The 144179-nt window shown below is 39.3% G+C and overlaps 6 protein-coding genes across 10 annotated transcripts; 4 read left to right on the forward strand and 2 right to left on the reverse strand.

Moving 5' to 3' along the window:
* The first annotated feature begins 6657 nt into the window (after positions 1–6657).
* Positions 6658–14354, forward strand: pop4 (POP4 homolog, ribonuclease P/MRP subunit). Its single transcript, XM_061068109.1, has 7 exons — positions 6658–6753; positions 10739–10794; positions 11077–11306; positions 11451–11528; positions 11618–11679; positions 12195–12296; positions 13051–14354. Exons 1-7 carry the CDS (start codon positions 6747–6749, stop codon positions 13185–13187), a joined length of 672 nt encoding a protein of 223 aa, XP_060924092.1. The 5' UTR covers positions 6658–6746; the 3' UTR covers positions 13188–14354.
* A 1062-nt stretch (positions 14355–15416) lies between these two features.
* plekhf1 (pleckstrin homology domain containing, family F (with FYVE domain) member 1) lies at positions 15417–16739 on the forward strand. The gene is made up of 2 exons (XM_061067678.1): positions 15417–15663; positions 16159–16739. Exons 1-2 carry the CDS (start codon positions 15417–15419, stop codon positions 16737–16739), a joined length of 828 nt encoding a protein of 275 aa, XP_060923661.1.
* A 7581-nt stretch (positions 16740–24320) lies between these two features.
* LOC132998400 (proprotein convertase subtilisin/kexin type 6-like) lies at positions 24321–49611 on the forward strand. 5 transcript variants are annotated; one of them, XM_061068019.1, is made up of 22 exons: positions 24327–24811; positions 25966–26070; positions 27999–28109; positions 28228–28371; positions 28526–28602; positions 30297–30385; positions 30959–31131; positions 31219–31431; positions 34654–34754; positions 37973–38076; positions 38466–38583; positions 39458–39643; positions 41664–41800; positions 42470–42625; positions 43696–43798; positions 44153–44349; positions 45564–45651; positions 45738–45841; positions 46343–46472; positions 46754–46866; positions 48387–48450; positions 49330–49399. In XM_061068019.1, exons 1-21 carry the CDS (start codon positions 24647–24649, stop codon positions 48440–48442), a joined length of 2670 nt encoding a protein of 889 aa, XP_060924002.1. In that variant the 5' UTR covers positions 24327–24646; the 3' UTR covers positions 48443–48450; positions 49330–49399. The 5 variants fall into 5 exon arrangements, with proteins under 5 accessions (XP_060924004.1, XP_060924002.1, XP_060924001.1 ...); XM_061068018.1 differs by having other exon boundaries at positions 48387–49399; XM_061068017.1 differs by lacking the exon at positions 48387–48450 and having other exon boundaries at positions 24329–24811; positions 49330–49611.
* On the reverse strand, positions 46707–57028 carry rwdd3 (RWD domain containing 3). The gene is made up of 5 exons (XM_061068022.1): positions 56885–57028; positions 55123–55352; positions 53419–53628; positions 51974–52092; positions 46707–51843 (listed from the first exon to the last, which is right to left on the reverse strand). Exons 1-5 carry the CDS (start codon positions 56967–56969, stop codon positions 51609–51611), a joined length of 879 nt encoding a protein of 292 aa, XP_060924005.1. The 5' UTR covers positions 56970–57028; the 3' UTR covers positions 46707–51608.
* A 1742-nt stretch (positions 57029–58770) lies between these two features.
* zgc:153993 (uncharacterized protein LOC767645 homolog) lies at positions 58771–67240 on the reverse strand. The gene is made up of 6 exons (XM_061067917.1): positions 67041–67240; positions 66313–66361; positions 63341–63502; positions 62734–62866; positions 61685–61789; positions 58771–61555 (listed from the first exon to the last, which is right to left on the reverse strand). The coding sequence occupies exons 1-6, from the start codon at positions 67108–67110 to the stop codon at positions 61457–61459; spliced, it is 618 nt and encodes a 205-aa protein (XP_060923900.1). The 5' UTR covers positions 67111–67240; the 3' UTR covers positions 58771–61456.
* Positions 67241–85266: 18026 nt separating this feature from the next.
* Positions 85267–143503, forward strand: ano1a (anoctamin 1, calcium activated chloride channel a). Its single transcript, XM_061068158.1, has 25 exons — positions 85267–85336; positions 89658–89815; positions 95565–95912; positions 99142–99240; positions 99914–100065; positions 104947–105001; positions 105900–105951; positions 106537–106592; positions 107128–107169; positions 112595–112659; positions 113169–113303; positions 114844–115004; positions 115838–115923; positions 118949–119020; positions 120799–120873; positions 121704–121905; positions 123983–124094; positions 124276–124333; positions 125195–125295; positions 126167–126303; positions 133263–133415; positions 134401–134453; positions 135785–135969; positions 136266–136371; positions 140021–143503. The coding sequence occupies exons 1-25, from the start codon at positions 85267–85269 to the stop codon at positions 140261–140263; spliced, it is 2976 nt and encodes a 991-aa protein (XP_060924141.1). The 3' UTR covers positions 140264–143503.
* Positions 143504–144179: the final 676 nt, after the last annotated feature.

A 144179-nucleotide genomic window follows, 5' to 3' on the forward strand; every position in this document is an offset into this window, starting at 1 on the left:
GGCTCCGTGGACAGAGAAGCCAGCATCTAAAACATCCTCCTGGATGGGCTCCCTGTGTGAACAGACACGCTGCGGTGCATCAGGTGCACAATTCAGAAAGCACCGCAAAGTAGTGGAGGAGAAGAAAGAACAATATAGAGGTAAGAATCACCCCGATTTTGGACATCATTAATGTTTATTTTTGTCGACATGACATGATATGCTATCAGTACAGCTGATTTCAATCAATCAATCAATCAATCAAGTTTTATTTGTATAGCCCACATTCACAAATAACAATTCGTCTCATGGGGCTTTAACATTGTGTGACATCCTCTGTCCTTAACCCTCAACAAGAGTAAGGAAAAACTACTAAAAACCCTTTTCACAGGTAAAAATATGTAGAAACCTCAGAGAGAGCCACATGTGAGGGATCCCTCTCTCAGGACGGACAGAAGTGCAATAGATGTCAGGTGTAAGAAAACATCATCAGGATTTTTAGCAGCATCCATTAGGCTAAACATTTTTCAATACTATGTGTCAGGCAGTCCCGCTGCAATCACAGTCTCTGGCCAGCAGCAAGACCACGATCCAGCATCAGGATGGGATCCACTATAATCCACAGTCATTGTCCACCGCCGCCAGTTAGAATCCATTATCAGCTGCCGCCTCGGTCGTGGTCCCTCATCATCCGATGCCAACGCGACAAAGGATCCTCCATTACAACGACGATCAGCTGGCACGATACAGAATCCACCGAACTGGATCCACCATTGCGACCTCCGACACGCGATCCACAATCATAATCCATGGTGCGGCCACAGCTGTGGCCCTGCATCCGCGGGCGCTAAGGCACAGAAACTCCGGGAAAAGGGGTCAAGTTAGTAACATGTACTGATCAGATAAGAATTATCTTGATGTGATAAATATGGAGAAAAGGAAGGAGAAGCAGGAAAGAGAAGCTCCGTGTGTCTTGTGTCATAAATTCCCTGTGCGTCTTAGCATCATCAGGGGTTTTTGCCATTTAATCAAATTTGGAACATCGCACAAATTAGCTCTAACTATAAGCTTTATAAAAAAGGAAGGTTTTGAGTCTACTTTTAAACGAACAGAGCGTGTCTGCCTCCCTAACTGAAAGTGAGAGATTATTCCACAGCAGTGGGGCTTGATGGCTAAAAGCTCTGGCTCCTACTCTACTTTTAGAGACTTTAGGGACAACAAGTAAACCTGAGTTCTGGGATCGGAGTGCTCTAGTAGGTTGATATGGAACTAACATCTCTTTAAGGTAAAGAGGTGCCATATCATTAAGGGCCTTGAAGGTGAGGAGGAGAATTTTAAATTCTATTCTAGATTTAACAGGAAGCCAGTGTAGCGATGCTAATACTGGAGAAATGTGCTCTCTTTTCTTAGTTCTCGTCAGGACACGTGCTGCGGCATTTTGGACCAGCTGCAGAGTCTTTAACGACTTGCTGCTGGAGCCTGATAATAATGAATTACAATAGTCCAGTCTCGATGTAACAAAGGCGTGGACTAGTTTTTCTGCATCTTTTTGCGAAAGGACATGTCTGATTTTTGAGATATTACGCAAGTGGAAAAACGCGGTCCTAGAAATTACTTTTAAGTGACTATTAAAGGACAAATCAGGATCGAAGATCACTTCCAAGTTCCTGACTGTGTCATTGGAAGCAAGGGCAATGTCATCTAGCGCAGCTATATCATTAGATAATGTATCTCTAAGGTGTTTAGGGCCGAGTATTATAACCTCTGTTTTATCTGAGTTTAATAAGAGAAAATTGCGGGTCATCCAGGTTTTTATGTCCTTGAGACATGCTCGAAGTTTAGTTAATTGATTACTTTGATCAGGTTTTATTGACAAATATAACTGGGTGTCATCCGCATAACAGTGAAAATTTACCGAGTGTGTCCTGATAATGTTTCCTAGTGGAAGCATATATAATGAGAATAAAATTGGGCCGAGCACAGACCCCTGTGGGACACCATGGTTAACTTTGGTGCGCACCGATGACTCATCATTGATTTGAACGAATTGGGAGCGATCAGCAAAATAAGATTTAAACCAGTTTAAGGCCGTTCCTTTAATGTTAATTAACTGTTTTAGTCTCTCTAATAAAATTTGATGGTCAATTGTGTCGAATGCTGCACTGAGATCTAACAGAACGAGGACAGACACAAGTCCCTGATCTGAAGCTATTAGAAGGTCATTAGTGACTTTTGCCAGGGCTGTCTCTGTGCTATGATTGGTTCTAAACCCAGACTGAAAGTCTTCATATATATTATTTTCCTGGAGAAACTCACACAGCTGATTGGCTACAACTTTTTCTAAGATTTTAGATAGGAAGGGGAGATTAGATATTGGCCTGTAATTTGCTAAAACCTCTGGGTCTAGGGTGGGTTTTTTGAGTAGGGGTTTGATTACAGCTATTTTAAAAGACTGTGGTACATAACCTGATGATAATGACAGATTGATTGTGTTAAGTAACGAATTATCTATTAGGGGCAGAATTTCTTTAAGTAATTTAGTTGGAATCGGATCTAAAATACAGGTTGTTGGTTTAGAACCTGAGACTATTTTGGTAAACTGATCACGGGTGATCAGAGAGAAGCTGTCTAAATAATGGGAAGGATTCTCAGCCGTTTCTGAGATCTCTATTGTTGGGAGGGTATTAGTGCCAATTGAGGGCAGGAGATGATTGATTTTATTTCTAATAGTTAGAATTTTATCATTAAAAAAGGTCATAAAGATATTGCAATTTAGGGATCGAGGAATACTGGGTTCGGTGGAGGTGTGACTCTCTGTCAGCCTGGCTACAGTGCTGAAGAGAAACCTGGGGTTGTTTTTATTCTCTTCTATTAGTTTTGAGTAATAGGCAGCTCTTGCTTTGTGGAGAGCCTTTTTATATTCTGTAACACTACTCTTCCAGTCTAGGAGATTTTCAACACTGTTGCTGGAGCGCCACTTCCTTTCTAATTTTCTTGATATTTGTTTCAACTCATGTGTCTTGGAATTATACCACGGAGCTAATTTACTATGTTTTACACATTTCTTTTTTAGAGGCGCTATTGAGTCTAATGTTAATCGTAATGAGTCTGCAGAGCTTTCTACGAGGTGGTCAATCTCAATAGAGCTCGGGTTTTTAAAGAATTTGTTGTTTATGTCGACGGATAATACGGGTTTAAATGTAATCGGAATTATTTCCTTAAATTTAGCTACAGCACTATCAGGTAGACATCTAGAAAATGAGTTTTTTATTAGTGGCATATATTCAGATAGTGAAAAATCGAAGGTTATTAAATTATGGTCTGATAGTACTGGATTGCGCGGAAGTACTGTTAAATGTTCAATTTTGACACCGTATGATAACACAAGGTCAAGTGTGTGGTTACAACAATGAGTAGGTTGATGCACACACTGACTAAAACCAATTGAGTCTAGTATTGAAATAAATGCTACGCTCAGGCTATCTTTATTATTGTCAACATGAATATTAAAGTCACCAACAATAATAATTTTATCTGTCTTTAGGACTAGGTTTGATAAAAACTCAGGGAATTCTGTTAGAAATTCAGTATAAGCCCCAGGAGCACGATAAACTACAGCAAATATGATTGGCTGTTGGTGTTTCCTGGATTGACGTGGAAGATTAAGAACAAGACATTCAAATGAGTTGTAGCTAAGTTTAGGTTTAGGATTAATTGATAGACTGGAGTTAAAAATAGCAGCAACTCCACCTCCTCGCCCGAGTTCCCTGGGAACGTGTGAATTTATATGACTGGGGGGAGTAGATTCATTCAAACTGACATATTCATCAGGATGCAGCCACGTCTCAGTAAGGGACATTACATCTATATTGTAGTCTGAGACTAGTTCATTAACTAAAATAGCCTTTGAGGACAGTGATCTAATGTTTAAAAGACCACATTTGAAAGTCTTAGTTTCCTGTGTTGTTCCAGAGGTTGTGTTAATTTGTATAAGATTATTGTGAGTTCTCGCTCTGTTATTGTTTAATTTAAATAATTGAATCGGACGGTAGACAGAGACAGTCTCTATGCGGTTGGGTGACTGATCCAGAGGGAGCGCAGAGAAGTGATTAGCACTGCAGCTCTGCTTCCTGGTCCCAACTCTGGGTTGTCATGTGATAGACTTAGTAATATTCTTAGATAAGAGAGCTGCTCCATCCCAAGTGGGATGAACGCCGTCTCTCCTAACAAGACCAGGTTTCCTCCAAAAAGTTTGCCAATTATCTATAAAGCCCACACCGTTTACAGGACACCACCTCGACAGCCAGCGGTTAAAAGAAAACATGCGACTAAACATGTCATCACCTGTAGTGTTAGGGAGAGGGCCAGAGAAAATTTCAGACTCTTCATATTTTTTGTTATATAGTTTTATTGTTTTTTATAGCTTACAATTTTGTCTGCCTGTGTGTGCATCTGTATACAGTCCAAAAATTATTGTGGATGCATAACAGTTTGAGTGTGTATGTTGGGGGGCGCCAATTTGAAATCTCGCCTAGGGGGCCAACATTGCCAGGGCCGGCCCTGGAGTGATGTCATAATCAAGCCTGTCTGAGACAATGTCGTCTTTTTCGGAAGTCATACTCCTGAATTAACTTGGGTGACTGGCTATTTTGCCTCAGTAGGAACTATAGTGAGTTCAGGATCGTTTGCAGATTCCCTCAAAGCCAGCTCTCTCTTCCCCCTGTTCACATGCAGATTTTCTCCGCTCCTGTTCAAACCTGTTTGTCTGCTAAACTGTTGCCGCTCCAGTTTGACTCTTCCACATGCTGAGGCTGCTCATGTCTGTGTGCTCACCAAACTTCTGTTCTCGCTTATTATGAAGTGACTCATCATTCTCCAACCAATAGAAATCTAGGCATTACATCCTCCACTGAAATCATCTCTGCCTCACTGCAGATGGGATCACTTCTTACAGTGTCTTTATCTTTTACCAGGTTCAGTTCATCTCTCAGCAGCATGCATCAATCAAGTCAAGGACCTAATAAGTACTATACTTCACTTTTTCAAATGGAAAAGGTAGCTTTGTCAAGTGGCCCAGACCACGGCTGGATGGAAACAATTGTTAGAAGTGAAAGTGAGACATGGATCATATTGCAGACTGTAGAGAAAAAGACTAAAGCCACAGCACATATTAAAAGAGCTACTCAAAGGTATCTGAAACTAAAAGTTTATTCCAAGGGTTTAGCTGTAAAAATAGCATTCTTGTTGTTTTTTACATAGAGATCAATAGAAATAATAATAAGAAGAAGAAGAAGAAGAAGAAGAAGAAGAAGAAGAAGAAGAAGAAGAAGAAGAAGAAGAAGAAGAAGAAGAAGAAGAAGAAGAAGAAGAAGAAGAAAAATAATAATTGACATTGACAAACCATTCCATTATATTAAAAATAGTTTTTTCTTATCAATGCAAATATAGTTATTTTACAGATGTTCTCAGCTACACGTGGCTTCTTGCAGTTCTGTCCATCCTGGCAAAGGGATCTCTCACATGTGGTTTCTATGGGCCTCCTCCCGTTAATTTTCCTGGTGGTTGCCGGGGGTTGAGGACCTTGTTAAGCCCTGTGGGACTAATTGTGATTTGTGAATATGGCCTATACAAACAATATTTGATTGAATTTGTTAAACTGTAGCCTACTTCATTCATTGAAGTGGGAGAATACACATTACTCAATAACCATGTTCATCAATGTTAGCTGTGGAATTAACACTGAGACTCCAACAGTTACCTGTATCTATTGTTCCTTATGGTTAATGAATAGAAACTTGCTGGAGAGGTTTCATATACATTCTAAGGTTATGGCTATTTAATGTCAATCAGCCATATATAGTCACCTCTGGTTCTGAAAAATGCAAATTTGGTTTGTAGTCCTTTTTTTTCTGGAAGTTTCTCTTAATGACTGAAATGGCCCTGATGTGTCAGCCATGATATGAGCTGGTCTGATGATAATTCTTTTGAAAAAGGAAAGTGCATGTTGTCCCACAATTTCTGTCCAAAAATACTGCAAAATGAAAGAAGTTATCCAGAGTGACAGTGGACATGTTAAAGTGACTAAGCAAGGCTCCTCTCCTGTGGAACTAGCTCACCTTATAGCTTATAGTTAGGTCTGGATTAGGTGAGTCCAGAACCAGCCCTTAGTTATGCTGCTATAGGTCTAGACTGCTGGGGAAACTCCCATCATGCACTGAGCACTTCTCCCCTTCTCTCTCACACTTTGTGTTTTTTTCCTCCCATAGTTTCTTATTAATTAATTATTATATGAATAGGTTGTTAACATCTTTACACACTTATTGTTGTCATTATAACAGTCAGAGCTGAAACCTGATGGTGCATTAGTGTTCCTGCCACAGTTAATGAAGGAGTTTTTTTCTCTCCACACTCGCCCAGGTGCTGCTCATTGTGAGAACTGTTGGGATTCTCTATACATGTTCAAGGTCCTTGACCTTCTATGTAAAGTGCCTTGTGATAAATGTATATTATGATTTGGTGCTATACAAATCAAATTGAATTGAATTGAATTGCATTGAATTGAATTGAATTGAATTGAATTGAATTGAATTGAAGTGCGTGGTGTCGACTGCAGGGGGCAACATCATCACATCACAACGGGCAGTACTATGCCTGAACACTAGCAGAAGAAGAGAAGGAAGCGGAAGTGAGGACGTGCACGCGGAGCTTGACAGTTATTTACCTACATTTGTCTTAACTTTCTGTGGGAAATCGACATATACGTGCAAATGGATGGTAAGTTTAAAGGCGAAGTGAAGTTAATATTTAAAGGACAACCTGAAAAGGAGATGCTTCGGTGCAGTGACGTTCAATGAGGTGAAATGTAAACTACGTACACTACTAACGTTCGAACGAGACGTTTAAGAAACACTAGAAATGAATGAACTCAAATGGAGATGAAAGTACTAAGAGGACGATATACACGGGATGTCCAAATGTTTTTACCCTAACCCCGGTTTGTCCATTTTCTCTGTGTAGGGGTGGGGTGTGTGTGTGTGTGTATAATATATCCATATATTGTGGCCACATACAAATCATCTATTTAGTGTGATATATATTTAAGTAGCCTAGCAGTTGTATCAGAAATTGCATGTACTCAATACCTGACTGTCAAATCAAATGAATTCAGTACGATTCAAAAGCGTTTTGACAATATTTATTGTCGTGTAACATAGAACTGAACATATATGTATGATTGCAGACATGCAATAACTAAATAAAAGTAGGCCTGCATTTCAAAATAAGACAAAGTAATATATAAAATGCGTTCTTTGACAACCCCTCCATCAGTAAATGGCTTTTTGTGTCGACCCAAAATCCAAGCAACTCTGAGGGACCACTCATGAGCACGTTGTTGGGCAGTGAATGAGTGGCTCAGGATCCTGGTGGACTGGTCATATTGGGCTCTGAGACCACTTATTTTCTGTGATCTCACTTCAGATTTAACTGGGTATGTTTGTTCAAAACCTTTATGTTTTGTCTCATAATGGCGTTTCACATTACTGAACATAAGAGACACACAGGTTCAGTGCTCCCAGTGGGAAGTATGAACTTTTCTCCTTTTCTCCGTCTCACTCCTCCGTTTCTCTCCTTTTCTCTGGCTCACTCCTCTGTTTCTCTCCCTTTCTCCGTCTCACTCCTCCGTTTCTCTCCTTTTCTCTGGCTCACTCCTCTGTTTCTCTCCCTTTCTCCGTCTCACTCCTCCGTTTCTCTCCCTTTCTCCGTCTCACTCCTCCGTTTCTCTCCCTTTCTCCGTCTCACTCCTTTGTTTCTCTCCCTTTCTCCGTCTCACTCCTCTGTTTCTCTCCCTTTCACCGTCTCACTCCTCAGTTTTTCTCCTTTTCTCCATCTCACTCCTGTTTCTCTCGCTTTCTCCATCTCACTCCTCTGTTTCTCTCCCTTTCACCGTCTCACTCCTCAGTTTTTCTCCTTTTCTCCATCTCACTCCTGTTTCTCTCGCTTTCTCCGTCTCACTCCTCTGTTTCTCTCCCTTTCACCGTCTCACTCCTCAGTTTTTCTCCTTTTCTCCATCTCACTCCTGTTTCTCTCGCTTTCTCCATCTCACTCCTGTTTCTCTCGCTTTCTCCATCTCACTCCTCTGTTTCTCTCCCTTTCTCCGTCTCACTCCTCCGTTTCTCTCCCTTTCTCCGTCTCACTCCTTTGTTTCTCTCCCTTTCTCCGTCTCACTCCTCTGTTTCTCTCCCTTTCTCCGTCTCACTCCTCCGTTTCTCTCCCTTTCTCCGTCTCACTCCTTTGTTTCTCTCCCTTTCTCCGTCTCACTCCTCCGTTTCTCTCCCTTTCTCCATCTCACTCCTGTTTCTCTCGCTTTCTCCATCTCACTCCTCTGTTTCTCTCCCTTTCTCCATCTCACTCCTCTGTTTCTCTCCCTTTCTCCGTCTCACTCCTCCGTTTCTCTCCCTTTCTCCGTCTCACTCCTCCGTTTCTCTCCCTTTCACCGTCTCACTCCTCAGTTTTTCTCCTTTTCTCCATCTCACTCCTGTTTCTCTAGCTTTCTCCATCTCACTCCTCTGTTTCTCTCCCTTTCTCCATCTCACTCCTCTGTTTCTCTCCCTTTCTCCGTCTCACTCCTCTGTTTCTCTCCCTTTCTCCGTCTCACTCCTCTGTTTCTCTCCCTTTCTCTGTCTCACTCCTCCGTTTCTCTCCCTTTCTCCGTCTCACTCCTCCGTCTCACTCCCTTTCTCCGTCTCACTCCTTTGTTTCTCTCCCTTTCTCCGTCTCACTCCTCCGTTTCTCTCCCTTTCACCGTCTCACTCCTCAGTTTTTCTCCTTTTCTCCATCTCACTCCTGTATCTCTCGCTTTCTCCATCTCACTCCTCTGTTTCTCTCCCTTTCTCCGTCTCACTCCTCCGTTTCTCTCCCTTTCTCCGTCTCACTCCTTTGTTTCTCTCCCTTTCTCCGTCTCACTCCTCCGTTTCTCTCCCTTTCACCGTCTCACTCCTCAGTTTTTCTCCTTTTCTCCATCTCACTCCTGTTTCTCTCGCTTTCTCCATCTCACTCCTCTGTTTCTCTCCCTTTCTTTGGCTCACTCCTCCGTTTCTCTCTCTTTCACCATCTCACTCCTGTTTCTCTCCCTTTCTGCGGCTCACTCCTCCGTTTCTCTCCCTTTCACCATCTCGCTCCTGTTTCTCTCCCTTTCTGCGGCTCACTCCTCCGTTTCTCTCCCTTTCTCCATCTCACTCCTCCGTTTCTCTCCCTTTCACCGTCTCACTCCTCAGTTTTTCTCCTTTTCGCCATCTCACTCCTGTTTCTCTCGCTTTCTCCATCTCACTCCTCTGTTTCTCTCCCTTTCTGCGGCTCACTCCTCCGTTTCTCTCCCTTTCTCCGTCTCACTCCTGTTTCTCTACCTGTATCGCTATCTTTCTTTTTTTATCTACTGTCTTTTAACTTGCCTCTTAAGGCCGGCGCATGCTTCTGCGTTTTCAGGGGCCCGGAAGCGCAAGAGCCCTTCCGGGCGTTCTTACGTACGTCACCCAATTTTTCTAACTAGACGGCAAAGCTCTGCAAGCCTCACGAAGCCCGCAAGGCTGTGATTGGTCTGCTAACTACATCCTTTCAGGAATCGCGTTGAATTGCTTTGCATCAAGCGCAACCGTTGGGGAACCATAAATTAAAACGAGTCCCACGACACAGCTGTGTGAAAAGTTCACTCGTGATTGGATCACTCAGGACAGATATACTAGGTGTGAATGGCGTCAGGGTGTGTAGATACTATTTCTTTCAGACACAGAATATTAATTTATCGTAGTCAAACACACTGGAACAGTTTCCATTTTCAACCTTGCATGTTGATCTCATACTTTCTCCTTCCTTTCGGACACTTTCTGCTGTCTCTGAGGAGGTCAACCTGAAACCCGTCTACTGGTCACTAAACTTTTAAAAGGGTTAACTCTTCTGTTCCTGTCTCGATCCAGTGATCTGATTGCTCATTAGGCAGGCTGTAATCAGATTATGATCTGATCCTCTGAAGTTAATCAGAGAGGTATATGCATAATGTTCAACAGAAATCACAAAACTTTTCGTCAATGTTTGGAAAAGGAAGTATTTGGATTTCATATATCAGTTATCTGTGGGTGTTGTTTGTCAACTTAATACTGCTCCCTAATTATTTTAGGAATTTTTGAACATTTGCACATTCATGAAAAGTAGGATAACTGATATGGATATTGGTTATGGGATTAGAAAAATCGTACATTCCATCCAAATGAAACTTCACAAGACTTTCAATTTCGAATGAGCCAGTAGAGATGCTTCGAGCATCTGATAACTGGTCTGCTGGGAAAATATTGCAACAATTATCCCAGCAAGGAACCAGAAAATGTTGCTGCAGTTAGACACATCTGGAATACTTTGACTGATGATCAGTTGACTGTATGGCTCTGACTTTGGGCTGTTGGGTGAATACAATAAGAGGTATAAAGATATTATTTTAGATTTGACAGTTTAATGGCATTTTATAGACTCCTCAGTTCATTGGAAAAAAAGCTGATACACTAATAGTTAATGGAAACAATTGTTGCAACCAAATGTACTTTCTGCTTGAAGGAGCCCAATAGTTAGTTACAATAACATACAAGTCGAGAAGCTACAGCTGAAGTACTTTTTAAATAAAAAAAGTCCTTGTGGCCAGCTGCCGCTTTCTGTTCTAGTGTCAGTGAGTTGATCCGGTTTTGTGTTTTTCTCATTTTATTTGTCTCAACAGAAGCACTTGTTCGAACCAGGATTCCTCAAGACTTGGTGAAGCTACTTGGTGTTGAGGTGCGCAGATTCATCTCATTTGACTCGTGTGACATCCTGTGGAATCCAGACTTCTTGTGCAGATGAACCTAGGACAGAAGAGTGACAGCAGATTAACAGCAAGAAATTTAGATAATTGCCAATTATGATAATTGATCTATCAAGCAGGATATACTGACTGAATTTTCTATCAAAGTTTAAAACAAACTGTGCAGCCTGGACATTGTTCTGAGTGTTTTCCAGAAAAAATGTCAGTTTATGTAAGCTCTGTAAATTTACTTGGTGTCGTTGTCTCATTTCCAGTCTCAGACCAGCTCTAAAGCGGAAGCCTTCACCCAATCGTTCCTAAAACACAGCATTCAGCATCAAGAAAGACATGATTTGAAGAACATACTGAGCCACAAAGCTGTGGTCCTGGGCTACTCAAGGCCCAAGAAAGACCAGTCAAAGAGGAGTAGTAAAAAAGCCAAAGGATTGAATGCGCGTCAGAAGAGGGCGATGAAGATCTTCCAGATCAAGCCTCAGAACCAGAGGTTGGTGAAGTAGCTGAAGCATGTGACACCTGTTGTCTCTCATGTGGAAAAGTGTTAGATGATGTCCACTGTGCTCTGCTCATCTACCCAGTTCTCTCCTTCCTCCTCTCCCCCCAACTTTACCATTTATATCACCATCATCAGATACGAGCTCTTCCTTCCCCTGCATGAGCTCTGGAGACAGTACATAATTGACCTGTGCAGTGGATTGAAACCAACAAGGTAAATCAGTTATGCACACTAACATTACTTTGTAACATCTCATCTGAAGCTGTTTTTCTTGAGTCTCTGAAACTTCTGTAATTTTACAGCAGTCCTCAGTTGGTGCAGCAGAAGCTTCTGAAGGCTGACTTCCATGGGGCCATCATCACAGGTGGAGTTTTTCTTTTCTCTAAAGTTCACATCAAAGTGAATTAGATTCAATCACTTTTTTTTGTATAGTACCAAATCACAGGAACTCATGATGTCAAATGGTGGAGTAAGTATACTGTACTTGTAAAAACATCTTGCTAGAAATGGCTCAGGTCTAAATTAACGATCAATATTCAACCAATTTATCCAGGGAGTTTAGTTCTGTACCATAGTGTACAGCTGTTATACCTGCAGCAGCAGTTGTCAGATAGACAGTCAAACTTTTCAAGAACAACCAATCAAACACATTTTTGACCAATCACGTGTAGAGAGGTTTGTTGATGTCTGTGAAGAAGAAAACAGCCAGTTTCTAAAGTGACCCACTGACACGTTTCAGCTGAAAGCCAATGACGAGATGTTGTTGGTGAGCACGTTCACTGTATGATCACTGCACTGTAACATCTGTTACATCTGTTATGTTATAGACCCTGATCTGGATGCACCATATAACCGTGTCTTTTCTTTTCAATTTCACAGTGGTCCGGTCTAAATGTCCATCATATGTGGGGACAACAGGGATTTTAGTCCAAGAATTCAAACATGTCTTCAAAATGATCACTAAGGAGAACAGACTGAAAGGTTTGACAGCTCTGTCTCACTCACTGCCCCCCCCCCCTCTTTAGCTGACTTCCAACAAGTGGTTGTTTTTTTTTACATTTCACATCCCGCTGTTCATTTGAATGATTCTGACCATGTTGTTCCATGTTGTTATTTTTGTTGATGTAACTTTTAGTTTTGCATTTGTCAGGAGATTGTTGGGGAAAAGTCCCATTTATATCTGTTTTCCATTTATTAAAAAGCAGTTCCTGGGGTCATGGTTTATAGACTGAACTTGGCAGAGCTGGGTCATCATTAAGATAATCTAAATGTTTGTTGTGACAAAGATCTTTTGAAGAGATTTATCATTTTATATTATTTTAAATTCCCTCACCTTGCCTTCTATTATACAAAGTGCAACATTATACAATACTGCACAAAACGGCAGTATTTAATCATGAAAGAAAAATCTGTTAAATAGATTAGATTTCCACACACAGAAACTAGCCTTTCAGTTCTGTGGGTAGAAAATACTTATAATGGTCTACAGGTTAGAAGTGGGCTATCTGGATTCCTTTAAACAAATCTTCCACTTCCTGTTAGACTGCACATCATGGTAAAAAGGGAAACCAGTTTGGTCCAATTCAGCTCATTCATTTCGACATGTGTGTGAACCACCATGTAACTCTTCTCATAACACAATATGATGATCAAATCTGTCTGTGATGGCACATGTATCTCAGTAGGGTAACACATGTGTTCCTTTGTTTCTCTCTCTCCACCTGTCATGTGCCAGTGATCCCTAAGAGGAACAGTGTTTTTGCTGTGGAGATCAACGGCTTCATCTCTCACATCTATGGAAGTAGGTTTGAGCAGCGAGCCAGCGAGCGCTCTGCCAAGAAGTTTAAAGTGAGAGGAACTCTTGACTTGTGATGGCACTGAGAGCCAAACGTGCTGTGCTGCAGAGACGACTCTCACTTAGACTGCACTCTATTGGCCATCAAAAGACACTGCAGCAACAATAACTATCCCCTTGTTTAAAGAGGAATTCTGAAAATGGTGCACTCTCAAGATCATGTTAGAAAAGGACATTGCAAACTGGATGTATTGAGTTAAAGTACATGGGATTAACTTGCCAGGTAGTTTGCTCCAAAAAAATGTCATTATGCATTATGAAAAAAGTGGGATACATTTTTTTTTGAAGATGTCAGGATAGCTCTGCCTCTACTGCTTTGATCGTTATTGTTTGAAAAGTAGTGTTTTTTGCAAGCCTTTATATCAGACAACAGGAAGTTATGTAGGTAATGGAAAAACACAGAGAGGTTTGTGCTGCCGGTTTGTTGTTTGTCAGGTTCTTATTTAAAAGCAAGGGACTTGTCTGACGGCTGATTTTTTTTAAATGAAACCTGATCTAGTTCTATAGCTTCTGTAAGAATGCATTTCTGCTGTTTTCCATTCAGTCTCTTACAAGCGCATAACACCAGAGTGTGATAAAGCGACACACTGACTAGGTTCCTGTGCCTATTTTCAGTTGCTGGCCAAATGTTTGATCAAATGTTTCTCGACTTAAATCACTTTTTAAAACTGGTCAGGCCAACTCCAACAGAGGTGTGGAGGAGTCTGACATATTTTGTTCAATTAGAAATACCATGTTTGTACAAAACACGGAAAGGAAAATATACAAAATATAATTTGATATCAGTACTGAAACATTACTGTTACAGATTTTACATCTCTCATTCTACACACCCCTTCAATTCAGTAATTGGTATGGATTTTTGTGTCCTGATAAAACTGTTACTTCAATACAAAATACCAGTGAACCAGTTGTAGTCATAGGGGCTCAATGGTATTTTTTCAAAGGTTGCTCGCAGACATTACAATTTTGGTGTTTATAATAATGTTTTTGTTTTACAATGTTAATTGTGCAGCAGAAGACAAGGCAGAACTTTCTGTAACCTGACAGCCTGACTGCACCCTGTCCTCTTCTCTGTCGAAAACATGCACAACTTCCTTCTTCCCTTTTTAAGAGAAAATTCAAAAACTATGATTCTTACCCACTGAAAACTGACTGTAAATAAACAACTCTTTAGCTGACAATGTGTCTCCTGCTGTCTGGTGTGCCTCACATAATTCATTTGTTGAGAGAAGTCGTCCGACCACTTATTGCCACCATTGATCGGGAGCCGTCTCTGGTTTGACTATACACAATTATAGTTGTTTCTCCAACAAATCCCGGAACTTGGTTTCATAATCAGTCCTTTCATTCAAGAGTGGTGCACCCAGAGATTTTAGTCAGATCAGATCACTGATCGAGATAATGACTGCGGAATCTGAACTGTCAGGTTTTTTTCTGCTGCCTCACCCTGTATCACCCTATATAGTACTAATTATAGGTGTTGTACCCGTACTGTACAGTCCTTCAGTAAACAAGCACACATGGTTGATTAAAGAGGAAATCTCAAAGATTTTAATTTAAATATGTCAAAGTCACTATGGCGACTGAGCAGTTTAAGCTTGGTTTATGAATTATAAGCTCATTCACATTTAGATGTGTTGCATGCCAAGCTCTGTAGCTTTAAATTGAACCACGTACGAGGGAACTGGCACTCCATTGAAAAATGTGCTGTTGAGTAATGGGAGTAAGAGTGTAGATGTGCAGGGGAATATTTGATGCTATTTCATTTGAACAACACAGAAGAAACAACATTCAAATTCAATGATGGCTGAATTATTTTTAGCTGCTTCTGTTTCAGGGTCTGCAACACCCTAACCCTAACCCCTTGTGTATTAACAAACAAATGAAAACATAAAGTTTGATAAATACTAAATTACGAGATAAAATAATTTCTTGCATCCAGGAAGCAAGAAAGGAATTTAAATTCCCAAAAGATTGTTATTCTGTTAGAACTGTCATTTCCTTATACTGATTCGCTTGCATCACTTCTCTTATTTAAATGTAGCTTCCGCCCCCTCAATGTTTTTGTTGATGCTTAACTTAATTTGGAAAGCCCGTTTGCGTCATCAAGAACATTTAAGGCTTGTGCCAGGCTTCTTGTTTCATTAGAGGGACAAGACGAGCACATGACAGCATCTCACACCCACAGAGGCGGGGAGCTAGAAAGATTCAGTACTGCACTTAAGACAAGACGCAAGGACAACATGATGTACCAGCTAACATTTGATCAGGAAAACCAGAAGCGGATCCATGCTGTTGAGATTTCATTTGGGCCATCAGGGAAGCCCCTCTCCCAGCCGGGTCGGGTTCTGATTGGACAGGGCCAGTTGATGAAGCAGAGCCGTCGGGGGCCCCAGCCTAAAGCCTTCTTCCTCTTCAATGATGTGCTTGTGTATGGCAGCATCATCCTGAAGGGACGCTGGCACAAAAACCAGCAGATCATCCGTCTAGGTGAGCACCTCATCCTCATCTGCTCATCACAACTCTTAATTCAACAAGACAAAAACTATCAGAGTAAGATTATTTCATGATGGTGTTAGGGCTTGAAATGCCTACAAAGTTAAAAGTGAACCTCAATGCAGTAGAAAAAGGCAAAACATATATATCAAACAAGGACAAAGCTGTCTGACAAAACTCACATGCAGTTTACGCTTGTTTTGTTTTGTTAGTGTGGAAATACAGGCAGTGACAGTTACATTGTTTAGATGACTTGACAAAGTCTTCTTGCACAACTCTAAACCTAGGAGAAGAAAATATGCTTAGAAGAACAAACTGTCACCTTCAGTGGTGGATGCATGTGCTTCTAATCAGACATGCTGAAATAAAAGATGTCGTCTTTACGTAACTTTAGCTGTTTTTAAGAAGTCACGCCTGTGTGCTTGTTGACGCCATAATATGGTCCACACCTTTGGTACCTTATATTAACATTTGTTTTCATAATTTCAGAGGACATTCAGCTGGAAGACTTGGAAGATGGTGTGAAAATGAAGAACCAATGGTTGATCCGTACACCATGCAAGTCATTCTTCGTGGCAGCTGCCTCATATGAGGAGAAGCAAACCTGGATAGAGCACATGGAGGACTGTCGGTTCAGACTGCTGCAGAGTGGGAACCGCAGACCTGGTTCTACTTTCGCTGTCACCTGGATCCCCGACCAAGCTGCTACCATCTGCATGCGCTGTTACAACAAGTTCACTGTGACCCAACGTAGACACCACTGCAGAAAATGTGGCTTTGTGGTCTGCAGCTCATGCTCCAAGAAACGAGCAGTAGTTAGACATATTCACACAACTAAGCGGTTAAGGGTCTGCTGCATGTGTCACTTGAGTCTTCTGAGCATTGGGGAGACAGGCTTGGATGAAGATGGGGTAGAAGGGTCCAGTGAAGAAGAGGAGGCAGAGGAGCAAGAAGAAGACCATGAAACAAGCGAGGGGATGGACTCCCAGATGGACTCCTGGTCAATCTATATCTACCTCAAACCAGAGCATGTGAGACCCTCAAGGATACAGCACTTAGACTTGGGCTAATAATGGACAGTTTTAATTTTTTTATTATTAGTAGTAGTATTGCTTTTGTTCATATACTGCATTTATTGATGTAAAAAGTTTGTAACTACTGCTGTTTTCACATTTTGCTTTGAGTGGAACCATGTCTGTTAATATTTTCTCTGATTATGCTTCCTGTTCCCTGTCAGAGGCAGGCCTCAGTCTGCCTTGCTGTTTATTTATGCTTGCTTTTAGTTAAATGTATATGTTTCATTGTTTATATGAGCAATAAAGCATTTACAAACCTGATAAAATATTTGTCTCTGATAAGTTGTGTGCTACTAATTCAGCTATATGGTTATGTTAGAGATGAAGCTGCTGTCAGGAAGTTTTAAGAACGACAAACTTCTAAGTATAGCATAGTTATACAGCACGAGTTGTGTGACGTTGATAGCTGAATGGGGGGGGGGGGGTACATGTCAGAGTGCCCCCTTCTGGGTGTGGCTCTCAATTAACCTGTTTCCGACCCCCTCACCTGTACACCACCATTCAGGTATCAACTCTCGTTCTGTATACCTGGCTCACTCAACCATATCAATCATTCAGTCACCTTGAGTGTTCACTGTCTGTCTACTTGAGTTTGAATGTTTGCTGCATCAGACCACTATTGCTTCAGACCACTGGTGTCTCAGACTTCATCAGACAGAACTGACAAAAGTGACAGTTTCATGGGTTCTTTCAGTTTTTCAGTGCTCACCAACTAAAAGAGAGATTTTTACAGTTATACCAAAGACCCAATTATTTTAAGTGCACTGTGTGTTAAGCTTAGGGCAGTTCAGTACAATGCAGCTTGATATTCTATGTGAAAAACAAAAGATATTGATATTGAATACCCAAACCTATGTCAACTGACAGAATTCTTAGTTTGGTTGCGCCTTAATTATTTCCTCTGTCCTGACATAAAAAGCCCACCAATATTAGGAAATTATCTTTGTCTGCAAAGTTTTCAAAGCACATTTGTGTTTGTTGGAGTGTGGAAGGCAGAGCTTGCAGTGGTTAGTGATCACTGTGTACCTGCACTAACAAGAACAACAGGTGGTTTGGTATATAGAACAGAGATGTGAAGTTTACATTAGAATAATTGTAAAATTAATCCAAACAGACTGGGGTTTTCCATGAGTGTTGTTACAACTGAAAAGACTTTAATCCAAAAACTCCCCTGTCTTTATTTAAACAGATATACCTTTCAGCCTACCTTTAGACTTTGCTCATGCCTCCCTACACTCCACATACAGCATTTTCTTTTCACATGGTTGAATGGGGTTTTACCACAGACGCTAAAAGCAGTATCAATGAGCCAAGGCTTTGACAGTGGTGTCAAACTTGTTTGGATTACCTGCTTCCAGGAAGGTGGCTACATGGACTGAGGAATGTAGCCACCTACCTGCTTCCAGGAAGGTAGCTACATGGACTGAGGAATGTTGAAATTTCTTGCAAGACAACATCTACAAGTAGATGTAGTACAGAGTGATCTCAGAAGAGAGTAACAAACAGACAATGATCACAGGCAGCCTGGTTTATATAATGCTGCAGGTCAGGTGCTGTGATCCGGCTTAAACTTCCCCCTTAAGAACAAAACTACAAACACTATATTATACATATAATATATAATAGTATCTGCTGGTTAAAACTTTCCAAACTGTACTATGAGTGAAATATTCAAACCCATGCACCCATGTTTATGTACCACTTACCCATCACATGGGAATATTCACACATGTTCTGACTTTCTCAAATATTCAGCGTAGCACATTAATGGTTAGATGCTTTCTAAAGGAGCAGGGACATGGACAGTGGAAAAGTGCACTTCTGTTCTACAGCTGTGGATACTGACAGTACAAATTTATACGGTTCTCATAGGAAGACTTTTATATTTGGGCTGCACAGAGACTGATCTGACATGGACATATGACTTTGCAGATCTTTGCATAACCTATTAACCAAGTATAACTTGGCCTTCGGCAGAGGCCTCAAGCAAAACTTTGCCTCTGACACCCCGGTGCTGTCATTTCAGTCCTCTTAGAGGTGGGTGATTTCTTATTTCATGAATGATCCTGATTTGTCAAGACTGGAGTCGTAGTCCGTTCACAGGGAGAGAGACCTGCATGCAGGCAGCCAAACCCAGACCTGGCTTTCAAATGTTCATACATGAAGTCAACAAAAAGTGTGACTGGTTGTGAACTTGTAAAACAGTTTGTACATAGAAGAAGACAGCATTTTGGAGGAAAAATACTGGCGAGTGGACAATCATGTCAAAGTGGTTGAAAGAATCATAACTTCCGTTCAGGACTTTCATAATAAAATCAGTGTGAAAGGACAGATTTGTGAGTTGGGCTATGGTTATGGTTTTACATGTGGGCTAACATGTGTGCTCTATGACTCCCCATAGGGGAAATTCTTGGTTTACAACAGGTCAATTACAGTACAAATACAAGTAAAAAAAAAAGAAAAGAAAATATAACATTTAATATATGTGTGTACAAAATTGAAATCAATCCAATGCAGAAAAAAGTGAGAGCAATGACACCTAGTGGAAGGCAGAGTGTTTAAAGGTTCAGTCAATAAGATTTAGGTGAAAGGGATCTAATGGCACAAATTGAATATAAAATGATCTTAGTGATGTGGAGGTAGCTGGGAGAGCACCTTCACCTGGACCAGAGGATCCGTCAGCGCAGGCAAGACCTGTTATCTGATTGATCCTCAGATACAAAAGGCAGCAGCAGAGCTGTCTCAAGAAGACACTCAAGAGACACGCACAGAGGACAGACACTGATCATAGAGACGGAGCTAAAAAGCTCTCAGCTGGCATATTTTGAGTTAGAGTTTATAAATTCATAATTGCACCTGGATTCTAAATAAGGTGCTGAAACCAGAATGGCATGCTACAGTGATGTTTTCACCAGTGTGTTTCATCTCAATTTTACGAATTGTAGTTTTCTTCATCCTAAAATGGGCCCTTTTCTATTTAAATGCTTTATATTTACATCAGGAGCGGGTCCTCTCTTCGGACTGCCGCCATGTTTTTTAAAGTAGCCCAAACTGGACAAACTAAACACCTTTTTTTAGTTTTTAGGAGAACTGAAGGCTACCACAGCTTGTCTTTCATGTTTGGAAAGGGAGGGTGAGGTGAGGAGCATTCAGCTGCAACATGCAACTTTACAACTAGATTTCACTAAATTCTGAACACTGACCCTTTAAGTGTTAATTCTGAAGTGAGCACCTGAACCTCTCTGTTTTGCACCTAGGTGGGATGAGCCATCGACTGAATGAGCTGCCCATTTTCCATAATTTTCCATGGAGAGGACGAGTGGGGTTATCCGGCTCTGATCTTGTTCTTTATCATCCTCTCTGCCACTGACTCAAAACTGTTCAGTTTCAGCCCAACCTTAGTTTGCTCTGTCGGTGAAAAGTACAAGAGTGAAGTTGACCAGCTGGCCATGTGGTGAAAGGATAACAATCCCTGCGTGAAGGTAGGAAAAACAAAAAAATTGCTATATAGACTAGAGGAACGCATGTAGTCTGCTATGTATGTAGATGATGTAGATGCTGCTAATCATACAGCTGCTGCTCTCTTAACTGATATTTACTACATCCTGTGGACGAACATTACATTACTTTTGAGAGCTCAGAACTTAGCGTCAATACATCCTGTTTGTTTATTTTTCATTTAAATTTGTTTTTGTAATTTCCTGTGAATATGTAATGATGAAATGGTCCCTTTGTTTGAAATGAAAACATCTTTTGTCAGGATGTGTCATTTTTTGTATCAAACAGGAGACTTTATTTAGGAAACTTAACAAATAAAAAAATTACAACAACATACTGAAGGAGTCAATATATTCTATATATATATATATATATATACAATATAAGAGCTTAACAACATATGCCCAAGAGGCCGCATAGGCCAAAGGATTCAAAAATCAAACCAGGTGAGCAATAACCAAGCCATATTAACAGACAATTGGAGAAATGCAATGAATTAACAAAAACATGCACTTCATTGTACAGAGCTGTACCAACACAACTTTACTGGTCATTATCCTCAATATTTAAGATTAAACTGATTTGAGTGACAGGCAGAATCAAATGTATCTCCACCAACAAAGTGCATTGCATGGAACTGAATAGAATTGCAACAACTTAAAAGTGCATGGTAGTCTATCAAGGAAATGTGTTTCAAATTTCATCACTCAGTTCAGGTGAACTGTATCAGTTGTTTAGAATTTCATTCATTTAACTGGCAAACAACTTCCAAGTGCACCAACAAATACAAAACAAAACTGCATAGTAGGCCTCCCTGCCCGCCATCGAGGGTGCACCATCAGTCACCAACATGTTGTCGCGCGCCAAATCCAAGTTGTTCACTTCAAAGAATGAAACGATTTTGGTGAAAAGAAACTCACCGGTAGTATGTCCCTCCATGGGAATTAGTCCATGCAGATCCTCATGAAAACATCAAAAAATCCCACATCGAGGCACAGCTGTGCAACATCACTGTTATCGGTGGACTCATCCACGGCCAGAGACATCACTTCGGCCTTCCTCAGATTGTCCAAAAGCGGCTAGAAACGTCCGATGCAAGGGACTCCACTCTCCTCCTATTTGACGTGTCAGATATTGTGTTTTCTCATCTGCTACCACCTCCTCAATGAATGCTAGCATACACTTCTTGTTAACGGCTTTTTCTTTTTAGCCAATATCCATGCCACTCGTAATGATGCCACCGTTGCTCTCTCTTAATCCGTAGAGGCCCCGAAATAAAGTTTGAAATCTTCGCTCATAACAAGGTTTGAGGCTCGATATCTTTTGCTTCCGAGCAGCAGAGCCCAGTGAGAAAGTGAGATCAAAGTTAGAATGCGCCGTCTTCAAATGCCTCCTCAAATTGTACTCTTTACAAACGGCGAGGCACTCATTGCAGATTAAACATACTATCCACATTAATAAATAATGTATTTCTCTGTCCATTCATTTTTTAACTGCCTATTTTCTGAGTCAACTTTTTTTGTCTCGTTAGCGCAGCTTGAAAGGTACAAGTCAGAACGGTCACAGTGATGCACTCTAGAGCGCGAAGGGGCAAATACCGCCACCTACTGCACGTGAGAGTGTACAATTAGCCATAGTTTGCAACCAGTTACTTTTGCATGTGGCGTCAGCTGCGTCTTGGGTATGTGCAGTTACTGTGAGTTACTGACCATGATACTGTGACAAGACAAGATACTGACCACATCTATTTGCAATAGAGAGACTGTGCACTGGTGATTGAAAGTTATAAAGGCTATTTAGCTGTGTGTCTTCTGTAACAGAAGGTTATATTAAATAAAGTTTAGTTAAACTAAAGATTGTTTCATAAATCTGATTGAATTTGTGCTCATTAAAGGATAAGAGTGATAAAGGGCTGAAATAATATAAAATTGTGTTTTTTAAATAATTATTTAATTATTTTCCTGGCAAAAAAGGGTGAATGAATAACAACAAAAACAAAATAAACAAATATCGGTATCGGCTTTTCAACCCAGAGGGTACAGACCCAGATCAACAAGATTCAAGAAAGTAAAATTTCTTCAAAATAAAGCAAAACTAAAAAGTGCTATAAGTAAGTGCCATTTAAGTGCTACTAAATTGTTAGTTTCAAAAATTAATAAAATATATATATATATATATTTTTTTTTAATTATTATTCAAGCACTTTTCGAGCACACTCCGGGGGCCAGTCCAAAACAGCTCGAGGGCTGGATTCGGCTACCGTTCAAAAGTTTAGGGTTACTTAGAAATTTCATATTTTTCAAAAAAAACAGTGCTTTTCTTTGATAAATAAGGAAAGGTGAGATGAGGGGAGATTAAATTTAGATGATAGGTCCCCGAAGGACATGAACGTACCATTGTCGTAGAGGTAACTGATAGATGTTACACCTTTCTCCGACCACAACTGAAATGCAGAGTCCATAATGGATGGTTTAAAACTGTGATTATGGGATATTGAATAGAGGGACCTTGCAAGCCAAAATGTTTCCTGAATTGTAACCATATCTGAAATGACTGCTTAACTACTGGATTATCGCTGGCTTCAGTGGCTGACACAGGAAGTGGGGAGCACAGCCATGACCGCAGTGAGACCTGGGATGATAACATTTCAATGTGGACCCAGGCAGGCTGGTCGGTGGTAGGTTTGTCAGTCCAGTACAAGAGCTTGTGAATATTAGCTGCCCAATAGTAATATAAAAAATTGGGAAGAGCAAGGCCCCCTGTGCTCTAAGGAAGCTGCAATAACCTTTTCTGTATACGCACAGGTTTATCTGCCCAACAAAATGTTGATATTGCCTTATCCAGTTTTTTTGAGGTAAGAACAGGAATATGCTGGAAAAGGTTAAGGAATTTTGGCAGAACTGTCATTTTGATGAGGTTCACCCTACCGGCCAATGATAGAGGCAAGGTGGACCATCTTTGAAAGTCGATAACATTAAATTAATCAGAAATACACTCTATACATTGTTACGTCTGGTTTTGAATGAAATATCTGCGTACATAGGTGTATGGAGGCCCATTACAGCAACTACCACTCCACTGGTCTAATGGTACATTGTGTTTGCTAATTGCCTTAGAAGACTAATAGATGATTAGAAAACCCTTGAAAACCCTTGTGCAATTATGTTAGCACAGCTGAAAACTGTTTAGCTGGTGAGAGAAGCTATACAACTGGCCTTCCTTTGAGCTAGTTGAGTATCTGAAGCATCACATTTGTGGGTTCGATTATACTCTCAAAATGGCCAGAAAAAGATAACTTTCATGTGAAACTCGCCGGTCTATTCTTGTTCTTAGAAATGAAGGCTATTCCATGCGAGAAATTGTTAAGAAACTGAAAATGTTCTACAACGGTGTGTACTACTTCAGAGAACACTAACTAGAGTAGAAAGAGAAGTGGGAGGCCCCAGTGCACAACTCAGCAAGAAGACAAGTATATTAGAGTCTCTAGTTTGAGAAATAGACGCCTAACAAGTCCTCAACTGGCAGCTTCTTTAAATGGTACCAGCAAAACGCTGTGTCAGCGTCTACAGTGAAGAAGCGACTCCGGGATGCTGGCCTTCTAGGCAGGGTTGGCAAAGAAAAAGCCATATCTGAGACTGGCCAATAAAAAGAAAAGATTGATATGGGCAAAAGAACACAGACATTGGACAGAGGAAGATTGGAAAAAAGGGTTATGGACAGACAAATCAAAGTTTGAGGTGTTTGGATCACACAGAAGAACATTTGTGAGACGCAGAACAGGTGAAAAAATGCTGGAAGAGTGCCTGACACCATCTGTCAAGCATGGTGGAGGTAATGTGATGGTCTGGGGCTGCTTTGGTGCTGGTAAAGTGGGAGATTTGTACAAGGTAAAAGAGATTTTATATAAGGAAGGCTATCACTCCATTTTGCAACCCCATGCCATAACCTGTGGACAGCATTTGATTGGAGCCAATTTCCTCCTACAACAGGTCTGACCCAAAGCACACCTCCAAATTATGCAAGAACTATTTAGGGAAGAAGCGGGCAGCTGGTTTGCTGCCTGTAATGGAGTGGTCATTACTATTCTATTCATTTTGCAACTCATTTGATAAATAAAAGTGTGAGTTTTTATGGAAAACACGAAATTGTCTGAGTGACCCCAAACTTAGGTAGTGTACATTAGTGACAGCAGCGTCGGCTCGGATCTGATCCTCTGGTTTGCGGACTTCGGTCTCTGCGCCGCTGGCTTCAGCTGCGGCGGTGAAGTGTTGTTGCATAGCAGCGCCCTCTGCTGTGTGGAGGAGACTTGAAGTGACAGTGGGTTCACAACATGACGGACTGGACTCAAAGCTATGCTGCTCACTGAACAGCTCCTTCTTCTGTCCCGGTGATTTTCAAGCAGGATGACTTTTTGGTTGGTTTTCTTTCTGTTCCCTGTTGGGATCAGTCCGTCAGTCGTCACAGGACAGGGGCATGTTTACACAAACCACTGGGCGGTGCGGATCTCAAGCGGCCCCGAGCAAGCTGATCAAGTCGCAGCAAAGTACGGATTTATCAACCTGGGAAAGGTAACAACACAGTTTACTGGTACGGACGAGGTAGCTGTCAACATGTATGAAGTGTATAAAGGAACGGTCACTTTTGGCGACCTGATCTCAATACTGAGACTCAGATGTTATATAAGCTATCACAATGACTTTATGACATTTGAGAAATACTCAGCTGCAATTTCACAAACAGTCAAATTAATATTCTTTATCCCATTTAAAATAATGATTAACTTTAAAATTCAAAATGCTGTCGGGAACATTTTCTTGAAAGAAAAGAGATTGACCTTGTCTTATCTCTCTATAAGCCATTTAGTTTTGTTACAATGGGTATTTTTGATAGTTAGATAAAAAATGATATAACATTTATTGAATCTATTTGCATTAAGCATGAAGTGATACATCCTTGTAGATTGTTCATCACTTCTGAAATTCAGAAACTCCACCTGTTTATTTACATCCATATCTCTGAACTTGGTGTCTCATTAAGGTCATTTTCTAATATAGACTACTCCTAACGTTATTAGTTGCAAATGTACACAAATAGGACAAAAAACAGCTTGATGGATTTGTCAATACCTGTAAAGCCACACTCCCAATTGGTTGGGTTTGTGTGCATAATGCACATCTTTTCTCTAGCTTGCTTTGTATTCACATAGAGGAGTATATGTGTTGTGCAAACGATGACCTTTGCTAATAGTGACATTCATGAAGCTTAACAAAATCTAACAAAAGCATTGATAAAATGATTAGTTACAACTACAGCATGAAAAAGAAAGTTAAAACGAGCTGAGGTTGAAGGAGGTGAGGAAGAACACAGGTGTAGTTTGACTCAGAATAGACTGAAGTCTGGAGTTTATTTCTGCAGTGTACCATCTGTACACATCTGCTGAGAATCCTGCTCGCATTTTTGGTGCAAAGTCAAGAGAAAACTTGCATATTTAGTAAGTGACAGAATTTACAGATAGCCAAAAATGTGTTTTTGATCTTGAAAATCAGGTTCAAGTTTTTTTTTCTCCTTTTATCTATTTAGTTATTTATATCAGACCCAACAATGGTTGACATTAAGCAAAGAGTTAAGTAAACAGTAGTTCAGTTATATGGGTAGTTAAATGCTAAATATTTTACATTTCACATTTTAATATTTGTAATGTTCTTGTCTTATGTTTGATCAGATAGGAAGTTTGGAGGATCATTACCATTTCCACCACAGGAGAGTTTTTCGCAGAGCTGCCTACTCTTTGAAGGGCCCCCACAGCTTCATCCATATGGATCCCAAGGTGAGTCTCAGATCAATCAATCAATAAATTACAATTTGTCTCATGGGGCTAACAAGGTGTGACATCCTCTTTCCCTTTCCTTAAGAAGGGAGAAACTACCCAAAAGTAGTTAAATAAAACTTGAACACGAAAAAGCAGTAAAATTACGGAAAAAAAAAAAATTTAAGTAAAATTAAAGGTGAATAGAAAACAATAAAATCACAGTATCACAAGAAAGCAAGTCTATAAAAGTAGGTTTTAAGAAGTGATTAAAATAAGTCACTGACTCAGCGAGCATTACCTCCTCAGGTAGGCCGTTCCTAAGACTGCATGCTGGCAGAGGTAGAAAGTTCTGTGATGTAGCCTAGGCCCAGACACTCTTGGGCTTTAAAGTGATCAGCAAAATCTTAAAATCCATTCTAAAACGGTCAGGGAGCCAATGGGGAGAAGCAAGGATCAGGGGTAATGTGGTGTTGCCTTTAAGACCATTGAGAAGCCCAGCTGCTGTGTTCTGGATTTAAAAATAACAATATTTACAACATTGAACAGAAAAAACAGTTTGTAACATAATGGAGAAGTGTGTCTTTGTTTTAGGTATTTATACATAAGAAAAATATAATTTTTTGTAGATGGATACAGTGAGCAGCTTCTTTTAATGGTCAGAAACATGGTCAGAAATGTTTCCCCTCATTCAAAGCCTTTTAATCAGAGCTGCTAAGCCAGGCCCATTTAAAGTGACAAACTGGCATCACTTCACATAGGTTTGTAAAACTTTATCTTTTGCATTTCACCAGCTAATCAGTGATAATCACCAGTGCTCTATGCTGGAAACAAGAACTAATATTGCCCAGTATTTATTTCTAATGAATTATAAGAACATTACACAACTGTGTGCAGTTATATATACGCAATATTCAATTAAAAGTTAAATAATTTAAGTAAGTAAAGCAAAAAGTTTATAGCACTTTTCACAGTCAAGACTCTCAGGAGTCACAACGTGTTTAAAAGTGCTTAAAGAGTTGTACACAGGAAAACAATACAATGAAGTGCATACAGGCAGAACTGCACAAAAATTACCCGGAGGCCTGTTTAAACAGATACTGTATGTCTTCAACTGTTTCTTTTTTTTAATGATCCTACATTACTGTCAAACAATCTCCTGGGATCGAATCGAAGTACCCTCTGGTTAGTGGACAACCCACTCTACCTTACGAGCCACAGCCCCCACACAATTTAATTCAGCACATGATTGATGTCATAGTTGCAACCGAGTAAATCTCAAGAGAGATTACTTGCATTAACTATATTTGTCAAATTTGGATAATTTCTTACAAATTCTTATATTTGAGTGGCCTCCATTGAATCAAATCTAGACTCACTCTCTAGCCAGTGTTGTAATGATTGCATTATAAAAAAATAGATTAATACTAACTAGGATTATAGCATAGCCATAGTTCCACTTAAGGGACAGTTGTGTAAAGAGAGTTTTTTGTGATTCTTCTTGTAATTCTCTGCATCTCGGCTGGACTGCAGGTATGTGTGTGTTCAACTACTCTCCTTGGCAATACGGTACAGTGTAATCCATGGAAGGCTATGCAAAGCACAAGTGTGCAGACCTAGATAGAGTTGAGCCCTGAACATGAAGTGCCAAGTGTTTCTGTTTTAAAGTCACGTTAATCACGTTATAGTTGTCACACTTACTGAGACACTGTTACAGAGACATTTATCTCCCCCAAAATATCATGTCTTTGTTGGTGTACTCACATAACTGCAGCAGTCACTGTTTGTTTTATGAAGATTTGTCTGTATTGTTGGATGCACACATAGCAGTTTTAGTATCCCCAAAGAGACGGAAAACCTCACTAACCCATCATCTACAGGTATATAATTGTATAGGTATAAGTCTGGCATTTTACACTTGTAACTGAGGGTTCTTCCCATTTCAATAGGTGGATTGGGCCCAGCAGCAGGTAGTAAAACTAAGAGTTAAGAGGTATGCCCATAGTGACCCAAACCTCATTAATTTCAACGACCCTAAATGGTCCAACATGTGGTACATTGTAAGTATAGTACACTGAATCATTCATGCTAACCTACCATTACATAACATACATAACATTACCATTATAATGAATCAAGATTAGCCATTTGGTGCTTGTCGTCTGTGACTTTCTTCAGCACTGTGATGATAAGAGCAGCTACTGTCGGTCAGAGATGAACATTGTATCAGCCTGGCAGAGAGGCTACACCGGCAGAAATGTGGTGGTCACCATACTGGATGATGGTATTGAGAGGAACCACCCTGACCTGGCTCCAAACTATGTATGTTATCTTTCAAAAAATCTCCAAGCTTCGATAGATAGGTACAGGATGATATACTGGATGTGGTCCGGTTTCAATAACCGTACTAAGAGTGATATTGTCTGTCTCACCTATTTGTCACTATTTCCACTTTGTTCTTTAATCATTTCTGTAGGACCATCTCGCAAGTTATGATGTCAATGGGAATGACCATGACCCTTCACCACGCTATGACCCTCGCAATGAAAACGTGTAAGAAAGAATTCCCCAAATGTTTCCACCTTGTCACACTCTTAGCTTGAACAGACTCTGCAGTTCACCTGATGGATTGTAGACTCAAGGGTATCAGTGTGCAACGTACACCTGATCACCCTTTTTTGACAGCATCCAAATATTTTTTTTCACTTTGCACTGAGCTATTGTGGTTAGCTGTGTGAAGGTAAGAGACAGTATGAACTTCTCTCTCAAGTTGTATTTTATTCTTTTGAACTAAATAGTTTCTAAAACACATTTCATATGAACAAACAAGTACAACCCTCTTAATTATCCTCTTCTCATTCACAGGATATCTTTCTGTCTGAGCAAGAAATCTTCCTTGTAAAGCTTTGAACTTATCACGTGATGATTTATAAGGAACCCTCACAAAAATGATGAAAGCAGACAGTATTGATGTGTACACCATGATGGAAAAAGGAGCAGCATTCTATCAGATTTTTTTTTTCCTAGTGACTATAGCAAGTTCCAAACAGTTCAATAACTCTCTCTAATATGTATCAGGCTGCAGTTTCTCAGGAGATGAAGAATCCAACCCAATCCCCTCCTTCTGACCCAAAACCCCACCACACTGTTTTCCAACTTGGCATAAAAAAGCAAACTTAACAAAGACCTCTTTCCCGACTCGCCTCTCTCTTATCAGAACGCTTGGTCGAACCCATGTCCATAGCCAACTATGAATAATTGATTTTGAGATTGAACAGACAGGAGGTTTTAGTTAAAGTATGGAGGACCTTATTTTCATGATCTGTGAGAGATGACCTGTGTTGCGGAGGTTGCCTGCAAAATGAGATGTCATACTGTAGGTCTATTGAATGTGCTTTTTTCAATGATGACATATTTTCCATTATGGAAGGCTTATGAAAAATCTTAATCAAAGTCATACTATAAGGCTTGGCAAAGGGGGGTTAGCTGACACACCAGTATGACACAGTTAGTGCAAATTGAGGAATATTGAGTATAAAAGCATTGGCTATTCATGAAGCACACCACACAGTTAGAACCCGAACATCAAAAAGGAAAAACTGGGAGCTGAACTATAGCCTTCAAAAAGTACACTGGAATATGCTTTAGAAATGTAGATCTGGGAGCTTGTGTTCAACCGAAATTAATCAATTAAATTTTATTTGTATATTGCCAAATCCAGACAAACATTATCTCAAGGTACTCTACCTTAAAAATGAAAGAGAAACACAACAGCTCCCACATAAGCAGCACTGACAAATGTAGAGAGAAAAAACTAAATTTTAACTGGAAGACACCTCAAGCAGAACCGGACTTAGTGTGGGCGACCGTTTGGGGTGAGCTTTGACAGACACGGAGGACCAAAGCAAACTACAAGATCAACAGCTAATGTCAGGTCCAGGACATCAAAGACTGATGATGTTTTCTAGAATTCACATTTTCTTTGTACCTTTTTATATCATCACCTTTGGATTTGACCTAAATAGTTACGTTACCTCCCTGGACCTTATCAGATGTAAACATAGAAAATGTAAAGTGCTTTGAGTGGTCATCAAGACTTAATTGCACTATGATAATTATATTACACCACTGTCAAGTTATTTTATCCTCAACATTTTCATAATAATCTCCCTTTACACTTGGCATTGAAACAGATCTCGCTGTATGTGCGGTTGTAATTTCTACATCTGCCCTGTGTTTACATGTAGACATGGAACACGATGTGCAGGTGAAGTTGCAGCAGTGGCCAATAACTCCCACTGCATCGTTGGGATTGCCTACAATGCTCGCATTGGAGGTAGAGTTTTGTCCTTTGCTCAACATTACAAGATTCAATGAAGATTTGTCTTGCATGTTTTCCATGCTGTCTGAAAAATATGAGCCCACTGTTGTTGCTTAATGTTTTGAAACATTTTAACAAAAAAAACCTGTAAAGCTTATGTGAGTTAACTGAACACAAGAAAAAAAGTTGAGAAAACTTAAAATGTTTGTTTAAATCAAGGACTGAGCCGTTTTGCTGATACACATTTAATTGAGATTTGCTTTCCTTTAGCATTTTCTCATTTTGAAGAGTGTACCTCGGTCGGTACGAAATCAGATGTTAATGATGGTGAGGTTTTGGTAAAGTTTAGATTATACTATAACCACACTTGTCAGATAAATGCAGTGGAGTAAAATGGATACCACTTTTCTGAATGTGATTTCTGTGCTCTAATCTAAAAAATGGCAATGTTATTTGTGTAGATGGTGCTTTTTGTCATTACTGTATATACCCATTATCTCTGTGTAATATGATGCTATGTAGATTCAAGGACTAGGTGTTATTATAAAATGGGTTTGATGTATTTAGACTGATATTCCATGGCTACAGGGATTCGGATGCTGGATGGTGATGTGACTGATATAGTAGAAGCCAAGGCCCTGGGAATCCGACCTGACTACATTGACATATACAGTGCCAGCTGGGGGCCAAGAGACGATGGCAAGACAGTGGATGGCCCAGGACCGTTAACAAAGCAGGCTTTTGAGCAAGGCATTAAGAAGGTCTGATGACTCATAAAATAGGTTTTGTTTGTATGCATGATTGCTTGTATAAAATCAAAGTACAACAGATCTATGTATTTCACACAGGGTCGCAAGGGCTTGGGGTGCATTTTTGTTTGGGCGTCAGGTAACGGAGGTCGGCAGGGTGATCACTGTTCATGTGATGGTTACACCAGCAGTATCTACACTATCTCCATCTCCAGTACCACAGAGAATGGAAACAAGCCGTGGTACCTGGAGGTCTGCAGCTCTATCATAGCCACGACCTACAGCAGTGGAGAGTTTAATGAAAGGAAGATTGTAAGTATTGTATATATGGCCATTCCATTAAGGTAAGCTCAGATATTATTGAAACATACAACATATACTGGAATTATAGGGGGACGAGTTAATCAGTAAATAAATCTGATTCGTGTTTTAACATATCTAAGTTAAACCTTGTGTGTATGTTCAGGAGACAGCTCAGGACGTCACAGTGACTTTAGTGTTTGGTTTATACTTGCACCTAAATTGGTATGTATGCTCACTAATTGGGTACCACTGATGGGTGGGGAGGCACTGGCCCCATCTGAAATCTGATTAAATCACTTGTTTTTTGTAGCCAAAGGTCAAAAATGGCTGAACAAAGTATGTACTTGTTTTTCGTGAACGTGATATCTTAGGAGCAGCTTTTGGTACAAAAACTGGTTATCAAAATGTCGAAGTCAAATGACCTTGCATTGTTTTGAAGATAATACTGTGCATCAGGATTGCTATCAATGAAATAATTATTGAAAAACAATAAAATTATCAATTAAGAATAATACAATCTGTAATTATAATGTATCCAAGACAGGGCACCGCCCTGGTATCAGGGACCAACAATCAATCTGTAAAGATCAATCTCAGTTTGGATGATAATGATTATATAATGAACAATGAAGGGTTTAAGTTTGAGTACAGGCTATCATAATCCAGCTGTATTCACATACATATGCACAAATAATCACAAAATACCAGTACGTTTAATACACTAGAATTTTTTTTTTTTTTTTTATAGTATGTTTATTGAGCAACGGTGATACAAAATGAGGACATTAAAGAGATACTGTACAATGCTCACATTTTTCCAAATTTTACAATTTACAGTGACCCCCCACCCCCCCTCCCACACACCCACCCACACATCCTTCCCGTGTAGAGGTCCCAACCCTGCCTGTCTCTAGGTGAAGGGAAAAGAAAAAAGAGAAAAGACAAAAAGAGAAAAAGAAAAAAAGAAACAAAGCTAAGGGAAACAAAAACAAAAAACTTGAGACAAAACAAAACAAAACAAGAAAAAAAAAACAGAGTAAATTTAAGAAAAACTAATTATTTGAGAGTGTAAGTTTTAGTGATACGTCAGCAGAACTCAGATATCTGACTCCTCAGGTGTAATATCTAAAGAGTCTATAATGGACAACAAGGGGTTCCAGATTTTGTCAAATTTCCTCAGAGAGCCCTTGGGGGAGAACCTCAATCTCTCCAACCTTAAGTTGTGAAGAACTTCCTTAACCCATCGAGTGTAGGATGGGGGCAAGTTGTGCTTCCAGCAAAATTAAGCGCCTAGCCAACAGAGTGCAAAAGGCCATAGAATGTTGTGCCTCAGCCGTTAAGATTTTGTTGTGTGGGATAGCAAAGAGGGCAGAGAGGGGATGGGGGTCGGCCACAAAATGGTAAGCAATTTGAAGGGTATCAAATATTTTGGACCAGAATTCAGTAAGCTTTGGTAATGCCCAAAACATGTGTATGAGGTCGGCAGGGGACTGGTTGCATCTATTGCAGGTGTCAGCTACATTGGGATAGAATTTAGACAGTCTATGATTGGTGTAGTAAGTCCTGTGTATGAGTTTACATTGAATCAGCCCGTGTCGGGCACAGACGGAAGAGTTGTGGACCAACTCAAGGATCACTAGAATTTATTTAATAAATATAATAACATCAATGTCAATCAATAATTACTATTCCAACAGAACTCCACTATAACAAAGATAACAACAACAGCAGCACTTATCACAATTTATAACACACATGTAATACCGATGGTATATCTGTGTGTGTGTGTGCGTGTGTGTGTGTGTGTGTGTGTGTGTGTGTGTGTGTTAGGGTTAGTTGGTGACGTTGGTGACGTCGTCTGGCCGTATTCAAGATGGTGGTAGAACCGCATGGTTACGAAATCAAGATTAAGGAGAGACCACGTGATTTGGACAAAGAGAAATTTGAGAACAAAGGGGTGCTCTGATCTATCTCGTGGTTTGAAGTGCTGAATGGCGTCGAGATGCGAACACGCTATTTTAAGTCTCAGAATTCTGAGACTTAAAATAGCGTGTTCGCATCTCGAACACATATATATATATATATAGGTGAAGTGTGTGGGTACAGGTCGGAAAGTGTGTAGGCGGATTTAGGAGAAAAGAGAGAGAGAAAGAGGGAAGGAAAACATGCAAAGAAATTATCTCCACAAACTTGGTCGGACAATAACAGTGCGGCCGGAAACGTGGCTTTGTCACGGCGCAATGGCACATGACACGGTGGTCATACACAAAATAATAATCATACACAAATAATGACACGCTAATTATTAAACTAGTCACTGCCCAGACATAAAAGCCTCTTACTTGTTGCTGTTCCACGGTTCAGTCATGCGCGATCTGCGTATTTCAGGAAGACAAGTGAATTGTGTGCATGGCCTCGGGAGCGGCGGTCCACTGGTTCGGTCAGTGGCAGCGGCAATCGTGCTGGGGCCGGAAAGGAGAGAATTTGTCTCTTTCTCCTTGACAAAGTAGACTTAAGATAAAACTAAAAATACAAACGTCTGAGTGGTTACTCCCTTTCAGACACCGAGTACACAGGAAAAAGCACAGTTTCAGGGGTGCAGCTCCATTTATTACCTGAGAGGTGCCTGCCTCCCTTCAGAGTTCAAACTCAAGGAGCGGCGAGAAAAACCATGGGGGTCCTCCCAGGCATTCTGGGATTGTTTGGCTTCAGAGTGAAAACTCTAGCTCATGCTTTTTAAGTCTCATGTAGGCCTCTCCTTTGTTCTTTGTCTGGCTTCGAAATCCCAACACATGTATAATGTCACAGTCACTAGAATTGAATATTTTTATGCAAGGTGGTGTTTCCTGTGGAGACTGTATTGATTCCCTCTGTAACATATTACTTGAATTGCCAAGTATGTAAAATAATCAACATATCCTTATCATCTCAATAGGAAATGTAAGCTGGTCACAATTCCATTTTGTAGAAAAGATATTTGCTGTTACAGTTTTTACAGTACTTTCTAGGAGACAGCATTGTTGTGACATATCAAAGCAGGGGTTTCCAACCTTTTTTGGCTTTTGATCTATACAAAGAATTAATGTCCAGCAGGGGTATGTTGTCCCAATTCAGACTATGACTTTTGAGTAGTTTATACAAGTCCAAATTGTATTGGCCCTTTGGAGGGGTGCATGGATCTAGATCGATAACATTGAATTGGAAGTAAACTGTGTTTGTGCTCCCTTACAGGTGACCACTGACCTCCGGCACCGCTGCACTGATGCTCATACCGGCACTTCTGTCTCGGCTCCCATTGTGGCCGGAATTGTTGCCCTCACCCTTGAGGCCAAGTCAGTCAAGTTTTCCTTTTATCTTTAGAAAGCATGAAATATGATATATATTTTTATGATACTCCTCTTAAGGTAAGGTAATAGAAAATAATATATTCATTGTATTTTACATGACCACTAGGGGCATTAGCATGGCCAAATAATTAGCCTAATGTACTCTTATCAAGAAGAAGATTTTGAATTCGAACTTTGTTTTGAAACAACAATCTAGTACATGACAAATACACTGCAGAGGAGTTCAGCCTTCAGACAGATCAGTGCCATGACTAGTGATATGATTAACTTTTTAGTTAATGGATTCATTCCTCAAAGCTTCATTCACTACTGGTCTCTAGGAGCCAGAAGCATTATATGTTGTCTCGTTGACCATCCCATTATTGTGAACATGATTTCTCAAGAGCGCCTTGATGGACATTCTACAAATGTATGTTGAATTCAATTCATTTAATTTCAATTCATATCAATGTAATTTGTATGGTGCCAAATCACCACAGACATTATCTCAAGGTACTTTATAAGTAAGGTCGAGACTGTAGATTTAGATGGTCAGAGGTCAATCTCACTGTAACCTTTCTAAATTAATATGTTGTTGTTATGAACACACTATCTGAAGAATACATTGAGGGAATTTCTTCCAATTTGGCACAAATGTTCATTTAATTTGAGTGGTCAATAGTCAAATGTCAAGGTCACATATGCAACACAAAACATGTTTTTGGCATCTCTTGAATATGATAATTTAAGTCTGTCTTTATTTTGACCATTTGACTATTGGACTCAATGATAAACTGATTAGATTTCAGTGTGAAAGACAATGGTCAGGATGTCCTCATATATTTGTGAATGCAATAAGTCAGGAACACCTGGAGGGACTAAAACTGCACTGAGAGGGAGTGGCATACAACTTCAGGGCATATTCTTATCCTCTACACTTCTAAATTCTCTTCTTTAATATGATGATAACATATATCTGCTCTGGTGTCAGTCTTGAGATCTAGACACTAACCAAGGCACACTGTTCAAGGAAAATGATATGACTGCTATTTTGAAAGCTATCGTTTCCATTCATGCCACTGCTCATTCCAGTTGAAGTTGAATAACTGCAACTTTTGGACCATCTTGCTACACCCCCCCCCCAAAGCCCCTCCATGTAACTGGATTTACAGGCAGATATGCCCTGGTGTTGGAGCATCAGGGTGTGGCCTGAATCAATCCAAGTTAAAAGCTTCCCCCACACTGGAGGATTGGGACTGGAGGGGCGACATTAGTCAGCAAGCCTGTTTGTGATTTATACTCTTAGGCTGTTTAAATGTAAGTCGATGATTGGTCCACAAAACGAATGGGTGGTCTGCCCTGTCAAGCCACTGTCTCCACTGCTCCATGGAAAGATTCAGGTGCAGTTCCTGACCTAGGTCACATTGAACTGACAGTTGGGGTTCGGCAGGACATGGACAGGCGCTGTTGTAGAACTTCTCCTAATCCAGTGAATGAAGTCTGAGCCTCTAGGGTTGTGGAATAGGGAGTGTGCTAAGTAAGAGGAGATGCAATAGGGTTTCAGTCACTGATGAAGTGGCTGTTTTAAAGAGACTTGTTTCAGCTACTCTTGCATTGGCCTCACCTGGGTCAGTTTATATGCCTGATCTCAATTATGTATCGCAGGGAGGAATTCTGACCTCTTTGCTTCACTGAATAACTTGTTCCCAAGGAGTCCTTGCTGCATTTGATGGATGTAAAGGATGTGTTCCTAAAATAAGTACTAAACCATAATAGATGAGCACCTACTTGCCAGTGAAAATAATGAATCTGGATTGTTTGTCATCACTTATCTGTTAAGTTAGACCCCGTTAAATTCACCGGAAAGTGATCTATTATTTTATATAGTATGAGTTGTTGAAAAGAGCAATTGCCAGTGTGGATTATCTATCTATGAACCTTTTTTATGAGAAGTGACAATTTGGGGTTCAGTATCTTGTCCAAACTACACTTCAGCATTCAGAATGGGGATGATTGGGATCCAACTGCCAACCAGCTTGTTAGAGGATGACCACTCTAGCCCCTGAGCCACAGCCACTCACAGAATAGAACAGAGTAGATCACAGAATAGAAATGATGATGATCAAATAGGGAGGTTGGGAAAGATGACCTGCTTTTGGAATGGCAACTGAGTAATAAGTGGCTCCTTAAGAGTTGAACAGACTGAATGGTTTGCAGGGAATTATCCTGAAGAACAAAGTCCTGAGTGCTTAACACCAAACTGGTAGAAGTGACAAGCTGGCAAAGTGTAGATGCAGAACTGGTATTTAAAATAATACTCAGCTGATTGAGTTGATGAATGATAAGTGTGCATGCAGATAATGGTTGTGAGGAGGGAATTTCCCCCACAATGTGCACAGGCATACACAGACATAAGCGAACAGAGACAGACAGTGGGAAACAGACATAATGACAGATTTAAACCAATATGTAATCTTATATTCTTTAGATGGCACACACTAGATGATTTGGCCAGAATGTTAGACGACACACTTGCCCTTTGTAAGGAAAGATTTCACAGTGGAGATTCCAGAGACTTCTCTCACGGAAACTCACAGTCTTCTTCCCCTTATTCAGTTTTTTTTAGGGCGGTTGGTAAATGACCTTGAGGTGCTTTACTGCCACCTTCGGAACAGTAATGTGGAAAATTTACCCTGATTAAACATGAATTCAGAATTAAAACAAACATGGAAAATGATCAACATCGTGTTTCTGTTTTGCAGTGAAAACATAAAAAAAGGGGAAAAAAACCTTTGCATATTGTCATGGCTGAGAAGGCAGGATTGGCTTATACATTTTGCAGTTTGAAGTTGAGTTGGGAATGTATTTTTGTTTTTAGCTGCATCTGTAAAAGTATGCACCACCCTGTTGGTAATGCTTGTCAGCTCGCTCTCATTGTCTATTGTAAATATAAAAACATGGGGTTAGGGTTTGAAATCGGGGAGGCTCCGACTCAATTGGTAGCATCATGATTTTTTTGTTAACTGCTCACACTTCAGGATTATTTGGGCACATAATCGACATCAACTAACCTCCCGTCAGGAACACCCTGTCACCCGATAGTCAGAAGGGGCAAATCGGGTCATAAATCGTCCCGATTATCCTCTAGTGTACAGCAGCCTTAACAAAGATAAGAGCCATACATCACTCTGTCAGGCTTCTGAGTTGTGTCTTTTCTTCGGCAGTCTTTTGCTGACGTGGAGGGATATTCAACATCTTCTGGTAAAGACATCTAGACCTGTGCACCTGAAAGCTGATGATTGGAAGACCAATGCTGCTGGACACAGAGGCATACTGCATTTTACTTATAATTCAAACATAGTACTTACATAGGACTTATTTATACTTGAAGTACCTTAAGAATTTAATATTTCGTTAAACTAAATCAGTGTAATGCAGGCCATTCTAATAACACAGAACTCATAAATCACATTACTTTTATACTATATTATACTGGTAAAAATCAAGTAAAATGCTTATGTGAAATGGCACTGCTGTGAAGTTATCACATAAGTATCACATTCTTTTGGTGACAGCATTTAAGATTCCCACACTGATCATGATGTCAGAAGAAAATGACTACCATGTGAATATAATGAATTAAATAGCCATTATTAATCTATCTACATTTTACTCTTTGCTTTTTAAACCAATACGGTTTGGGGTGTTTTCCCACAGTCAGCCACTTGTATGGCTTTGGCCTGGTGGATGCAGAAGCCATGGTTATGGAGGCTTCAAAGTGGAGGACTGTACCTCCTCAGCACACCTGCAGTCAAAGACTTGTGCGAGCCACCAGGTGAGGTAAACGTAGTGCGTGGTCTACATTGTACACCTAGCATATGAATGATTAATTGTTTGAACAACACTACTAGACCACAGCAGCATGGATGATAATAATTCCATTATATCTGTATTATATAAGAGAGAAAACAGACCATTGAGAATATTAACATTTGGGTAGGCTGGTGAGTTCGGTAGACCTGTAGAGCAGTCAGAAATTGAACTTACTATCCAGGAATCCCCTGGAGATGCCTATTTAACTGTTATATATATTTATTTTGGTATCAAATAAATAGAAACTAACAAATGAGACTCTATTTGCATCAATCAATCAATCCAATTGTATTTGTATAGCTCATATTCACAAATCACAATTAGTCTCATAGTAAAGCAAGGTGTGACATCCTCTCAACTTGACCCTGGAAGGAGGAAATACATTAAATAAGGAAAGTAGCACAATGAAGGCACAAACTGATTTTCTGATTTTTTATATTTGAGCAACCCTGGAAACAAATGCAAAAATGTATTTATGTCAGTAACATGCATGGACATTACAATACAATAAAGAAGTTACGGTTCTGGTCCTTGATAGATAATCAATTGATATATATGCAAGATGTTAAAGATCAGTTATCCAAGGCAACATACACACAACTGAGAAGTGGAAAATAACATCACAATACATTTACTTATGGGATGATAGATTGGCCTAGACTTAACCTATATATTTTGTTCCTTGTTTCTTCAAAAGCGGACTTTATATATAAACTAAAAAATGATTTAAATAAATATACTGTAAATGGTGCAGCCATGTACTTTATTGCATCTGTGCAATGTATTCTAACAGTTATTGTTTAATAATATAATGCCTATGCTTTTGGCTTCTCCAGGTACATCCATGCTGGTCAAAATCTCAACAGCAGCATTACCACGGGTTGTTCAGTAGAACCTGAGCAGCTGGTGGATTACCTGGAGCATGTCGTGGTCAGGGTTCTGATCGCCCACCCACGACGAGGAGACCTGGAGATTAACCTCATCTCTCCATCTGGTACAAGATCACAGCTACTGGCCAAGAGGTGAGAGCTCCACTGAGCACCCCAACAAACGTAAATGGAGAGATGCATCAATATTAAAGACTGTTTAAGGCTCATTACTAACAAATATTCTATTGGTATCCATCCATGCAGATGCTATTGTTTTGGTTTAATTTACAGAGGTCTACACAGTTTTCATTATTGCACATTATTTAAAGACCCCTTCAAGTATCAGCTTTCTGCTCAGAGCAACCTATGACGTCCTTCCCTTCACCCAAAAACCTACAGCAGGGGCTAAACGAAGATTCATCCTGCCCATACTGCTCAACTCCAGGTCCCCTCAAACACATCCTCACTAGTTGTAAAATAAATCTCTCCCAAGTTAGGTATACAGAGAGACACAACTTAGGACTCAAATGCATTGCAGCAACAACTGAAACAAAGAGAACTTCAGGCCACCACTTCAGACATGAACTTCGGAGGATGTCCACAGAATTGGGTCAGTTTTTTCTCTGGACTTTGCCTTTCAAACATGAGCAAAGCAACAGAAGAGCCTCCTTTCCAACACATTCACAAGAACACAGAAATCTCTGGAGCATTCATGTGAGGGGGATGTCGGCTGTCGACTTGGTGTGGCTGTAGAGATCACATGTTTTTGTTGACAGCACATTGACACCGGTGTTGTCCCTTTTCACCAAAAGCTCTCTTGACTTCTAGGTGTAAAGCTCCTCTTTTAAATTTGGAAATATTTGTATTCTTTTAGTTTTTCTATTTGTCACGTGTTGGAAAAATCCTTAACATGCCCGATCGGTCGTGGTGAATCCTGTGGAGGATTGTCTGACGTGTTCTTACATTGGCTTATTCTGACATTCCAGTCCAGAGGCTCTCAGTTGAATGTCTCCAGAATTCAGTGCATGTTGGGTCAAGTTGGGTGTCACCATTTCTGGTGCACCTGAAAGCTTGAAATTTGATTTGTATAGACCATATTCACAAATCAAAATTTGTCTCAAAGGTCTTAAACAAGGTGCAACATCCTTTGTCCTTAACCCTCAACAAAACATGTAAACCTGAATTCTGGGAGCGCAGTGCTCTAGTGGGTTGATAAGGTACTAACAGCTCTTTAAGCAATGATGGTGTCATATTATTAAGGGCCTTGAAGGTGAGGAGGAGAACTTTAAATTCTATTCTAGATTTAACTGGAAGCCAGTGTAGTGAAGCTAATACTGGAGATATGTGGTCTCTTTTCTTAGTTCTTGTCAGGACACGTGCTGCAGCATTTTGGACAAGCTGCAGAGTCTTTAACGACTTACTGCTGAGCCTGATAATAAGGAATTACAATAATCAAGTTTGGATGTAATGAAGGCGTGGACTGGTTCCCTGCATATTTTTGAGACAGGCCATATCAGATTTTTTAATTGTTATGTACTTAAACTTGAAAGAAGGCAGTCCTAGAATTTAAAAAAAAGTTAAAATCAAAGAACAAATTGGTTTCACTGGAACTGGGGGCAATGTCATTTAGCGCAGCTATATAATTAGATAATGTATTTATAAGGTGTTTAGGGCCAAGTATTAGAACCTCTGTTTTATCTGAGTTTAATAAGAGAAAATATCATATGTCTATCTTGACTGCCGTGTATCGTGAACGATGAGGTGAACGATACACGAGTTTTCATATGATGATCGTACGTTTGTCACCTAAATCATCCCAATAAAAAACAGAACTAATGAACGTGAACTAGGTCATTTTTGTGAACCGTGAACTTAGTTCAAAATGTAAAAAAAATAACTATGAACGTGAACTAGTCCATTTTAAGTGTGACCCTGCACAACACTGCATACCTGTGTGAGCAGCTTTTCTCTGTGATGAAGATGAAACCTTAGACAGGGGTCGTCTCCCTGATGCACACCTTGACTCCATCTTAAGGGTTTCCACAGCACAGAACTTAACCCCAAACATTAATGAACTGGCAGCCAAGAAAATATGTCAAACATCTGGCACTATCAGTGATTGAGTTTGACACAATTACCTCTACAGCTGCTCATTTTCTTGCTATGTATACAGACTGTTTGACAGTTCCAACGAGGGCTTCAGCAACTGGGAGTTCATGACGGTTCATTTTTGGGGCGAGAGGGCAGAAGGAACATGGACACTGGACATTACTGACACACCTTCAAAACCACGCAACCCTGAGGTGAAAGGTAAGGTCCAACAATTCATGCCCACTCTAGGGTTGTCGTCCATGTAACTGTTGTAGGGTGGGAGAGGTAAGGTGTTACGTCGCTGCTCCCACAGCATAATTAATAAATGAGAAATATTTCAAGCACCTTTACCACACGTGTGAGTCTGCACACACTGACAAGTCAGAGCTTTTCCCTCTAAAATGACCAGTGTAATAGTTAACACTAGTGTTCACCTGGCGGGAAAATGTCCACACAGGCTTCTTGCTCCGTTTTTCAAGTCAACTTTAATGTTTTTAAGACCTTAATAAATGTAATTGAAGATCCACGAAATTTTCGAAGAATTTCTTTGATAGAGAAAATAATTTATTTAAACCTATCACTAGGCTTAATAACATATCAAATTACCATATTGAGTTGGGTTAATATTGTAACACTTCCTGACAGAGTGATGAATACTGAGGAAATTAGAAGAAATGTTTTAAAAATAAATTAACTTTACACATACACACATTATATACAAATTATGCACAGCCTGCAATGTAATATTTTGCATCAAGTTCATGGTCAATTTAAGACAATTTAAGGAGACATGGGAACCCTGCCACACTGTGTCCACTCTAATACTCAGACAAACATTCATAGGCTATTTGAAGATAACCTACACAACCTTAATCTCACTTGGTACAGGCAACCTAAAGGAATGGACACTGGTCCTCTATGGAACATCTCAGAACCCTTACCAGCCCTACAAAACTCAGCCCTCCCGTTCAAGAACATTAGAGATCACAGCACCAGCTGAGGTCCTGGAAGAGCAAGAGTTCCAGGAGGAGGAGGAGTACAATGGTAAGAATATTTCCTATCCTTCACATCACTGAAATACATTGCAATTACAAATAAAGTTAAAGTTTGCTTGACAGAAGTTAATTTTTGTAAAGTCAAAAACTCTGAACCCTCCAGAACTATTGGAACAACAGGTTTAGAATTTAAGCTTTCATTTCTGATATTTATATCTAGATGGAAATTTCACTATTCGTATCAGACTAACAAAAAATAAATAACTTTCAATATTTGCATAGCCATTATTTGCAATAATGGTATCAAGCCTGTTACCCACTTAAAAATGCTGCATTCTTCATGTATGATGTTTTGTGTCAAAGTGAAACGTAGTACAATTTCTCAGAAATTGAAGTCCTTTGTTCTGTTGACAATGGTTGTTCTGGTTGTAAAGTTCCCCATGAGTAGTTTGTGTTATTTCTCTGTAAACTAGCAAATAGGGGAGAAAGAGGTGAAAGAAATGCACCCTAACCCTGGATCATAAACCAATCCCTCTTTTGTCACAATCTGGCCTTCTCATTACTTACGTAGAAGTTAATGTATTTCTTTTTTGTCCTTAAAACTTTGTTCCTGGACTTTTGCAGCTCATCTTTGAGTTTTATGGCAAATTCCAGTCTGGTCCTCTCATTCTGAGTCCTGATTAATGGTCTTCCTCTAGTATTTTGGTCTCTATATTTCTGCTCACCCAGCCTTTGTTGAATGGTGGATTATGACACCTTCAGCTTGTCCAGTAAGAGTTAGTGCTTTGGCTGTTGTGTTTGGGTTTTTCTTCCTCTATTTTCACAATGTGTTGTCTGCTGCTGTTATCTTTGGTCAACTAGTTTGATGTCTTTTGCTTAATTTACCACTAGTTTCTTTCTTTTTGAGGCTTATCAGTCAGGTGACATGTTTAAGTTGCTTAATAGCCAATAGCTTTGGAGGTGACTATGAGATAAGAAAAAAATATCTTAATTTCCATGTAACAGATGGACACTAAGTTACCACAACATTGTCCAACCCATATGATAGAGCAACAAATGTAGGAGGTTATAGGTATGATGATGAAGATGCAGATTAAAATCAATGTGTTTTTTATTGAGGACCATGTCACCATGAGTGTGGAGACCAGGGCTGTGATGGACCAGATGTTGATCACTGCCGTAACTGTGTCCACTTCAGCTCAGGCAGCTTGAAAAGTGGCAGGTAAGAGCTGAAAGAAATAAACAGAAGCAGAAGACAAGTCAATATAATTAAGCAGGCTTAAATAACTGCATGTATAAACATATTTAATTTTATTCAATTGATCAGTTGACTGTGTGAAATGTGTTGTGAAAAACCCATAGAAAATTATCAACAATCCGCATTTTTTCTCAATTTTTGAACCCCAATCCCACTGTCTTCATTTGCTTTTTTGGTGTCTTTCCAAAAAGACCTCTAAAAACCTACTGGGGTCAGTTAAGAATCATTTAGGTATTTTGCCAAGCCAAAAGAGTACCAATGGAAACCATGTTTTGCTGTAAGATGACTCTTTTTATCCCTTCCTGCATACATTTTTAGAACCTGTGTGAGCCACTGTCCATTGGGACACTATGAGGACATAGGGGCGCATCGCTGTAGACAATGCTATAAAGGTTGTGAGAGATGTGTTGGCAAATCTGTTGGACACTGTCTTTCCTGTCAAAGAGGTCTCTATCTCAACCCACTCAACTCTAGCTGCATTGATTCCTGCCCCACAGGCTACTTTGCTGATGAGAGTAAGTTCAATGCAATTCAATTCATTGTATGGTGCCAAATCATAATATATATTTATTTCAAGGCAGTTAAAATGTAAGCAGCACTCTGGCGACTGTAATGAGAGAAAACTCTCTCAACAACTGGAAGAAACCTCTAACAGAACCAGACTAAATGTAGGCGGCAATCTGCCTAGAACGGTTGGGGTGAGCAGGGAGAAGATAAGAGATGGGTGGAAAAGAGGAGAGAGAAGAGAGAGAGAGATAGCGGGAGGGGAGGAGAGAGGGAGAGCATGGAGAACACTCTCTCCCTCTCTCAGGAGACCAGGAACACTTGCGCACCATAATATTAATAATGATAATAATATCGTAATATCATCTTATCGTAGTAGTTGAACAAAATCTCTAACTAGCCACTCTCTTTCAGCAACTAGTACCACTTTTGTCGAATAAGTTCCAAAAGAAAACTTTCTAAGAGTGTGCACAGCGCTAGTAGCACCAAAGTCCCTACTAGTTGGCCTTTTGACGCACTAGTGGCCCTCTGGACCAAACTAGTAAAGCTGAAAGTCGTACTAGTTAACTAGTGCCCTAAAATTGTCTGCACTAGTTAAACCGCTAGTTAACTAGTTTAAGCCTATTTTGGCCTTACTAGTAATCTAATAAGGCTCAAAATGTTACTATTGTTACTTGTTGCTATTTGGACTCCACTAGTTAACTAGTAAACATTTTGAGCATCACTAGTTTACTAGTAAGGTAAAAACAGGCATTAACTGGTAAACTAGTGTGCATTTTGGCTCCCACTAGTTCACTAGTTTACTAGTGAGCTGAATCCATGTTAGACTAGTTAACATGTCAGAGCTTTGGCAGCTAACTAGTTAACTAGTAAGACTTTCAGCTTTACTAGTTTGGTCCAGAGGGCCACTAGTGCAGCAAAAAGCAAACTAGTAGGGACTTTGATGCTACCAGTGCAGCGCACAGTGTTACTAATAACGTTTCTGTTGTAACTAGTTGAACAAAGGTGCAAAAGATTTTTTGTTCAACTAGTACAGTAAGATGCTGAACTAGTACAGTAAGATGCTGAACAAGTACAGTAAGATGCGACCAAATGTCCAGCTAGTGCTGACAGAGACCTAAATATTGAAGGGGACTGACATGTAATATCAAGGATATGGAATAAATGCTCAACGGCTTGGCATAGTGCACATCTATACTGATGCTTGTGATGCTGTCCATACCAGATCAGAGACATTGTCTGAAGTGTAATATCACCTGTATGAAATGCCTGAGCTATGCAGATAGATGCAGTGCCTGCAGTGAAGGTTACAGGTATGTGAGGACTCAGACTATTAGTCATATTTTAGCTTTCGTTTAATAAAAGTGTTGTAATGTCTATGTTTTTTGGGGGTTTCCAGTCTGGCAGGTATGATCTGTATTCCTGAATGCACCAATGGAACCTTTTTCTATCTTGAAGAGATGACGTGCAGCCCCTGCCATTCCTCTTGTCAGACCTGTACAGGTCAGTGCACTTTCTACAGTACCTTAAAAAAAAAAATCATAGCAGCCGTCTGTGATCAAGCAGATACATTGAAAAAGATGCAGGTATAGATCTGGATACATTCTCACCTCTTTCCGAAGCACTGTGTGCTCCTGAAAAAGGGTCATACAGTGACTTGCTTTAGGTTAAAAAACTCAACGGTATAGAAGGCTGTGCACAGAATACCAAACAAGCACAATCCAAAACAGGCAAGGAGAGGACAAAAATCCCTAACCAGGAAACCCTCACAGGGAAAAAACATGAGAAAGCGTGTACATGGAGGTAGCAACAATGCTGTGGCAGGGAATAATCAGACTGAGAAGACTACAGAAAGGGTTTACTTGTGCAGGAACCAGGTGAGTTTAAAACAATCTGGACTTGAAAGGATTAGTGATGTACACAATAAAACAGGAAGTGCAAAAATACAAGAAACTTAACTAGATGTTATACTTGTAGATTTCATGTAGTATCTATATTTCCCAGGACGAGGTAAGAAGGAGTGTATCCAGTGTACTAACGGCTACCTGCAGCAGGAGTGGAGATGTGTGGAGACCTGTTCTCCTGGCTACTACTCTGCAGAGGCAGCAGGAGTCCCCCACAAGATTTGTCAGAGGTGAGCTCACAAACATCATTGATTCATCCCTGGATCCTTTTAAAATGTCTTCCTATAATCTCGTAACCAGCTCAAAACTCATATCAGTCAGTCAGGGTGTAATGGTATGTCTGCTCTTTATATTGTTACATTTGAATAATACACTGAAACGTTTTGGTGTGAGGTGCATTTGTAATGTAACGGTTTTTCCCTCAAAACAACATGTGTTTATAAAAGGAAAACAGAACAAATATATTTGTTTATAATTTGTTATTATGGGTTTTATTTCACTCTGTCTCCAGGTGTGAGGAAAACTGTCTGAGCTGCAGTGGCCCAGGAAAAACCTGCACAAAATGCAAAGAGGGTTACAGTCTGGTCAGCAGGACTTGTATTGTAAATGCATCATGTAGAAATGGTGAGTTTGACATTATCACCCACATCAGCTTCATTTAACAAGTTTATTAATGACATAGTGTTCCATCCCTTGCAGCACAGAATGTGTTCCTGCTGTAAATTAAGCTGCCACTTGATCTCTTCAGTTTATGGGTTGCAGTTTAAAATATACTGGAAGTGTCAACGGCAGCTCCTCCTTCTAGTTTTCCCTTACTCTTTTAAAGGTTTAAAGGTTAAGGACAGAGGATTTCGCACTTTGTTAAGCCCTATGAGACATATAGCTATTTGTGAGATCTATACAAATACAATTTGATAGACTGATTGAGCTTGTGTGTGTACAAGAGCCAAACTGGTCCTGACTGAATTATCTTTAGCAATATACTTTAAAGATCGAAATTCATATTTATTGTTTCTTTTCATTTTTAGTTATGTCAATCAGTCAAATTTTTATTTGTATAGCCCCGGGTTGTCAAACTCATTTTAGTTATGGGGCCACATACTCCCCATTTTGATCTAAAGTGGGCCAGACCAGTAAAATCATAGCATAATAGCTTCGTACCCCCTGTTTTTTTTCACCGCCACGCCCCTCCGCCCTGGACGATGTCGCGTCGCTCAGGGTGGGGGGGCCTGGGGGCAGCGGATACCAACATGAAACCAACATAACAGAGGGGTCCGACCCGTCTTGGAACACGAACTTAGGAGTCTGACGCACGCATTGAAAGTGAAAGGTGAGGGCTGGTGCACGCTGGCTGAGGTGGGATTCCAGCCCCCCGGGGCTTCATGCACACCACCACGTACCCCCTGAACCACTTTGTTTACCCCGTACTCCAGTTTGGGAACCAATGATCTATGGCAGGGGTCACCAACCTTTTTGAAAATGAGAGCTTCTTCGAAGGTACTGAGTAGTACGAAGGGCTACTTGTTTGATACAAACTTCCTGAATAACAAAGTTGCAAAGATCACCTTTTAATTTAATTTTAAAAAATGCAACATTTATTTCTGTTAATCTGTTTCAATTTTGCTTAAATTCAACTTAATTGAAGTACGTTTGGTGACATTTACCACTACATTCCTCCATCAGTCTTTACTTTTTCAAAAATAGAGAAAAAATTATTAAATTATAATCACTTTGTTACAACGATGATAAACCTCAACCAAAAAGAACACATGCATGTGACTGGGGCGTATTGTTTCTAAGTATCTTCTTAATTTTTTGGGTCTCATACTGTCAGCTGCCAGAGTTTTCAGACCTAAAATATACACTAGTCTCTCCTCTGTCTGGACACACACACACACACACATTTCCCGCTCCTGGTTATTCATGCTGGCCTGATACGATGATTTATTTACTGTTTGACTGTTAAAGAGATGCCGAAGTCAAAACATTAGTTCCGCCTCACATTTCCCCCTCCCGGTCGCGGGCCCCACCTGTTATGCCTCTGCGCCCCTTCAGTTTGAGAATCACTGGCAAAGAGTGAGATGGTGGTTTGACTTTTTTTTCTTTTTTTCTTTCGAATTAAATTTTTCTTCTTTTTTCTTTAGATCATGCCTTGCATCCGGCGGGCCGAGCTGGACCCCCTGGCGGGCTGCATGTTTGACACCTCTGGTATAGCCCATATTAACAAATTACAATTTGTCTCATAGGGCTTAAACAAGGTGCAACATCCTCTGTCCTTAACCCTCAACCAGAATAAGGAAATACTACCCCAAGAAATACTCTTATTAACGGGGGAAAAGGACAGACAGAAGTGCAATAGATGCCCTGTGTCACTGAACACATAAACAAAGTTGAATTTTTTACAACATTGATTAAGAAACAGTTGTTTAACATAATGAAAAGGTGACTCAATATTTAGTACCTATACATTTGAAAATTATGTGATTATTCTTTACATTTCACTTTGAATGTCGCTAATACTAACCCGAACCTGGCAGATATCAGTGTTTCTTCTTATATCATAGTAAGAACTTTATTCATGGATCTTACAATGTTACTCAAAATCAAAGACTCCACCTCTGTCACATGAACACGTGTGTTGTAGCTGGATAAGATAACCCAGGCTTAACTGAGACAGTTAACTTAGTAGTGCAGGTTATCATGATGGCCGGTGTTAAGTTAGGTGATGCTGGATGATGAAAAGATATCCTGGGAATGGTGAGCTTGCTTCATAGCACAGGTCCCTGGTGTCAACAGCAGCTAAGTAGAGAATATATAGTAGTACCATAGACTGCATATGTTTTTTACAGGTTTGTAGCACCTAGTGGTCTCAACAGCGATACAGTGAAGGGGCATACATCATTTTAGTATGGGGATGAATACACAGTCCAGGAAAAGTGGAAATGCTTATTAATACCGAGCATGCAAAATCCCCAAGATACTGGCGGTATATCCAGTCTGGAACTTTGACAGGGAGCAGACAGTAACGTTCTTGTGTTTAGCCATTGTATGTTAAGCTGACTACCTGCCTCTCCTCTGCTCTGCTAGCTGATGAGGTTTTCTGTGACATGGTCAAGTCCAACCGTCTCTGTGAGAGGAAGCTTTATCGTCAGTTCTGCTGCCATACCTGTCTGTTAAATGGATGAGGAGCCAACACCTCTTTATGCTTACTAAGTGTTAGAATATAGATAACAACGTAAGTGTTGTGAATGGCTTTAAACTGAATAAGTTACATGGAAGTTAAAGTATGGGGGATCTGACAGCCCCCCCATCAACGGCTTGCCTTGTCTGCACCAAATGTTATTTTTAAATAAATAATTAATTCTGAAATTTGTCTCTCTCTGTCATATTTCCTTTCATCATGTATAATAAATAATTTCGTAGCCTATGTGATCGTCACATATGATCAGTGTTGGGAAGGATACTTTCAAAACGTATTCCGTTACAGAATACAGAATACATGCCCAAAAATGTAATCTGTAACGTATTCCATTACATTAACTAATCTGAGTAACGTATTCTGAATACTTGGAATACTTCCGGTTTGTATTGCATTTTTTAAGTGCATGATTGCGGCGTTGTTATAGTCAGTGGAGCAGCAGCAGTTTAAACTCTCTCTCCGCCGATGCGGCGGGGCAGCTGGATGTCCGGCTCCCATCCACTCCCACCTCTGTGCCGGCCCCACCGGACGCTGAAGGACCCCCCCCTGAGCCAAGGCTGCCTTGCAGTGCAGCGATCGTTTCGGCGTCGAGTCTATTTTTTTTGCGCTTGACGCGAGCGTATCGCTCCAGGAAACACACTGAAAAATTATTTTAAACGATATTGATGACATTTTATATATGGCATATATATGATATAAATGAATGAAAAAGCATGCATCCAATAGTTTGTATTCACCTTCTGTTGTCCTGGAGTTTTAATTTTACCAATTTTACCGATCACATTATTAAATGCCCCCTTCTGCCCATCCACTACAGACACACAAGCAGTCATAAAGATAAAAAGAGAGGGGGGGGGGCGGAGAATACGTAATTTACCCTCGACACCCGACATTGAACGGAGCAAACAGCGGAGAAGTTCTTGAAGATAGATGACATTAAATTGGGACGCTGTTGCAGTTAATGTTGGAGCAACAAGTGACTTTATGCTTTTATACTACTGGGTCAACGGGTGATATTATTCAGCGTCCGGCGCTTCAGCGTCCGGTGTGAACCCGGCGTGCCTCGCTGGTCTCTTGCAGAGCCATGACAGCGGAGCTCTGGAAGCGCAGGTCGGGCAGCTTGCGGATCAGCAGCTCCGTAGATTTCTGGTAGCGACGGAACTCTCTCAGAGCCTCGGTCCCGGGCCTGTAGCGGTGAGGCTTCTTCACGCCGCCGGGGGCCCGGGCTCTCTTACGGCAGCCCTGCTCTCCAGCTGCTTCCTGGGGGCTTTGCCGCCGGTGGATTTACGAGAGAGTGAATAAACTCGAGAAGTACCGTCATGTAATCCACTGATTTCAACAATGTAACTGTATTCTGAATACCATCTATTTATTTTGTAACTGTAACGGAATACAGTTACTCATAATTTGTATTCTAAATACGTAACGCCGTTACATGTATTCCGTTACTCCCCAACACTGCATATGATAAGCCTGTGTCCATAGCTTGTGCGCAGCTGTGGGAAGAGTAACGGAAATACACGTTCTATACCAATAATCTTCTTAGATTTCTATATTTAACTCCAATTCCCAAAGACAATTTGTCTTTGGTATATAGTGTTTAACTTTCTCTATTCTCCCCCAGTGCTTTTTACATAAAGCACATATAATCCACTTCACTATGAATTCTGACAACATGTGTCCATGTTAATTCATGTCTGAGCTTTCTGTTTCACTAGAAGACACGGTTGCATGCAGCAGAAGGTAATTCTGCAGACAAAGTGTTCTACTTTCTATTTTAAATAGAATATATTCAGATCATCGGAACCATTTTGACATTGTTGTGGTAAGTTGTTGATAGCAGAATGAATGTTGGCTTTAGTTACTCCAGTTTTTGGAGTCCTGGTGATGTTCATGCTCGATCACTGCCACCATCATAGTTTACTGACACAACTTCGTAGAACAGAGCCATCGCTGATTTTGTTACCAACACCTGAGCTCTAACAACTCATATTGTCTGCTCTCGATTTGTCATGGCATTAGTAACATTCGTCTAATTATTTACCCATGATAGATGTTTGGCACAGACAATTAACTTGACGTCCATTTTGTGCACTTCAGCAATAGTGAAACCTTCCCTGTTTTTCACATCAAGTACCTTTGTGTCAGCTGTGATGATACAGCACAGCTAGTGTTGTGCAATAATTGCATATTGGGAAAAAGGTGAGGCCTTCCTGTTTTTGCCTGATCCTTCAGGCAAGCTTTGCTTGTCGATTCTGGATTTGTCACTGGGTTCCCTGTGTGCTGCCAAGTCACCCAACGAAGGCAGTATCTGGTCGTAAAGCTCTGTCATGTGGAGTTCCTGAAAGGCTGCACTCAGCTCTGGTAACATATTGTAGTCTTTCACCTCAAATCTCTGGAGGCTGGAAGAAACACATGGAGAGACAGAGATCTTAAGTGCTGTATTAATATCCCTATGTGATGATCCAACACGGATTATAATGTCTGCCCTTATTCCATCTCTCTGCTACATCAGTGTCATGTTAACCATACCCATGTTCATAGGAGCAAGACAAAGGGGTTTCGATGAGAACCTTCATCATCCTCTCCTTGCATTTTTTGCCTGAAGAATCCACATCCACCTTTACTGTCTTCAACAGGTGATAAAACTCCTAGGGAGACAAATGATTGGCCATAACAATCAGTGAACAGAGGAGAGGGAGTCCCTCTGATCACAAAAACATCTAAAATATCTAACATTCAATTTAACAGTAGTTAGATATTAATTTTGGCATATTCAGTCAAGTAGGAACTAAAGTCTATAGTTACAAATAACAACACACATTATCTCAAATCACTTTACAAGGTAAGGTTGAGTGTTGCAGGAAGTTCTCAAGTAAAAATAGACAAATGTACCAGAGTAAAGTGCCAAATTAACTTTTCTATTGAGTAAAAGTAAGTACTTGCTTTACATTATACTTTAAGTAGTTGTATTAAAAGTAAAATCATATGCCCAAATGAGCCTAATCACTAATGCTGTGGTCACATACATCATTAACTGCTCTGTAACATGTGGGATCTATTGCACTTCTGTCAGTCCTGGGAGAGGGATCCCTCTCTTAGGTTTCTTCATTCGTTTTTTTCTCTGTGAAAAGCTTTTCTTTTGTAGTTTTTCCTTACTCTTGTTGAGGGTTAAGGGCAGAGGATGTCGTACATTGTTAAGCCCTATGAGAAGTTGTGATCTGTGAATATGGACTATACACATAACATTTGATTGATAGATGGAGTAATGTGTGAGAAAAAGAGAAACGTTTTGTTCAAAGACACAATTATGTCAATTGGAAGCCGCAACAATTAATGAAGAGCCAGTGTGAACGAAAACAAAGACGATGCTGGACTCCTTTACATTTTCTTGGCCCCTGACAAATCTGGTCAGTTACTACATATACAGCTAATTGTCATTATTCACGAGTGCTGACAGGAACTAGAAGGAGAAATCATATTACTCTCTTTTAGCTTCTGTCTTAGCTTCTCTGCGTTGGCTCCCTGTAAAATTCAGAATAGAATTCAAGATCCTGCTCTACACATACAAAACCCTTAACAATCAAGTCCCTTCATATATCAAAGAGCTCATAAAATCGTATTTTTCCAAATACATCACTTCCAAAATACAGGCTGTTTCCAAGAGCCAATAAGAGCAGAATGGGAGATGATGTACTGTATATTATGATTTGGCACTATACAAATATAACTGAATCATTCAACCACTGGCTGTCGATGCAGTGTCCAGACATTTTTAATGATGCACAATTCGATCACTCTTAGACATATGAAAGGTTACTCCACCAGTGAGGATATCCATTTGACTTTTACTCTCACTAATGCTTACTGTGTGTTTTCCAGTACATAAATTATCTTTAAATTGTAAAGAAAGCTACTAGGTAATAGAAATACTATCTTAGACTTTGTGCAATGAAGTATTAAATGTGGATTCTTACCTTGATGCCGGGTTTGGTTCCCTGCAGAATAACCAGTATATGTCGTCCCAGTAATATAATCACAGTCAGCTGTAGCTGCTGGCTCCAGCGCTCCAGGAGCCCGATGTAACGACATCTAGACCGGATGTGGTCCAACGACAGCACTGCAGTCCATCTCTCTTTCACATCCTCTTCACCTCTACTCTGCTCCTCTTTCACCTCCTCACACTGCTATTGTTACAACGCACATAAAGGGTACATCATTTATCATGAATACAAGGTCTGCTTTGTTTTGAAATTGTATTATTTTGTGAATGCTGATGACTTTTTTTTATCATTTTCTCCAAGTCAATGTTATTTTTTGGTACAATATTCCCTCAGTGTGAAAATGTTTTTCAACACATGTTGCCAGCTTAAGTCTCAAAGCTCAGCCAAAGACTCTACTTTCAGACAGCACCGCCCCTCACCTTAACACTTTGAGTGGAAAATCTGCTGTTGCGTAGTTAATATGTGAAAGGCAATTGAAGGAGAAGGTCCAGACCCAATTGTTCTCACGTTCTCTGAAGTCAATGTCTGAAAATGTAAGGGATCCAACCCAGTCTCCACTCTGAAACATATGGTGAAGTTGCCCAAACTAATTTCTCTGTGTGCATTTTCTCCAAATATTACGATATGGGCGTGTGAAAGGGATAGTTCACTCATTATCAACTCACCACTATGCATATGGAGGGGTGGGTGAAGTGTTCTAATCCACAAAAAACTTCTAGAGTTTCAGGTGTAAACGGCGTTGCAGCCAAATCCAAAACAGTTGAAGGAAATGAAATTAGAAACTCTTCAGATGTAAAAAAACAACTGGAAAAAAAAGTAAAATGCCACCATAATGCTCCTGTGGTTTCATCCATGTTACTGCAAGCCCTGACATTCATATTCGACTCGAAAAAAGGTTATTTACAGCACGTTTTTTTGCCTTAATGTCAATTTTTTTTTGTCACCTACTATTTCAGCTTTTAAGCTTCAATTGCTTATTAATTATTATTTATTTGTTTAATTTAATTTAACCTTTGTAGTATGCATTCAATGTTAAGAATTTTGTATCATCTGTTTGAAAAGGCATTATGGATAAGGTTTATTTCTAGTGATAGGTATTAATAACATTAATATATCCCCCTCCTATCTTTGTTTGTACAGTAACAGAGAGATTGTAAAAATAAAATAAAAATGTCCCTTGTGTAAAAACATTATGCAAATGCAAATCCCACTATAGAATTTAGATGTTTTACTTTGAAATTCTAAAATTAGAATCTGAATGTCCTGCTATTATCAGGGAGAGGCTCTGAGGTGGTGACTTGGTCTGTGGAAACAGGTAGCTATTCAATGATAGTCTTTTTCTTCATATTAAAGTTTGATTAGTCATTCACACAGTGGAAATGACAATCTCAATTTTCTCATTAAGAGTTTCATGGGAAGTCGTAATTTCATTTATTGTATTTACTGCTTATCATTACTTTGTGTAGTTCAATTCATTTCTGTATTTCCATAAATTAGATATTTACTATTTATTTCCTTTCTGCGTTCACAGACTGTACAAATGTGACGTCCCATTTACAGGAAGGTCACTTTTATTTTGAAATTACTCTTAACGACATGCTCGTAACGTAATTTTTAGAGAAAATGCGCACCGCTAAATGAGTGGAGATTGGTTTGACTGCAAGTTAGGCTGTTTACCTGTAACCACTCTACGAGCTCGTGAACCATTGGCTCTGCTGGTAAAGCTGCAGCTTGGTCCAGTAGCTTCTGTCGAATGTCGTGACACTGGGTCCTGGAGAGAACGGTGGAGGAGACAGAGATGTCGGGGGGACAGGAGGGGTAACGCGGGTGCAGATGGAACAACAGACTCGTGTCCCTGCCCGCTCCGAACACGGTGCTGTTTATTTTGACAAGGAGTCCATCCTGAGCTACGAGGAAAAAGGGTAGAGTTGTAGCAGTGAGACAGAGCGAACACACACAGTTGAGTTTGATGTCCCTTATTAGTGTTATTTTGATTCAGAGTCAAGTTTCAAATTTCAGGTTGTATAAATAATATGCAAGTTACTACAGGGTCAACAGTACAATGAAATGTGTTGGACAAGGAGAAGCTCAGCAGTACAAAATAATTAAATTAAAGCAAAAGCAGTGCTTACTTTAAAAAAGTCAAATTCAATACTAAACTACAACTACATAGATTCAGTGTAGTGTGATATTCGTTGCAAATGATGTAACAACCTGAACTCAGGGTTTCCCCCAGTGCTGTATAGGCCTGGCGGGCGCCAGGCCTTACTCCCCCCCCCCCGCCAGGCTAAGCGTCGCATGGCTTTTTATTTAAAAAAAAAAAAAAAAAATCCGTCACTCGCGCACATCAACAACACTTCACTTCCTCATTGAGCCCCGATCACAGACATGGCCCCGATCCCCAAGCAACCATCCTATTGGTCCAAACAGTCACATGTCCCACCCAGACGCCTTCACTGATCCTCAGACATCAGAACGCTCCTTCAACACAGTGTTTTACTGAACATAAGTCAAAACCGAACATAAAAATATACCTAGTCCGTTACACGATTAGGCTGCAGCTATATGGTTTTATTTATTTAAAAATAGGGTACTTCTTATTTCATACATTTTCCACAAATATGAGGAGGACTCAAATAGCCCTACAAAGTTCTGTGTTTAATTTATTTCAAAGTAGGCCGACACTTGCCTGTGTATTTTGTTTGTTTGTTATTTTGTTGCTTGTCTGTTTGAGTAGCTGGCTGAAAGCAAAGAAGTAGTACGCTTATCTTTTATTGGTAACCAAACTGTTACGGTTCATTGTTTCTGAAATAAGAGGCCTGACTGCTATGTTCACAGCAAACTTGAATTTTTTTTAATATTAAGTAGGGCTGCCACTAACGACTATTTTTCTATCGATTAATCTGACGACTATTTTATCGATTAATCTAAACGATTAATTTTCCTCCCAAAAAATCAAATTGACCATTTCAATTCAGTTAATTTTATTTTGATAACAACAAACTGTATGTCACCATATAATGCAGCACAAAACAAAATGTAAACAAAGGCTCAAATATTAAAGTGCAAAACTGTAGGTTTAAACTAGCAACTCCAACGTGATAAAAATAAATAAAAAAGAGGGCTTATAAGTTAAGTCAGCAGTGCAACTCAAAAAGATATCAAAGTATCTATTTAACCCCTTATCAAAATAAAAAAGTTAGGTGTGCATATTAAACAAAGTGCAACATGTTTAGAGTACACCCCCCCCCCCCCCCCCCCCCCCCCCCCCCCCCGCGGGTGCCTTCTAGCAGCCCTACCACCAGGCTTAGCAAGTTTTCTGGGGGAAACCCTGCTGAACTGTAACTGTTTTGTCAAAATAAAGTGCTACCAGGCAGGAAAAGGATGTGCAGAGGCAGTCAGTGTGACAAAGCCTGGTGTGTAACCTGTGCTCACGTACCAGAGTGCTCCAAGAGCTGGAACTCTCCTTCTCCGCAGTAAATGGACGACAAGACTGAGACCTCCTCTAAGGCAGCCTCACACATGATTCATGAGTCAACACCATCAACACCGTCTCTGTAACTTCACTCCCGTCCACTCTGTAGATCCGCCGGATGTTATTGTGCTGGACTTGTGCGCTTCTCCGTCGTCCGGGTAGTGCCGCATTTGACGATAATCTGTTCCGCAGCGCTGCAATATTGGTCCCTCCTCTGTCTGTGTTGTAAAATATAATAATTGGTCAACATAAGTATGCAATTGTCATTTTAAATCAAATTTTAAGCGAATCAAATGCAAAGCTTACCAAAAAAACACACTCAGGCAGTTTAGTTAATTCGACATAATGTTGAATAGTTAATTTCAAAGTGTATTGTTTTGTTTCTGGTTTTTAGATCTGGTAGTAGTTAGAAGATGGACCTTATTGAATCTGTATTGGATATAACTTATTTAAGGCCTCCCTGTTGTTAACCCTCAACAAGAGTTCGGAAATTTACAACAGTTAGAAGGTCTTAGTTGTAGGATGATTTCAGTTTAAGAAAGGACGATGAAATGGCTTTGAAATTGGTTGCGGTCAAAAAAGACCAGAAGACAGTAGGGGTCCCTCCTACACAGGAGTAAATGGTTTTGAATTTATATAGCGTTTTTCTAGTATTCACCACTCAAAGCGACCCCTCAGCCACAGCCCGAGTACACATCTTCTGGTCAGCTTGCCTTGAGCAATAAAGGTTGCCCCTCAATGGACATGGTATATGTCTTTGAGTCAGTGTTACACTACTTTATTATTAATACAACAGAAGATAATATACTATTCATTGGCGGGATAGGTTAAATGTATCTTTTTTCTCTTGTATATGAGACAGAGTTGCTGTCACCACCCACTTATACACTGTCCCATACAAAGGAAAAATAGAGGTCAACCCATCATTGTGGCTGACAATGGATGAGACCATTTACATGTCTCAGTCAGAGAGAATTTGGGGTACGTGTTGGTCACTGGTCTTGAATTGCTCTCTGTACATCTATGATTAGGTTGCTTCCACTGCTATGTCGTCAACTATTTGGTTAACTCACAGCAAACAGGAAACTAACACATGCAAACAAATATGGGGCATTATCATTTCTTAACAAGTGACCCACTCATTGGCAGCACCAGGAAGCTCTCTGTGTTGTATATTCCCTTCACATTACCATGTTCTTGTAACGATCCCATCCCGATTCTTTTGGCAGTTTTCAGTTTTCAGCAATGTGTTTTTATTTCATCTTGTGAGTAATTGATGTTTAATGTAGCCCATTGAAAAAAATAATTATCAGGTGGGGACAGAAAACTTTATTTGCATTGCAGCCATACGTCTATTTCATTACAATTATTGACTATTGATTGGCAAAGTGCAGTCAGTACTTTTACCTTGAAGGAAAATTGCCAAACAGGAAGTGATTCTATGAATGTTGTCACGACAGAGATTAGCATCTGCCAATGTCTGTTTCTCAGTTCAATATGGTGAAATAGAAATAATCAAATTATCTAAATGATCTGGCTGCGATTAGGACCTGCGGTTTGACCTCGTTATCAACCCCTACAGTAGTTTATCCAAGAACATAGAAGAGGACTTCTTTAACTCGGTTCACAGACTAAAGGCTCACTGTCCCGAACCCAGAGTGTTGGCGGCCTGCTTATTCAATTTCTAATAATATTAAAGATGTCATGTCTCCAAATTGCACCAAACTGAGCAGTGCATTTCCATGGGCCACTTACAATACAAATGAAGAGTGAAGTCCATTTTATTCTTCGGTGTGTGAAAATGTGAAAACTGGAACCAATAGGCAAAATCAACACACGTCAGGCCTGTATTGAATGACAAGAACTTCTGATTTTATTTAAACATACACCTATTTCAAGATCGACAGCTCCATGACTTCCACATACAGCTTCTTATGACTTACCACATATCCCATACCCTGAGTGGTATAATTCATTTAAAATATATTTACAAAAATACAGTCCATTTAAAAGGGTTTCTCATAAAGTTATCACCAGTTTAATCAAAATTATCACCAGCTATATCAAAAAGCACCATAGGATAGCAGATAAATGATGTCATACCCTTGTGAGATTGCACAACTTGGTATCAAAAATATTTGGCATAAGCTTATGTGTACTAAATAACAGCAACTTGGTCTGCTCTCATATAAAGCTAGTCTAACCCTCACACACTGCAGTACGTCTGATGCAAAAGCTTTCAATAATTAGCTTTACCAACAAATTAGTTATTCCACTGAAACTGTCCCTTGTGTAAAAATAGGCTGTGATGCTGGAGGAGTACTGACCTGCAATATTGTAATACAACTTTTACAATGAGCAACAATTAACCATCTCAGCTCAGGCCTCAATAATGAGACATCTGAAAATACTGCTCACATGTGACAAAAGAAGAAACTGCATCCATATGAGCATTTTCAAATTGTTTGCCAGTATCAACATTCACAGTGGGAGAGAAGTGGGGGGGGGGGGGGAACATTGACTCCTCATTTTGACAAATGAAGGAGAGGACTATTAGATGTCAGTCAACAAAGGAGTGTTATTGCACATCAGACATTTTAACAGATATACAACAGTTATTGTGGTTTCTCTGTTTTCTATCAGTAGGTTAAAGTTGAAGTTTGTTCTTTATCATATGGCTCTTGTTTTTTAATATTTTAATTGTGTGGCATCACTGACTTCTTTGTTTCTGTGGTAAGGCAACTGGATGAAGGTGGGATACACATCCTCTAACCCCTGTTCACAGCACTTTCTAGTTCATCAGTCAGATTACTCTGTTATACTGATGCATGCGTCTCACAACTGAACTATTTGTGTTAAGTGATCAACATTCACATGCAAATTGGAAATGGCCATAGAAAGACAAAGGTAACAGAGATTAGCGACTTAACACTTCACTTCATACCTACTGACTGAGTAGTTTTTTTGCAGAAAACATGACTCAACAGTTTTAGGTAGTCACCCTTGATAATTCAGATGTATTCACAATACAGTGACAGTCAGTCACCTGACCACAGACAATAGATAACAAAGGGACTCACAATCAACAACAGGAATAAAGTGAAAATGTCTGTCGGAAACAGAGCAACCTCATCACATCCTGCATCCACAGTTTTGGACATAGATAAGATAAATTAGACTGTTAAATGAAGCACATGACTTATCAGTAGAAATTACTTGTTTAAAGCTCCCTTCTTTTTTTAAATAAAGATTCAGGACAGTGTACATAAAAGCTTGAGGTGGAAAATCAAGAGACATATTTCAGTGACATCCCACAACTGAGCTTAAATTAGATGATCTCACTGTGCAGAAACACAAAATGCATTTTAAATTGTGTCACTACAGATGCTATTATTAGATTCTTATAGCAACTATAACAGTGTGCTTTGTTGGAAATTGCCTTTTTTCCCCCAGAAATTTGACTCATAATGAGAAGTCCAATGCCCAACTAATTAAATTGAATAATGGCCCTATTCCATTTATGAGACAAGGGGCCTTGATTTGTTAAAACTAAATGGTAAAAACCCATCACAGTTGTTGTTTTTTATGCTGTTACATTCCAAAATGTCTACTGCAACAATGAGGTGCTAAGAATCATTCATCAAGTTCAAGAAATACATGGAAGATCTTCAAACTCCTGGCCATAATATGAATTTAAGGAATAATTGCATTAGCCCCTGTTCCTATATCAAGGAAATGGAAACAATGATTATTATCAAGGATATTGTATAAAAAAAACTAACAAAAAACATTAGTGTGAACTTTAATCTAAGTAATTTAGCAAATCTTTTCTATTTTGAGGGGTTGTCCCAAGCCGTGGCTGTACTGTTTATCTGCCTGAGCTTGACAAGGCCTTACTCAAGTGAAAAGAAGCCTGTAATACATCATAAAAATTTCAGGCAATCATTAATATGAAGGGCCTACAGTACAATCAATTCAGTCTTGGTGGACTTTTGATTGGCTTGATTAAGAAGCAGTATATTTAGCCTTTTCAGGTCTTCAGTACTAATCCAAATTTTCCTCAGAACCAGAGACTCGCAGAAACTCAAGGTGGATTACACCCAAAACTGACCATAACGAATGGACCTGAGACTTTTTCTAGGTAGAGTCAGGTCTGATTAATGATATTTACTCTTATGTCCAATCTTAATAACACCATCATCTGCTGACAGCCACTGATGCAAAAGAGATGAGAACCTCCTACAAAGCTGCAGCTGCAGAAATGTAATTTCATGGAAGATACTGTGTAGTTGCTGGTGAAGATGATGGAGATGTCCCATTGAAATCTAGTTGTAAATGCACTTGTTGTGCTTGGAAACTTGAGAAGAGTGAAGCTTTTCCCACCTCTAGTTACAGCACTTGACCTCCTCTGCTGAATGAATCGGAGGTTAAGGAGTGGTTGTTATTCATGTTTAGAAAGTGTTTTTGTTAACACCCTGCATCCATTCAGAAGATTGGACTGCAGCCCAGGGGGGAAGATTTTGAGGTCTGATGGTCTCAGCGTGTCTTCCTGTAGTAAACAATGGTTGCCACCAGTACAACCGAGGCTACTAATGCTACTGTTCTCCACCGAGAAATGCCACGGATCACCCCCTCCTAGAGAAAATACAGAAAGCTGTATTAAATGCCCTGCATGCTACTAAGCAATTTATACAGTGGATCATAAAGCCTTACACCAACATTTTTAACAAATTAAGCACTTTACTGAGATGATGCATCACTCACCCAACCTCCCTGTTGTACTAGCCAGGAGTAAAGCTTCTCTCTGATGACCTCAAGAACCCAACTGATGACCATTCTGATGTTCTCTAAATGGTTGGTGGTCAGTGCCTTTGAAGAAAAAAAAAGGACAGGACAGCCCTCAAGTTAACCAAATTCATTTGTCAAGTTTAAACTTTTCTTTGCACAATGAATACGATATTAACATCATGGGTCAATGTGAATTGTAAATAACACAGGTGATTGCTGTTTGCTGTTTCGAGTCACAACACTCTGTAAACTGTGATGAAATGTTCCACTTCATGTGCCCCTGCCACAGCCTCCAGCACTGAGTTGACTTCAAGTAGCAGCTGTTCTGGCTGTCTCAGAGACTCCATTTACACCTTGCATAGTTGCATTACAATCTGCTTCATATCTAGATTGTATCTAGATATCCTTTAAACCCAATTACTTTTACACCCAGTACTTTATATATCCTGCTCCTGTGACATCCTCCTCTTGTCCCTTGAGAAGGTATGGTTCTATTAGTTTATGTCATTACTTGAAAAATACATCAGTCGAGGTACTGCAGGATTTGATTCCCAATGATACTTTGAGGTGAGGGAAATATACAACTGCTTAACAAATGTAGCGGTACTTGGCAGTGTCGGATACGCCGATACATAACGTCCCACAGATGCTCAATTGGATTTAGGTCAGGGGAACGTGAGGCCCAGTCAATGGCATCGATGCCTTCATCATCCAGGAACTGCCTTCACACTCTGGGCGCATACGGCCGAGCATTATCCTCCACCAGGAGGACCCTGGACCAGCGTAAGATGATTAAGTGTTCCCTTAATTTTTTGAGCAGTTTACTTTTGGTCTTGAGGCACAAGGTATAAATGGCTGAAAATAGTTCAACTTATGAAAATATGCAACGCAGATCCCCAATCCAACCCCACCGGGAATCCATCCGTAACTCTAATAAAGCAACTTAATGCGAAATGGAAACTGACATTAGTGCTTTAGAACAGTCTCATCCCTGCCAAGAAGAGTTTTCTGTTTCAGTACATTACCTTGTATATGAGTCTGTAGGCCAGATGGAAGAGAGCCACAACTCTACCCCAGTTGATTCCATCAGCAAAGATACTCCTGGCCACCTTCATGAAGATGTCCCGAGCACAGTTACCTTGAACCTGGTTGATCAATCTGACAGGAGGAGATAGAATGATTGAAATTATTTCATTCGATTCCACATCACTGTAAGATTAACTACGTCTTGCATCAGTGTTCATAAGTCCTGGTAAAACAATTTTATAGTATGTCGTATGGCACATGGTTTGCGGTATCTGTAGTTCAGTTTAAATGGTAAGATTAGGAGGGCTTGTATACTTTGTGTCATTGTGATATTGTAGTTTACCATAAAATGTATGGACACAATAGCTGCAGCATGAAATGTTTAAACTGGCCCATCCTTAGTAGTCCAAATGCAAATCAGCATGCGATTCCATCGACTGATGTTGTATGGGCTGATTGGTTGGTGGAAACTAGGACTGTGCGTTCCACACAACTACTTCCACACCTCACACAACAAACTCTCTTTCCCAATATTTCTACTGTTGTTTTCTTTCGGGAATTTCAAGTGTTTAACTGTAAATTGACAACGGACACACAACAGCTTACAGTTGAAGTTCAGCATTCCTGTTCATATCATCTGCAATCTTGAGAAGCTGTTCCACCACTTCTTTGATTTGTGGATCCTGTTGTTCATTGGGCTGCCCTCCCAGATCCTCAGAGCGGACTTGTCGACCAGGGTCCTGTGTGTTTATGCGCTCAATCACGTATCTGTGACACAGAAAAACAGTTTGACCTAGTGAAAATTACAGATATTTCTTTTGTGCACTGCGACAATATTGTAATCGTCAAAGATTAAGTTTACCTGCCGTTTAATGCTATTAAAATGTGGTCAGTGAGAGCTGTGTGTAACATCCACCCTGTTTAGTATGAAAACTCCAGGGTTGTGTTTTAGTCTTGACACGCAAGGTAAGTTGCATAAAAGCAATGTGCAAAAGTCAGAGATCACCTGACCTGACCGTGAAATGTACCTTCAGTCCTGCACTATTAGAATTTTCTACATAATAAGCCTGTTTGAAATCTAGTAGGAATCTGCAACAGGTCGACAAGCCCATCGCATCGCCTCTTTCAACAGTTCACCCAAAGCAACTGCTGACCACAGATCAAATTGGCCTAAAAAGTGTGTAGTGTGAACTAGGTCACCAGCAATGAATGCAAAGTATTACTATAAACTGCTTTCAGACATGCTCCAGATAATCCTCCGCAGAGGTGTATATTTGACGCAAATGTAAGAGTAAGAACCTCTGGACTTTCTGCGATACAAAAACACAGCATGGGATTCACCGCAAGTGGGTGGGGAGATTGATGCTAACATGGCACTGATGAAAAAATGAAAAGAAAAAAAGAAAAAGACAAAAAATATATCTAAAGGAGAAAAAGAGGAGCCATAAGGCTACTGGTTTTCCTTCTAAAGACATGAGATCCCAATGATAAAGACAGAAGGTTAACCAGTAACTGTTTGTGTTATTAGATTCAGCACATCATATTATTCAATACCAGTGATGTAGATGAAGATCAAATTTCAATTGCATGGTGTATAAATGTAGAAATAAATGGTTAATCCCAAACTACTCATATACTCATATATACTTTTTCAAGTACTGGCAAAGCACTTGTACTTTTGATTTTTTGTGCGAGCCTTCATATCAGAAGCTGGATAAATAAATTCTTCTTTAAAATGAAGATCACAGCCACAGAAGGCGAACAACTATCTACAAAGCAGAGTGTATGCTACCTATATAACATGTGGTGTTGTGTGTTATGGAAAATGTTATTATTATAAAAAATGTTACACCTTAAACATCTAAAAACTATTTTAAGACGTTATAAAATATATTAAGAATTTGTGGGGACCCTGGATTAGGAGAAACAAGACTTTAAAGGGATAGTTCATCCAATAATGAAAATGCAATCATTATCTACTCACCCCTATGCCGATGGAGGGGTGGTTTGAGTTCAAAAACACAGCCTAAATTTCTGCTACCGGAAATAGCAATACTAGCGTAAGTGAGAGGACACGTAGGCTAAAAACAAGGTGTAAATGATGCTGTTGCCATTGGAATATGAATGCTGGGGCGTACGGACACTTGGTTGGAACCGCAAGATCAGTATGGAGGCATTTCATGTTTTTTTCTTGTTGTTTATCTACTTTTGAAGAATTAAGTCTTTGTTCTTTACTTAAATTGGATTGGATTTGTCTGCAATACTGTTTACCCCTTAAGGCCGATATATACTTCTCCGTTTTTTATGACACGGACAGAAACGGACAGAGAAACGCCCTCTCCGAGCGCCTCGGAGAGCTTTTCATGCACCTCTGATTTTTCTAACCGTGTTTATTTCGGAGACCCAACGGACAGCCCTTGGCTGTGATTGGTCTGCGAACGACATCATTTCCGTATGACGTCATTTCCGTATTTCACATTTCCGGACCTCAAACTTCCTGCTTCCTTCCCTGTGTCACAGCAAACCCAAACACAACTATGATTCTACGATAAATGTGACGTGTGTGTTAAGCCAGCGGAGTTGTCCGGCTGACGGTGGCTCGGTAGAGCACTGACGGCATGTGTGCACGGTCACATACGGTTATAACGAGCTTTCATAACGGCGCTAGCGTGCTAGGCTAGCGGGCTAGCCACCATGTTAACTGCGGTGGTAAAGGTGCAAAAACCCGCCGTCACGACTTTTATTCCACTTCTATCATGACACTGTTTCTATAATACCGCCAGGTTAGAAGCAAACACTGGATAGAAGTTAGTGCCGTGAGTCCCTGCTGACTGTATGGAAGCTGGGGGGGAAGCTAGCTATCTCCGTGTAGCCTCAAGCAGATTCAAGCTGTGGAATCAGCAACACAGTTTGGAAACAAGACCGGAGAACCGCTACGCTAAGAAACGATAACATCAGCATTTTGACCCGCTGGGTGTCACTCAAAAGTGTTTTGTTGGCTAAACACTTCACCCACTCCTCCATTGGCATAGTGGTGAGTAGATAATGAGTGAATTTTCATTTTTTTATGGTTAACTCACTCTTTAACCTTCTATACTAAAACTTGAGGGTCAGCTATAGACCCATTATGGTACCAGATAAATATATTTTAATTTTTCACTAAAGTAAGTTTTAGTGTTGTTCTTATCATTAAAACGTTTTACTTTTACATTTTTACATCGCTTTAACTTTCTGTGAAACTAAGCTTGATTAACAACTAATTAATTAACATCATCAATTTCTGGTACTTTTTCCCCCTGTTAATCAGGTTTGTTTTTGAGGTTTTTCCTAACTCTTGTTGAGGATTAAGGACAGAGGATGTCGCACCTTGTAAAGCCCTATGAGACAAATTGTGATCTGTGAATATGTGCTATACAAATACAATTTGATTGATTGATTAAGCTATACAAAAACACAAACTTGAAAAGTCTGAAAAACCATGGGCTATGTTAGAGGGTATGTAGCAGTTTGTAGTAAACTAATTTAACCATGACAAATACTGGTATGGTCTTTTAAGAAGTTGTTATGGTGAGACTTACCCTCTGAGGACCACTGCCCCTTGCTCCAGGATGGGATCATCAATGACATCTGGATCAATTAGAAGACGGATTAAGTACACGTCAACAACACGTCAACATTTTTCCCAAAGATTGTTTTGTTGATTTTTTTAGGTAGATGACCAAGGATGTGGCCCCTAAATTGAGACACACCTCAAGCTCCAGGCAGACCATCAAACACATGCCTCAGTCAAGTGCTGGTACAATACTCGAAAATCTATACTCATTGGAAAGTTTGAAAGACGTTTTTCTAAATCATCAGAATAGCTTGTCATCAGTTGACATAGTGATATGTTGAATGCACTTATTGTAAGTCGCTTTGGATAAAAGTGTCAGCTAAATGATATGTAATGTAATGACATTTACCCAGTATTAAAGACAATCATAGGACAAGGGACATGATCCATTTTACACACGGACGTCGTACCTGCTCATTGTCTGTAGCGACACCGTCAGGGCTCAGGGTTACATGCAAATTAAGATTATGTCTAGCACAGATAATATGTGGGTGACAGGGGAGAGATGAGGTCAGGTTGAGCTACGATAAAACGGATGGTTGGTGTAAACCTCCAGATCAAAGAGGGGAAAGAGACTTTAACCCACCATAGTGAAACAGAGAGAGGTGGACGCTGTCTGAGCCTTAAATTGGTGCAAGTTAGTTAGAAAAGAGCTTATTCGACTGAGCGTGAAACAGACATGGCTTCACATACCTTCCCCACCCACGGCGCCTTGAGGCTCCTGGTCTACTTCTTTCCTCTCCTCTTCCCGGCTGTCAGCCATGGCTGCAAACCGTCCGTCAGCTCGGAGCTTTGTTCGAGGAACTACTTGTTTGGCGCCGACATTTAACGCTGGCACAGCTCGTTGGCGGAGTAAAGTTGCTGTTCGGAGTTGTCGCTTCCGTGAAAGTTTTTCACAGGAGAACAAGGAAGTGACATGATGTGCGCAGTGGCAAACAGTCACCGGCACGCCCCCCCCTGACCGGAATGAGTACTGCCTCTCATTCGAGCTGTAGCTGACTGCAGTGTGCAATTCGGGGCGGTGCTCATTGTGTCCTTCCTAACGAAGACTGGACCGTGTCGCCTGTCCTGCACAGACCACCTAGAATGGAAGTAGGTGGCCTGACATTAGGAATAATTTATATAATAGTCACATTAGACCCGTGCAGTAATACGTTTAAATATGGAGGGGATGGTAAGCGTAGAGAACATGTTGAATCTATACTTGTGATTTTTATTGATTTTATGCATATTTTTTACATTATTTGCATGTTTCGGTTACTCTATATTTACTTAACTATGTGTGTGTATTCTGCCAGATCCTAAACAGCTCTCTGAAAGTTATTTAAAAAGTACTGAGGCTGTTCTAAAATATGTAAATCATATAAATCATACATGCTACATACAGTCAAGGGAGTAGGTTTGATTTGGACATTGGTGGGGTCCGTGGGATATGAAAGTGCTTCCTAAAGTTGATAGGTTTTTTTTGTATTCGCAATGATAATTGAAAAAAAAATCAATAAATGGGCTTAATTAACATGTTTATAATGCATATCTGAATATCAAAAGAGAATATGCATTCTGTAATGTTATAGGTTAAAGCAACTAATGAAAGAAAATGAGTCAACTTAGAAGAGTTTTCAACTTTACTCTGGTGCAACTGTAAACAACATCAACAACATTGTAAATAAATATTTTTGAACAGGTGTATCACTAAATGTACAGGTCAGTATAATTTCCTGCTGGGCATTTCTTCCTCCAGTGCCCATGAGCCAGCTGCAGGGTCATCAGCCAGGAATCGCTAATACTAACATATACACAGATTAGTGTCCATTGTGCTCTTCCTATTTGAAAGAACCAAACACATGCCTACGTCTTTCTGTAACAGAAATGAACTGCTGATAGATTTCTTTAAGGTCAATGTTGTCCAGTGTCTCCTGATGGACATGGCACACTGCAAGATTGTTCAATCTGACTTGAGTCATGGTGGTTCTCAGCCATGTTTTAAGCCTCCTGAGAGCACTGAAACTTCTTTCAGCCTCAGCTGATGCAACTGGTATGACTAAAAGCAGCCTGATAAGGGACTCAACCTGATCAAACAGACCTCTCACTTCAACTGTCAATGCTCTCATTATTTCTGCCACTTCAACACTAGATTTGACAGTGTATTTGGACCTAAACATGGCTAGTTGGACCTTTAGTATGTCCCTGTTCAGCTCTGGGTACTGATCTACAATGTCATTCACTTATATTCATTATTGTTATGGCTCTAAAATATATAACCTTTTAATTAACTTACACGTTGACTTCTAAAGAAGTCTCTTATGTCCAGTTTTCGTTTCTTCGACATCCTACACACACACACACACACACACACACACACACACATGCACGCACAGCGCGCGCACGCACAAGCATAAAACACACACAAATATAAGTGTTACTGCAAATGACATCACTGATATTAAAATCCGTCTCGCTGACGTGACCGAAGGCAGAACTTACACTCGCAGATGCAGATATTAGCTATGCACTGAGGCGTCCTGTTGCTCCTCCTGTCTGGGACTAGCAAATTGCCGGTAGCTTTTTTTTTTTTTAACAAGCAGATGGAGTGACAGCGGGGACGGCCAATCAGGTTGAATATAGGTTTGCGGGAAACCGCTACAGCCAATCAAAGCGCGATAGTTGTTTAGAGGCGGGACTTCTAGCAGAGACTGATTTTTAACCCTTTGTGTACTATAATTATTGCCTAAACAATACGGACAGCGGGTGTATTATTGGTAGGGACTACACAGTAGAGGCTGGATTTTGGTAGGGTCGGGACCCTAGCGTCCCTATATAATCCTACGCCCTTGCATACAGTATATCTTCTTTTACAATAATAGATGGTCAAACTACAGCCATGTCACTGCTACTTGGTTTCCACCATCTTCATTAAATCCCATGCAATACCTGCCAGTATTTTTGTTTAATGATTCATCCATCTGTTTTTGCTTGATCTATACATCTGGCAATGGTGGGAAGTTACGAAGTAAAAATACGTCGTTCCTGTACTGGAGTAGGTTTTTCACTTATCTGTAATTCACTTGAGTATTTATTTTCCTGACGACTTTTTACTTTTACCCGATACATTTGAACACAAATGTATGTACTTTCAACTTCTTATAATCTCAAAACTGGCTCCTTACTTGAGCCGCGGAGGTTGGCTCAACGCGCGCCATTACGCACGCGCACCTCTCTCTGACTCATTCTTGCTCGTGCCCCCTGCCTCGGGAGATGCGCAGGCCCGTCGGCGTATTTGCCGACGGGCCTGCTGTGAGTTTTAAAAATATTTTGTGTGCCTAGAACTTGTTTGTGGAAGGTCCATGTTGAGTGATATTTACAGAATTGTTTAGTGGTTATACTGTGGTCTATTAGGCAGACACAAGAGACACTTGTTTAGTCTGTTGAGTTGGTTCTTTGTTGTCCCTAGAAGTTCCAATTCACTAGTTCATTACGATTTGAACCTGACCATCTGGTTCAAAATTTGTAAAATTATACAGTAAATGTATATTTTTGTCAGTTGAAATAAATCCTGAAGAGAACAATTTTGGGTTATTTTGTGTCTGTATAGGCCTACTAGAAAATGCACTTTGCATTTTTAAGTTTGGTACTTGTACTTTTACTTTTGATACTTAAGTACATTTCAACACCAGATACTTTTGATATTTAAGTACAAACATACTTTAAGACTTTGACTCAAGTCATTTTCTTATGGGTGACTTTTACCGGAGTCACTTTCAGTTAAGATATCTGTACTTTTACTCAAGTATGGCTTTCAAGTACTTTATACACCACTGATTTCTGGACCAATAAAGTACTCAGGTCTATTTTTCCTTTGTCAGGAAAATGCCACAAGTCTGCAGTGGATTCTCCGCTTTACCCCTCAGCCACAACCGCCCAAACACATACAGCTATACATCCTACAACTTTTAAGTCGGTTTGACAGTTGTATGTCAAGATATGTCAGTTCATATTGTGACGGCCCTAGCCGTATGTGTTCTCCTGACGGTTTTCTCTGTTGCATGTGGTTTGCTGTTTTGACCTGACTTCCTAGTTACTTCGATGCTCCGCATACTCTTCATGGCGGAATCACTGCACCTGCACAGCCGAGTAGAAAGGAGAGATGCATTGAAACTGATCTCACTCTCTCCCTGGACATCCAAGCTCTTGCTCTTCTTTTTTCTCCGCCATACAACACCTGCTACAAACACATGGCTTCCACTCCATTCAACACCGACCTGACATCAAACATTTTGGTTATTCTGTTGATAATATTAAAACATGTTGCTTTGATTTAAACTCTGTGTAAACCTCACTTAATTTGCTGTGGCCTAAAATGAGTTTGCCATAACAATATTTGAATACATAACATTATCATCAATCAATCAATCAAATTTTATTTGTGTAGCCCATATTCTTAAATCACAATTTGTGTCATAGGTCTTAAACATGGTGTGACATCCTTTGCCCTTAACCCTCAACAAGAGTAAGGAAAAACTACCTTTTAACAGGGTCACATGAGCCACAAGTGAGGGATCCCTCTCCAATGGCGGACTGAAGTGCAACATTTTGAAGCATAACTGAAGGTCAATGAATTGATGGTTTATTGTCAGTAATGGTCAAGTATCTGAGGAGAAATAATATGTTCAATAAGGTCCAGTCAGTTATATGTATTGATGAGATATGAATTTCTTTGATGTAATAACAATTGAGAAGAGGAAGGAGAAGCTGGAAAGAGAAGCTTTGTGTGTCATAATGCCCCCCGACCTTCTAAACCTATAGCAGCATAACAAAGAACAGGTCTAAGACTGGACCAAGAAGGTTTTAAGCCTACTCTTAAACGTACAGATGGTGTCTGCCTCCCGAACTGAAAGTGAGAGATTATTCCACAGGAGTGGGGCTTGATGGCTGAAAGCTCTGGCTCCTACTTTACTTTTAGAGACTTAAGGGACGACAAGTAAACCTGAATTCTGGGAGCGCAGTGCTCTAGTGGGTTGATGTGGTACTATCAGCTCTTTGAGGTACAATGGTGCCATATTATTAAGGGCCTTGAAGGTGAGGAGGAGAATTTTAAATTCTATTCTTGATTTAACCGGAAGCCAGTGTAGCGATGCTAATACTGGAGAAATGTGCTCTCTTTACTTAGTTCTCGTCAGGACACGTGCTGCAGCATCTTGGACAAGCTGCAGAGTCTTTAACGACTTACTGCTGGAGCCTGATAATAAGGAATTACAATAATCTAGTCTGGATGTATCCAAGGCGTGGACTAGTTTTTCCTCATCTTTTTGAGAAATGACATCCCTGATTTTTGAGATATTACGCAAGTGGAAAAAAGGTGGTCCTAGAAATTTGTTTTAAGTGAGAATTAAAGGACAAATCGGGATCAAAGATCACTCCCAAGTTCCTGACTGTTTCATTGGAAGCAAGGGCAATGTCGTTTAGCGCCGCTATATCATTAGATAATGTATCTCTGGGGTGTTTAGGGCCAAGTATTAGAACCTCTGTTTTATCTGAGTTTAATAAGATAAAATTGCAGCTCATCCAGGTAATTGATTACATTAACAGATACTGAGGCAGAGAGGTAGGGAGATTTAATTTTTTAGATCCCCTCCGTGGCTGGTGAGATGATAGTCTCACTAAACCATTCAGGTTTTTTTCAGGTGCACAGTTTCATCACATATTGGCAGTGATAGTTCTGTTTTAGACCACTTGTCTATTTTTTTTAATCTATGGATCTTGTCCCCAGGGCCTTAAAGGACTTTTGGTGTGGTTGATGTTTAGGCTAGACATTTAGTACAATTGTAATTTTCCTTCATTGAAATGTGTTTCTTTTCACACCACAGGGCCTACCAGAGCAAGATCTGTCAAACAACTGTGGGCTGTTTGTTTTGATGGTAAGATGCTGGGCATTCAGTATACAATATAGGAGTCCTATTTTCTGTTTGTAATAACATATGAAAATGTGTATTGCTTGCAGAATGCTATGCATTCCATTGGTTGCTCAATAATTGCTCATACTTCACTCTTTTTTATTATTCCTCTGGACACTTAGGGACCTATTTGCAATTGATTTTACACTACATCAAAAAATCATACTTCAAACTCATGCAGGGTTGATATGACATGCTGTGAGTTTTGTACATAATTATAATAATCATAATGACATCACAACAATCTACTATTTCTTAATTCACAGTATGCTTTGTACATCATGACAAATGTGCAATATGAAGTCACCGAGGTACTGTATATATAGATAAGTATTTGAAAATATATTGTCACTAGTGGATACAAGGCTTTTCAGGATACATGTTTATTATTCGGTTTTAATTAATGACCAAATCTATTTTCTTTTTAGATAACGCATAAAGAATACATGCAAGGGGATGTTGGGACTGGGAGCTTGGTAAGTAGTATAATGTCTGCAAAACTGAAAGCTTGATACATAGCAAGATATAATAATGACTTTTTGAGTAGTTGTATAATATGAAAATATAGCTATGTATTTTGTCATTTTTTGCCGCTCCAACCTTCCGTAACGCTTTACTGTAAAGGCACAAGTAGACGTGTAAAAAACATCCAAGGGGCGTCCAGCCTTGCCGTGCTTACATACATCTCGGCTCACTTTACTGCTGTGTTATCATGTCGTGATCATGAAATATATTGTAATGTCACAATGGGCTCCAGAACTTACACATTCACACAATCAGAGATTTGTTTTAAACCAACTGTTCTTCCTGTATTTAGCAGCTGTAACTGTATTTCCTTTTGCCCTGATAAAGAGTTTGGTCTACTAAAATGTTTCTAACATAATAGTTTGAGCCCTGTTGTAAAATATGCGGCCCTGCTGCCAGTTCACATGTCAATGCGTGTGATTGGTCATATACAGTAAACACCGCCCCTTTTATGTGCACAAGCTCAGATCTTGGTGAGGAAAACCTGGGTTGACTTATCGAGTTGATAACCAGCTTCGTGTGACCGCTTAGCCTGACTGCGATTGTTAGGTTAAGTTCGGCTGGATCTGGGTATGTTAAAACTCGTTAAGCTCTAAGTACATGTGTAAACACACCCAAGATGCATCGTGGACATATTTTAATTCAGATTACTCAGACCATGTTAGTAGGCGGTCTGAGATTCATGTGCCCACATTTCTGTCTAATTCTACTTATAAACTGACGTTAGTTGAAGATATCCATTCAGTAAAAGGGGCTCTCGTTTATAAGCTTTTAGTGGTATTGTGAAAGTGTGATGAAAATGTCTTGATCATCCAATGAACCACAATTCTTAATATTTATTTTCCTTCACTGACGCAGATGATCTTTTGAGAGACACTCTAAAGGCAGCAGATGGTGTCAAACTCATAGCTTTCCAGGTAGGCTCTCCCTCCCAGTCTTATCGGGATGGACGGGGAGGATCGCATCAAAGTGCTCCAACAACTGTGGTCATATGATCGCCAGGAGGAAACCACTATTCTCATGGAATCTTTATGTAAAAAGACCTCAGACTTATGTCATAAGGCAATTGAAGTAAATTTATTGAAAATATGTATTATTGGGTTTCTTCAAACTTCAGTAATAGAGATTGAAACACCACGTTCTGGGGTAATACATGTTAATTATTTTTGCTGCAAATTATGGACAAGCTGATACCTAAAAGGCTGATTATGTTCATTATGTTTTTGTTCAGTTCGGTCTGTCCCTCTATAAAACAGCTTGGTATTCTTTATAGGGTGCCCTACATTTTTTATTGTAATTAATTCAGCTTACAGTACAAATTTTCTTTTAACCTTATTTCTTTAAACTCAGGCAATGATTATTTCCAAAAATACTGGTGTCACATGTCTAATTAGGAAGCAGTGTTCATCATATGTTCATGCAGTATGGATGTATTTTAACGTGCTGAATGACTTCCGCCACTAGGTGGTGACTTTGAGTAAATAGAATTCAGTTTAGTTGCACATGTATACCATTTCCAAGTAGCACTTTGTAGTTAGGCTTTTTTACCAAAGCAAATTGTACTTATATGATTCTTGGGGTCCTGTACCGTCATGGTCGAATGCACTTATTATAAGTTGCTTTGTATAAAAGCTTTGGCTTTCTTTGTAGATTTTATTATAACTTTTCTTTAATCATAATATTATATTTTTGGACAGACAAATCAGAGAACTGTGTTTTCTCTTTCTCGATAATAATTACAATATAATTTACATTTCAGTCACATTTAAATATGCCTCACCCTACACAATGTATTATTCACTGATATTTTATCGATCTCTTTGATGCATTTTCTTTTGTTCTGTTTTTGTTTCTACCTTGTAAGGTGACCTTGCGTGCTGTGAAAGGCACCTATCAATTAAATGTATTATCATTATTATTATTAATATTAAATCAACACTTAGGATAGGGTTCTTAGGAGTTTGTGTGAGCAGTGGGTGGCTCTTTATCCCACCACTCATTTTACTCCAGGATGTTGCACAATGATTCAAGGTGAAGAGAATTGAGGTTACGACCTTAATGAGGAGAGTAACTGTATTCAACAAAACTACATTTTCATAATACCGGGGTTTTGCTCATTACTACAGTACGATATATTAAAATTTCTGTGCGATAAGTGGCTTTATTTATTTTTTTAAACACAAAACCCTACTGTTATGTCTTACAAGCTGCAACGTGAGGGCGTCATTGAATCCCATATATGACTCTCTTGCTTGCAGCCCTATTGTCTGCTGACAGCAAACACTTTGAACCTGTTAAGAGGTGGACCCTGTACTACGAAGCTGGATTGGATTTGCGCTTGGGTTTCCGGTACTAGGACACCATGAAGAGGAATCCACTGGAAATTGCTCAGAATCTTTCATGGAATTTTTTTAACATGCATCCAGAGAAATTTAATTTGATATGAGCATATCCACCACAGCAATATCTATCGAATGAGAGACTATAACTAACTATAAAATATATTTTGTCATTTTTTGCCGCTCCAACCTTCCGTAACGCTTTACTGTAAAGGCACAAGTAGACGTGTAAAAAACATCCAAGGGGCGTCCAGCCTTGCCGTGCTTACATACATCTCGGCTCACTTTACTGCTGTGTTATCATGTCCTGATCATGAAATATATTGTAATGAAATATATTGTAATGTCACAATGGGCACCATAACTTACACATTTATCCCTAAATAGCAATATCTTTATGACCTTTTTTAATGATAAAATTCTAACTTTTAGAAATAAAATCAACCATCTCTTGCCCTCAATTGGCACTAATATCCACCCAACAACAGAGATCTCAGAAACGGCTGAGAATCCTTCCCATTACTTAGACAGCTTCTCTCTGATCACCCGTGATCAGTTTACCAAAATAATCTCAGGTTCTAAACCAAACTTAGATCCGATTCCAACTAAATTACTTAAAGAAATTCTGCCCCTTATCGATAGTTCGTTACTTAACACAATCAATCTGTCATAATCATCATACCCCCCCCCCCACCCCCCCACCCCCCCCCCCCGTGCGACAACCCGACACACAGCCAGTGTTTCCAGGCAGGGTGTGACAGTTCACCTTCTGTTCTGCTTGCAGACTGAACCATGCAGTGAACAGAGAGAGGGGTGAAATATAATCGGATATCCTGATCATTTTGCCCTGGCTGTGCTGGGCCCTAGGAATGATGCTTACTTTCCCCTGCCTTACGGCGCCCCTTTGCATGGTAGAGAGAGGTATGAACACAACCTTTGTTATGATGGACTGAATACTATGGAGTCGTGTTATTGGTTGACCATTGCCAACCACAACCACCACACCCGTCCACCTGCATCACAAAAAACCTGCCTGTCAGGCTTCTGTTAAGCCGTTTCAGTAGAATGAGCTGAGGAAAGAAGAATGTTTGGCCCTGACTGATACCTAAACAAGCTGTAAATGTCACAGTGACTCTTTACACTTCTATGTAAATAATGGTAGCATGAAAAAGCTACATATGACATCATACTTTACCATATAACACATTTTAATTCATGGTGAATTCTTAATGAGGTGAAAGTTGTTTGTAAAGGCTTCTGAAGAAGTCATTCTCTTCCTCTTTAAAGACCCACTTAGTATTTTTGTGATACATAAATGAAAAAAAAATGTTTTTTGCAATTATCTATGTTAATAATAATCTAAGCTCTAGTGTTATCTAACCTCAATCTGTAAACCTGAATCACATAGATTTTGTAATTATTTATTACTTGTATTAAACACTTCAAAACATTAAAATAGCCGTGACAGCCAGAAGGGGTAAACCAGGTCTACATTCGGCGCAATTATCTTTAAGTGTGCACTGTGCACCAATCCTTTCACACCCTACCTGCTATTGCAACACAAAAGACCATGGCAGACTGCTGTTTATTCGAAAACTCCAAATAGTTTAAACTCAAATTCACGTTCCGGTTTGATACACCAGATATGTTTTTACTGTTGTTGATAGTTAGCATTTAAGTTATTTGTGAAATTCCAAAATTATGAACTATTCCTTTCTCCACAGATAGGGCCAGAACCTGTCTTTGAGCAGGTCCCTGTTTCCTCACTCTGTGCAACATGATTTGGTCATTTTTGTCATGCAAACTCCCTCATTCACAGCACAGTGCATTTGATAAATGATCAATGCAAATGCACCTTGTTGTCAACCTACCCCTTGTGTAAATTTGGAATGGCTGTTGCTCGGATGGTAAAAGGGTGGTATTCTGCATCAGAGGGTTGGTGGTTCGATCCCTCTAGTATACATTTAAGCAAGTGTCCTTGGGCAAGAAACTGAACCACAAGTTGCCAATGATGGCTGTGCTGAAGTGTTTGAGTCTCCAAAACACTTCTGGACTCTCAGGGGTAGACAGGGTTGCAATTAGGGGGACTGGTGAACTATCACTTTGTGTTCTATTTTAGGACATTTGCATATTATGACCTTTTAATTATACATATATATATATATATATTATACATACAGCCAGCAGACACAGGACAATAGTTAGCTCTGTTTCTTCAGTATACAGTAGGTCCCATGTTCACTCTCAATGGTTTAGTCTCCACTAAATCAACAGGGAAAATATTTGGCTCTTAGCTGCTAAAAGCTTTGGTATGTTGAGCAGCTGAGCCCTATGCAACTAGTTGCTAATATAAAACAGGGTTATCAGAGGTTTAAATCAAGGCTGATGAGAGCTTTGATTTTGAGTTAGGGTTGTAGAGTTTTGGGCCAAGACGAAGCTAAAGGTCATGGGGACCTGGGGAAGGCGGGTGTTACAACAAGCACCTTTTCTCACAGTGTACAGTCATTTGACCCATTCTTAATGTAAAAAAAATATTTTTGAAGCTTTAAATCCTTAATTCAAAGATGAGATGGAAGTCAAATGGAATCAGTAGTTAACTTGTAGCCCATCATGCAGTCAGGTGAACTACTGACAGGAACTCATGTGAACCCTTAGCAGTGACACACACACTCAACCCTTTCCTTCAGGATGTAACCTAGAACCCCCCACCCCAAAAAAGTCATATTGCTTATGTTTATCTGCTACAAGAGTTGACTTTAGGGCAATTATTTCTTGATCCGTGTAATTTTTTCCAAGTAGCTTTTGATCCTTTCTGACCACCATTCTCTATCTGTGTAAGACTGTGAGAAAATGCCCCTAATCTCACTGACGGCTGTGGAGGGGTCCAAACTAACAGCCTGTTTTAATTTCAGTCATGTCATGGCAGGAAGTCTGTGTGTGTATGTGTGTGCGTGAGAGAGACAGAAAGATAGACAGAGTATGTGTTTGGAGGAGTGGGGGGGACGACAGGAAGCAGAGCAAATGGTGCATGGGAAACAGTTAATCGAGTTATTTTTGCAGGGGACACTGGTGTGAGGAGGGCTGCTTGACCTTGGTCATGTTCACACTGATGCTAAATATGGCAAAGTGTACTAATATTAGTATTACCAGTCATCTGTCACTGGATGCTTGTAGTTCATCTGAAGCAAGACATAAAGATAAATGCAAGATTAGGTCACAAAGGCTTTCAGAAATTAGTGACTAAAGTGTTTACAACATCAGATCATTAATAGATGTAATTAAATAAGATCACGAGAACTGAAATTAATTGCAAATAACACAGCTTAACTAGTCATTAATAATAATAATTAATTATTGTTAAATGGTTAATGGTCTGTATTTATATAGTGCTTTTCTAATCTTGATGACTTTACACTACCATTTTTGGGCAATTCACCCATTCACAAACATATTCGCACAATGCATCTACAGGCAGCACAAGCCTCACAGTATTTCTGCTTAATTCTCCATGATTTACAAAAAGCCACAGATGAAATTGTACAGGTCTAATAATTGTTTTTGCAAAGTCATTGTGGTATCACTGTCAAAAATAAGGAAGAATGGAGCCATGTATTCAAGTGTATTTAAATGGCATGAACAGAATGTTTAGTACCTTTTTGGAGTTTCTCTTCCTCTTCTTGTTTATGAAAATATCCCCTATGACTTTTAATTATATCAAATAGACAAAGCATTCCTACCTTTTTTTCCCCTTTCAAAAAATTGTTGAATAATTCTCTATAATGTTTAGGTATGTTTACTTGAGTTGTGTTTTTTAATGTCTGTACACAGTACACTACTCTACTCTAGTTAATGAACTTATAGGACTCCAGAGTTATTGACTGTTTATGTCGGAGAGGTTTCAATATTGCAGCTTTAAGAACATTTGTTCTTTGGAGTCACAACAGGAAGTGGTGAGATCATCAGAAACCAAGATGGGACTCTCTTGTCTTTGCCGTCCCTGTCCTCTGCCTCTCTCCCTGTGGGTCATTTGGTACCTGCTTCTTCCAAGCTCTTGTAAAGACCTCATGAACACAGAATCTATTAAACATGTAATGATTAGAATATAACAAATTCTGTGTGTCCTCACACATACTGTATAGTGTCTAAAGATGTTGATAGCCGTTTTATTCAGGAACACAGACATTTCCTGAAGCAAGTGTCTTCCTTGAACTTACAAATCAAATCTGAGAAGGATGTGATAAATGAAACAAACAGAGCACTTTGAGAGGTAGACCAATGCAGATAAAGGAAACAAAGGAAAGGAGAATAGGGAGAGATGCTGCCAAACTAGAGCGTGGAGTGCTTTGTATGTATTCTTTTTTTTCTTTTCTTTTTTCATTTTGTGTCCTTTGTGTGTTAGAGATGTCATACAATACTAGTTGTACTTTCTTAATTCTTGTTGTTCTGGGTTTGTACCGTCACTTATTGTAAGTCGCTTAGGATAAAAACTGTAGCTAAATAAAATGAAATCATTTTCAAAACAATTATTATTATGTAAGACATAAATTATTATTTATTTATTTAATATTAAATATTTTTTCCAGATACCCCCAGAAGTTTCAGGGGGATCTCAAATGTCAATCAAGGGGTCTCGTACGCCTCAAGACCCCTCTGCTTCGTAACAATGCCACCAAGCTATTTGGAAGGGGTACCATAAAACGCTATAATGGGCCAGGTATCCAGATACCAGACCAGTGCGCTTACAACTTCAATCAGGTGTGTTCTCTCTTCTCATATGGGATGGATTGCCATTGTGGAAGGTAACTTAAGTTTGACAGCAGGGATCAGTCGTACTTTCAACAACAAGGGTCCAATGATGTACAGGGGAGTTAACTCAAATCTGTATTGAGAGAAAGTAAAAATGTCTTACCTAGTCTGCATGTGTTGCATGGCTTTAGCATCTTTTAGTGTTTGTTAGCATTCAGACCTTGAAAGAGAAGGACATATATACCTCCAGATCTTGTGGAAGTATCAGTGGGGTCTTTGGACTGAAGGGACCTCAAATTCTGTCTCTTGAGAAGGAAAGACTTGGTAACTAACATGAGGAAGCTTCATGATGGGACAAGTCTGTGCTTGCGCTGAAGAGGGTATCTCTCTCTCTCTTGTCTCCTCTAGGTGGGTGCTCCACTGGCACAGCTGAGGCCACTCTGGAATCCAGAGCGTCAGTTGTCCCCAGTTGGCCAAGCGGCAGTTTGGAGAAGCTTCGTGCGGACGTACTGTGTGCAGTATTGGTGTTCCGTTGTGGGGTTGTTTGCAAAGTTCCTTTCAAAGTCCTGGATATTGTGCATAGTTAGGGGTTCTTGTGTGTTTCTTTTTCCCCTTCCGTTTTGGGAAGCGCGATTTGTGTTCACCCTATAGTTGGTTAATACTGCATGCCGAAGTGGCCTTCGGCAAGATGCTGGACCCCGAATTGCCCCTCATAGAACAACAATGTGCTGCTAATAGATGCACTCTATGAATGTGTGAATGTAAAACTGTACTGTAAAGAGCTTTGAGTGGTCATCAAGACTAGAAAAACGCTATATAAATACAAAACCAACCATTTAATAAAATACTTGTTTCATTTAAAAGCTTCCTACTGGCCTCTTGTTTTTGGCCGGTTTATTTCCAAATGTTTGTCCCTCATACCCTCGATGTCTTAGGGACGTATCAGTAACCATGACAGTGTCGAGAGTTGGAGTGTGGAAGAGATGAAGGAGAGTGTAGTAGAACTGTTAAGGAGTTGAGTATGGGACTCGCAAGGAATGGGTAACTGCTATTGTATCTTCTATTTAACTTACTTGCATTTTAGTTTGTCACTTTTTTCCGCTCACTCTGCTCATGAACTCCAGCTTCACTTCCTCCCACTGTTGTTCGTATGTGGGTGTGTGTTTGTGTGTGTATGTGGCTGCACTCGACAGTGGCTGTACGAGGCCAGTACAGCCACTGGTGAGTCCTGGTATTTGTACATACTGAGCATAAAGTGATTAAAACCAGTGAATGCACTCAACAAAACTCATAGTGTAATCTCTAAGCAGTTAACAACTAACCATACTAGTTTTGTCACTTGTCAAATGGAAACAATAATTCATTAGAATACTAATATAATACAGCTAAAACCCATTTCTGGTACAGTATCTGGTTTTCGCTTAAGTATTTGTGTAATAAATACTTAATATAATCTATCTTTAAAAAGTTGGGCTACCTGGAAAAAAGGAATCCTGTGGAAATGTTGTTACCACACATGGTCTCAATCCTGATTTACTTCTGTCTACTGCAAGGTTTGGGTGTGGCATGTAAACCAACACCCAGGGCTATAGTCTTTGCATTATTGAGAAACACAATGGGAGGACAAAGCTCATGCAAATCTATTGCATTCTCCGTGACATGCCCTGCTCTGGCCCACACCTGAAGCATGAGTGCTTGAGTTTTATTCAGCATGTCCACATTGACACCTATTTGGGAATTGTTATTTTTATTTTAGCAAACAGCACTCCGTGTTTGATTTGCAACTGCGTGTGAAAAACCAAGGAGGAACAGGTTTTTAAATAATTAACCTGTTAACTGTTGATTTTAATCATGCTGAAAATGTCAATCAGATTAAATAACTTTCATCATATCTTCTTATTACTTGCACTGACAGACAGTGTTTGGGTGACTCTGCATGTCTGCACAAGTTTGCCCAGAATGCAGTATGACACATTCACACCCCCACAGGTAAACCCTTGCAAACTGAAATACTTACACACTCTGTATACCTGCACCCAAGATCCAGATGAGAGCTTCTTGATATCTTTCACACAGGGCACTTCACTAGCTTTCCAACCACAGACTTTTCATCCTTGTTTCATGTCTGTTAAGTATATGCTGGCATTAATGGACTATACTTGTACGGTGGTTTTCTGCTACTAACAGCAAGGGACAAAGAAGTTTAAAATGTGCATGTTATAAACCCACACATAAGTTTGTAAGGGCACTCATTGTTGATGTGGTGAGGACCAATTACAATCGATCTCCAGCTTCTCCATTCCACATGTCAAACTTGGGCAAGACACTGAACCTTAAATCACTGTTGATGGTTGTTGCATTAGTGTGTGAATGGAGTATGATAGAAGAGGCTCGCTATTACATTGACACAGTGTAAAACAGTGTGAGTGGCCATTGACTAGAAAGACCCAACAAAAATGCTGTTAAGTTACTATTAGTACATCTACAGAACTGCTGGTGCTGTTAATTTTCCACTAATGGAAGCAATTATATGAATTATATAGCGACACTTCTGCTGCCACTACTGCTTGTTCTAAATGACCGAATAATAATCACCATTGTCCTAAATTTGTCCCAAATTCTCTAGGTTGAAATACGCATTCAATAGCACTGTAGTAATTCCTTTGGCAGATCACTGTTCCCAGACCAGCACGGCTCAGCATGTCTCACAAGGAGTTAATTTTTCATTGTGCAAACCACGTAAGGAAAACACATGGGTACTCAAGACACGACAGGTAGATAGCCCAAACATAGTTCTGAGATGAGAACAAGCAGACAACATTTTAATATGTAAACATAAACGTTGATAAAACATTTGAATGGATCAGACAGATTCTACTCTGTCGTGCTGTATGTGTGATATAAACGAACATAAAATATAAATCTACACAAAAGTGGTATCTCACTCCTTTTCTTTGAATTGTGTCACTCTGCAAGACCCAAGAGTAAGTTCAGAGGTGGGGTCTTGTTTCAGATCTTGAGAGCCTATACTGACAAGTCCACACATGCTGGTCTAGAAATGCCTGTCTCACCTGAGGAGACTCCCTTTCTACCATTTAATAAAGGTAAGAAATAATTGTAGATCTCAGATCACCTTCCATAAATAAAAGGTTGGTTTACAGTTCTTAATCATGTATGCGCTTTCATTAAAACTGTGTTGTCTCAGGGCTCAATCCGCACACCCAAGTCTTTATGGTCACGTTGCATAAACCCCCAATGACGACATGTAGTCCCAGAGCTGCTGTGTGAGTGGGAGGAGAGACTTTACCTGAGGAGGCCAGAAGCACTTCCTCTTCTGCTCCGTCTCACTCAGGTGAGCGGGAGTGTTACCTTGCCTGTACCAGCAATTGTTTCTCTTTACCTTCTTCCCAACGACTTCTCTGTAACTCTGGAGGAAAGGTAAATATTAATTTCCTATTATATGGCTTTATATTAGTCAGAAACCTGCTCTCATTTATTATTTTTTCATCCATTGAACCAACATTGAATAGCGGCTGTATCTGTAAAGTAATGTGATCTGTCACCTTTATATAGGGTTTTGCTGCTATTTAAAGAACTGCCACAGTGACGGTTGAGCAGGTTGGGCTAGAACATAGTTGCAGCCATCGGGCGCACCGGGACAAATAGTGGACCGCTTCTGGCAGCAGACAGGCTGCCTACAGATTGGTAGAGTAGGGAAAGGGACCCGCTCTCTCATGTTGGTCATTTAGATCATGTGAAGGGTTAAGATGATCTTGTGTGTGCGCCCTTCTCTCTGCTGTTCGCTCAGAGGTGATCTCTCTTTGTGCGACACTTCACCACGTACTCGTGCGCTCTGATCACCTCGCGCCTACTGGAAGACCCGGGCGCGAGTGGGCGGCACCAGCTGGCTCACTGATGCTGGAGCCAGAGAACAATGCTGCATTCATGCTTTATAGGAAATAACAGAACTATGTTATGTTCCCCTTATTCTTATTTACTCCCGCTGCTGAATGGCGTTGTATGCATACATAATAAGGGGTAGTCGATTGTGGAAAAAAGTATCTCTATAGCCGCAGTTAGTGCTCATGTGTTCTCATGCCATTCAGGACACACAGAGCTGAGTAAATACCAGGTCATCTTTGAGAAACCTTTAGGAATGTTTCCCATTGTTTAACCAGCTTCTCCACAGACTCTTCTATCTTCCTGGATTAAAATTAATCCAACTATTGAACACTGAAAACATCCTTCTGAAATGTTCAAACATTTATCCTGGTAGCCAAAAATGGCATGCTTTAGAAATACAAGGAAAAATATTTGGCTATTGATAACAAATTTGTGTGAAAATATGAATATACAGTATATAATTATATTACTGACGACTACACTTATAATGGTGGTTCACATTGGACAAATTAATAAGGAGATAGTCTGTGATAATAAGCATTTGAGACATAAATATTTTATTGTTATGTGATATTTTTCTCCACCAATATGGCTAGAACAGAAAGGAACACTTCAGAAAATGTTTTAAAACAGACTCATTAGGTTTTTTAAATACTGCCAGATAGTTACAATTTGGAAAATGCTAATCTATGTTACAGCTATGTACAACCTGGACAGACCATTAATCTACCCCACAACAGGTTGCTTAATGATCAGCCAAAACCATTTGGATGTTTGAGTATTTTAACAGAACAATGTAAACATTTATAAGAGGGTACCAAACCCAGCACTTTCCCTTTTTGTGTTGGGACAGTATATTTTATATAATGTAATTTGCACTGCTGTAACAGCTGAACAACAAGCTAAGATGAAGCAGGCCATACACCTTATACATTGAACTGTGTAAGAACAAATACGTTTAACGTGACCATCTTGATGGCATAATCAGCCCTCGTTCACTCTTTTCCTGGGGCATTTGAATCAGTCTAGAGCGTTTTCGCACAATTTCTGCTGCGCGTCCCTGCGCGTTATCTCTGCTCTCAGAGAGTGGATCATCTCATTCAAACAGAGCACGTACCCACACAGATGTGTTCTAACATAGAAGAATGTCACGCTGACACATAGTGTCACAGAGGCAGATTCGTTCAGACCTGAAGTAGCTTGTGTATTCATTTACATCAATTCTATGTTGAGGTCCATTCGCTTCATGTGGACCCACTCGCCAGGACAGACTTTGTCAGTAGTCTACCAGGTCTCTGCAATGATGAACAAGTGGTAGCTTTCTGTCCAGCGTTTCCACGCAACAGCGGCTGTGAAGTGACGACGCTCACGGAGGGATCCATGCTGTTACAGAGACCGACGGCACAGTAGATGTGGTGTGGGTCTCAGTAGGACCTTGTGCGCCTTTTAAACCGAATGGAGCGAAAGGATGACGGAGGTGAGGCGGTGGGGCGCTTGATTCACCAAGATGGTGCAGCGGAGCCCGGTAAGAGTCCGTTATTCCAGCAGACATTTCTTTCTACATTTTGCCAGAAATGCAGGAATATGATGATGATCTGTTTGCGCGCGCGCTGAAACGTCGCGTAGCAGGAGAGAAAAAAAGCCTCGCATGTGTTTACTTCAGTTTACATCTGTCACAGCTGCCCTTACATTCCCTCTGGTTGCTTTCTGTGAACTGCAGTTGTTGATTTACGGAACATGGGCTCTGACGTATCTGGTGTTCAAGATGCCTGCTCTCACATCAGTGCTACCTGGAGTTCATCAAATTATTTAACATTAGGATGCTGTTGAGTCTAACAATTAAAATTTTTTAATTTTAAAGCACAGTATAGGTAAATGGTTTGTATTTATATAGCGCTTTTCTAGTCTTGATGACCACTCAAAGCGCTTTACAGTACAGTTTACATTCACCCATTCACACACACATTCATACAGTGCATCTATTAGCAGCACTTTGTTGTTCTATGAGAGGCAATTCGGGGTTCAGCATCTTGCCCAAGGCATTTTCCCATTTATTTTAGGCTTACTATTCCAAAAAAGATTGTTCAGATTTCAAGCCTATCATTGGCTGTTTCCAACCTGACCTCATGGGATATGTAAAGAATATAAGCACAATCCTCCTCAAAAAACGTACCTTAAGTAAAAGCGTTTCCCCTTAACGTTAAGAGGTTAACCTTTTTTTTTTAACTTAAAGTTGAATGGGTTAGTCACTGTCTACCAAGAGTTAAATGATGAAATATCAGTCTGGCTCTCTGCAGTCAGTGGACTGATTGATCTGATTCTTGAGGGCCTGGAGATGAGACAAGCTGCTTCCAAAGGAGAATGCAACTTTGGAAATTGTATTTATTTAGCCCATATCAACAAATCAAATTTAGGCTCAGCTTAACAAGGTGTCACATTCTCTGTCCTTAATCCCCAAAAAGAGTAAGGAAAACTACAAAAACAAACCTGATTTACCGGGAGATAAGGTAAGAGAAATGTATGATACCAAAAAAAAAAAAAAGGAGAAAACAAACCATACAAAACATAAAGAGAGAGTTACAAACAAGGGATCCTTCACCCAGATGATGCGTGTAGCTGAGCACATCAACAACATAACAATACTCAAGTTCTTATTAAATAATGAGTGAACTTACATTTTTGGGTGACCTATGCCTTTAATGCTTTGATAATGAATCCATTAGTTGTCCTTATTGGCTGTCCCTGTACTGTACTTTCCTTCGCTAACATGTTAGACTTTTTTGTAAACAAGGTAATATAGTATTTCCAGAAACTCTAGCGGAATTGATGGCTGTGTAACAGTTCACACCACTCTCAGAGTTAATATATTACACACTTTATATCTCTTTGATCAATGTGAACCAGTGCTCTTTAACAATGTGGCAGGTAAATTCAACTTGTCATCTGAATATGTTGCAGGCGTTATGATTTCTGGCTTTTTAATCATTATCGTGCCTACTAGTTCTCAAGGCAACAAGCTAATTATTATTCCAGATTTTTACATGGGGGTGTTATCTTCACTGGCTGTCTGTTTAATATATGCTCTTATTATCTAGCTCATTAGAAACCAATGATTATTCCATGGTCTGTGGGAAAATTATACATCTCCAAACCTGTTGCCATACTCACAAACTTATTTTGCATATTTTAGATGTTATAAATAGTAAAAAGTGTACATAGCCAGATTCAAATTTCAGACAGGTGAACTAACCTGTTGTTGATTTACACTGAAAACATCTTGTGTTATGAAGGTAAATACAAGATACATGCTTGGGGCCGCCTGTCTATACTCTGTGCCAAGATATTTGGCAGATGATCTCCCCAGGTCTTTGGCCGAGTGGTGTTAAATATTTCGGTGAATAGCAGAAGATTTTCTGTGATAGTGCCAAATTGCCAATCAACAAATGTCATTGATCTAGTTGCGCCAAATTCTCTAATGAAAAAAACAGCTCATAAAATTAGCTAAAATCTACAGAATACTATATAACCAAATAAATCGTTCAAAAAGGTACACAGTACAGAAGAAGGCTGATGTACTGTACAAAGTCAAACTTGCTATATCATACTAGACATGTTACATAAGTTTGATCAGGTATTTTGACCTGCAGAATCTAAACAAGGTCTATCTGTTCCCTCAGGGTTCACTCTAGATCAGCAATGCAAAAACAGTATCCAAACTACAGCTCTGCCAAGGCTTAGGCTGTATCTCACAGCCAAAAAAAAGGCAGGCTGGCAGGGAGACAGGCAGGCAGATGGCAATTCAAATATAAGCGCAATGGTAAGGCAATACGATTCAAAACAAGAAAGTGACACACAGGTTATAATACATTTAAGATTGTTAAATGTTAGGGTTTTCACATCTTTCCTGCATGGCCCACATGAACTAATTTCCTTTATTACTGTACCCAATATATTTAACAATCATTTCACCAGGTCCTCATTGTTACGTCTGTTTATATGATTATGTTCTAGACTTTTCCATAGAGTTCCTGTCTGCCTCTTATTTATCTGTACATTTGTACACTGCACACACCTTGTGTATGTCATTGAACTGTAGCTGTACAATCTAAAAGAGACTCACCTCTGTCAGATATTTATTTGGAGTTGAAAGCTTGCATGGACATTTAACCTACCAGAGTAAGGTCACCACTCATGAACAATTTAGAGGTAATGAATCATTTTTTTACTTCTGAAATCTGCTAGAAACTATAATAAAATAGACTTTAAATGGATAATTGGAGTCGAAGTCAACATGGCAGGTTCGTCGGCTTAACTTCAACATGCAACTCCTGTCCCATGGTCCTGTTTGTTTGGGTCATACATTTTTACTGAGATAATACTCAGGTAGCCTCCTCTAATTTAGTGATGACACTGAATACATGGCAACTGCATCACTGCAAAAAAAAGCACTCTTTTTGAGGACTTTTTGTGTTGAATATCTTACAGTTTGGAGTCTGTTGATGTGCATCCAGGAGTTGAAATCTATCAATGGTAATGGCCAGATCCTTTTTCCAGCCTGAACACATTGTGGGAGATAGATGTTTGTTTAATTAGAAGTGTATATTTTTTTGGAAAATCTTTTTTTCTGAGTAGCTACAAAGTAAAAATGCAGTAGTCAAGTCCAGGTGAAAAAGGAAAAATCTGTTTTATTCAAACCATGGCTCTTATAGACAAAGCTGGGTCCAAATATCCAAATCCAAATAATTACTTAACAAGGAAACATGAGGAAAAAGAGCTGGCACAAACCCAGCCGATATGGAACACAAACAACAAGACGAACGAGACGAACTGACAAAGACAAAGGGAGGCAGGGGAGATAGAACACACGTGAAACACATCAGGAACAGGTGCAGACTATCAACAAGCAGGAAACAGGACAAAAGCAGGAAACTCAAGACACAAAATTTCAAAATAAAACAGGAAACAGGGAACTAAGAAGCTCAGCTCAGAGTCATGACAAGAATATTAGCTATGGTGCAGTGATGTTGTTGCATTTTCAACAGTCGAGTAAGGAATGTGAGTACTCAAACTGATGGTCCTTTACAGTTTTTGTTCTGTATCCAGCCAGGGGTGCTGCGATTTTTGTGTCTCATGGAAAAAAAAATGTATACTGAAGATGATTTTATAGGCAGTAGTGTCTGAAGTTTTTGGGCTGCTAGTCTCTGGGTTTCTATGGTGGATACTTTTATTTCTTATGTTTTCAGTAAAACTGTATAAATAGTAGTTATGAATGAGTCAAAAGTGTTGGCTGCACCAGGCTCATAAAGACAAAGATACTGTCAATTGCAGCTTTCCTTCCAATTAGTGAGATGGGCTAGTTGTGAGATCTTCATTCCTTTTTTGTAGTATTTCAGATGGAATAACTCTTGAATACCAATGTTTTTTTATATTACCTGGATTTTTAAGATGCAGTATTCCAGACTTCCTCAGAGGGAAATAGTTTTAGATGTGGGCCCATTTATGGAATAATCTGAAATGGTTGAAAGCATTGATTCAAGATTGACAACTTCCTTAGTAGGAATCCTGTGTGGTGGATTAATGTAAACATAGCTGTTTTTAGTCTGTTGCCTAATGCCTCAATTATTATTAGGTCAAAGTTTGAGACAACAGCAGCTCCTAAAAGTTCTGCTTCACCTGCACAATAACACAAGACAATACAAGATGTTCTAGAATGGTGGAGGATCAGGGGCCTACTTTATCATAATGCATCCTTTGACAAATGAAGATTTGGAGAAATGTAATTTCCCATGTACAAAAACTTAAAAAATAACACACCCTAATGGCAGTTCTCTCCGTTCCTCTTCCAGGTTCTCCTCCCCTTGTTAGTAATCACTCAGGCAGGCCATCGCAGGAGGAGGAGCCCACCATGATGAGGAGGAGCGACAACTACTCGCCGGTCCCTAGCGAGGAGAAGAACCCAGATGTGGACTTTATTAACACCAATCCCAGGAGCAGCGAGTCTATAGTAAGAAACTACTTCCATATAAATCCCAATTTCTCCCTTTTTGCTACCAATACAGGGTATATGTGCATGCAACCATTGATTTAGTGGCTAATCGGTATCAGAGGATATCAGTATCTCCAATAATACATTTTCACCTGAACATAATTTATTTTGAAATTGTTGATCTTATTTTCTTATCCTTATTTTGGATTTTCTTAAAGAGTAAGTAAGGAAGTATTTAAAACCACACACCCTGCTGTAAATCCAGTATATCTTAATATCTGAGGCAGTGCCTCTATCCAGGGGGTCATGGAAACAAGGGTCATCCCGAATAAGTGTTATTTTATTAATAGGTGCTTGAAAGTTGCTTTGACATTTTGTGGTACCTGTGTTATGTGTTCTGGTGTCTTGCATCAAGCAGCTGTTTAGTGGTGGTTAAATTATAGAAAATACCAAATAGGAGTGATAACTACCACATAAAGAAATAAACCTCTCTGCCTAGAAGCATATCCAGAGCTGCAGTTCTTTTAACTGATGAACTTTTATTTAAATTCAGGGTGGAAAAGAAAAGGATTCATTCAAATACCAATCGATTGTGCTGATACAACACCAACACAGCAATTAGTGAAGCTGCTTACACAATGATGTGGTGAAGAAAGCTTCCATTGTCTGTTATTGTTGATGTTAATGAGAAGTAATATAAGGTCAGGAGCACATACGGGTCAACATACAGCCTGATTTTGCGACTTCTTATTGTTGTAAAGGTATTGGTATTGGTCACAAGTGCTGGGTTTGATGCCCCTCAGCAGGCTTCTGAAAATTTGGCCAGTCAGAAGAAAGTGGGCTTTTAAGGTGGTCTCTAAAGGAGGCCTGAGCTAATATTACCTGTTTCACATGCTCAACTGAGAGGCTGCGAATCAGGCAGTCTGAGAGAATTAAGGACTTTTTGAACTCTGAATCATGCAGAGCTTCACTAGTGGAGTCCCTGAATATAAAGCTGCAAACAAGCATAACAGGGCCACTTTAAAGTACAACCTGAGCTGAAGGATATTCTCTAGTTCAGCAGGACCGATTCCCCATGATCATGACAACCAAAAAAAGAAAAAAGCACTGAAGAACAGTGAGCTAAATGAAAAATTACTTTTTTAATTGCAATGTTTATTACATCTCACAGTGCAAAAGTGCTATGAGAGAGAATAAACCATACACTGGTAGATGATAGAGTTTGGCAGCATTTTCAGAAGTCCAAAAATATAAGTTTATGAGGCACGTAATAGAGAAAAGTTAATTACACATCATTCAAATCAAAAGTGCCTGTTAAATTTGAGATATTTTAGCTGACATTTTGTCCTGAGTGTGGTGCTAGAGGAGAGATAATGACATGATCAAAATGGGGAGAGCTCATGCTGCTGCACAGATTAATATGTTTTATAGAATTAATGGTTTATGTGACTACTTTTCATGTTAAAACGGGTTGCTCATAGTAACAAATACACAAAGAATTAGGGGATTTGGACCTAGAATGTAGAATGCAGAAGGTGAACTGTTTACAAATATGTTCGCCATATCATACGCCTGGCATTGCTAGACCAACTCACATTTGGTAATGTTTCTTGGCTCTTTTAGTTGATTTTGGATTTCCAGAGGGAGTTATCAACAAACATAGAGCAGAACACCAGGGCAAAGAAACATGTGACACATTAGTTACAGGAAGAGTGAAAAAAGCTTATATTGTGCAGCTATTCTTTTGTCTTTGAAAAACGTTTGTCCAGTTTGTTTAATAAAGATTCGATAGAGGACTAAACCGACCTGTCCACATCAATCACAGCCATCTTGGTTTGGAAACAGAATATTTCAGAAATGCTCCCATTGGGGGCTCTTATGTCAGTCATTGTGACATTTTAGTTAAAAGTGTCGTGATTGGCTGGCCAGTTTCAGGGCTGATGGGAATCTCTCTGAGTGGAAGGGGACCATACCTACCTGTTGTGAGAACACATAAACACCAGCTGGTTTGGCCAGGCTACCATCTCATAAAGTTATAAGCTGATAATATTTGATTAGCGTTTTTTTGTCGGGGTTGAATGTTATATATCTTGACATAATGAACCGATGACCTCTATCACTGAATTTATTTTTTATATATTTTAGAATGTCAATTCAGCACAATAATGATCGTTTGCTGTCTTGAAAAATAAGGCTAATGAAAAAAATTACTTCATAAGAAAAATAGACAAGATTACAAAATAATGACATCATGTCTTGGTATCAGTATTATTTTAGAATACAGGACGAAATGTTTAATATTCCTTGTATGTTTGAAGGTCTTCTGCACAATTGATGTTACCAACTGAACTTGAGTTTAGCTCAGGCTAAAGGTAACTCTGACTGGCTACTAGCTTGTACTGTATGGGAGTGCTATGAAAGCCATGTGGCCTACTCAGTAGATCAGACATCATTACCAGAGTATCAGGTCAGGACATAGTCTGGTAGTAACAATATGTACATAAATGTATACTTTCAGTAGGCTTATTTCAGTAGTTTTCAGAGTTTATTTGCGAAGCTGAATATTACATTTGGTCAGTTGTGTGAGGTACTTATAGGTTGGGAAATTATGAACTGCTGATCCCTGTTGGATCAGAGTTATTTTTGGTCCCAATGTGCACTTCTGGTTTGGAGCGAAACGTCTTTTTTCTTTTGGTTTAAATTAATTAATTATCCAAAGTAACGCGGATATTTAGCTGTATATGTTGAACACCATAGATAGTGTAAAAGCCAGACATGTAGAAACTAAATTGTTTGCATGTGTAAAACCCACCAGAGGTACGGAAGAAGATCTGTTATTTTGAGTATTTTGTCTATTTGGACCAAAGTCAATATTGGCACAGCTTTTGTGGGTTACGGAAGTCAGATTTCTGCAGTTCCTTGTGTTGTGAGTTCAAGCGTCAGTATGCAAAAACTCACTGTTCCAGCTGTCACATGTAGCTCACTGCTTCTATGAAAAACATTATTGACTGGAAAACTGCAGGGTTGTCTCAGCCTAGTGCTTATTATGGCTCAGAAATGTGTTTGTCTGTGTGTGTGTGTGGCTGTGTGTGTGTGTGTGTGTGTGTGTGTGTGTGTGTGTGTGTGTGTGTGTGTGTGTGTGTGTGTGTGTGTGTGTGTGTGTGTTTGTGTGTGTGTGTGTGGGGGTGGGGGTGGATGGGTGGGTGGGTGGATGGTTGTGTGCATGTGGAAGCCCAGAGGAGAGAACCTCCTTTCCCAGTAGCTTGGTGAGAAAAGAGTTCTTATTGGTGGATGATGCATACACCACCACATCCTCATGTGCCCTCCGAGGAGCAACCTCTGATCTTTCCAGCTATGACTACTTCCTGTTGAGAGAGGGCTAAATATCAAAGTGTGTGTGTGTGGTGGGGTTGAGACTGTGGGCCATATACTGTACACACACAGAAACACAAATTGCTGCAGTACAGTGTGTTGGTTGCTGTACTGAGGAAAAGCTTTTCATTTCATTGCAGTGTAACTTTTTCAATAATAGTTGCTGATCTATGTTCCAAACGGCAATTCCCATCCATCCTGCTGGAGTTTATGACGGCCATCTTCTCAACACGCATTTCCATGTGATTTTGCCTTCATCACCATATAAACATCAGCCTTTAGATATCAGATGTGTTTAAGGCTGTTTTGAACTCATGTACAGCTTGTGCATTACAGTCTTTTGAGTGGTCATTTTACTAGGAACACCTTAGAGACAGTTTCTCACAGGGTCCTGAACTTTGTCTCGAGAGGTCCTCTGTTCATATGTGGCCCTAAGCTTTCATGTAACATACTGAAGCTCCGTCCTTTGTAGATCCAAAAGAAGCTCACTTTAACAGATATACAGCAACTCCTCTTCTGTTTCTATTGGTGCACATTTTCCTCAACGGCACCACCAATTATCCTCAGTACAAGGCAGCTTTGCTATCCTCAGGGCCGGGTGCCGTAGTTACTCTGCAGTGTATTGGGGCTCAAACAAGTAGCACTGCTTATCAAAGTATCACTATTGAGCTGTGTCTTTTTAGTGTGATTGTAGAATATAAACTTATGATAAGTTGGGAGTGTGTTAGTGGAAGGATCCACCTCCTTTTCTACTATTACAGCAAAGTGATCTAATGGTAAAATACCGTGCTATGAGTTCTTAAATGTATAATGGGGGTTAATTATTAAATGTGAGGAACAGGATCTTGAATTCTATTCGGAATTTTAAAGGGAGCCAATGCAGAGAGGCTAAAACAGAAGTAATATGATCTCCTCTTCTAGTTCCTGTCAGCACTCGTGCTGCAGTATTTTGTACCAACTAGAGGTTTTTCACAAACTTACTGGGAGATCCTGCTAGTAAAGAATTATAGTCCAGTGTAGACGTTACAAATGTACGGACTCGTTTCCAGGCATTCTTTTGAGACAGGATGTTTCTTACCTCTAAAAGGTTTTATGACCCTTGACCTCTCTTCCAATACCACAGGAGGTGCTCCAGATCTTCAAATGTGTCCCGAAAAGGGTGTTTATATACCACCAGAGGATTTACCCTGGATGTTTTGGGAGAAACATAACCACAAAGTCCACTGTTGTTATATCTGACAGGGTGGAGAATGGGGAATTTCACAGTCTGCTCCCAACTAAGTGATTAGGCCTACTGTACATTAACTCAATATTTCTTGACTACGTTAGAAAAGTTTTGACATTTGCAAATTATTTTTAAACGTCACTGCATCTGAAGTGTTTGAGACTCAGCTGATAAATGTAAAATCACATATTTTCATGCACCAATAATAACATTCAGTAAAATCTTAATCTGGTGACAGATGTTGCCTTGTTTGGTCACTGGCAATCAAATCTAATTAAAGTCTTAATGAATAACAACAATAACAATAACAAGACTTTAATTAGATTTGAATAACAAATAGATTTGTTATTCGTATAGTTAAAATGGTATATAATACTTTAAATAGGGCGACTGTGGTTGAGGGGTAGAGTTAAGGTCGGCGGTTCAATCCCCAGTCTGACCCATCTGCATGCCTAAGTGTCCTTGGGCAAGATTCTGAACCCTGAATGGCCCTATAGAATAACAAAGTGTTGCGATTAGATGCACTGTATGAATGTGTGTGTGAATGGGTGAATGTTAAACTGTACTGTAAAGTGCTTTGAGTGGTCATCAAGACCTAGAAAAGCGCTATATAAATACAAAACCATTTAGCATTTAAAATCTGAAGCCTAGTTTTCAGGACTTTTTAGGTAACAGAAAGATTTTGTTGTAGTGAAATATTTGGAAAGCACCTTTTTTGATATTTACAGTGACGTCAAACTTTACATAAACTTCAGATTTGCCAAATCATAATCATCATGTTTAAGTTGTCATAAAAACTTTACTACAATCAGCAGGGAAAACTCATGAAATATGTAACAACATGTAGAAGATCAGTGCCATTAAAAACAACAAACAATTACTGAAAAAAGTATAGAAGGTGTTTAGATGTTCCAATAAATTTGGCATTTATAATAATAATAGTAATAAGAATAATAAGAATAAGAATATTTGTATGATTCCTCAGAAGGTGACTGCTCATTTAGTGATCACTCAAAATGAGTGAATTAAACTGACCCATCTCCCCTCTTACAAGAAATTCTACAGAGACTCTTGAACTTAGTATTATTTTGTCAACCTATTCATTATTGATAAGAAATAGGAAATGTTTATAAAGTAATCTATGATACTTTGTTTCTGTCTTGCTTCTAGCCAATGAAAAATCTTTATGCGGATCACGTCTCCCCACTATTCCCTGGGCTAGGCCCATACTTTTCTGATGGGTGTCGCCGGGTGGACTATGTGTTGGCATACCACATCCAGAAGCCCAGCAGCGTCCCGCGCAGGTCATCCAAATTTGGCGACAACAACTTCATCCGAAGGCTTCGTCGCAGCCTGAGTATGAGAAGCAGCCGAGCCCCACTGCAGCCAAAGGAGGACCCAGAAATCGCCGCCCAGGAGCAACGGATGGACTATCATGAGGATGACAAGCGCTTCAGGCGAGAGGAGTTTGAGGAGAACCTCTTGGAGACAGGACTGGAGTTAGAAAAGGATGAAGGGGTGAGAAAGGGGGGAAAGTTTACAAAGCTGAATGTGACCTGGTTTGGAGAAAACACAGAGGAATTGGAAAGAGGTATACCATGTCTGTCCTCTTGACTTAATAGTTCACCTAAAAATGATAATTCACTCATTATTTACTCACCCCTATGCTGGTGGAGGGGTGGGTGAAGTGTTGGAGTCCACAAAACACTGCTGGAGTTTCAGTTGTAAACACTGTAGCAGCTGAATCCAATACAACTGAAGATATTACGGGCTTATTTTCAGGGGTAAAAAAACAACAGAAAAAAAGTTAATATGCCTCCATACTGCTCGTGTGGTGTCATCCACAAGCCCCGCCATTCATATTTTCGATTCGAAAAACAAGGTCATTTCCACCTTGTTTTCCACCTAAAAGTTTACCAGAAGTGGCTAAGCCAGTGGACATTTGGGAATCGTCAGTAGCATTTCTGACGATTTCTAAATGCACCTCGTAGGAAGATGTTAGCGGTCATTTAGCCTTAAAACACATTGTAAATGAACTTGTTTACTGTCCAAAATTAATGTCAGGGCTTGTGGAGACTTAGATAACACCACACGAGCAGTATTGAGGCATTTTATGTTTTCTATTGTTGTTTTTTTATGTCTGAAGATAAGTCCCTAGTATCTTCAGTTGTATTGGATTTGGCTGCTACACTGTTTACCCCTGAAACTCCAAAAATGTTTTGTGGACTCAAAAACTTCACTCACCCCTCCATTAGCATAGGGGTGAGTAGATAAAGGGTGACTTATCTTTTTTGGGTGAACTATTCTTTTAATATATAAGGGTTACGTGGTATTCAAGGATGTGGGAATGATCCATTATGTTGAACATATGGGCATAGCTTGTATAAGGACACCTGATCCCAAAGAGACAAAGGGTACCTGAGGACATGCTGGAAATACCATACTTAGATATACACTATGACACTCTCGATCAAGAGTCTGCTAACAGCTGTTTAGGTATGATGCATTCTGACATGCTCACTGGAGAGCCTAACAAGAAAGGGACCTGACCTTAACTCAGGTCAGGTAACACTGCTACCAACAGAACAACGTGTTCACGGGCTAAACATGCTCTCAATACCAGGTCAGAGTTATCAGCATGGACTCTACTCAATATTTGTCCAAAAAAGTTAACTAGATATGCTAAATTTGTCTCCTCACAGGTTCTTGATATTATTTACTGAACACCTCTGTATGTTAGAAATGTTAGAAATTCAACTTACTTTCAGTGTTATTAAAAAAAAAAATTATACTTTTTCAATTCAATTTTTTGCAAAAATCATAATATACATCATCTCCAGGCACTTTGCCTAGACATTTAGATTGTGAGTATGATTCACGTGCACAGTGAATGAGTTTAATTAAACAAATGTTGCAAAATAGCAAAACAACAATTGCCTAAGGAGCTGATGCAATGCACAATTTAAACAAATAAGTTTGCTCAGCAACTTCCTGGATAAATGTTATGTTTATATTATCATAATATAATAAAATCTGTTTGTGGTTTGTTAACACAAGCTGACTGACTGAGCTAAGTTGGTCTGTTGCCTAAAAGCCATTAAATTAATTTTAATTCATGTCTTTGAACTGACTCCGGAGATTTACTTTACATTATTAGGTTTATTTTTCTGTCTTATCTCATCAGTGAGTGGATGTTTGTTAGACCATATTCCTGGTAGCATCGGTGTCACTACTGTGTACTTGCTCTGTGAGTGAACCCATGGATACATTTGTTTTCTTTAATGGAGAACCAACACTTCTACTGGTCATTTCTTCGCCACTTTCCTGTGAAAAAGACAATTGGAGATTTCATTGACTTCTCACACACTGCATCATCCATTAAGACCTGTATGAGCAAACCTATATACTGAAAAAGGCTCTTAGAAAGACTAATAGGCTTGACAATGAGTTGGCAAGTGTTTGAGAAAGGGTCCTACATATAGCCAGTGTGTAATAATAATAGGCTTTATCAGTGGGTGATTATGTATGGATTAAATGGGATTTAATAGCTTGATATACAGAAGAAATTGCTATTATTACATTTCCAGTATATTATTTTCATTTTCAATACAGCCTGGTGTATTTAATCATAAATACCATGACTGCCAACCCAAGGAAACCAAGCAGGAACCTGACACATTCTACATGTTTCTGTAATGGCTGCAAACATTATTTATATAAACCATTGCTGTTTGTTTTATTTGTGTAGACTGCATATTGGCTACTAAACAGGACATGCAGCTGTGGACTTGCAAGCTGACCAAAGATGCACACACACTTCTATGCAAACTACAATCAGGAGTACCCAGACACATTCCTCACATGCACTCTAGACCTAGCACGATGGTGACCTCCATCCAAGAAGAACTTCTGTGTTTGTTAGGTCTAGCTGAACAAAATGAACAAGTAGGAAAAAGAAAAGAGTGTCTGTGACTGCCTAACATCAATCAGACCTATGTTGAGGAATACATATAGTGCATGAGTTTAATAATAATTCTGTACTATTTCATTAAATACAAAATAAATATGTAAAAGACAGTTAAAATGCATTTTATGAATCAGTCCCTAAACTTTTTGTGTGTAATAAATAACTAATCAATTAGAATTGCCCTTAGGAAATCATGGGACACCCCATCCTCAAATGAAACTACGTAACTCCCACCTTTACAGTACGTAATTTGGAATTTAATATAAACCCTTATTTGTCAAAATCCTTTTAACAATATTGTATTTTAGCTGTATCAAGTAATTTTGCAGAAACTGCATTTTAAATTTTTTGGGCTTTGCTTATGATCAGCAGGCAAACACAAACCATTTGAGCATTTTACATTGAAATCCATGGTATACATATCTATCTGCATGATATATTCAGTAATCTCATTTAGCTACTTTGAATTGGATATATTTCTGCATCAAGATGTGTCAGTGTGCTGACCTGAAGGGTGTGAAGTGAGTCTGGCAGTGTAGGAGTGATTTATGTAAGTGTAGAGGCTGCAGACATAATCTCATATGCAGCAGTAGAGGCATCAGTTTGTCCTGAATTGTATCAACCAGCTTAGCTTTAAATCTAACAGAAATGTAGCATCTACCTTTTTCCAAATATGTATTGTTCATAGTAACGGTTCATATGTTTTTCCAAACCATGATCTGTAATTCTGATGCATGTTCATAGATGATAGTTTCTGACTAGTCAATTCTATTATTTCAGTGTAAGATACCTGGAATTGGGTTCTTGAAGATCCATGCTCCTTGGAATGTTCTATGTCGAGAAGCTGAGTTCATGAAGCTCAAGATGCCAACAAAGAAGGTACTCTGTCCATCAGTATGTTGTCCATTTATCAAATGTTCATTCTCTGTAACTGAGGCCGAAGGCCTGGCTCTCAGAGCTGCAGAGGTACATGGGGAAAAATGTGAAGATTAATGTTTTCTGTTGCTCCCTCCTTTCCATTCATGTAGTGTTATAACACCCTTATGGGGTCATTTTGTGCTGACAGCTTTTACAAGCCAGATAATGAGAATTTGATCGAAATCCAATGCAAATGCAGAATGCAGAATGCCTGATTAATAATCAAACATTTGTGCTGTAATTCACAGTCCATTGTTTATATACAAGGAAAGAGTGCAATACAATGCTCATTAGAATCTACTTCGCACTCATTGTCAAAGTCAGAAATATTGGATATTAATTCAAAACACTAAAACATCAGCAAGCTCAGTCCCAAACTACCAACTACATTGTTTAAAGCCTACACTTAAGTCCCAAGTAAACTGTTTGCATTTCTGGAAGCAATTATTTATTACAACCTCAGCATCAACCTCAGAATTTAGACCATACTATATCACACACTTCGCTTATGAGCAGATGACAAATACATTAAATAGTTTGAAGACGTTGTGGTAGAAATTAAGCAGTTTACAGTGCTTTCATGTGAAATGCATTTCTCATTTCCAGGTAAACAATTATTTTGCCTAATCTGCAGGTCTACGATGTGAAACAAGGAAGTAATCTGGTGGAGAAGATCAGACTCTTCATTCACAAAGTCACAGCTCCACTGCATCCAAAAGTAGATGCCAACAGACCACAAACACTCAAATCCCTCTCTCATCCTTTCTCAAGGGAGAAGCAGCATCTGTGAGTAAAACCTCTGCTGACTATTTTGCTTTTTAACTTTTTTTTGTAAAAAAGAGATTGTGTGTTCTTTAGCAACTGTGTTCAGCCATGTAGAGAGCAGTGAGTATAATTGGCATGAAAATGATCAGCCAACCCTGCAGCTCCCCTTAACTTTCTAGGGCTTTTACTCGCTCTTTTGCTCTATGGGGCCCTACCTTTTTGGTTAACTATACAGTACTGCCTATGCACTAAACATCCAAAGTTAGAAAGTTGCTGGTGAATATGATGGAGTATTTATCAGCCAGAGCGCAAGACATTTCCCTATCAAGTTCAGCTAAAATACAGCGAAGACAAGGAATATTGGACTTTGGAATGATAGGTACATTTTTTGTAAAGTGGAGCCACCCAGTGGCTTCAATTATTGACAAAGCTCAGAGAAGTAATAACAATTGAGCTGTAAATTAGTATCAAGACATGTCAAGCTTTCTGATTAGAGTATTACTGGAAAGTTAAAGCATGTCATTCTCCTGCTGCCTTCTGTATCCCACAGCTTTCTCACATCCTACGGGAACAAATGTAGCTACTGGATTTAGAAAATAAATTTAAAAAAATATTTTGACGGGTGTTAAAATATTTAAATAAAGCATTTACACTGACTATTGGATTAACTACATACAGCAGTCACAACTTCAGTGATGCTTCCTTTCCTATCAAGTAAAATCACTTTCAAAGGCAGTGATTAAAGAAGAAAAATATCTTGATCTAAAAGCCAGCCTCCCAGGATGTGTAGAGGAGAGAGTGGGCAGCGGGCAGCTATATTTACAGCTCTGACTAACAGCCAGCTGGAAATCTCCCTCCACATATTTTCCATCACTTAATATTCATCTTTTCGAGAACACTCGAAGTCAGCTCTGAGATTAAAGTTGGTACAAGGGATTATAATCCAACACAAATTTTGTCCAATTCAGCAAATATATCAAGAAATAAATGGGGAGAAAAGTAGCTTGGACAGACCCACAAAACACTATTCATCATGACAGTCTGCAAAAGGTGTAATTTCTGCTTAAGCACGGGAAAAAGGAAGGGGGCAGTAGGAGCAAGAGATGGTAAATCCAGCAAATGCTAACAGAAAATGTTAATTGAAGTATTACTAGAGGAAGGAAAAGGAGCAGCCTATGCTTCAGTCTCAACCAGATTGTGTGGTGTTTTGTCTGGGATTTATCAGGACTGCAGATGATAGCACCAACATTAAAGTGAGTGCATGGAAGGAACATTGACTGACATTGACTTGAGAGTGATGTGTCCAACAAATTCACATTGTGGAAAACCTTTCAAAAGTGCTATGAACAGACAAGGTTTATGAGGTGTGTCAACAGTGGTTAGGCTTTAAAGTGGTGAAGAATGCAAACTCAGACTGGGACAGAAATTTCAACCTTGGACGTTTACCACATATGACAGGCAAACTGAGAGCACTAAAGAGGCTGGTCAAAACTTTATGGATTTGTTAGCAATCACTTAACAGCTCCTGGGTTCAGTCTGAATCGAGTCTACAGGTGTAACATTGCTGTGACCATACCAAATTTGTTTGGTATTGATTGGTTAGCTGAGTTGATTGTTGCTAACTTGTCATGCCAACCTAACTCAAACTATACGTTGATAGTGCGGGCTAAATGCTGTTAGCTAATTCCACATATTGGTAGGCTCATGTGTTGTAGCATGTTATATGGTTGGTTATTTAAACTGATCACTTCCTTTACATTTGGCATGTAACTCCACTAAAGGACCGAAACCACAGATAAAATCTCACTGTGCCACAAATCATTTGGGTCATTAATTTAAGACAGGGGCCTTTATCAGATGTACATAGTCTGCAGCATGAAAACTACACTCGCTTAGGCATCTCTGGCTGATTCTCAGTCATGTCCCCACTGCACTTCTATGCTAGAAAAGATCCTGGAAAGGATCAGGAAGCAAAGGCTTGTAGAGTCAGGACCCCTGCCTGTTGAAGACACCTCTAGGTGGATATGACAAATGCTGAGTGCCTAGACATGCCTCCATTCTTTGAGAAGCATCTCCAAGGAACACCAGACAGTTAGGGAACAGAGTAGGCGATGTCCGAGTAGGGTCTGGAACTATGCTTGTCTACAAAATGCAGGCTACACAGAGAATAGATAGAAATATTAACTCAAGTAATTAAAGAGGCATTGATGATCTATTTGTATCAAGGAAGGCTCTTAATGGACTTCCCTTTCCATACTGTGAATAATAATAATAATTTAAAAAGAATGTCTCTCACTTTATTTAATATGAAGCCAAATATATTCTAATGATAATGTAACTCTTGTCTTTGCATACAACACATTGCATGTTGACTATTTTAGCAATTCATTCAAAAGTTAAGGTTTTAACTACCCCAGTTTTTGTCTTAAAAAATAAATTCATCATCATACAGTCCCCACCATCGGATGATTGATGATCGAAGCAGCCTATCTATATCAATGGTAATTTTGATATTTTCAGGAACTGACAAAAAGAAGTAATGATAAAGTCACAAATTTTGGACCACCTTGTGGTTGTGTCAGAACGACCCACCACTGATCTAGCACAGCAAACTGACTGACAGAGCAACGTTTTTAGTCACAGTTTTAAAAGTGTCTGAAACAACAGTTATATGTCAAGTTTTCAGTGGCACAAAGTGACAGATTTAAGTCTTCAGATAACTTTGTTTATTTTGAGTTTTAGTCAGACATTGGATGTAATCATTTTTTTATTTGAGGATGCACTTTGTGTAATGATCTTTCCTTTTTTCCAGTTGCTCTGCACTGAGCTGACTTTCTATTGATTATTCTCTCATTTCTCATACATTGTAAATGTCATGTTCAATTTTACTGTTATGGTTTTGCTCTGAGGTTTATAAGAAAGGAGACATTGGCCTGTTTCTACTTATATCCACTTCTAAGACCTCCACAGCCTTGCGTGTCCCTACATACAGTACCTGCTGAATGTCAGTGAATGTTGCCACTGATGTAAATTGCCAATGCAGATGAAGTAATTATGAGAATAAATAGCGGGGTTGAGTGATTGAGCCAACAAGGATTTATAGAGGTTTCTTTCTTGCAGCCATTCCTCTTTTGTCAATCATCAGCTGGTTGTGAAATTGCAGCCTGCTCTTACTGTAGATTAACGCCTTAAGGCCAATTTATGCCTCTACTTCTTTTCTAAAACGGACAGATAAGACCGCCCTATCCGTCGTGGAACGCCCTCTCCGAGCGCCTCAGAGAGCTTTTCGTGCACCTCTGATTTTTCTAACTGTCCTTGTTTATTTGGGAGACCCCACGGACAGCCCTTGGCTGTGATTGGTCCGTGAACAACATAATTTCCCTACGACGTCATTTCCGGATTTCACATTTCCGGACCTCAAACCTTCTGCTTCACAATAAACACAACTACGATTCTATGATTAATGTGACGTGTGTGTTAAGCCAGCGGAGTTGTCCAGCTGACGATGGCTCGTTAGAGCACTGACGGCATGTGTGCACGGTCACATACGGTTATAACGAGCTTTCAAAACGGCGCTAGCGGGCTAGGCTAGCGGGCTAGCCACCATGCTAACTGCGGTGGTAACAGTGCAAAAACCCGCTGTCACGACTTTAATTCCACTGCTATCATGACACTGTTTCTACAATACCGTCAGGTTAGAAGCAATCACTGGATAGTAGTTAGTGTCGGGAGTCCCTGCTGACTGTGTGTGGAAGCTGGGGTTGAAGCTAGCTGGGAGGGGAGCTAGCTAGCTCCGTCTAGCTTCACGCTGTGGAATTAGCAACACAGTTCGGAAACAAGACCGGGGAACCGCTGGGCTAAGAAACGATAACATCAGCATTTTGACCTGCTGGGTGTCACTTTATTTTATTTAGTTGCCATCGTAGCCTACACTGTGTGTAAGTGGAGAGTAAATAAATAAACAGAGTGGACTTCTTCTGATTACTCGTGAGGTAGGCTTCTCCAAGCTTGTCTTCCGTTGCGCCACCTACTGTTCTGCGGGGGAATTGTTTTCAACACGGAGAAGTAAAAATGAAAAAGTGTCCGTCTGTTCGTCCGTCCGTAATTATATTAGCTTCTTTATTTTATCCACACAACGGGGAAATTCACTTGTTACAGCAAATAATAGAAAACAGAATTTAAGTAACAGTGCCGAAGCACAATAAAAAAGATCACAATATGTACACTACTAAACTACACATAATGAGAGTACAGAAACAAACAACCTGCAAAACAGACACTGTGCAAAAGCAGGTACTGGGGAGAAAGTGGAATGATGTAAGTGTTATTGTAATGAAAACAAAAAGTAATATTGCAACAGTAGTGACCATGATACAGAAAATAATTAAAAAGTAAGTGACCATAATATAAATAATACTACAAGTTGCATAATGGAAATATAAATATTGCAATGTAACCATTATAAGTGACCATGATATAAATATAGATATAGATAGTAACGGATTCGTAGTAGCATAATGGAGCCTTTAGACTCCATTATGCTATACTTGTTAACAAACATTGTGTAACTTATTTGTTTTGCTTTTGGTCTTACTTGTGCATGTCATTTTGGGAACCTAGAACAGATTTGGGCTTTGAGTTAGTGTTAGCATGATTTAAACTGATAAGTGTATCTTACATCCAATCTTGTCTGATATTTCTCTAATCTTGATTTGTTGTGTAGATGGACAGCAAAAACCATGTTAGCATTATATAGACCTTAACTCAGTAGCAGTTGAATTTCATTCATCTTTCTCACATTTTTTCTCTCCTAAATGGTCTGCAGGACATTGCTGCTATCAGCCTGCAATCTTTCTCTACATTTACCATTAAAACTAGACTCTGTTTGCTTTTTCTTGCCAGATTCGATCTGTCTGACAGGGACAAGTTCTTCGACAGCAAGACCAGGAGCTCAATTGTAAGTACTGGTTTAGAGTAGATACGGGACTGGAAGGTGTCGTCTTCACGAATCATGCTTTTCATCTAACAACAAAGACTTTAAATCCTGGGCTACCAGCGGGCACTTTTGGGGCTTCTATGTGACTATTTAATGGAAAGGCTGCCATGAAAACCGAATAGAAGTTGCAAATTTGTGTCATACATATGCTGCTACATTGACATACACACAAGCACATTATAGCCATGTTTATAAATTAACTTTTGGTCCTATTAGAGACGTAGCACAAAACTGGTGACTGTCTTGTCTGAGATATGTTTCCACCTACTGGATATGCTGTGCTTGGTTCGGGCGAGGGGTGGCACCCAGGAGAAATAATAGAACACAATTAACACACCCACTCACTCCCAGTGAATTTTCTGAAAAATGAGAGTCTCTATTCACACATGGGCTCAGTATTACACACTTTATTCTAGGGAGCTGGCAGGGAACAGTGCGTTAATTTCCGGTTTCAGCGATTTGGACATTAGTGTTCACACATACAGCTCCTTTGGGTAAAGGGTAGAAAAGATCTGCGTGAAAACGTCTGCACACCCACTCAGCACGAGACTAATGACTGGGATATGTGATTGACTTCTCATTATTGGATGGAGCTCCTCATCACAGCAGTTATTGGCTCCCAGGCTCATCTCTTAACTCTCTGTGTATAGTACATATGTTTTACACTGAGCTGATCAGCAGCCTCTCTGAGGACAGACATACAATCGTTTACCTGCTTAATATTCCTTTTAACAAAAATCTCACCTGGGCTATTGTATAAGTATATAAATACAACTCATCCTCCTCTGTATATCTAAATCCTCTTATTGTTAGGGTTGAACCTTCTCAGTGAAAAATTAGATTTTTTTTGTAACATTAGGTCTACGAGGTACTGAAGAGGATAAGATGCACCAGAGCCAAATACTCCATGGGTAAGTCCTCTGAATATATCTCTAACACCCAGCATTAATCTATATGCAGTTAATCTGGTCCCCGTTTTCATTGGTGTAAATAGTAATTACTACCACAGAGTAGAGGAGGGTGTGGCATACTCTCTGCCTGTGTATTCGATATCAAGTCTCATCTCTTTTGTGACCTTTTATTTATTTATTAGGTAAATAATATAACACTTAGTTAAAAAGACAATTCAATTCTGCTCTCTATATTCTCTGCCTTTGGAAAGACACCCAACATCCAATGATTGTGCAGCAATTTCTGTTTTGTAGATGCTAGCTCAGCAAGGAATGACAGCTTTGTGTTGTAAACAGAACAGTAAAGCAACAAAAAAAATTGGATCGTGGGATTAAGTAGGCATGCTGAGGACTGTGCCTATGCAGCTGTGACATGCAAAATGAAGGAAGTGTCCTTGTGGCTCTTTTTAAGATACTGTTTCTGAATAGAGGCAGTGTGCATTTTTCTGTGAATAGAAATACGCTCACAAAAGAACATATACCTGCTTTATAATCATGTCTGTGTGTGCCTGTATTGTAATACACACTGAATATGTCGTCCTACAGGGATCACCAGTCTGCTAGCCAATGGTGTCTATACGTCAGCTTATCCTCTGCATGATGTGAGTATGTCATTATCACACGTCCACAGGCCTGAGGTTAGTTGATAATCTGCACTTCATTTCCAGAGAGAATATTCCTTAAACTCAAAGATTTCTAAAAACATGTATGTGCAAATACATAAAATTATAAGTCTTTTCTATTTAATATTTGAGGAATGTATTATATTTATAATATGTAATTTATATACCTATACATTATGAATAAAGATCAAAAATATTGGAAGGTAAAATAAAAACAGACATGTAGAGTTTTTCAATTTAAATTACAGGTTACATTTGGTGCAGATCCGGAACCAGATTTTGTCAATTCAAATATACAGTTCCTGGGTACTTATCTTTTTACAATTATTGTGGGATAACCAATATTCTATTCATATATCAGAAAATGCCTGTGTTTAAGGTAAGCAGTTGGCAAAAAAGGTGTTTGTACATGGTAAATGTATCTGATTATCTGACCTAGAATTATCTGACCAAAGTATATTTACAGAAAATGAAACTGGGTGGGGGGTTGTGCTTGTACATGTATGTGTTATAGGGAGACATCGAGGAGGTGAATGCGGAACCTAATGACAGGAAGGTAAGTAGAGGCGTTAAATTGAATCTGATGTTACCACACCGACACTGTCAGCCCATTTAACAATACTGAATCATCAATCAGCCCAAAGAAACTACATGCTGAATCTGGGATGCTCTATTTTTATTTTCAATTAACAGTCCACATTCACAGACATTATTCAGATGTGGTTTGAAAGCAGAGCAATGGTGTTACTTGACTGGTTTTAACAACCAGATTATATATAGAGAGAGAAGCCCAACGATTCTGATGTTTGTTGGATTTCTGAAAAGAGACATGGGGCAGAATATGGAAAAGACAATAAAAATACTTTTTATTAAGAAACCTTTTATCTTTAACTTGTAGATTCATTTATACTGGCAGCCTTGGACTATTTTATAACAATGCCTCACTCCCCTCACAGTCCAACAACTAAATGTATATGTTTTGTTTTGTTTTGACAATGTTGTCATTAGGGTACATTAAGTAATCACAGTCACCCCAAACAAACTCTGTCCAGTTAGTTCAGTTAATATTAAGAAGTTCTGCAATGTAGTTGCAAATTTTGAATTATCTTAGATCAGAGCTGTGACAATAAGACCGGGGCGGCTGTGGCTGTCTGCATGCCGAAGTGTCCTTGGGCAAGATGCTGAACCCTGAATGGCCCCCCATAGAATAACAAAGTGCTGCGAATAGATGCAGTGTATGAATGTGTGTGTGTGAATGGGTGAATGTTAAACTGTACTGTAAAGCGCTTTGAGTGGTCATCAAGACTAGAAAAGCCCTATATAAATACAAAACCATTTACCATAACCAAAACCATTTACATTAAGAAGTAGACATTTCCATTGAAGGGGGGGCTTTATATAAAAACCAAGACAGAATTTCATGGTAACTGTCCAGGTACAGGTCTATCAATATTAAAAGGAAAAGAATAGGCATTTTCTGTTTCTAAACTTAACATTTTTTGTAAATGCCTGGAGATATGATTCATAATTATAAATCACAAATACATCCTTTCTGTCGCAGGAAATTGACTACATACTGTATTGACATGTGATATGTCAAAGACAAAAGTAAAATATTCTTGAATTGTATTACCACAAATGTATCTCATTAAATATTAATTTCTGAGTAGGATTTATCTGGAAAGTAACAGGTGTGTCAGTTTCAGTGTGTTACAGTTTTTCACGATTGCTTAAGCACGATTTTGAAAACAGGGCCCGGTGTTTCAAAACTCTACACACAAATAGCACAACCACACACACAATCAGCAGAACACCTCAGATCCTTTGCAAAATGAAACACTCTTGCGAAAACTATACACTTATTTGTCAAAACCATATTTTGTTACCATATGAAACACACACGTTTCATATGACTTAATTCTGTTTGAACCAGTTAAACACTGCTGTTGCTAACCTAAAACACTTTTAGCAATTACAGTTCTCAGTGATTAGAGTCCTGTAAGTGAAGTACACAGAAAAAGTGCAAATAGACAATAAATTCACAAAACTCTACACAACACCAATGCTGCAGACTCATGAAAATAGAATTTATTTCTCTCCATATTCCCAAATCAGTCAACATTGAGAATCAAAACAAAACATGTCCCAGTTTTCATGCTACTACAGGAGTGTGCATAACACTGTAAGCTCAGCAAATATCAGACAAGAAAATTCAGTACCCCTTATTGAAACCAGTACAGGTTTCAATGAGGGCCTGGGACCGGATATCGTAAACCCTCCACCCCCATGCAGAGAAAAACTCTTTGATTGGGTTTAGAAAGGGAGAGTATGGTGGAAGGTATAGTTCTGTAAACTGTGGATGGTGTTGAAACCAGTTCTGGACCAGAGCAGAGCGGTGGAATGACACATTGTCCCAGATGACAATGTATTGCATCTGGTGCCTGTGGTTTACTGCTGTGACGATGTTGTGCGGTCGGTCCAAAAATGTGAGAATGTGAGGTGTGTTGTAAGGGCCCATACTGGCATGACGGAGGAGGACCCCATTCTGTGTAATGGCAGCGCAAAGGGTGATGTTACCCCCACGGTGCCCTGGGACATTGATTATAGCCCCGTGGGCGTGGCCAATGATATTTCTGCCTCTCCTACTTGCTTATGTCAGGTTGAACCCTGCCTCATCTATGGATATCAATTCATGCAGGATTTCCTCAGCCTCCATCTGTAAAACTCTCCGAAATACAGTGAAAGACAAGATTGTGTAGTTCAGCATAGGTCTGGTATACAGTACATTTACATTATAAAGGTTACGTGTGCAGTATGCAACATCACAGTGCTAAAGAGAACAATACATACCTCCACATACTCATGCTGCAGCCTTCTCCTCCTCCGTGGATTCCCCCTCTCACCCTCACTCTTCTTCTTTTTTGAGCACAAGCTCCATTTTGGTTGAAGACAGGTGAACTCAGCTGCCGCTTTTGTATAGTGCTTAAACCTGATTGGTGTGTCTACAATTAAGCAGTCATGTGTTTGTGCAGCTGGTGGTTGTGTTTAACCAATTGGCTCATAGGGGTGTCATTTGACAGTCTGTGCTTAGGAATTGCAAGGAAGTGACATCTTCATATACTTCTGTGTATAATGCATACAAGTGTGTTTAGTGTTTTGCAAATCACTGTGTGTATTGTTTTGCAAAAAGTGTGAAGCTGACATTGTGCTTATAGCTGTGCAGATCTGGGCTCATGTTATGCTCCTTGAGTGTAAGGTTTTGATAATTGTGTAGTACTTTTGATTTTAGTGTTTAAGCAATTGAAAAAAACTTTAAGAAGGGCATATCCTCTTTTTAATGCAAATCAATAATACATTATTTTTAAGTGACTAATACATGTTACTCAGCATCTAACCAAGATTGGTTACATGATCACGTCTATGTCTGCCACTATAGAAGAATTAAGCTGAGCTGCGTCTCCTCTCTCCTCCATAATTATACTTTAGGCTGTGTGTGTCACTAAGGCAACCGGCTTGTTGTGTGTGTGTGTGTGTGTGTGTGTGTGTGTGTGTGTGTGTGTGTGTGTGTGTGTGTGTGTGTGTGTGTGTGTGTGTGTGTGCGTGCGTGCGCGCGCGTGCGTGTGTGCGTGAAGGAATAAACATTGAGAGGCTAAGTATAAAATGGTTTCTTTCACAAGCTCAGTGTTCTGTGAAGCTGCTTGAATAATCCTCTGAACCTGCCTCTTGTGTTTAAGAGCCTTCATTTAACACCCTTGCAGTGTGCTGCTCTGCCTGTGGATGGAGTGTAGAGTGCATTTGATGATTCACAGTTAAAAAACTACGTGCCTAGAATTAATACCAAAGTAAATCTAAATTCCTTCTACACTCCCCCTACTTTAAACTGCAGCTTAAAATTCATCATTCACTATAAATGGTAAAAGCAAGATGTACACCAGTGATACATAATAATAATTTCAGTCTTGACTAAAGGTGCAAATACAATTTATAATTTTTTTAAGTACAGTAATGAATAAGTGATTTAAAAATGTACATTCAATTGTCGGATTGTCACAGCTCTAATATTATAAATATTGAATATTCAGATAAATGCAGTGTATTATAACCTTTATTAAAAGAATATGACCACCACTGTTAGAAAAAATTAAACATGACCCAAATACAAAATGTTTTGCAAGCTCCAGCTATTTGCACTGATCATTAAAATAATAAAGTTTTAATTGTATAAAAAGACTGATTATAATTTCTGGTCATGTAATAGCAGAGTGCTGCTAAATGACCAAAACTCTTTGCAATTATAGAACATTTTATCTCCAAAGGAACTGATCTGCCCACACAAATGGATGTGACAGCAACACTGCTTCATTTAAATGTTGCCTACAGTGAATTGATCCACTGCAATCTCAATCTGAATTACCTGCTTGCAATATGTACAAAGCTTATATTCTTAAATTTGTATAATTATTGTAACCGGTGTGATTGTAGCAGCATCATTGTAGTAAGATGTTCCTCTACATACTCAAGATGATATTTATAATTCAGAATCAGGGTCTCACATTGCTTTCATTGCCACCATTGGTTAATCTGTTGCTCCGTCAATCTTGTGTGACCTGTGAAACACTTTATGCCTCCTGCAGCACAGACACAGGGACAAATTACACAATGTCCCAGGTAAATGCTGAATACTTACTTAATAATATATTCCATTTGATCAACCCTGGTATTTCCATACTGGTTGACCTACTGTAAATTATTTAATGAAATGCTTCATTACTTTAAACTTAAATTGGCTATTGTCAAACAGGCTTATACTGGATCAGTGGGAATATGTCAGCATATATTTAACGCCTTGTAAATTAGGATTGTTTTCGTACAACAATGGGTTCTCAGTGATGACCTGACAGAAATCCCTGCTGGACTAGAATCTGCTTTGAAGCTCTTTCTTTAAGATACATGTGGATATTCTGTTAAACCTGCAGGTTTGATTTTCATTACATTGATTTCCTGTCGCCCAGTAACTCGTTTGGAAGTGTGACCATTGAACGATTGTGGTCTCACTGTACACCACTTACTTAGAACTCAATGAAAATATATGTAACTGTGAATATGCTTCATCAGTGGATTTATAATGCAATAGGAGTGCAGGTAAATATTTTTCTTTAATGTATTAGACATGTTTTATAGTGATGCATAACAGCATAAATCCTCAAATAAAAACATGTAGTTAAATAATATCTGGTGGGCAGCACAAGCAAATATTGGCTAGTCATTGAAAAACTGTGGCTCAGTTAGCTGAATAGTAAAATTCTGTATAATGTATATAACGACTGCACTTATACATGTAGCACTTCTCTATCACCCTTGAGTTAATGGGAAAGCCATCGGGGGCACTTAGAGGTTCAGTGTTTTGCATGAAGACCAATCCACATGTAGACTGGTGGAGCTGATGATCGAACCGCCAACCTTCAGACCAGTAAATGACCTGCTCTTCCTCATGAACCACAGCTGTCCTTTCATCAGTCCACAGCTTTTCAGCTTCATGCAAATCAACTTGATCATAAGTCTTCTGAGGTCTTTCTTTACAAGGCATGTTTCATGTCAGCAGATGAACAACAAAGTCAAAATGTCTTGATGGTTTTAGGAATCAAAGTCACTGTAACTCACACCTTCACTCTGATTTCACTTACTGAACTCTAGGTTTGACAACTTACGACCCCAGTAGCGTCTGCTGATATCATTAGCCTTGGGCTTCACATGCTTTTTTCAACCTATACTGTGAACATTTGAACAATGTGTTTAGTGACAAAAAACAAGATGATTGATTGATAACAGATTGTGTTTGTTTCTAACCTAAACAAAGATCTCACCATATTTTAAGACTTATTTATACATAAATGCAGGTGATTTCAATGGGTTCACTTACTTTTTGTTGCCATTGTATTTGAAAATTAAATGCCATTATCAGTTCATCCTTTTCTTTACAGCTGCTTTACCAGGAGTGGGCCAGCTACAGTGTCTTTTACAAGTACCAGCCCATTGGACTCATCAGGTTAGATAAACAACGGTGCTATTGTCGCAATCATAAGGTCATTTAGACACATTTCCCTACTTCACACATGTAACATGGCTGGTGCTCTCAGAGCAGCAATTACTGCCTTGACCAGCCTGCAGGCAAGAAAGACAGATGAGGACTCTCACAAGCAGAATGATGCTCCAATGATGCTCTTACGTGGAAGCAATAGTCCTGTGATAGGCTGAAGGAAAGAGACTTTGAGTGTGATCTGTATTGTAGTATCTAATCTCTTACCAAGCACACTGAGGGAGTGTCAGAGAACACAACGCTGATGTAACTGGTTACATACAATGAGCTAAACTATTCTCCATCATCTGCAACAGTCATAAATATTTTTTTTTAGGTTTTTCTACATAAGAATACTTAGAATTTAACATTTAGACCCTTTAATGGAACATACTGGCAGTTACCCATTCCATGGGTCATGGAGTTATAGTAGTAAATTTGTAATTTAAAACCATAAACCTTTGTATCTCTTTCTACAGGAAATATTTTGGGGAGAAGGTTGGACTGTATTTTGCTTGGTTAGGAGTCTACACACAGATGCTGATCCCTGCAGCCATCGTTGGAGTTATTGTATTCCTCTACGGCTGTGCCACTGTAGACGATAACATCCCGAGGTACTCAACGCACACACACACATAAAATATCCCTACTGTTTTCAAACAATGCTTTTAGGATGTAGCACATTTTTATAGACACCAAAGAGTACTCACTCAGTAAACAACTGTTGTTGTTTTCCAAAACAAAATATATTCAAGAGTTTTTGTATTTTGATAGCTCTTTGTGTTTGATATTGAATCTGAGATATTACATCTTTCCAAAAATATGTAAGCTTGTTTTACAACAAGAATTTTCTATAATCAATTGGTAATTTTTTGTTTTTCTGGCTTAGTAATATTGCTAAATAGTTATAATGACAGCTACGCTATAATAATAATTCCAACATGATGAGTTGCCAGTCTTGTCTGTGTGACAGTTGGGTGCTATGTAAGTAAATACCCCCCAACAAATTTGAATCTTTGTTGTTTTCTGGAATTTTACTAGCATTATCTTTAGCTATCTTCATTGTAATTTTTCATTGATGAGTTAGGTTGATCACCTTATTTGGCAAAATAACTCATGACTCATGGTCATGTGTGGTGACATATTCACACTAACTGGAAAAAGAAAGGGATTGACAACTTTACACCAGTTGGCTTAACTCAGGCAAAGACTTCTTTGCACCTGCAGTTGTCTACTAATGTTATCTAGGTGGTCCGACTTCCCTCTTGAGTATCGTACAAGCCTTCTGGGATTCTGCTGCTTCCCTTCAGTGGCCACTATCGGTCAGTGCAGGTACAGGAACTGATACTGGGGCAAAGCTAAACAAGAATCTACATGGATTGATACAAGGGCCAAACCCAATCACTGTTTTCATCTTTACATCTAACCAACCACTGTCCTGTCCAGATGTAGTTTGTGGAAACACAATTTTTTTGTATTAACAGGAAGAAGTGATAAAACAATGGTAGATGTTCACTTGGTCTAGGAAATTACATTTGAAGCATTCGGAAGCAGCAGATGACTTGATAGATGTAGACATGTTGCAGTGTGGTTTGACTCTCCATGGTACACACTAGGCTCAGAACACACTCTCAGAATAAGGATCTTTTCACATAATCCCATGCTAAAGCTTTATGTGAAATACATCAACAAGTCAGTATAGACCTGTACATGCAGAGAGCATGTCCCTTGTTTGGCAATATGATGATTCACATATTTCACTAGGCATTTGATTTTTGCCAGCCATTAGAGTTAACATGAAATTAATCGATCAATTTTGACTCATTAGCCACATTTTCTACATTCTATCCAAAAGATCTTTCTCAATTGTTTCTCTGTAAAACTTTTTTGCAAAAATGAATGCTGTACACTGTGAAATTATCCAGATTGGTGCAAACAGTCTGAAGCTAATTCCTGAGTTTCATACCCTCCTTAACGCACTAGTCATATGTTTCTGTAACAGGAAGGGATACAAGCTTGACACTGGTAATCACAACAAGCCTTTTGTAAACATATAATGTTAAACTCAGCCCTTCTTCTTCACCATCCTTTTACTGCCCCCCCCCCCCCCCCCCTTGAATAACAAATATCTTCCATCCAACTCTTTGTTGTCAGCATGGAGATTTGTGATCCAAGGAACAATATCACCATGTGCCCGCTGTGTGACCGTGCCTGCAGCTACTGGAAGTTGGTGACTGCTTGTGGCACTGCCCGCGCCAGCCACCTGTTCGACAACCCAGCCACTGTCTTCTTCTCCATCTTCATGGCCCTCTGGGGTAAGGGCATACTCTTATCTAATCACACCAACAGCAACGAAGGGGTCCAATAAACCTGATTAGATGAGCAGGATCATACTAATAGAGGCTGTGTGTCTTAGCATTGCTAGAGAACAAATCCAATTTATAAATAATACCATTTAATCCAGAACTACAAAAAATGTACCCGCTAATGAACATGAAATTTACTGTAGGAATCTAGAAATGTAAACACACAGGCAGACTTCTTCAGGTTTCCTATCAAGCCACACTGCCATCTGTTAGCAGCAGAAGGGAGGTGTTATGTGTTTTAGACAAAGATAGTGTCTTACAGAGTCACAGCAAGATGGCCATCTGTATTCACCTAATGTAGAGCTGATGAGGGAGAAAACCCTCTATGTTGGTTCCAGTTGGTTTGACTCCAGCTCCAACCTCAATCCCAGTATAGATAACGAATGGATGGAGTCCATGTATGTGTTCTTATTGGGAAACTGTTGCTATAGTAAATTGTATAGATTGAAAGCTATTCATCATTATAACATTTTTTAACAAACTATGAAAGTCTGGTCTTATTAATCTGTTTCTGTGCCGCAGAGCTCAACTTTTGTCCAGAAACTGTTTAACTAATATGTCAACTAAAATAAGTATGCCTTCATATGGGAAGCATGGCCGTGAGTAAAATGAGCATTGTTTGGGGATTTAGGGATCAAAATTTAAACAATCAGTTCAGATACAGCATCATTTATTTAGACAGATGAAAATATAATTGAGTGCATGTTAACACATTGGTAGCAAAGAAAACGTGATTGTGTTTGAGTCTGTGCTTAATTTTCTGTGTGTGCTTGGTTATGTAGCGGTGCTTTTCATGGAGCACTGGAAGAGACGACAGATGCGTCTCAACTACATTTGGGACCTGACAGGCTTCGGGGAGGAGGAGGAGGTGAGAGAGAGAGCACCACAAATACCTTCCAACATACATTAAGTGTATATAGATTGAACATTCTGGCTTTCTAGCTTAGAGTTAGATGTTAAGATCGATTCCACTGTCATGTTTGCGCACTGAATATGAAACTACAGCCAGGAGGTAATGAGCTTATCTTCGCGAAAAGACAGGAGTGAAGAGGAAACCTCTAACACTGTCATAATTCAATTACCAGCACTTCTAAAGCGTAATTATGAATACAAATCATTTAATGATAATAATCATTTTATTCTTTTAGACATTTGTTATTAATGTTGTCACAATAGTGACTCTTAGTGTGTATGTGCGCAATAATACTGGCAGGGTCATTTTAAGTTAAAACTTTAAATACGATCAAAAAATTAGATAAAAAAATATTGTTTTTGTTTTTGTGAATATACTGTATATTCTATACAGTTAAAAATGGGTGGTTCGTCAATCAAATCCTGTTTCCAGCTAAAATCAGTTCATGTATACATTTTAGGTAAATTTTGGATGAATATACAAAACTTTGTTGAGATCTAAATGTAATGAGTTCTGCTATCCCTCTGATTGGAGCCTCAATCTGGCTTCTTTTTCATGACAAAGGCAGCTGAGGGCCATGGATATTGTAGTTGTAATAGTCTGAGCCATATGCCAAGCCAAAATTACAAAAAACATGAAATGTCAGTTACAAAGCTGCAATATTACAACCTGGTGGTCATAATTTATACAGGTTAGTTCTTTGTTTCTGTGTTACCTGGTTTAGTTTAATTAGTTTAAGATAAAGCAGAACTAGGAGAAACACCTGGAACCTGCTTTCCCTCCCTTTAAGTCTATTATTTTCTAGCATCTCAAATTTCATTCCTCAACAAACTTCTCACAAACAGATTCTAGACATTTTAAGTCGGGCTGACATGTCAGGCTGACATAAATGGTACAGGTCAGGATATGGATAGGAACATGCCTTCTCTTTCTTTTGTGTAGTGAGTCAATCCTCATCCAAAATAATCCAGCATTTATATCACTGTCTCAGATGTCAGTGTTTGTGAATGTCCTGAATGTTTAAATCATACTCATGGAACAGTGCATTGTCGTTTGGATGAAATCATTTTGTTTGTCACTTTTCTGTGTTGCTCTAAATATGATACTTGTTCAGAGACAGGCACTTCTAACTGACATCATGTCAATGTGTTTTTGTGTGTGTGTGTTGGCATTTTACAGGAGGAACATAAGGTTTGGATCCGACTTGCTTACCTCTTTTTCTTCTTTCTCTTTTGACTCACTGTTTCAGATCACTTCTGCGGATGGCTGTTACTTAACTTTTCCTCCTCAAGGTGTCTAACAATCTGCCTGAGCGTTTTTCAGCTGACATCTTCTCCATCTTTTTGCTTCTGTAAATGTTATTTTTCGGTCTCCGCTATATTTCTCTAAAAGGGTTTATCCTGAAGCTGGCCCTTCCTGTGGCTTCTCAAAACAATCCTATTATTTGTGACCACTAATGGCATTGTACCTAAAGAGGACAGCTGACTCATATCTGCTCCTCTTTTTCCTTGACTATTCCTTTAAAATATTTCCCTGTTAAAGAGAGACAACTCTACACCAATTAAATAGGCAGAATATCTTTCTATATCCGAATATCTTCCTATATCCGAATATCAGAATTGAACAATTACATTCAGAGTCACAAGAAGTTATTTAAAAAATGTATGCACCTAAACATTGAAAAACCCATTCAACAGTGGATTAGGGAGCACATTTTTATTCAAGAGAAATAAACAAATTTGATTTCAGAGATGGTGGTGCCAGTACAAATCTTCAGGCAAGAAAAGAGACATATACCAAGTTATAGGGTGTTATTCAAGCTTCACTTCCTGCTGGATGAAAGTCATAACAAAATGCTGTGCACTGACAGCACAAAGACATAGGCTATTGATGCTAATTTTGATAAACTTGAGGATCAGTTAATTTGAGCATGTTCTGATACCAGGTAATGCAAAATATTATAACGGTATAAATTGTTCTGCCAGACGTGATTTAAGATTCACATTCTCTACTCATTAACACACACGTAGGAGCATGTAGTACATGTGGTTTTAGGCCCAAGCTTTGAACGTGTTTCCTCAGCTCACTTTTAGCCTTGCACATAGACATGTAGGCTGTGAAGACAGTCGTGTGTCAAAACCATATATTTCACAAAAATCCACACAAACGTAAACTGTATGGTGTATCGAAATTTCTATCTGGTCTTAGGAAAGTCTCAGTCTCTGTGAGTCTACAGGTGCATATATAGATACAGGTTCATGGGGCATGGCAGAGCACAGAGAAAAGAAGGTATAAGGTAACTTAGCTATTATATCGAAAAACTCTGGCAAATGTATTTTCAAAACAAAGGTGACCACCACGCCAAATAAACCCCTGCTATCATAACCATCATTCAACATAACTGCCCATAACAGTCTCCCTCCTCCATCTAGTGAAAATCAGTAAACCTGGTTGCATCTTTTAATTTTTGGAGGGGAAAAAAAGAGGTTGCCAACTACTGTGTACACCAGGCATTAATTTGTGTCTGCAGTGTCCAAACTGAGATATGAGATTTGATCAATACAAATATATTTTAGCTTTAAATAGTGTAATAGAGATTACATGGATGTGTAAAAATGCTGGTTTCTTTAAGTTATGGTTAATTCTTGATAATACACCTACAGTTAAATCCTTGAGCATAAAGCTGACTGGGCATCGTGATACAACCTCAAACTACAGGTTGTTTTCAATTTTATGTTGACTGCATAATCTTTGCAGGGTGGTTCAATGCATTTCTCTCTTTTTCTTTCACAGAGCACCGTATTCACGCTTCATCCTACCACACTCATGCTACCAAACTTTATGCAGACAAGTTGCTAATTCCATTTCTGTCTCAATTCTCAAATGTCAAAGGGATCTTCGCCACAGCTAACTGTCACTAACTTCTTAATGCTCACAGTGGTATCAGTTACTGTAACATCCAAACTGGTTTCTCTTCCAGGACCACAACCGAGCAGAGTATGAGTTCCGGGTCATGCAAAAAACAATGAGACTGGAACATACAACTCCAAAGGTAAAAATGATTCTGTTACATTTGTTACAATCTTATTCACCTATAACTTGAACTATAAAGGTGCTGTTGCAGAACTCAGAGCCACACTTTATTTGTAACATAATTTGTTCTTTTTTTGCTACTATTTATTCTTCTAAGTATTGTTTCATTTGTATCTGTTTAATGAATTGAATATTGATTAAAGTAGATGTAGCTCCTTTTCTGTAAAATCCCTTTAGACAAGCCTGTGATAAAGAGACTATTTGAATAAATCCAGTGAAATAAATGAGTGTCAAATGAAGCTGGTATGTTTCTCTAAAAATAACTTACTAACTCAGTTTTATGTCAAACCTAGATATTTAGGCTAAATACTAAAAAGATCATATCAGGGTAAATGTGTAATTAGTACTGTAACTAGTTATGCAAATTCATGTAAACAGTATTATAAATGCAATTTAACCTGTAATTTAAATGACTACCAATAATTATCTCAACATTCCTATGCCTTTCTCAATGGATAACAAGAGGTCAACAAGTCCACAGTGAACCTTAAGGAACAGACTCTGGCATTACGTCCAAATTAAAATGTTTCATGTAGTTTTACATGACCACGGTAAAGTGTGTGCTCATGTAAACAGCAAGCAGAGTGTCTCCTCTGCAGCTTGTTTCTTAGTTACAGAATTACTACAAATGAGGAACAGCAATGGTGAAGATAAAGACCAGGAATTTCTTAACTTGACACAATGACGAGTTGGAATTCTTTCTGAAAATAACTGAGCAGTGCTTTGCATTCAATGCTAGTGTTTGAGTTGTGACTTAAAATAACCAACCAGGAAGGAAAAGTATTTTCAAATGTGTGCATGTTGTTTTTCTATACATATTTAAATGAACTGAAAGAAATCGCTACCTGGATATAAATCACAGTTTTGATACGCTTCTTAGCTTCAAACTAAACTTGGAACTTTATTCAGTTGCACCATCTGCTTTACTGTGTGTCAACTTAAATGAAAATACTGTTGTAGTAGGACATTGATGGTAAGAGAGAGAACGCCATAACCAACTTTTGATGTTAAAATATTCTTACACACTGTACCAGTCAAGAAACAAACACTGTCCATCAGCAGGAAACTCCCAATGAGCACTGACTGGGGGGATAACATGTAATGGCTGCGTCACCAGCATTTTGTAATGCTGATGAAACACTGATACATGTTTATATGTGGTAAAAACAAACAAACACACACAGAATGACACAACATATTTGTGATAACATGTTCTGGGGAACCATGTTCAGAGATGAGCATCTACATTAGCAGCCTTTTGTCCTTTGTCTTGGGTTAAGGTCACATCTTCCTTTTCATCAAATACACAAAGGGTGCATGCAAACACACACACAGGCTTGGGGAATCTGACCCAATTTTCAGTACACTTGAATATGACATGATAGCTCGGAGCAAAGTTAGCTGTGCTCTACTGGAGCCACATAGTGTGTGTGTGTGTATGTTTATGGTGTGTGGGCTGTGTGCATCAGAAGGCTTGCAGCATAAATAGGTGCTACTGACAGTACTGTCATAAGGCTGTGGCAGAAGAAACAAACACAGTTTCAATGTACCGCTACATTGAATTAATGACACTATATGCTGTGTGCTTTCTGTCCCTCACATTGTTTTCTCTCTCTCTCGATTTCTCCCTCTGTCTGTCTGTGTGTGTGTGTGTGTGTGTGTGTGTGTGTGTGTGTGTGTGTGTGTGTGTGTGCGTGCGTGCGTGCGTGCGTGGGTGCGTGTGTGTGTGTGCTTTAGGGGGAGAAGGTGAAGCTGACATGTACAGACAGACTGCCAGCTTACCTAACCACTTTGGTCACAATGGGCTTCCTAGTGAGTCTCAATACTGTCCCTCCAGTGTTGCATCAACACACTTGAATTTCCAGCACATGTATGACATCTGAAACAGTCCTTTTTAATCATAAAAATGTTTTTTTAAAGAAGAAAGAGACTTAGATTTGATGCCTTTAAACTGCACAAGCCCATGCATGTCTGTATAATTGTAGACATCTGTGTCTGCAGGAAACTGATGTTAACTAGACCCATACCAATATCTTAGAAACTTGACCTAATCATGCTGAAAAGTTAGTTTATTTTAAATTTTTCAAATAAAGGTAGATGGCTTCAAAAGGCGTTCTTTCTGATGAAAAAGAAACCAACTGGCAGAATTCATTATATGTATTTTTTTTTAAATATTTTAAAAAATTACAAAAAGCAAATCTATGCCAAGCCAGACTTTTATGAAATGGTCCAAAACTACTAAACTGGCTAAAGAGGAGTTTGTGGGCTTGGTTCAGATAGTAGAGAGATACTTTGTGGCAACTTTTATTAACTGCAGTCTAATGTGATGCGGATGATGCATCTGAGCTGTAGTCCGTTGTTTTCGTTGAATAAACATGTGGCAGGACTTTGTCTCTTTCTACAGGACTTCAAATTTGTTATATTGTTATTACACTACAGTTCTGTTTGACATTTATTTATTCCTGCTTATTGTTTAGATTAAATGTATGTAATTGAGATTGATGTTTAAATTAGGGAAACATAACACATAATAATACCTGTATCAAAATTGGGCATTCAACATTTGCTGCTCTTCTCTTCCTTGTGTCAGCTGATTTTTAGATTTGGTGTACCCCCCCCCCCCCCCTTCTCACTACTTTTAGATTGCTGTGACGTTTGCCATAGTCTTCGGAGTCATCCTGTACCGGATTAGCATTAAGGCAGCGCTGCATATGAGCAACTACCCCGCAGCACGGTCCAACATCAGAGCCACTGTCAAAACCACCGCCGCCATCATCAACCTCATAGTCATCATCATCTTAGATGAAATCTATGGCGCCATCGCCCGCTGGCTCACCACACTGGGTGAGGCGTTCTTATTACAAGAAAACATCTTTGCTGTAAAAGACAAAGTATTTAAACATGAAGCTCATGTCTTTGTTTGATGTTTGCAACATAAATGTTCAAGTTAATTTCTGCTTACACTTGATGTGTTTTGCTGTGTTGTGTTTGTTGCTCCTTCTCTGTGACATTTGAGTGTGTATTCAGTTTAAACTAGAAACAAACATATTATACCTCACCAGAAGTCATGTTTTTTGTTGTGGTACTTCACCACAAACTGGCTTCAGCCCCACAGTCAGAGAAAAATTCTTTGGGCAGACTTTTACAGTTGGCCTTTTACATTTTAGATTCAAATCATTAAGCACAGCCTGGGAAATGATGTAAATGCTGTCAATATTTTGAATCAATTCCAAAAATATTACAATTCACAATTAAAGAATTCAGGGATAGACTGATGATCTCTGTTAGCAGCTTCCGCATCTCTTACAGTTATATTTGTTTTCTATATTTCCTAGCTAAACCCATGTAAGTACCCTCAGCAGCCTTACAGGACTAGTAGCTGTGCCTCATATACTCTCTGCTTTCATCATAACTCCCATTGGCTTTTCCCATGTTGCACACTCAGTTTCATTTAGTTTTTCTTACTTATCAATGCATGTTGCATGTATGCATCTTGTCTGCAGTTAGTTATCCATATTTGCTGCAGTTTTCTCTTTGATTCATTTGTTGTTATAAAATGGCATAGTTCACCGAAAAATGTAATAACCTCATTATCTTCTCTCTACTATGCTAATGGAGGGGCGGATGAAGTGTTTGATTCCACAAAACACTTCTGGAGTCTCAGGGGAAGAGCACATTCTACACCAAGGCTCCAATTGGCTTCCCTCTCTAAATATGCTTCATTAAAAATGTTATAAAAGTTAAAGGGTTAGGGTTATGGCTATGACAATACCAAAACAAAATAAAAGACCATAAATGTCACCTCTTTAATTTATTGAAAGTGTACTGAAATTGCTTCTACAACAAACAGTCGGCCTTAACAGTAATACTGTTAAGTAAAGGCTCCTTTATACTTGTCCGTTTTTTCGGATACGGACAGATAAGACCGCCCTATCCGCCGTGGAACGCCCACTCTGAGCGCCTCGGACAGCTTTTCGTGCACCTCTGATTTTTCGAACTGTCCGTGTTTATTTCGGAGACCCCACGGACAGACCTTGACAGCCAAGGCCGATTGGTCCGCGAACGACATCATTTCCCCTAAACGTAATTTCCGGATTTCACATTCCCGGACCTCAAACTTCCTGCTTCACAATAAACACAAACACAACTACGGTTCTACGATTAATGTGACGTGTGTGTTAAGCCAGCGGAGTTGTCCGGCTACCGGTGGCTCGTTAGAGCACTGACGGCATGTGTGCACGGTCACATACGGTTATAACCAGCTTTCAAAACTGCGCTAGCGGGCTAGGCTAGCGGGCTAGCCACCATGCTAACTGCGGTGGTAACAGTGCAAAAACCTGCCGTCACGACTTTAATTCCACTTCTATCATGACACAGTTTCTACAATACCGTCAGGTTAGAAGCAAACACTGGGTAGTAGTTAGTGTCTGGAGTCCCTGCTGACTGTGTGTGGAAGCTGGGGTTGAAGCTAGCTGGGAGGGGAGCTAGCTAGCTCCGTCTAGCTTCAAGCTACACAGAGCTTCAAGCTGTGGAATCAGCAACACAGTTCAGAAACAAGACCTGGGAACCGCTGCGCTAAGAAACGATTACATCAGCATTTTGACCTGCTGGGTGTCACGTTATTTTATTTAGTTGCCATCGTAGCCTACACTGTGTGTAAGTGGAGAGTAAGTTAATAAACAGCGTGGACTTCTTCTGATTACTCGTGAGGTAGGCTTCTCCAAGCTTGTCTTCCGTTGCGCCACCTACTGTTCTGGCTGTGAATTGTTTTCAACACGGAGAAGTAAAAATGAAAAAGTGTCCGTCCGATCTGTCCGTTCGTCCATCCGTAACGGATTCGTAGTAGCATAATGGAGCCTTAAGTAATTACTGGATGATTTAGTATGTGTGGGGGATAATAACACATGTTTCTCTTTTTCAGAGGTTCCAAAGACAGACAAGAGCTTTGAGGAGCGCCTCATCTTCAAAACTTTTATCTTGAAGTTTGTTAATGCCTTCACACCTATTGTCTATTTGGCCTTTTTCCGGGGCAGGTAAGAGAGCGACCTCTCACTGCTTGTTTTTTGTACATTGTTATGTTAAATCATTTTAATCAAACTAATTCTATGCTCCACTTGTAATGTAAAAACTCATCTGCTGCTGCTCTCACCTACCATTTGGCAAACCTTTACTTTGATACCATATACCATGCATATGGCTATGTTTTGTTCACAGGCTTGTTGGGCGGCCTGGAAACTACTTGTATGTTGTTGGATCATACAGAATGGAAGAGGTAATTCTATACTATATACAATTCCACTTTACTTAGGTTAAGGTTGTTTATTTTATGCTGTGTATGTTATATTATATTTGCTTGATGTCAAAAGGTCCCAAGAAAAGACTTAACTTTGACTCAGTAGTTTCCCACTGTCATTTCCCTTGAGGTCATTGGTTCTTAGTGTCACAGTGTGGCTCACTGATGGTTGTTGGGTGGTTAATAGTTATCTCTATGGCACAGGGAAATAATTAATACAATAAAGCTTGTTATCAGATCAGAATTGTTCTTTAAAGCCCTTATAGGAAAGGAAGTATTTTTCTTACTTGACTGCAATTGTTTAACATGTAATGTACCCCTCTCTACCAATCAGTAACAAGTATGACACCTTGTGCATGTATCCACCGTCAAATACCGTGATGCCAGCAAGCTGGATTTTCTTTAGGTCACTTAATTCTAACAGCAGTACTGACATTAATTGCCAGAAAATACTTTTCCATGATGGAAAGACTTACTACAAGATACCATAGTGACCTGCTGTCAATCCTGAAGATTACATTTATCAACATGACTGTAATTAATTTCAACTGACTATCAGCCAATGAATTGTAATTGACACAGCTGATAAAGGCATCAATCATGACTCCTTGCTACTGTGCGGAGGCTTGCATACAAGGATCCTTTAATATTAATTGTGTAGTACTATATGTTATATATATATTTTTATATTATTTCCAAAAATCCTAAACAATCCTGAGCCTCCAAAAAAACATTTGTTTCCTCATATAAAACAGCTGTGTCACTTGTCACTGTTCTTTCATGCTCTTCTGCATCACTTTGATCATGTCACTCTTTGTTCTTCTCTTCTTCTCTCCCCAGTGTGCTCATGCGGGCTGCCTCATGGAGTTGTGCATCCAGTTGTGCATCACCATGCTGGGCAAGCAGCTCATCCAGAACAACCTGTTTGAGATCGGTATACCGTGAGTGCAAAGCATTTTCTGTGCAACATTCACAAACACACACACTAACACCAACACTCACAAACAGATGACAAGCAAAACAACAGATCACAACATGTGGGCTCAGCAAGTCACAGAACAAATTGTGCACACCTACTCACTTGTACTTACATGTAAGAGGAATCATTTAAATGCCTGTCTGGCTTACAGACCCACACATACCTGGAAACCAGACACACATTGCTGAAATCTGGTAGCCTGCAATTTTCTATGTCTGTCTTCATCCTCACAGTAAACTGAGGTGTAGAGAGTGCACCATGTGTTTGGTTTGTTTTCTTTATCATACAGTCCACCAACAGCACACATCGGAGCTGTGTCACATTTATAATTCATAGATATTATTGAACTCCAACAATAAGAAAAAAACAAATGGATGTGTCACGAACTATCCGCCAATAAATTAAATGCTTTTCTAATTACTTCAGTCCAAGTTGTTGTTGGTCATAGCACACACATGATATCCACTTCCATTACATTTTGTTTTCCTCCCCTACTTTTTTCTGAGGCTTGTTGCATTTATTGTCACAATACTGGCACCACCCCTTAGTACTTGCAATAAACTGAATTAGACTAATGTCATACAAAATGTATAATAATACATTTGCTGAGCCACATAACCAACCACTATTGGTCAGAAACTCTGCGAGGTACCTGAAGGATAATCTTATTTTCATATTGCATGTAAGTTAACATTTATACAATTCTTAGTTAACAAACATACATGAATGTGTGTTCATGTATGTTCTGATTTTAACTTAAAGGTCCAGCATATGTCAGGTTCTATTAACAAAGGTGAATGTGTTGTTTTATCACTGTTTTTTGTTTTTAACAGGAAGCTGAAAAAACTGCTGCGTAAGAGGAAGTCAGACTCAAAGAAGGAGGAAGAGTTGGCCAACAGCCTGCATCGTCACGAGAAAGACCACCTATTGGGTCCATTTGTTGGCCTCAGCCCTGAGTACATGGAGATGAGTAAGTTTAAACATGAATGTTATTTTAATTTAAAATGAGAAAGATATTGCTATTAGTTCAAATTAATTAATACCTATTGACATTTATTTAGAGGGGCTGTGTGATATAACCAAAATCTTAAAATCCAGACAGAGCTCACTTAATGATTAGACATTTTGTCATATATAAACAGGGTGCATGTGATGCAGATGTAAGTTCCAACTGCAGCTGTTGTCTGCTTCAGTCTCTGTGTATCTTTTTTATATGTTGTTATATGGCTTTTATCTATAGACTTTTTCAATACTGGTTGAAATTAATGTGTTTTAAAAGTGGTTATTTATGTTTATGAAAATTGAAAAGAAATGACACTAAAAGTTTGGAGTTTGTGCTGGTAAGCAATGGAAACGGTTTGAGTCTCTGGGCTGCTCTGTTGGATGGTAGGTGCAGTAAAACATAGCACCAAGTAAAACAACAACATTGCTACATTACATTTCATTTAGCTGACGCTTTTATCCAAAGCAACTTACATTAAGTGCATTCAACTATGAGGGTACAAACCCAGAACAACAAGAATCGAGAAAGTACAGTTTTCTCCAAGAAAGCCAAACTATAAAGTGCTATAGGTAAATGCCATTTACTAATTTGCTAGTTTAATATTTTATTCAAGGTAAAGTCGGAAGAGGTATGTTTTTAGTCAGCGTCGGAAGATGTATAGACTTTCTGCTGTCCTGTCTTTGGGGAGCTCATTCCACCATTAAGGAGGCAGGACAAAAAACAGTCGTGATTTTGTGCTAGAGTTTAAGGCAGATCAGCCTTACCCACCTGCAACCAGCGATTGTATTTTATTGGTCTGAACATTTTACTCAGTAATTTTGGCTTGAGTCAGTTTATTGTGTGTGTCATTCTAATCAGACTAATCGGATTATGAATGACACAAATTCTCAATAGCTATTATTTAGCAAGCAGCTTTTAAATTTAGCTTGAGGTTGTTCGAGGTATGTGATGACTGAAAATAAAAGCAATAAATATTGATACTTCATTAAAAAAAAAAGTCTTTTAATAAACTTTGTTTCATATAAGGGTACTGTTGACACAAAAGCAAAGAGAAATTTTTTGTCCATTTCAAACCAAGGAAAGGCAAAGTGCTAATAAAACAAATAAATTAAAAATCAAGTATTCATTTTTCCTGTTAACAAAAATGACAGGGAAAGTAACATTAATAAAAACATCAACAAACGAAACTACAGTCTTCTTCTGACTAAATAATTGTGATTAAAAAAAGACGTTTGTCAGGCAATAGGATAACATAACGCTTTTTAACTTGTTAATAAAAAGTTTAAACCATATTTTTGTAATGGATGCTAGAATCCTGCGTGCAGGTATATACGTTTATATATAACATCTGACAGAGGCGAGTCCGCATCGTCTCCGTTACGATGTCACACATGACTCCTCCTCCTCAAATGTGCGTGTCCTGCTTCCATGGAGAGCAGGTCCACCGCACAGATACTGCAGGTAGTTTTTTTCGGGCTGTTACGGGTGAAGTTCTCCGGAAGTTTTTACTTCCTGGTGTGCGACTGCGCGCGGCAGCGGACGCCGACATTGGTCCATGTTTCGTCGCTATTGCACATGCGCGACTTTCAGAGATAGGAAGGGAGCGAGATGGCTCACTCCTCAGCTGCTTTCATCAGCACCTCCGGTAAAACAACGTTTAGTTCCGCTGCGCGGCACGAGAAACACGCGCTATGACGTAACCAACGAATCATCGACGAGTAAATTCGTCGGCGACTATTTTGGTCATCGATTTTTGTCGACGACGTCGACTAATCGTTGCACCCCTAATTCAAAACAATCTGTTTTCAGGAGTAGTTGTTGTATCTCTGCTGATGCAGAGGTTGAGCCTGAGGTCGTCCTCTAGCCAGAAGGTCAGCCGTTCGCTCCTAGTCTTTCACATTTCACATGCCAAAGTGTCCTTGCACGAGATACTGATCACAAAAATTGCCCACTCTCGTAGATAAAGTGCTGCACTGCATGAATGTGTTTGTGAATGGGTGAATGGCAAAACCTTAACTCTAAAGCACTTCGAGTAGTTTGTTCTAAAATACATCTGAGCTTTCAGGCCCCTAAATAAGAGAATTTTGAAAAGCCGCTGGCGCATTTTAAAATGATAACTCCAGGGCTGTATCTCCGTCTGAAGGGGCTGAAACAAAGTTATTTTGTAAACAAGAATGCATTACCTATATCTTTTTTCTGATTGTGTCTTATCAGTAACGACTGACTACCAGTGTCTGGTAGTAATTACTGTCAATAACAGTTACACCTCATCATCGATCCGAGAAAAGCTCACCATTGCCTAATTCGTAGTATTTTCTACAACTAAGCAACAATCTGCAGAGTAGACAATCTGCGTCCAGTTAAAACTCTTATCTGGTTGAGGATTGTTTCAATTCAAATAACATTTTAAAATGGAAACATAGGATGTTCCCTTCAACTCCTTGATGAAAGTCAGTACTTTAGCATTCTAATCTTTGGTGAATGAGTTACTTCAAGGTCAAAACTACCAGACATAACATCTGTGTTCACTTTGGCTGTTTCTATGCTCATGCTTCATTTTGGACTTATGCTTGACTTTTAATTGTCAGAGCTGATGGATACTGTGGCTCCTTTAAGATGCATATCAAGCACTTGATCCAAGAAGATTTATATAATAAACACACACTGAGGCTTATCCGTTAACCAAAGATCCCTGTAGCAACTCTAGTAAACAAAATTGTCCCTAAGAGGCTGATGTCGAGCTTTTATACTTTTAATGACTCGCTTGCTCACAAAAAACACTGAGATCCAGAAAAATTTCTTTATTTTTTGATTCAATAAAAAGATGTAATGTGCAAAATCTCATATATTGAAGCATCACAGAGATCGAAAGCAAAAAGAGTAGAAGTCAACAAAAAGTGAGGGTGTCCCCACTCACTCTCCAACAAACAGTGCAGGTGAATGAATAGATAAATAAACAATACAAATATAAAACATTACACACATTGTACCATCAGCAAAAAATGATATTTTTCCAAAACTAATTTATGGCTCCTACTATCCCAATGCTCAAGGTACAATTTTTTTGAGCTCAACAAAAATTACACTTAAAAAAAGCAGCTTCCCTCCATTTGAGGACTGAATATTTTTGGGATGAACAACAGTGCTGTTTGCTCCTGTAAAGCTATCTGAGGATTTGTTGCTCATGTGTTGTGCATGTGTGAAAAGCAAACTGCGGGTAAAGTCCCAATTCGCCCAAGCAAACTCAACACCACATCCACAAAAATAACTTATCCATGAGTAATATAACTGTGAATGACTATACCCAGGTTGTGTAAACAGGTACAAAAAACATTTGCTCTGAAATGGACCAGTAACAAAAATAGTAGCTGTGGATATCATTTGCTCTTCAGGTGTAACAAACTCTTGATCTATGAAAGTGAAGGACAAATAATGAGTGTGAAGTATGTAGCCTTTTCGATAAGATAACTATTTTCTTTCATTGTTTGTCAGATATGTCTATCACATTTCCTCTGACCTCATGAACGTTCAATAGTGAAGCCTACAAGTTGTGCATCACTGAATGTCTAGCAGATTGTTAAACAGCAACAGTGCAGAGCATCTGCGATATTACATGTATATTTTTTGTCATTCTTCATTATTTTGTTTTGTTTTCACAAAAGTAAGTGTCATTTCATCAGTTTTGTTTCCCTCTGTAATTTATCACAATTCTGTGGCATACATAGGTCACGTCAGTGGTTTCAAAAAACGCTTTTATTATGGAAAAAGCATTTCATAAATTGTCAACCATTAACTGACTAAGGAATTTTCTTAAAATTTGCATTACTAATAAGTATTTTGCAAATGTCATGGATAATTACTTTAAAGCTGCTCTGTTCTCAGTACATTCCTTTGTGTAATTTAACAGGGAGCTAAGACACAAGTTGGAATAAACATTAACATACAATTCATGAATACAAAACAAGCAACTCAGATGTACAAAAGATATAGCAATATTTTTTCTGCAACAAATAGAAATAATAAGTACAGGTTCATCATGCCCCCTGTGTCTGTCTGTATGCCGGTTCACAGTGAAGGATAATCACACTTTATATTTCATCCCCATTGAGCATCATTGCGACCATGAAGAAAAGATGTGGAATGACACACTTTCCAAGACATTTTTGGTGTTTAAGTAAAGACAGTGTGTCTAGCCTTTGGGGATGTGAAAATAATCTATCTCAGCATCATTACAGCTGGAATAATGCCTGTATGAGCTACAAGAACAAATAGTACTTGGATAAAGATCACTGCCAAATGTTAGAGGGAGTAATTATTGTCTTGGTTATCCATGCATGGTCCTACCACAAGTAAAGGAGCTTATTTGTTTTGTATAAAAACAGCTGTGAATAGTTTCATACTCATCATCATTGCAATAGAGAAGCTAGTGTGATACATGTGCTCAGTAATTCAGAATGGGCTGTGAAGTACAGTACAGTACATAATCCATTAAACTAAACATTGTTCAGAAAGCACTATAAATGCTTTGGTAAGCAATAACAGAGATTAATATATATATTGTTATATATAAGTATAGGTTCGGTAAGTAAAATAAATTCTCCTTTGAAAGTAGAATAATTCATTCAGATTTTACAACTGCAAGTCAGCAGTATGGCACTGCTGTTCTGATCAATATACGGTAGAGATGAATTTGAATAAATAACAAATGAATGTCTTTAAATTAAATGGCCAAATGGGTATATAAAATTTCAAATCAAATCAAATGTACTTGTATTTTCCCAATGGGCAATTATAACAACAACAAAAAACAGTACACAATGTCATTTCACGCAAGACACAAAACTAAAATGCAGAATAAAAGTGAATTGAATATTGCACTTGCCCTAAGACACTTAAAATGATAAAATAGTAAAAGGATATAGCCAGATGAGGAACAGAAACTGGCATTAAAACTTAAAAACTGAAGTGTGAAATGTGCTAGTCAAGCGCAAGGGTTATGTCACTGGAAATTTCTACAATCCCATTCTACCAATGAGGATCGAGACACAAATATCTTACTGTATAGTCGCACTTTAATGCTCAGAGCATGGTGCATACAACAACGGTTAGTTTGAAATATGCACCCTGATGGGAAACTCTTCTTTGTCTTTAGACATTTGGCTCATCCCCCCCACTCTGGTTGGGGTTGGTACAAAGTCAAAGGTTGGGATCTTCTGACCACATGAAAACAGCAATGCCTAGTTAAAGCAATCAGGCCAAGATTCATTCAGTAGTACAGGATACAGCATGATCAAGGTTACATTGTATGAGATTCAATCATGATCAATCAAAGGAGAAATAAAAATGATCATATTGTGGTAAAATGTTACATTGCCCTTACAGTTATTAGATGCATGACTGAATCAACATGTCTCATTGTACAGTAGTTTGATGGATGTTGATATGAACAAGAGCTTGAGGCATTTGGTCTTACACTTAAAGGCTCTGTAATGTCTGCCTGATTGTAACAGGTCGAGTTTGGGGAACAGAATCTGTGAGGGTCATTAAGGATCCTGTGTGCTAGAATGACCACAGAAACTTTGTCGATGGTCTGAAGGGAAGGATAGTCCTTTTTGCCCATAACCTTCAAAGCCGGTTTTACCATATTCTCAATTATTGACATCTGCTGGACTGTGAGGATGCCGAAACCATGCTGCCATTCCATATCTAATTAGGCTTTCAAGCACAGCAGAATAAAATATGGACGTGACGTCGGTGATCACATTGAAAAATCTAAGTCTACGTACTGCAGTTATTTAAAGGCGGCCATTCATCGTGACATATTCACTGGAGGGTGATGGGATAGATTGGATTGGATTTTCACCGCTGTCCATCTGACTCCCACAAAATACTCCTGCCCCAATCCCATATCAGGATAAAAAGAAAAAATCCTGTTTTGTGGTAATCCCAGTTGATTGTTTCTTGCATTGTGTTGTTTTGGAGGGGTTGAATATACAATATATATAATAAAACTTGTAGTTTTTTTTTTTTTTTTTATCAAAGCAGTTTAGTTTCCAGCAGTTGTAGGCAGCTTTTTCTGATAAAAACTACCTGCCCAACATTACTTTTACTTATATTTTACTTTAGGAATTTGATAAAGTATTTTGTAAGACACTGGACCAAAACAGAGATAAAGGATGAGTGAATATGGGACTTAACTTCATTTTGTGGATTGAAACTTCATGATAAAGACACTCATGGTAGATGTGTGCTGAATCCTCCAGTTGGCTTTACAATAGGATACGTTACAGATTAATTTTAGATATTTTTGTTCTGCTGCCTCTTTGTACCCAAAACTAATTATTCCAACATGCAAACCCTCTTTGTTGAGCTCCACAGTAACTACTCATTTCCTGTTTTCCACAAATAAATTCTTAAAGCTTCACAAATATTCAGTTGAACATGTATCACAGAACAACAGTCCATAGTGGGTAAAGTGAATGTGTATTGAGGCAATGGTGCAGTTTAGCAGCTTTTTGGAAGCACACTAATAACTGAAGGCAAAGGAAAATTAAAAGATTAAAGATAGAATGTAGATTGCACCTTGTTGTGTATGTTTGAGCTGTTTAGAAGTAAACACATTGTTTAGTGCAGTTCTAGGATTAAACCGTGGCTTAATTTTGGTCTAATATATATTGAAATATAGAAGTACAGTTATCACACCATGTACTGGTTAATTCATTGAAAAATATCTCTGCTATTTAAGTCTGCATGAGTTGTTCCCTATTACTGTAAGTGTAATGACCTGTATTGACATGAAATCATGGGTTAGCTCAGGAACTGAGGAGAACGTATGAGTCTTTTTGTATTCCATTACTGAATTGTGTCTGTCCTGATGCATTCATCCAGGAGCTTGAGCTAATTTTTCCTATTGTCTGTTTCTGCAGTAATCCAGTTTGGAATGGTTACTCTTTTTGTGGCCTCCTTCCCTCTGGCTCCACTCTTCGCTCTTCTGAATAACATCATTGAGATTCGCCTGGATGCCAAGAAATTTGTTATGCAGCTGCGCAGGCCAATTGCAGCCAAAGCCAAAGACATTGGTAGGTGTTCACTGCCCAACTGCAACAAGTGAAGCAGATCATACAAGTTATACCTGGTTTTCTGTGTTAAATCCTAATCCTAGATGCTTTCAGCTAGAATGCTTTCATTAGGTTGAAACTCATGGTCAAAGTCATCTCCACCTCACTGTGTGTTGGCTCTTAACACAAATTCCACTACATCAGAAAAAACATGCCTTATGCTCAAACTTTTACCAACATAAAGATGCTGTAAAAATCATTTACCAAGCTTTAATGGATATGATCCTGCATTCCGCAATGGCTGTGAAAAGATAACTTTACCTCAAGATTTCAGTTAAACAGTTCTCGTTTTATGTCAAATGCATTTTAAAGTTAACCTGAAGAAAATATGCAGTCTGAACCAAATCACATGTGAATCTGCCAAAATTATTATCACTCTTGTACAATATTGTACTGAGAGATTTCAGATTGTTAAAACCTCATCATCCTTTGACCTTTGGCTAAAGTTTATAAATGTTGCATTTTTGCAAAGATTGAGGGCTATGGTCCCCCCCCATCAATTAAGTTGGAAATGTTTTTGAACGATTGTCACTTTGGTCATGAAGGCCTTAATTCTTTCTCAGAGCTTCCTGAAATGCACCAGACATACAGTTTCATTACCAAACAAGAAACCAACACAGTAAAGGATTACGGATTTCATGTTTAAAATGCACACTATGGTTTTCAAAATGTCTAGTGGTGTTTTGACATAGATGGAAATCAGTCTCAGAACCCGTGGTCCTAGTGTGTAGTAATAGTATATACATCAATAATAATATATCATTAAATAATATAATTGTTAGCATGCACCTAACATTCCTAACGACTTATTTGTAACACTCCTTTAACACAGCACAGTGGTCTTTCCACCTTTCAGGCTGCGATGTACTGACCCTGTACAATAGTTATATGTTGAAACGGCGGTTTCCTCTGTTCTTACCTTATTGACAGTTATGTCTTTCTGCAGGTATCTGGTACAACCTTTTGAGAGGCCTCAGCAAGGTAGCAGTCATTGTTAATGTAAGTCTATATCTTTATAATCACGATAGACTTAAAATCCTAAAGGGCTGGACTAACAGTGCTATGTCACAGCTGTGTCAGACCTTTCTTCCCAGGAGCCAAATGTAAACAAAAGTGGACCTTAAAGGGATAGGTCACTGAAAAATGAAGATGCACTCATCATCTTCTCACCATTATGCCGATGGGGGCGTTGGGTGAAGTGTTGGAGACCACAAAACACTTCTGGAGTCTCTGAAGTAAACTTTGTAGCAGCTGAATCTGATACAATTGAAGTCAATGGTGACCTAGACTTCAGACGTAATAAAACAACAGAAAAAACATAAAATGCCTTCATACTGCTCGTGTGGTGTCATTCAAGTTTCCACAAGCCCTAACATTTATATTTGACTCGAAACGGAGTAATTTACAGCGTGTTTTAAGCCTAAAGATCTGCTGATATCTTCATATGAGGTGCTCGGAAACACTACGTCCACTAGTTTAGCCACTTCCAGCACCACACTAGTTTTGTGGACTCAAACACCCATCCGCATAATGGTGAGTAGATGATGAGTGCATTCTAATTTTTCAGTGAACTATCCCTTTAATTCCTTACTCTGTAAAGCAACCTTGGAAATCTTAAAAGGCCCTATATAAAGTAAGTAGTTGGTAAGGGTGGCCCAGTGGTTGGCTCTGTCACTTAAATCTTTTTCGAGTTTTCATGATCTCACTGTGTTTGAATGGGTTTTCTCTGGTTATGCTGGCCTCCTCCCACAGCCAAAAGACATGCAAGTTGGGGATAGGTTAATTGGTGTGAATGCTTATTGGTCTGCATACTGGCCCTACTCTACACTGGCGACCTGTCCAGGGTATACCCCACCTCTCGTCCAATGTCAACAGGGATTGGATCCAGCAGATAATGGATTGATGGAGTTATACTGTAGTAGGTAGCCTGCTTTGCACTGTGGATGGGAATCTGCAGTAAGATTATGTGTTTTACTCATCAATATAGCCTTTCTAATGGCAAGATTATTCAGGTGGAAAAACTGTGATTTTGACTGAGGAGGTGCCAACAATCAGACTACTGATTGTGGAAGACTCTCACCCCTGGTGTAGAGCAAGCAACAATAACATATGTAGAGCTGCATTTAATATAGTTTGAATTACTTATCATATGGTGTCATGCCACAGATGTCATAGTTTGACCACCCTTAGACTTTTACAAAATTACAGACTTCGTTTGTCCTGGAAATCAAGAAATCCAGGAAAAGTAATAGTTTATTAGATTGCATCAAGATTAATCAATCAATCAAATGGAAAAAAAGAAGATTATAAAAATGTTTTATCTCCCTCAGGCCTTTGTCATCTCCTTCACCTCTGACTTCATCCCTCGCCTGGTCTATCAGTACATGTACAGCCCTGATGGCACCATGCATGGCTTCGTCAATCACACTCTGTCTTACTTCAATGTCAGTGACTTCCAGCCAGGCACAGAACCCATGCAACCAATGCACCTGGGGCATAATGTAGAATTATGCAGGTAAGCTTTCACTTTAAAAGTATGTGCTCTTGATTTCTGGATAACAGCTCATGTATGGTTCAATATTTGATACATTTAACAATGGTAATTGTTCTTTCTTACCGTGTCGATATCTCTTATTTGCATTGATTGTTGATTATCCTTAATTGAAATTTAAAAGAGAGCCTTACAGGTGAAAATATAGACATCTGGCAAATTTTAAAGTGAAATGAATTGTCAAATAACACCCTTTTAAATATGTTTCTAAATAAATTTGTTGTTACATTTCTTTACTTCTGTTTTGTTTCTGTTTCTAGATATAAGGACTACAGAGAGCCTCCCTGGTCCAGCACATCTTATGAACTCTCCAAGGAGTTCTGGGCCATTCTGGCGGCCCGCCTTGCCTTTGTTATCGTTTTTCAGGTTCAGTACAAAACACAGATATCAATATCAAAGCACCTATGCCTCTCCATGATTTCATGCATGACAGCACCACTACTAATTGGGAGAAGCGCAATTAACTCTGTATGGTGCACGGTGTAGTCCAGTCAGCACTCAGGGGTATTAAGAGGCTAGGACAATCCTCTGCACCTGTATGCCTCCACACTCACTCTAATGATCCACCTGGAAAGTCTCTATTTAGACAGAACCTCTTTCAAGGAAGCACACTAACAGGCTATCACAGGGGTGTTTCCTGATCCTGTAGTTACGAGAATATATAGAATTTCAGCCCATCTAGCTGATTGAGTGGGCAGAAGGAAATATATTTGGAAAGAATAATAGCTTAAGTGTCACCCCAGTTTCCTCCACATTCCTGCAGATGTATACTTCATCAACTGACAGGGAATGAAACTCATTCATGCCCTTTGCTGATTCCATTGCCAGAATAAAAGCAAACTATGGAGAAACCACTTCATCCCCGACTACTCTAGAGGCTAACATGCGGTGAAATTAAAGGCCTCCAGAGGCAGCTCCCATTATGGAACCATAGCAGGCTGTGGGGGAGAATGCCCCTGGGCTATATGGGTTATATCCATAGGTGCAGGCATTACGGACTTGGATGTGGCCCCCTCTGCTGTGAGAGCAGGGCCCGCCTCTTGTCCAGTGTTCATGGAACTTTGACGAAAATCCCGTTTATCGCATGGAACTTGGGCCTCCCTTGCCAGTTTGATGCAGCTGACAGGAGTCTGTGCTGCACTCTGTTTAGTGTTACTGTAATCAATTATGATGATGGGAAGGGATAGAGAAGGCAACCTGGTCAAGGGTTTGTCCTGCCCGAATGGGTTTCTTGTCTTCATATGGGAGAACCAAAGTGGGCAATGGGTGGAGGACCTCACCATCCCATATTTGCATCTTATTTCCCCTACCACCCCTTTGTGGAATCTCAACTCCCATGAAGGAGGTTTCTGTTAGAAGTGCACGTCTAATGTATAATCGTGGGGACATATCAGGTACAAAGGCCTGAGGCTGGCAAAATAAACTAAAGTCCATACAAGGAGATGCTGATCCACCTGCAGCTAATGGGTTCATCCGGTGCCTCCTTACTTTTTGGCAAGGTAGGTAGCAGATTTTCCTGGCCATACAAGGACATGACTGTCACACAAAAACGTCAGGAACTTGTGGTGTGCCAATAATATATCACAGAGCTCAAGCCAATCTCATGCTGTGGAGAACCAACTCACCACTCTATATTGCCATACTGTGCACCACCGAGAGGGTGTAGTTTCATGGATTACCACCTTGGGACATGAGGGGATCAGATGCATCCTGTTTCTCCATGACCTCAAAATTGAACCCATTGGTCAAAATTGGGAAGGGCTGTGATCACAGGATGATCAGTGGCTCTACTGATGCCACTGATGTAAACATACCCAGCATCCTGAGAATAGCTTTATTTAATCCTCCTGTTCCTCAGGAAATGGAAGACAATCTGGAGTATGGTTTGTAGTTACCGTGGTGTTGGGGAGGCTAGGGTTAAGGCTTAAACCAATGAATAGAATATGTGTGGCATAATTGATGGTTTGGCCCAACTATAACACATACCAGAAAGGTAGATTCTGCCCTAGCTTCCTGTCTATTTATGGGAGGATCTGTATACCATTCGATTCCATCACAGATATCACTGCTAGACTAGACTGTCTTGCCTTGTAATTCAACGTGTCAGCACTGCCTGTTATGTAATGGTATTAGAGTAAGAATATATGCATCCTTTAGAATTTGTTGAGAAATGTTATCAACCCTGGTAAATATACTGAATGTATAGGGCAAATACCTTCCTGTTTGTGTAGAATCAGCAAATAAAACTGAGCTTTCCTTGGGTTTTCCTATGCACAGCAAGGAATTGCATAGACCATAGTTCTGGTAGCCATCAGGGTTAGCTGGCATGCAAGGGCGAATGGATTCATAAATTTGTGGAGGCCTCTATAACTAATTATTGTTGAAGGCTCACAAAGAGGTCTCACATACAGTATACTTGTATATAAAGCCTAGTACATTTTTTTATTACATTTCCAATTACGGTCACAGAAATCCGATATCTCGAGGATTCACACACTGGAGCGCTAATCTTTTGGATCAAAAAGAGACATTGTATTTGGATTGAGCATCTTATGCTTTATGTTTGCCTTCCGCTAGAGGTTTTCTGGGCAAGTTCATTCTGGAGGTAACCCTGGGTAACCACAAAACTGGAGCCCTGGGCTTATATATGTTATGTCGTACATCATGCAAGGTCACATATGTCTTTGTTATACGTGACACATTTGCTCGACCAGAGGTTTATGATTGCTACTGGAAGCAAACCTAAATATTTACTTTAAGGGCCCATATTGTGAAGCGGTATCAATCAATCAAATTGAATTTGTATAGCCCATATTCATAAATCACAATTTACCTCATAGGGCTTTAATGGTGTGACATCCTCTGCCCTTAACCCTCAACAAGAGTAAAGAAAAACTACTAAAAAAACATTTTAACGGGGTAAAAAGAACGTACAAACCTCAGAGCGAGCCACATGTGAGGGATCCCTCTCCCAGGATGGACAGAGGTGCAATAGATGCTACATGTCATTGAGAACATCAGAAAGATAACAGAATAAACACTTTGTAGCATAATGGAAAGTAAATGAATATTCATTTATAAATCCAAACATAGCATGACTTTCAGCTATGTTTACAACCAGAGATCGTAAAATGCGCCAGGATAACGTTTCAATCAAAGTGCAGTCACCTAATCAGAGGAGGTTCTCAAGAGGCAGGCAAAAACAGCCTGTTCTGTCTGCAGCTCCAGAAAGAAGCAGTTGGTAGGACATGGAAATACACATTGCAGCATTTTTTTTCAACTTTAAACCACTGATATAGTTTAACAATTCGCCCTGTTTAAGACCACAGGGGAAGATTACTACGCTATTATATTTAAGGAGCACGGGTGGACCCGTCCCACTAAGTACAGGCGCACCCCGCTTGACCAATTTATATTAACTGAATAATCACTGTTTGGACCAATAACCTTGTCATCTGTCTCACCACACATGAAATAATATATATATGAACGAAATAAACCCAGACAGGTTGCATACAATATTCTGTATTACACAAAACACCATCACCCCACGTACCACCTGGACTTGTGCCCGCAAACAAAGGCAGACACACCCCATACATCAACATTTCCCCACCCCAGGTTCATAACATAATCCCCGAGCAACAACCCAAACAAAAAGTGTGCAGGTATGGCATCCCTTCCCTCATACTTAAAATTTGAAGGCGTCTGACTGATGAAATATGTTCATTTTACTGCTACAAAAAGGGCACTTAGGTGACCTTTATAATATCAATTTAGGGGTACCAATACCTCAAATTAAATCCCAGAAAGGTGTAAAATATGGGGCCTTTAAAACAAGATTTAAACATACCTTTATGTTTAAATCTTGCCAGCATGTGACAGAGCTTTTGAGTTTAAATTTAATCGGCTTCCCTTATTGGTGCTATGCAAGTTACTCTGTGACAAAGTTCTTGATGAGATGACCATTTCTAAGATGTTCCAATCAGCTCTTTGTCCACTCTATTCTGTGCAGAACGTGGTGATGCTTATGAGTGACTTTGTAGACTGGCTAATCCCAGACATCCCAAAGGACATCAGCCTCCAGATACACAAGGAGAAGATCCTCATGGTGGAGCTTTTTATGAAGGAGGAGAAGGGCAAAAGACTTGCAGCGCGTGACAACCACAACCAGGACAACTGCACCTCCACCTCATCGGCTAATCAAAGCCCACCACAGCCACGCTCACGGCCCATCTCACATGCCAACTGCTGTTAGACTTCTTGCTGTGGGATATGAGAGAACCCAACACCCCAACTTGTAAACAAACTGTTAATAAGCTGATCAGCTGCTTATAGCTAGCTGGTAATGGGTAATGTGCATCCTTCAACATATCTTCATTTTGTAATACATATTTTAGCTTTTGTTACATTTAAATTGTTTGGGAATATTTTCTGGAATGACATGACTTATTTTGAAGTTCTCGCATTAGAATTCCTTCAGCCAATAAACTGGCTGTTGGTGCTTGTTTGTTTTCAACACTTTTCCCTTGTTATTTTGATACATATTTCAACAAGCCAGACATTATCAGGCATTACCAAAAATCCAGGAAGTAGCAGACTTGGTATAAGTAGACAATTACTCATCCACAGGGTTTATGATCACAAAACATTTTTTATTGGATGTAATTAAAAGGAACAAGCCATTATCTTCATAAGACTCGCTGGAATTCACTCGTTGATGAGAGCATTCAGGATGTCTGAGACAATAACACCAAACTGCAACCTAATATGAATCATATTTTTGAGCATGAAGTTCATAACTAGCAACTTAATGCAGCTTTTGTATTGGAAACTGCCTGTCAGTGCGTCCACATGGTCTTGATATCTTAAGGGTGAGATACAAAACCAATGAATACTATCAATATAAACAGCTCAGACAGGCCTTTTTCTGTTTTGCACAATTCTATACAAATGCAGGAATTTATTGATGTTTTTCTTTAATATGCAACATGGTCAGGCACCTGTCCTTTTGTTGTTTGGACACAGGTTTTGAAGGACTAGAACGAGCCTGTTGATTTGTGCTTCACAGTGCTTATTGTTGAACAAACAGCCTAACAGTGCTCAGTGGCATTATTCTTGAAAGTCATAATTATTCACTGTATGAACTGGAATTAAAGCTGCGAGATTGGTGGGTTCAGACTTACAATATAAATACAAAGGGATGTCATGATGTCCACAGAGTCAGAATTTAAATAATTCCAGTAGTGTTTCCTGTGTTTCTGCTGTATGAACTATATTTTGTCTTCAGCGGAACAGCATAAAACAAGCATATAACACTGACATCTTATCATCTTATAAAATCTGATATGATGGAAGTATTTGCAAAAGTCATTTTCATGACCAACACAAATCATCTTTAGCATTCATATGTATATACAGTGTCCATCAGTCAAGTAATCACTTTAGTCCATTCAGTTTAGTTTACCTCTTATTAACTTGTAACTAGCAGAGCATTTACTTTATCTGTCTGCAGTCTGGTGATGAGCAGGAACACTTGTTTTCTCTCTTAGTGTTTTTGAAGCTTGCTGCTATTGGAAATGAGTTTTAAACTTAAATACTCTCAAATACGAGTGTTTAAGACTAAGGTGAAGGGCATCTATTGGCAGGAAGTGTGTTGCATCTAAATTGTACAAATTGTTGTTTGCTTTACCCTAGACCCATCCCTTTTATATTTAAATACTTTATATTTACATAAGGAGCAGGTCCTCTCTACGGAGGCCTCCATGTTTTCACAGGAGCCCAAACTAGACAAACTCAACAACTTTTTATAAGGACTGAAGGCTAACACAGGTTCTCTTTCATGTTTGTTAGGGGAGAGTGAGGTTAGGGGTATTCAGCTACAATATGCAACTTCACCACTATATGTAACTAAATTGTACACACTGAACCTTTAAGGTGAATTCAGGAGTTGATAATTCTCTTTGTGTTGAACTTATTGGTTGAGCTGTTATAATCAACATGACTGCAAATTAATGATAAAGTTGCTCTGTGTCTGGTAGCTAAACATCATATAATCGTGGTAACTAAAATGGTGATGTCAGTGTTTAAAAACCATTGACATTTTTTCATATCATTAAGATACCCAGCTTTCTTTATTAGAGGAGTTTGCTGGGTATATTTTTCATCCCCAGACTGCAATTCATAGGGAAATTCTGTTAATCAGTAGTTACTTTGTGTAGTGTTAGAAACTGTAAATACAATGAAAATGTTCACTTTTCAAATGTATGTTTAATCATTCATAGAACAGGTTTAAGGCTAATCTTTTCAGTCACATATAGTAATGTAAATGGTGTATGCCATCGCACTAATATGATGTAAGATAGCTGCATCTTGGAACAATTGAGATGGAAGAATCTCACCTATAAATGTTACATTATAATTTTAATGGACATTGCGTTTAGTTTTTGTTAAATTTAGAACGTTTTAATGTTGTAAAGCAGCAGCAGTGTTTTGCTTGAGGGGACCAAAATGACCGATGTTAAGTAAGAAAACAGCATTACTGACTCTCTTACCCTGCCTTATTTCCTTCTAGCTGATCTAGGAGTTAACACAGTCAACTTATACCTTCTCCATACCACCACTGGCTCATTATTATCTTGCCTTATATGAACCTTCAAAATAATTTGGTGTTCTCCTAAAGCTGCAATTCTTAAACAATTCAAGCACAATGACTGAATAATATATATAATTTTTGTATTTTTCCTGCTGCAAAAAATACGAGTGTGGCTGGATATCACTTTGAGGAAAGTTACTATGCTGTAGACGAAACTTGCAGTAACACTACATTATTGTCAGTGTGTGTCAAATCCTGCCCTCTGCTGTAAATATGTTGAACTACCCAGACTGAGAGAATGTATTATTACATTATCATTTTCAGTGATGTAAAATCACTTTTAGGTCAAAATGTTGTATTTATGTTGTTATAAGACTGGGCATTTCTAAGTGTAGCTAATGTGTTGAAAGGTTTTCATCAGCCCACAGGGGACCACTGAAAGATGAACTGTCACAATGACAAGAATATACTTAATGTAATTGTCTTGAATTTCATTCATTATTTAATGTATGACAAACCCTCCAATATCGGCCTATTTCACTGTATCTGGACAGACATTACTTCTTTCTGGGATATAACTTTCTTTAAGCAAAAACTGCACACGTGTGTGTGCGGGCGTGCGTGTGTGTAGGTTAGGTTTAGATATTCTGTGTTAAATTATAAAGAATATTTTCTCTCACAATCTCTTATGACCTGACCCCTCAAGACCATCCTTCCATGTCCCTCATGAGATGTCCTTCTGCGATGTGTTGCCATGTATTCACAGCCATCAATAAAACACTAAATTCTGTTACATGGTCAACTCTATTATAAATAATGTATGTCAATGCTCATTTCACAACATGCATGAGTGTACATGCATGTATAACAGATTTGTCTTTTCTTCATACTGCAAATAAATGAGTGAGGAACTACCTAGGGTGTGCACATTGATTAATATATATTTGTATATATGTGCAGTGGCTATTTGTCCAAATATGTATGTATAACACAACTGCTACCTGTATTGTGAATCCTACCTGGTCTGGTGCTTAGAGCCCCCTAGTGTCTACAAATATAAATGCAAAAATCACATATCGTAACATCAAAATGTATCATATGCAATATGAAATAGCTCCTAAAATATATAGAAATAATGATGAATTTGGACATTGTGTTACCACACATAGAACTGCACCTTTATTGATGTTAGATTTACTAGATTTTTCTAATAATCTAAGAGGAGATGGGAGTGTTTGTCTTGAGTCTGGTATTCAGGTAACCTTTCAGGCTTAAGATATAGCCACTGTCTGCATACTACGTTTCCACTCATTTTTATCCCACAAAGAATTTTCACCTTTCTCTTGTTCACGGTGACCCCAGCTGTTCAGGCAAAGTTGCAGGTGATTTTACTGTGCGTATTTAAAGAACAGTTGTGATGGAAATTTGAGCTGGTAAATGAGAACACAGGAAGCAGCTCATGTCTTATGCAGAAGGATTTATTGAAGGCTTGATGTATCTATCAACTTTAACATAGTAAGATGAGCGATTGTCAACCCAAAGTCCGAAGATATCTCACACTGCATCCTAACTTATTTTC

This window comes from Limanda limanda, chromosome 3 (genome assembly GCF_963576545.1).
Source record: "Limanda limanda chromosome 3, fLimLim1.1, whole genome shotgun sequence".
Lineage (NCBI taxonomy): Eukaryota > Metazoa > Chordata > Actinopteri > Pleuronectiformes > Pleuronectidae > Limanda > Limanda limanda.

Excerpts from the sequence above, each read along its gene's own strand:
- pop4 (XM_061068109.1), top strand. Across the intron at positions 11,307-11,450 it reads ATCAAGCCTCAGAACCAGAG|ATACGAGCTCTTCCTTCCCC; the intron begins GTTGGTGAAGTA and ends CACCATCATCAG. Across the intron at positions 12,297-13,050 it reads TAAGGAGAACAGACTGAAAG|TGATCCCTAAGAGGAACAGT; the intron begins GTTTGACAGCTC and ends GTCATGTGCCAG.
- plekhf1 (XM_061067678.1), top strand. The coding sequence starts at position 15,417 with ATGATGTACCAGCTAACATTTGATCAGGAAAACCAGAAGCGGATCCAT. Across the intron at positions 15,664-16,158 it reads CCAGCAGATCATCCGTCTAG|AGGACATTCAGCTGGAAGAC; the intron begins GTGAGCACCTCA and ends TCATAATTTCAG.
- LOC132998400 (XM_061068017.1), top strand. The coding sequence starts at position 24,647 with ATGACTTTTTGGTTGGTTTTCTTTCTGTTCCCTGTTGGGATCAGTCCG. Across the intron at positions 38,077-38,465 it reads CAATGCTGCTGGACACAGAG|TCAGCCACTTGTATGGCTTT; the intron begins GCATACTGCATT and ends GTTTTCCCACAG. Across the intron at positions 38,584-39,457 it reads AGACTTGTGCGAGCCACCAG|GTACATCCATGCTGGTCAAA; the intron begins GTGAGGTAAACG and ends TGGCTTCTCCAG.
- rwdd3 (XM_061068022.1), bottom strand. The coding sequence starts at position 56,969 with ATGTGTGAGGCTGCCTTAGAGGAGGTCTCAGTCTTGTCGTCCATTTAC. Across the intron at positions 53,629-55,122 it reads AGCTCGTAGAGTGGTTACAG|CAGTGTGAGGAGGTGAAAGA; the intron begins GTAAACAGCCTA and ends TTGTAACAATAG. Across the intron at positions 51,844-51,973 it reads TCTTGCTCCTATGAACATGG|CCTCCAGAGATTTGAGGTGA; the intron begins GTATGGTTAACA and ends TGTTTCTTCCAG.
- zgc:153993 (XM_061067917.1), bottom strand. The coding sequence starts at position 67,110 with ATGGCTGACAGCCGGGAAGAGGAGAGGAAAGAAGTAGACCAGGAGCCT. Across the intron at positions 66,362-67,040 it reads AGGCGCCGTGGGTGGGGAAG|ATGTCATTGATGATCCCATC; the intron begins GTATGTGAAGCC and ends TAATTGATCCAG. Across the intron at positions 61,790-62,733 it reads CCTACAGACTCATATACAAG|GCACTGACCACCAACCATTT; the intron begins GTAATGTACTGA and ends TTTTCTTCAAAG.
- ano1a (XM_061068158.1), top strand. The coding sequence starts at position 85,267 with ATGGAGCGAAAGGATGACGGAGGTGAGGCGGTGGGGCGCTTGATTCAC. Across the intron at positions 105,002-105,899 it reads GCAAGACCAGGAGCTCAATT|GTCTACGAGGTACTGAAGAG; the intron begins GTAAGTACTGGT and ends TTGTAACATTAG. Across the intron at positions 134,454-135,784 it reads AGGTAGCAGTCATTGTTAAT|GCCTTTGTCATCTCCTTCAC; the intron begins GTAAGTCTATAT and ends TATCTCCCTCAG.